The sequence below is a fragment of the Suillus subaureus genome (assembly GCF_016647635.1).
Source record: "Suillus subaureus strain MN1 chromosome Unknown BJ212scaffold_45, whole genome shotgun sequence".
In the NCBI taxonomy this organism is placed as follows: Eukaryota; Fungi; Basidiomycota; class Agaricomycetes; order Boletales; family Suillaceae; genus Suillus; species Suillus subaureus.
Window position 1 is genome coordinate 115,077 of NW_024538601.1, and position 133,992 is coordinate 249,068.

At 45.5% G+C, this 133,992-nt stretch overlaps 36 protein-coding genes across 36 annotated transcripts; 15 read left to right on the forward strand and 21 right to left on the reverse strand.

The window, feature by feature from the left end:
• Window positions 1–773: 773 nt before the first annotated feature.
• On the forward strand, window positions 774–1,082 carry BJ212DRAFT_1229600 (uncharacterized protein; the record flags this gene model as incomplete). Its single annotated transcript, XM_041329481.1, has 2 exons — window positions 774–977; window positions 1,029–1,082. Coding segments are annotated over 2 exons (258 nt in total), but the record flags the coding sequence as incomplete, so codon positions are not given.
• A 5,840-nt stretch (window positions 1,083–6,922) lies between these two features.
• BJ212DRAFT_1282423 (uncharacterized protein) lies at window positions 6,923–7,339 on the reverse strand (the record flags this gene model as incomplete). The annotated part of the gene is made up of 1 exon (XM_041331681.1): window positions 6,923–7,339. A coding segment is annotated over one exon (417 nt), but the record flags the coding sequence as incomplete, so codon positions are not given.
• Window positions 7,340–9,357: 2,018 nt separating this feature from the next.
• On the reverse strand, window positions 9,358–9,975 carry BJ212DRAFT_1282298 (uncharacterized protein; the record flags this gene model as incomplete). The annotated part of the gene is made up of 1 exon (XM_041331678.1): window positions 9,358–9,975. A coding segment is annotated over one exon (618 nt), but the record flags the coding sequence as incomplete, so codon positions are not given.
• Window positions 9,976–14,968: 4,993 nt separating this feature from the next.
• On the reverse strand, window positions 14,969–15,566 carry BJ212DRAFT_1303585 (uncharacterized protein; the record flags this gene model as incomplete). The annotated part of the gene is made up of 2 exons (XM_041333441.1): window positions 14,969–15,438; window positions 15,527–15,566. 2 exons carry the CDS (start codon window positions 15,564–15,566, stop codon window positions 14,969–14,971), a joined length of 510 nt encoding a protein of 169 aa, XP_041187861.1.
• A 3,189-nt stretch (window positions 15,567–18,755) lies between these two features.
• Window positions 18,756–19,933, forward strand: BJ212DRAFT_1303586 (uncharacterized protein; the record flags this gene model as incomplete). Its single annotated transcript, XM_041333442.1, has 4 exons — window positions 18,756–18,758; window positions 18,815–18,894; window positions 19,439–19,526; window positions 19,583–19,933. 4 exons carry the CDS (start codon window positions 18,756–18,758, stop codon window positions 19,931–19,933), a joined length of 522 nt encoding a protein of 173 aa, XP_041187862.1.
• Window positions 19,934–22,163: 2,230 nt separating this feature from the next.
• Window positions 22,164–22,637, forward strand: BJ212DRAFT_1216794 (uncharacterized protein; the record flags this gene model as incomplete). Its single annotated transcript, XM_041329314.1, has 3 exons — window positions 22,164–22,354; window positions 22,427–22,541; window positions 22,596–22,637. Coding segments are annotated over 3 exons (348 nt in total), but the record flags the coding sequence as incomplete, so codon positions are not given.
• A 156-nt stretch (window positions 22,638–22,793) lies between these two features.
• On the forward strand, window positions 22,794–22,997 carry BJ212DRAFT_1218562 (uncharacterized protein; the record flags this gene model as incomplete). The annotated part of the gene is made up of 1 exon (XM_041329338.1): window positions 22,794–22,997. A coding segment is annotated over one exon (204 nt), but the record flags the coding sequence as incomplete, so codon positions are not given.
• Window positions 22,998–30,847: 7,850 nt separating this feature from the next.
• Window positions 30,848–32,136, reverse strand: BJ212DRAFT_1213435 (uncharacterized protein; the record flags this gene model as incomplete). The annotated part of the gene is made up of 4 exons (XM_041329268.1): window positions 30,848–31,157; window positions 31,323–31,516; window positions 31,570–31,663; window positions 31,790–32,136. Coding segments are annotated over 4 exons (945 nt in total), but the record flags the coding sequence as incomplete, so codon positions are not given.
• A 1,342-nt stretch (window positions 32,137–33,478) lies between these two features.
• Window positions 33,479–34,061, forward strand: BJ212DRAFT_1303589 (uncharacterized protein; the record flags this gene model as incomplete). Its single annotated transcript, XM_041333443.1, has 3 exons — window positions 33,479–33,564; window positions 33,619–33,663; window positions 33,785–34,061. The coding sequence occupies 3 exons, from the start codon at window positions 33,479–33,481 to the stop codon at window positions 34,059–34,061; spliced, it is 408 nt and encodes a 135-aa protein (XP_041187866.1).
• Window positions 34,062–34,964: 903 nt separating this feature from the next.
• Window positions 34,965–35,202, reverse strand: BJ212DRAFT_1210449 (uncharacterized protein; the record flags this gene model as incomplete). Its single annotated transcript, XM_041329222.1, has 2 exons — window positions 34,965–35,082; window positions 35,132–35,202. Coding segments are annotated over 2 exons (189 nt in total), but the record flags the coding sequence as incomplete, so codon positions are not given.
• A 2,089-nt stretch (window positions 35,203–37,291) lies between these two features.
• On the forward strand, window positions 37,292–40,306 carry BJ212DRAFT_1449386 (uncharacterized protein; the record flags this gene model as incomplete). Its single annotated transcript, XM_041338685.1, has 9 exons — window positions 37,292–37,471; window positions 38,376–38,471; window positions 38,572–38,675; window positions 38,725–39,101; window positions 39,166–39,388; window positions 39,444–39,581; window positions 39,845–39,955; window positions 40,043–40,156; window positions 40,282–40,306. 9 exons carry the CDS (start codon window positions 37,292–37,294, stop codon window positions 40,304–40,306), a joined length of 1,368 nt encoding a protein of 455 aa, XP_041187868.1.
• Window positions 40,307–40,720: 414 nt separating this feature from the next.
• On the reverse strand, window positions 40,721–44,082 carry BJ212DRAFT_1449387 (uncharacterized protein; the record flags this gene model as incomplete). Its single annotated transcript, XM_041338686.1, has 16 exons — window positions 40,721–40,779; window positions 41,014–41,142; window positions 41,189–41,392; window positions 41,417–41,467; window positions 41,534–41,693; window positions 41,715–41,853; window positions 41,908–42,046; window positions 42,135–42,275; window positions 42,331–42,728; window positions 42,777–42,925; window positions 42,975–43,056; window positions 43,096–43,140; window positions 43,193–43,322; window positions 43,347–43,386; window positions 43,434–43,805; window positions 43,852–44,082. 16 exons carry the CDS (start codon window positions 44,080–44,082, stop codon window positions 40,721–40,723), a joined length of 2,469 nt encoding a protein of 822 aa, XP_041187869.1.
• A 2,897-nt stretch (window positions 44,083–46,979) lies between these two features.
• BJ212DRAFT_1303593 (uncharacterized protein) lies at window positions 46,980–47,814 on the reverse strand (the record flags this gene model as incomplete). The annotated part of the gene is made up of 5 exons (XM_041333444.1): window positions 46,980–47,109; window positions 47,157–47,460; window positions 47,519–47,544; window positions 47,596–47,677; window positions 47,727–47,814. 5 exons carry the CDS (start codon window positions 47,812–47,814, stop codon window positions 46,980–46,982), a joined length of 630 nt encoding a protein of 209 aa, XP_041187870.1.
• Window positions 47,815–48,086: 272 nt separating this feature from the next.
• BJ212DRAFT_1303594 (uncharacterized protein) lies at window positions 48,087–50,366 on the forward strand (the record flags this gene model as incomplete). Its single annotated transcript, XM_041333445.1, has 6 exons — window positions 48,087–48,341; window positions 48,394–48,779; window positions 48,825–48,991; window positions 49,028–49,063; window positions 49,114–50,106; window positions 50,281–50,366. 6 exons carry the CDS (start codon window positions 48,087–48,089, stop codon window positions 50,364–50,366), a joined length of 1,923 nt encoding a protein of 640 aa, XP_041187871.1.
• Window positions 50,367–54,316: 3,950 nt separating this feature from the next.
• Window positions 54,317–55,369, forward strand: BJ212DRAFT_1303595 (uncharacterized protein; the record flags this gene model as incomplete). Its single annotated transcript, XM_041333446.1, has 3 exons — window positions 54,317–54,583; window positions 54,733–55,137; window positions 55,316–55,369. 3 exons carry the CDS (start codon window positions 54,317–54,319, stop codon window positions 55,367–55,369), a joined length of 726 nt encoding a protein of 241 aa, XP_041187872.1.
• Window positions 55,370–57,076: 1,707 nt separating this feature from the next.
• Window positions 57,077–59,968, reverse strand: BJ212DRAFT_1449388 (uncharacterized protein; the record flags this gene model as incomplete). The annotated part of the gene is made up of 11 exons (XM_041338687.1): window positions 57,077–57,231; window positions 57,280–57,681; window positions 57,733–57,738; window positions 57,823–57,958; window positions 57,998–58,104; window positions 58,202–58,367; window positions 58,417–58,614; window positions 58,765–59,116; window positions 59,166–59,374; window positions 59,425–59,651; window positions 59,701–59,968. The coding sequence occupies 11 exons, from the start codon at window positions 59,966–59,968 to the stop codon at window positions 57,077–57,079; spliced, it is 2,226 nt and encodes a 741-aa protein (XP_041187873.1).
• Window positions 59,969–61,664: 1,696 nt separating this feature from the next.
• Window positions 61,665–62,641, reverse strand: BJ212DRAFT_1485796 (uncharacterized protein; the record flags this gene model as incomplete). The annotated part of the gene is made up of 2 exons (XM_041341031.1): window positions 61,665–62,086; window positions 62,161–62,641. 2 exons carry the CDS (start codon window positions 62,639–62,641, stop codon window positions 61,665–61,667), a joined length of 903 nt encoding a protein of 300 aa, XP_041187874.1.
• An 8,388-nt stretch (window positions 62,642–71,029) lies between these two features.
• Window positions 71,030–76,698, forward strand: BJ212DRAFT_1303598 (uncharacterized protein; the record flags this gene model as incomplete). Its single annotated transcript, XM_041333447.1, has 29 exons — window positions 71,030–71,177; window positions 71,251–71,320; window positions 71,361–71,372; window positions 71,495–71,499; window positions 71,558–71,621; window positions 71,678–71,798; window positions 71,838–71,934; window positions 71,984–72,030; window positions 72,119–72,201; window positions 72,374–72,428; window positions 72,619–72,679; window positions 72,961–73,049; window positions 73,198–73,287; window positions 73,333–73,429; window positions 73,655–73,771; window positions 73,824–73,886; window positions 73,935–73,997; window positions 74,050–74,595; window positions 74,647–74,765; window positions 74,786–74,811; window positions 74,908–74,927; window positions 75,067–75,104; window positions 75,155–75,336; window positions 75,384–75,460; window positions 75,580–75,780; window positions 75,831–75,985; window positions 76,311–76,402; window positions 76,473–76,512; window positions 76,603–76,698. The coding sequence occupies 29 exons, from the start codon at window positions 71,030–71,032 to the stop codon at window positions 76,696–76,698; spliced, it is 2,874 nt and encodes a 957-aa protein (XP_041187875.1).
• Window positions 76,699–82,800: 6,102 nt separating this feature from the next.
• BJ212DRAFT_1388134 (uncharacterized protein) lies at window positions 82,801–83,921 on the reverse strand. Its single transcript, XM_041336912.1, has 5 exons — window positions 83,905–83,921; window positions 83,399–83,848; window positions 83,264–83,328; window positions 83,013–83,220; window positions 82,801–82,934 (listed from the first exon to the last, which is right to left on the reverse strand). The coding sequence occupies exons 2-4, from the start codon at window positions 83,442–83,444 to the stop codon at window positions 83,095–83,097; spliced, it is 237 nt and encodes a 78-aa protein (XP_041187876.1). The 5' UTR covers window positions 83,445–83,848; window positions 83,905–83,921; the 3' UTR covers window positions 82,801–82,934; window positions 83,013–83,094.
• Window positions 83,922–83,996: 75 nt separating this feature from the next.
• On the reverse strand, window positions 83,997–84,164 carry BJ212DRAFT_1246897 (uncharacterized protein; the record flags this gene model as incomplete). The annotated part of the gene is made up of 1 exon (XM_041329668.1): window positions 83,997–84,164. A coding segment is annotated over one exon (168 nt), but the record flags the coding sequence as incomplete, so codon positions are not given.
• Window positions 84,165–91,118: 6,954 nt separating this feature from the next.
• Window positions 91,119–92,105, forward strand: BJ212DRAFT_1468349 (quinon protein alcohol dehydrogenase-like superfamily; the record flags this gene model as incomplete). Its single annotated transcript, XM_041338993.1, has 1 exon — window positions 91,119–92,105. The coding sequence occupies one exon, from the start codon at window positions 91,119–91,121 to the stop codon at window positions 92,103–92,105; it is 987 nt and encodes a 328-aa protein (XP_041187878.1).
• A 4,978-nt stretch (window positions 92,106–97,083) lies between these two features.
• Window positions 97,084–98,905, reverse strand: BJ212DRAFT_1388176 (armadillo-type protein). The gene is given in 7 exon segments (XM_041336913.1): window positions 97,084–97,564; window positions 97,634–97,635; window positions 97,650–97,981; window positions 98,042–98,219; window positions 98,379–98,512; window positions 98,569–98,596; window positions 98,648–98,905. 7 exon segments carry the CDS (start codon window positions 98,852–98,854, stop codon window positions 97,396–97,398), a joined length of 1,050 nt encoding a protein of 349 aa, XP_041187879.1. The 5' UTR covers window positions 98,855–98,905; the 3' UTR covers window positions 97,084–97,395.
• A 723-nt stretch (window positions 98,906–99,628) lies between these two features.
• On the forward strand, window positions 99,629–101,420 carry BJ212DRAFT_767631 (uncharacterized protein). Its single transcript, XM_041344025.1, has 2 exons — window positions 99,629–100,056; window positions 100,111–101,420. Exons 1-2 carry the CDS (start codon window positions 99,804–99,806, stop codon window positions 101,247–101,249), a joined length of 1,392 nt encoding a protein of 463 aa, XP_041187880.1. The 5' UTR covers window positions 99,629–99,803; the 3' UTR covers window positions 101,250–101,420.
• A 1,973-nt stretch (window positions 101,421–103,393) lies between these two features.
• Window positions 103,394–104,159, reverse strand: BJ212DRAFT_1388191 (uncharacterized protein). Its single transcript, XM_041336914.1, has 3 exons — window positions 103,951–104,159; window positions 103,746–103,913; window positions 103,394–103,694 (listed from the first exon to the last, which is right to left on the reverse strand). The coding sequence occupies exons 1-2, from the start codon at window positions 104,035–104,037 to the stop codon at window positions 103,803–103,805; spliced, it is 198 nt and encodes a 65-aa protein (XP_041187881.1). The 5' UTR covers window positions 104,038–104,159; the 3' UTR covers window positions 103,394–103,694; window positions 103,746–103,802.
• Window positions 104,160–104,429: 270 nt separating this feature from the next.
• On the forward strand, window positions 104,430–105,848 carry BJ212DRAFT_767678 (P-loop containing nucleoside triphosphate hydrolase protein). Its single transcript, XM_041344027.1, has 7 exons — window positions 104,430–104,729; window positions 104,775–104,826; window positions 104,880–104,964; window positions 105,028–105,192; window positions 105,278–105,512; window positions 105,565–105,621; window positions 105,681–105,848. Exons 1-7 carry the CDS (start codon window positions 104,689–104,691, stop codon window positions 105,697–105,699), a joined length of 654 nt encoding a protein of 217 aa, XP_041187882.1. The 5' UTR covers window positions 104,430–104,688; the 3' UTR covers window positions 105,700–105,848.
• A 1,793-nt stretch (window positions 105,849–107,641) lies between these two features.
• BJ212DRAFT_1282480 (uncharacterized protein) lies at window positions 107,642–108,166 on the reverse strand (the record flags this gene model as incomplete). Its single annotated transcript, XM_041331687.1, has 1 exon — window positions 107,642–108,166. One exon carries the CDS (start codon window positions 108,164–108,166, stop codon window positions 107,642–107,644), a length of 525 nt encoding a protein of 174 aa, XP_041187883.1.
• Window positions 108,167–110,395: 2,229 nt separating this feature from the next.
• BJ212DRAFT_1282444 (uncharacterized protein) lies at window positions 110,396–112,061 on the reverse strand (the record flags this gene model as incomplete). The annotated part of the gene is made up of 5 exons (XM_041331682.1): window positions 110,396–110,840; window positions 110,894–111,326; window positions 111,376–111,599; window positions 111,651–111,809; window positions 111,868–112,061. The coding sequence occupies 5 exons, from the start codon at window positions 112,059–112,061 to the stop codon at window positions 110,396–110,398; spliced, it is 1,455 nt and encodes a 484-aa protein (XP_041187884.1).
• A 1,741-nt stretch (window positions 112,062–113,802) lies between these two features.
• On the reverse strand, window positions 113,803–114,237 carry BJ212DRAFT_1468365 (uncharacterized protein; the record flags this gene model as incomplete). Its single annotated transcript, XM_041338994.1, has 1 exon — window positions 113,803–114,237. One exon carries the CDS (start codon window positions 114,235–114,237, stop codon window positions 113,803–113,805), a length of 435 nt encoding a protein of 144 aa, XP_041187885.1.
• Window positions 114,238–116,489: 2,252 nt separating this feature from the next.
• BJ212DRAFT_1254281 (uncharacterized protein) lies at window positions 116,490–116,684 on the reverse strand (the record flags this gene model as incomplete). Its single annotated transcript, XM_041329753.1, has 1 exon — window positions 116,490–116,684. A coding segment is annotated over one exon (195 nt), but the record flags the coding sequence as incomplete, so codon positions are not given.
• Window positions 116,685–117,267: 583 nt separating this feature from the next.
• Window positions 117,268–117,734, reverse strand: BJ212DRAFT_767959 (uncharacterized protein). Its single transcript, XM_041344028.1, has one exon. It carries the CDS (start codon window positions 117,675–117,677, stop codon window positions 117,483–117,485), a length of 195 nt encoding a protein of 64 aa, XP_041187887.1. The 5' UTR covers window positions 117,678–117,734; the 3' UTR covers window positions 117,268–117,482.
• Window positions 117,735–117,857: 123 nt separating this feature from the next.
• On the reverse strand, window positions 117,858–119,940 carry BJ212DRAFT_1388224 (Abscisic acid G-protein coupled receptor-domain-containing protein). The gene is made up of 9 exons (XM_041336915.1): window positions 119,588–119,940; window positions 119,426–119,526; window positions 119,139–119,373; window positions 118,985–119,093; window positions 118,884–118,935; window positions 118,652–118,824; window positions 118,365–118,601; window positions 118,249–118,314; window positions 117,858–118,196 (listed from the first exon to the last, which is right to left on the reverse strand). The coding sequence occupies exons 1-9, from the start codon at window positions 119,623–119,625 to the stop codon at window positions 117,951–117,953; spliced, it is 1,257 nt and encodes a 418-aa protein (XP_041187888.1). The 5' UTR covers window positions 119,626–119,940; the 3' UTR covers window positions 117,858–117,950.
• Window positions 119,941–120,436: 496 nt separating this feature from the next.
• BJ212DRAFT_768052 (DHHC palmitoyltransferase-domain-containing protein) lies at window positions 120,437–122,869 on the forward strand. Its single transcript, XM_041344029.1, has 6 exons — window positions 120,437–120,969; window positions 121,020–121,124; window positions 121,676–121,740; window positions 121,794–121,819; window positions 121,871–121,957; window positions 122,009–122,869. The coding sequence occupies exons 1-6, from the start codon at window positions 120,598–120,600 to the stop codon at window positions 122,740–122,742; spliced, it is 1,389 nt and encodes a 462-aa protein (XP_041187889.1). The 5' UTR covers window positions 120,437–120,597; the 3' UTR covers window positions 122,743–122,869.
• On the reverse strand, window positions 122,831–123,819 carry BJ212DRAFT_768085 (uncharacterized protein). Its single transcript, XM_041344030.1, has 4 exons — window positions 123,694–123,819; window positions 123,505–123,632; window positions 123,130–123,455; window positions 122,831–123,070 (listed from the first exon to the last, which is right to left on the reverse strand). The coding sequence occupies exons 1-4, from the start codon at window positions 123,706–123,708 to the stop codon at window positions 122,919–122,921; spliced, it is 621 nt and encodes a 206-aa protein (XP_041187890.1). The 5' UTR covers window positions 123,709–123,819; the 3' UTR covers window positions 122,831–122,918.
• Window positions 123,820–124,364: 545 nt separating this feature from the next.
• On the forward strand, window positions 124,365–126,332 carry BJ212DRAFT_1388238 (uncharacterized protein). The gene is made up of 11 exons (XM_041336916.1): window positions 124,365–124,612; window positions 124,662–124,733; window positions 124,797–124,892; window positions 124,943–124,980; window positions 125,032–125,242; window positions 125,297–125,349; window positions 125,398–125,493; window positions 125,546–125,696; window positions 125,743–125,775; window positions 125,830–125,913; window positions 125,968–126,332. The coding sequence occupies exons 2-11, from the start codon at window positions 124,695–124,697 to the stop codon at window positions 126,079–126,081; spliced, it is 915 nt and encodes a 304-aa protein (XP_041187891.1). The 5' UTR covers window positions 124,365–124,612; window positions 124,662–124,694; the 3' UTR covers window positions 126,082–126,332.
• A 392-nt stretch (window positions 126,333–126,724) lies between these two features.
• Window positions 126,725–128,764, reverse strand: BJ212DRAFT_1388249 (RNA polymerase I associated factor, A49-like protein). The gene is made up of 8 exons (XM_041336917.1): window positions 128,582–128,764; window positions 128,325–128,511; window positions 127,958–128,250; window positions 127,656–127,908; window positions 127,445–127,603; window positions 127,270–127,395; window positions 127,195–127,220; window positions 126,725–127,135 (listed from the first exon to the last, which is right to left on the reverse strand). Exons 1-8 carry the CDS (start codon window positions 128,688–128,690, stop codon window positions 127,002–127,004), a joined length of 1,287 nt encoding a protein of 428 aa, XP_041187892.1. The 5' UTR covers window positions 128,691–128,764; the 3' UTR covers window positions 126,725–127,001.
• A 193-nt stretch (window positions 128,765–128,957) lies between these two features.
• Window positions 128,958–132,011, forward strand: BJ212DRAFT_1485815 (uncharacterized protein; the record flags this gene model as incomplete). Its single annotated transcript, XM_041341032.1, has 14 exons — window positions 128,958–128,993; window positions 129,074–129,293; window positions 129,352–129,466; window positions 129,539–129,625; window positions 129,675–129,798; window positions 129,850–130,025; window positions 130,074–130,177; window positions 130,233–130,318; window positions 130,367–130,471; window positions 130,521–130,628; window positions 130,682–130,807; window positions 130,859–130,918; window positions 130,976–131,449; window positions 131,505–132,011. The coding sequence occupies 14 exons, from the start codon at window positions 128,958–128,960 to the stop codon at window positions 132,009–132,011; spliced, it is 2,328 nt and encodes a 775-aa protein (XP_041187893.1).
• Window positions 132,012–133,992: the final 1,981 nt, after the last annotated feature.

The following is a 133,992-nucleotide window of genomic DNA, read 5'->3' on the forward strand; positions in this document are numbered from 1 at the left end:
GTCTCAAACATCAAGACACTTTTTTGAGCCACTGTATGTCATGAGCTGCATGATGCTGCTGCTAGACTATCCTTGACTCATACCTTGTATTACATCATGATCGCTGTTGCTGTCACTAGATGTCCTATTTTTGCTATTGCTTACATGTCCTTTATCTCTGACTCATAATCAGCTCTCACATCTGCCCTAAAGCACTTGTAGTTCACTATAAATAGTCCTCTTGTATGCTTTAGTTCTGCACTTTAATCTTACTAGGTTTTACCTGGAATATCCTTTGCTTGAGACCTCCAATCTCTTGTCATCTGAATCATACTTTAAGTTAGAGGCACTCCCTCTACCTTAGCTTACACTGAATATTCAACTTATCATCTTATGTAGAATCTCGGCAGAGGTCATTGACTCTTATTGAGTCATCTGTTGTTAGAACTATCCTAGTTTATAACATGAACTGAATTAGTCTATTTGGACCCCCAGCCTGGACCTGATGCATACAGTGTCATTCTGAACTCCTCACTCATTGTTGCTTGCACAGCAACCAAATCCAATACCTCTCAGTATGCCCATCCTCCTACACTGAGGTCCAGACGCTTCTCCAGGGGTGTGAGATTGACCTCATGCACAAGTGTTTCCTTATTCTGCAGAGTGAAGTCTAGTCTATCACACTAATGAAGCCTAAAGGCACTTCTGAGCACAACAATGGACTGCTCAAGTATCTAGAAGATATTATCAGTACAGCTGTGCTCAAAGCACTAAGTGAGTCTGCTCTTGCCAAAGTGGATTGGCTGGGAGAGGAGAGAGCTGAGAAGGTAGCCAGGTTGAGGATTGTCAAGAAGAAGAAGGTGAAGTTGGATGCAGAGAGGAGGGAGGCATTGGCATGGCTGAAGCTTGCGAACAAGCATGTAAGGGCTCTCAGCTGGCTGTGGCAGTACTATCTGTGGAAGTGTTTGGAGAATGATGAGCAATTCACAGTGCAGGTTGTGAGTGCTTGATTTTTTTTCTGTTGTTTGTGGTGCTGATATGAGGGGCAGGAACATTTGGAGAAGGACCTTGAAGATGAGGGAGAATGGAATAAGGATGATATCATGCATCTAGAATGGCTCAAGGAGCACTATGAGGAGCACAAGATGGCTTATGAGGTATGTGCATGTGTTTCTATTTCCTGTTCCAATGCTGAATGCTGATGCTAACCTTTCAGGAAATGAAGGCAGCAGCCAAGGAAGCAGCAAAGGATAATGCAAGCATGTGAAAAAGCAGTCCATGAGTCTGGTTAACCTCTTTGATGCCCTGAACTTGGATCATAAATAACATGTCCCATGCCCATGGGAACACATCAATCAAAGTAAGGCAGAGTTTATATCTAAACTGCAAGACCATATTGGCAGGGAAGAAACAGGTACTGTACTGATACCTGTTGTTTTTCTTTGTGGCACAGGTGAGAGGCACCTCATAGTCTGTAGACCAATTTGTAGAAGTCTCATAATTGAGCTCTGCAATGATGGGTCATACTCTCTTCTCATAGATCCCCTTCTTCTGCTCTTGGGTAAGCTCAACATTATGCCAAGGGCCTGACAACAGTACCAGATCTGATGTCTCAGAAGTTCCTCCTCCTCAGCCAGGTGATGTGGCAGTCCCAACAACCAAATCAGGGCCACAACACTGCCATCTACCTCAACTTCCCATGTGAGGACCATGATTATGAATGGTATGTTGTTTCTCATCTATCCACTCATCACCCATGCTTATACATTATTCTAGCAACTACAACTACATATGGAGTGATGGTATACATGTACCATTACAATGAGGGATAAGTATCAGCCATACATAATGGCTCATGTCTAATCAACTATTATTATGCATAACTCTGCCACAAACAGCTGATACACACCCATTTCTGTGGATGTTGCATTAGTGTACTGACAAACAACCACCATCTTGTTTGCTGCCAGATGTGAAATATATCATGCAGAAACCAGATTCTCACTCCAGGCTGCCCTCACAAGGTGCTCTTCCTCTCAAGTGGGTGACGTAACAGAAAGTTTAACAAGTGCTCCTACAAGTGTCTCTAGAACTCTTGCACCAACAGGAGGTTTCTGTACTGTGGCTCTAAGACCAGAAATATAAGCTTGTAACCATGAAGAGCACTTGCACACCAGAATGAATGCCATCTCCAGTACACAAATCCAGAGACTTTCTTAAACTCTGGATGCTTCTAAGACATGCCGACTATATCAAAGTGTCTCATCATGAATTTCTTTATGATCTGTGGAATGTGATGTGTGAGTGCAACAGAACAACACGAAGAAAGAGAGTTGAAAAGGTGGATTTGTCTATATCACCAATTCCTTCATCCACTGCACATACTCCACCTTTGACATTGCTTACAGGTCCAAAAATGTATGTGTCTGGTGTGTTGCTGGCCCTGTCCACTGAAAGCATGGGTGCCTTGAACATAAGCTGGGTCTTTCCTGGTTCTTTCCTCATCATTTCAAATTCAGTAAATGCAGTATTGTGTCTATTACCCATATCACTTTCTCTGAATCATCTTAATGGTGGTCATTATGTGTACTGCAAGTTCTCCAATAGATTGTATGCATGTGAAAAGATACTGAGGCAGTTTTCAGGATGTGGGATCATCTAGGTGAGGTACCACAAGTAGTGGGGGTGATGGGTGTTATGTAGATTGTGGATGATGCAGTTGTGGGTAATGAAAGGGTCCCTCCGAATATCAGTATTTCTATTGTTGCAGAGCCAACTACAGATGATTATCAGTCCAGATCAAATAAAAGATTAGGGGAGTGAATGTACCAGTATCTCCCAAGGTGACATGCACACATATTTCTGTCCAGCCATCAGGGGAGAGATAGGATTTATCAGAAGACATTTTCAAAGGAGACATAGGAGAGAGTGATGGATGAATAGACATACCTGTGAGATTTGAATGGGATACCTGAAGATGTTGTGTATGGCCCATACAGTGGGCAAATGACAAAAGCAGAAGATATCATAATGAAATGGAGAATGCAGATCTGAATGCAGGAACTGGAACAACAGATGTGATAAGCATGTTATATTGGAAATGTTGATTGAGACCGCAGATGATTCTTGGGCGCTTCAGCTGCACAGCCTATGCTGTGTATAAGCTGTGGAGCAAACATGAGGGTGAAGCATGTAAAAATGCACTAGGAAACAGTGGATTCAACTCTGGCTTGACAAAAACAGGCATTATTCCATGCTGCCCCCCAACACTGCTGAGAGACCTCCTCATAAGTAATGATTTGGAAATTTGACAGATGAAAGCTGAGATGGTGCTGCATTCCATAGTAGGAATTCTGGAGCATGGCTTCATCTATCACTAAAATGAAAAAGACATCAGTGATAACCCCCTGACAGAAATTTGAAGGACACACTGGTGGTGTCTTGGGCATCATATACCTGCCAGACAAACAGTGGATCATCACTTGTTCATATGACAGCTCACTGCAGGTATGGAACTTGACAAGTGGGAAACAGATAGGAGAAGATTGGAGAGATTGAGAAAGAGACATGTACAAGATAGCATTGTCTCTGGATGGGAAGCAAGTGGTCAGTGGGAGTGGGGATGGTGCAGTGAGGTTGTGGGACATCGACACATGCAAGGTCATCATGAAATGGACAGGGCATACAAAGGAAGTGGTGTCTGTCTACTGGAGTCAGGATGGTCAGAGAGTGTTAAGCGGATCTGTCAATGGGACACAGTGGAAAGTGGAGAAACCATACTTGCATTGATCAAAACAGGACACCATCAAGTGTACACAGTTGTCTATTCACCAGACATGACCTTGGTTGCAACTGGTGGATGGGATTGGCCCTCGACTGTAGAACCCATCGAGAACTCAATTCAAATCTGGGATGCAAAGACAGGCAAGCTTGTCATAACTCTCAAAGGACACACCAATTGTGTGCATTGCCTGGCTTGGACCAAGGATGGAAAAATGCTTATCTCCAGATCATATGATCACTCCATCAGGACATGGAATACCATCAAGTGGAAGCAAACTGCGGTTCTGGTTAAGCACACATCCTATGTCATGGCCATTGCAATATCACTGAATGGCCGCATCCTCGCAAGTGCATCATTTGACAAGACAGCACAATTGTGGAACCTCAACAATGGCCAACCCATCAATTTGCCCCTCCAGCACACACAGCCAGTACAGTATGTGTTGTTTTCCGCAGATGGAAAGCAACTAGCCACTTGCTGCAATGACGAAAATGTGTACTCATGGGATGTTGCTGTGATTGTTAAAGAAGCTGGCCTCAATAACCTTTTGTCAGATCCAAAGGTGAGTTGATAGTCTCATTGTATTACATTCTCACAACTGAACTCGCTCTATCATCAGCAAACCCGTGACTCCTTGATATTCTGGCCATGATGACTACAGAAGGATCTAATTGTGCTCCCACCAAACATGACCATATATACTATGATTTTTTTTTTGCTCATATATAGCCATAGACAGCTGCTAATTTAGACAAGCAAGATGGATGTATGACAAAATTATGAGATGCCATCATTGCAGCTGGCAAGGGACAGGAGTGTGCTCATGTTGATGTTGTCAAGTGCTCTCAAGTACCACAATTTATATATCAAATTACAATATCATTTAAGATATCCTAAAGGACAATAACTTTGGCAAGTGTCAACAGATGTATATCCTCCTAGCACTTTGAGACAAAATCATGGTGCCTTGCTATTGCAGCTGACAAGGAACAGGAGTGTGCTCATGTTGGTGTTGTCAAGTGCTCTCAAATACCACAATTTATGAATCAAATTACAATATCATCTAAGACATCCCAAAGGACAGTAACTTTGGCATGGGTCAACACATATATATCCACCTGGCACTTTGAAATAAAATCATGGTGCCTTGCTATTGCAGCTGGCAAGAAACAGGAGTGCGCTCATGTTGATGTTGTTAAGTGCTTTCATGTACCATAACCTATGTTTCAAGTTACAGTATCATTTAAGACATCCTGAAGGACAGTGACTTTGGCATGGGTCAACAAATATATATTCACCTGGCATTTTGAGATAAAATCATGACACCTTGCCATTGCAGCTGGCAGGGGACTGGAGTGCATATGTATCACTCTTGTAGATCATTTTCAGCTACAACTCATATCATAAGATTATTCAATACATTCTGCAGACCCTGTTTTTGTCAAGAGTTTTTTTTCAGTTTCACACACCATTCTTTGTCTCTGAGGCCAATCTTCACCTCTCACACAAACTAATATCTCTGGGAGGTACACCTGTGCGCACACCCACAACACAGTTGAGCACCAGTGGAAAATGTGCCTGGGATGCATATATTACACATTAATATGTCAGCCATTAGGGGCATTCACAGAATAAGAGAGAGCACCAGGCTATAGAACACAGATATGGTGCATTGTAGAGAACAAGATTGCTCTAGGCTTAGGTTGCCCATATTATGACTCATGACTATTGGTACAGTGTGCAACTCACTACCTATGACTTTCCTGCAAAATGCACCAGAGGCGCGACGCTTTCCCACACTATGCGACACATTCCCGCGCATGTGCTCAGTCACCTTATGTTGCACAGTGTCCCAGAGCATCCATCCATTGTCCAACCAGTTCCCTAGTGAGTCCTTTCTCATCTATTTTCATTATCAGACTATATTTGGCATCGTACAATATCTTATTTCATCATGGACCCTTTATTTACATCATTTTACATACATAGAGTGCTCCTTATTTGCTTCCAAGCCCTGGGAGCACACCTAGGCACAGCTTACCTGTTGCCTAGGAAGTTTTCATACACCTACCACCATCATGTCAGTAGTCACCTAGAGTCAGAATCCATTATCATGAGTTAGCATCCATCAGAGTCATCGCCCTAGTCCTCAGCAACAGTCTATTGTCACCAGTCATCACTCAACAGTCCTAGTTCACATCTTCACACCATTCACTAGTTCTTTACACGTTTGTGCTCTATTCCCACACTTCACACTCCTATGTGCTCCATATTCCTGTGCACGCATGTGCTTCTAGTGCACTTCACTAGAGTTGACCTGGTATCACTTCGTGGATCCTTGCTTTCCTTGCTTCCCTTAAGGGTTGAACACATCACTCGGCACACTTCGACCAACACTTAGAGAGTCAGTAGCCTTCATCTCACCCCAGAGGTAGAGCCATCTTTCTTTCTATAGCTCTGCAAGCCTAGCAGAGTTGTTGAACCTTCAGCATAACCTATTGATGTTTGGAATGTTTTACCCACCTTTTGATATAGTTAGTGCATCTCCCTTCCAAGGCCATACATACCTTAGCTTCAATTTTGTGGTCGACAATGAGCTATCCTGGATATGAACCCGGATCTAATACATTGTGATTAAGTCAATTGGTTACTTCCTTGCCCTGTACATATGAGGGCACAGCACTTTAGTACATTGCTACTGCACAAAAATATATTATTGTAATCTGAAGTGAAATACAAGTACTACTACCTAAACAACCAGTGGGTTGTAGAATAGGACATGAGAAAATGGCAAAGAACAACAACAAAGGACAGAAACAAATACTCAAGAGGACTGGTAGCACATTTAGAAAGATAGAAATTCGTCATCATCATTGCCCTCATCCTCCATCTCCAAGCTGTCTTCATCTTCATCAATTTCACTTTCACCCTTGCTTTCTTGGATTTCATCACCCTTGCAGTTGTTATTGTCAATATTCTCAATGTCTTCTGAGTCTAAGTCTGGGCTGTCTGCCAACTCCACATTGACACAATCTCTTGTCATTTCCCGCAGGATGGTAGGATGGCTGATACCAAATGAGGTATAATGTAGAAACATGTCTCAATCAATGAATCTGAGTGATTATCAGCTGGAGTAAAAATTGAGACAGGAGATTGGACTTACATGCCAACATAATAGGCTTCCCAATCATCTAAATCATCTCCTTGATGTGCGAAGGGCTTGCCATGACAAAGGTACACTGTACCACACCCAGATACAAAAGCCGGAATTAAATGTGTGCCTTGGATGACCTGGCCAGGGTCTAGGAACCCAAACACATCATGGTCAGACTCATCAACAAAGGCAACCTTCAGAAGTTGAGTGTAGTTCATCCTAGACTGATGACCAATCAAGGGTGCCAGCCATCGAATGTAGAGAACCTTGATTTGGCACATCTTCATTGAACCTTCAGTGTTGAACCATATATCCATATGGTAGATGCCCAGAATGTGGGCATACCAGTATGGATGTTGGGGTTTTGTTTCCCTTGATAGGACCATAACATCAGGATGGGTCTGAGTGTTGATCGTATCATATTCTCATTGAAGGTTGTAAGTTGTGTAGTGTACCTGTGAGATTCAAGAATCATATCCTAGCAAAGCTGAAAATGATATACACAACATACCTGCATTGTTTGAACCAAATAGATCTTGTTGTCTGGAATGATGATTGAATTGCATTCATCATCTGTAAATGTATAGTCACAATAACTGATGTCTAACCTGCGGAGATGATATAGTATATGGTCTTTTAGTTTTGGTATGAATACCTATGAGTTATCATGAATAAGATAAACCTTGAAGAGTGAGGTACCTACCGCCACAGCTGGATCATTATTGTGTTGGCAAAGGAATCTAAAAAGGTCCAATGGATGGTTGTGGCTGAGTGTTGGTATATAGTGATGGTATTTCAAGTCAACCCCCATGGGCAGCACATTGATTGCCATATCCTTACTAGTGTAAATACTGTGTCCAGATTCTGCTATGTGCCAAAGGGCACGTTGATGGCATTCATGGGTAGCAAGTTGAGTCAGTGTGTCTAGTTTGTTGGTCAAAGGATAGAATGCCTTCAACACTCTATGCGCCAATTCTCCCTAGTACAAAATCATCAAAGAGTTGAAAATATGACAGAAATTTACATATGATTTGGGTAGTGAAGGAGTCTGTAGTCCTGAAGAGTCAGATTGATTGCACATAGTCTCCCATGGCATGAAATTTATAAGTATTCAAATTAAATTTCTTAGCCTTTTGGCTACCAGTGACCCTGGAGTCCAGATCGCTGGGACCTAGGCATTCACGTGCCCTGCACTTGTGAGCAGCTCTTTCTTTTGGTAGCTCTGTTGTGGTGAAAGCAGCACATGTGAAATCATGGAACTTGCACAACTGATGGGAGAGCCTCTTAAATGTCTCTTCCAGCACCAATAACGTGCTCTCAGTGTGCACCCTGAGTTTTGCAAGAGCATGCCACTGTGCAAACCTATATAGAAGTGACTGTATAATCACATCATGGTCTTCTGGGAAGAGTCCCTTGAAGACTGGTATAGCACACTAGGATAGATATATATATAAATATTGTAACATGCACATGAAGCAACAAGGCACACCTGCAAGATATTTTCAAAGTCTCATGCAGCAAGCTTGTTCATTTCTGATGTATTATTTGCAAATTTGTGAATGACACTGTTCCCATACAATGGAACCTGGCAAAATCTAAGTTGAATGCCATCAGTTTGATACAAGGAAGAAAACAGCATGTAATAGACCTGTTGTCGAGATGTGCAACCAGGCCATCACCCCCAGGAAGCACATATAGCAAATGGACAAGATGAGTGAATAGCACCTTCCACATGCCAAGCTTGCATTCATGCATAAAATCGACAATGAGAATTCAAAAAGAATTGAATCCTAGTGGGCCAAGCTTATCTACAAATGCATTCTCATTGAGGATTAGGTACTAGTTCATAAAATTTATTGATTCAGACTCACCATGGTTGGCACCCATGACCCTTGCCCAAGCATTGCCTGCACTTTTGAACCATTGACAGTATTTCCCTGATTATATATGAAATTGCAGGCTTTGTTCACTCTCACAAGAGAGTAAACTCTATGGCTTGCCACATGTTCCCACATATCCCTGAAGAGGCCTAAGAAACCAAATAACACTTTCAGAATGAAAAAATGCAGACAAGGTCAAGAACCCATATCTTGAATTGTTGCTATCAAAACCCTCAAACAGTTATTGAAACTTTAATGAAGATTGAAGATGAAGTAAGAAGCTCACTTTTCTGGGTAATCAGCCAAATAAGTGAATATTCATGGAAAGACCCTTCTTGATATTCCATCCAGACAATGGAGAACAATTCTGTGGTAATATGTGCAAATGAACTCATCATCCAGTAAGATGTTCCAACATCCCTGGAATAATTCACTGGCAATGCATCTGTAGGGCTGTGATACCAGATTTTGGTATGTGAGGTAGGCTGTTTAAAACATCCTTGATAGAATCCAGAAGCTGATCAAAATCAATGTCAAATGGGGTCATACAGTGCAAGAGATTATTGGCATACTGAAGGGAAAAATCCTACAAGATGGCATGCATCAGATGTGGGAGATGAACATGCATACTTGCTTAAATTTCCAAAGTACAGGTAAAGAGGCCAGGCCTTAGCTGTTCTGAAGTTTGCAAGGTGAGTCACATCTGAAAAAAACATGAGCCCCATGATAACATGTTCAAGTGAGCAACCTGGTTCTTTTGGCTGCCGCTGAAGGTCATCCTGAGCTTCTAGCCAGGAGTTAGAGGTATATAGCTCATCAAATATGCATTGTTCTTGGTTGTCAAGGGGATCTTTCCACAAGCATTTGAAAGGGAACAGGTGAAAAGTGTTGGCTTGGATGTCGGCAAATGCAGAATGGATGACTGCTATGAGTGGTTGATAATGAAATCCCAAGATGCTGAATGATTGGGACTGATTGTCCTTCAACTTTGTAGGGATGTCAATGGTGACATCTGTCCCAACCCAATCATCAGGAAAAATAGCAGATTCCTTGTTTGTAGTATGATTATCCAGTGTGTGCAGACATTTCCTGACTGAAAACACATCCAGGTCCCTCTGGTTGAAGTCCTTGGCTTGAATCACATCCTGAATGAGATGCATTACTTCCATCTGCAACTTTCAATGGCTCCCAGAGTTCAACCATGTCATAAGATGATAGATGGTCATATTTAGGAAGGGATACAGCAGTGGTTCAGGGACACCACAAGATGGATCAGGTCCTTGAGTATCATGCACTTCTGTCATATCCCACAATCCGGACCCACATTCCATCATATTCCCATGCCTTCCAAGCCTATGTCCGGACCCCACTTCATATCCAACTCATTCCCAGATCCCCTTCCGCTGTGTGCTCCACACCTCAGTAGGATCAACTATGCTCCAGATTTACCCCTGAGCTCCAGACTATCAGATCTCCACTGCTAGCCTGATCCATACCCCCCTGTCCCATCCACCCTATGCACACTCCATCCAGCAAGACATCCAGACTTCACCTCATCTCAGATTCCAGACTATATCCACCTTCTCATATCCTGGTCCTATATCCACCTTGTTGTCTGGATTCCCAGATCTCTGGACCTCCAGATATTAACTTTGGATATTAACTCCGGACCTATTCCCACCCTCTGTCCAATATCCTGCGCCTATCCCCATTTAGGCATCTCTGCCTTTCTGGCTTTCAGTTACCTCCTGTTCTGTCTTGCTTATTGTCATATCCACATATCTGGATCTCAGATCTGATCCACATCTTATCTCCCTCCAACATCTTGTCATTCAATCTGTCCACTCATCTGGTCTGGTCCACAATTCATCCAAATCCACAACCAGTGCTCATCTCCTTTTCAGTAATCCCCTAACTCTGGTATGTCAGCTATCTGTATATCCGTCCTGCTCCCTGATCCATTACCTATGCTTCATTTCCATTTCATGATTTGTGATCTGTTTCTACTTACCAATAGACTATCCTATATGCTTCAGTACATAGCCTCGGACTCTGCTGATTGATCATTCCATTAGATACCTATAGTATATAACCTCCTGTAACTCTCTGTAGCACCTCAGTTCGAATATCAACCTAGTTCTACTCATTCCTGTCCTCCAGACCTGAGTACCACTACTCTCATCACCCTCCTAAGACTTAGGATTGATTCCTATAGTCTATCCGCATCTGCCTCTGTCTACGACAGCCATTACCACTAGTTTCTAGTCTGGACTTGTCTGGATTAGTCTTACAATACTTATCCCTCATCCAGAAGTCATCCAGATCCGCTATACTACCTGTACAACCCTCTGGACACATTAGTCTTGCCTTCCTGAAATAAGGGGCAATACTTGAGTAAGGGGCACAGCGCACAAGCTGAGGCCAAAGCCCTTAGGATCTGTTAACCTTTGAGTACAACCTTAACACTTATTGATCCTTGTACAAGTCTTCATCTCCAAGTTCATTTTCTTATGTTCCATCTTACTTACTAATGTGTTTCCACATGCTCATACATAGCCTTGCTCCTTTGCTTACTGATCCCCTCAGATATTGTCCAGTATATAACCCCTGTAGATACTCCTGTAGTTTCCTTGGTTTGAATATCATCTTAGATCCTGTTCTATTTGCCCAATCTTCTTCTGGACTTCAGTCCATCTGAGTCTTGTCCTTTTCCATAAGGCCTAGGGATGGATTCCCTAGGCCAGAATTCTGGACCTTCGGATTTGTCCCCTATGTCTCTGTCCCAAGTCTAGGGATTGCTTCCCTAGGCTGGAGTCTTGCCTTTCTAGCACTTACCCTCTTTCTGGACTTTGGTCCACTTCCTGTCTCTCCAACTCTACCTAAGGGTAGTCTACCTCTGTTTGCTTCTACATTGGACTTTGTCTGATGTAGCCCCTATTCCTTCTGGACCTCCAGACATCCTGTCCTGTGCACCTCTGGGCATCCTGTCCTTCAGACATTCTGCCCTCCATACCTTCAGATGTTCCATCCTCCTAACCCTTGGACATCCTGTCCTCCTAACCCTTGGACATCCTGTCCTCCATACCTCCATGTCCTGTCCTGTGTACCTCCAGACCTTCAGTCCTCCTGTCCTCCATACTCCAGACCTCTGGACATCCGGACATCCTGCCCTCCTGTCCTCCAGACCTCCTATCCTTCCATCCTGTTTCCTGTAGAAGTATTACCTTGCAGTGGGAACTCTCCTGAGCACTTCCTGCATTCCTCCAGAACTCTCCTGCACTCCTCCAGATGTTTCCCACGCTCCTCTGGAAGTCCTCCAGACTTCATCAGACTATCATTGGACTTCTTCTGAAATGAAGGGCACATTCTTGGGTAAGGAGCACAGTGTATGAGCTGAGGCCAAGCCCCTCTGAGTCAGTCTCTCTCCCCCTTGAGCAGCATGGTTCTTAACAACTTCAATAGGTATGGGTGAGGATGTTTGTAAGAGTGAAAATGGAACAAATTTATCAGGTTCAAAAGATGGGCATTGAGGATAATATCAAGAGAGACCAAACATGTTAAATGCTGTTTGAAGCATGTCACACAATGTCAACAGCACTCTTTGGATTCTGCAATGCAGTGCAACAAAAGACAGGACAATCCCAGCAGTATCCAAAGGATTAATATCTTCATCATCAGGAAGGATATCATTGAAACTCCTTGGTATAAATGTATGTCATGATGGATGTTGACACAGGACTGCTAGTAATTCATAAGTACCAATAGTGTTTTGATGAACTATTCGCATACCTGGAATACTATGGTATCTTTCAGTAACCTCCTCCATTGAGAAATTTAAATCCTGTAGTACAGGAGCTAATGAACCAACACAAGTGTTACTCTCAACAGGATTGATCTGGCCCTCTGAGTCTGGGTCAGACTTGCCAGTGAATGCATAAGTTCTGTGACAATGCGCTACAGGCATAGAACAGTGGTCATTGGTGAACTGTATTGGTTCAAGCAGCATAGTCTGATATGTCAGTCTACATGGCTACAGTTCTTGAGTGACACGTGTAAAATACTTATAACAATGATACTGTGACTAGCCTGAGGCAGTCAGTTGTGGTGTTGCATCAATTTGCATGATGCTCTGAGTCTGATCAAATCCTGTGCCCACTCCCATCTTTTGTTGCTAGCTAATATGTTTGCCCTCTGATAGTGCTTGCAATCAGTGTGATGTCTGGAAAGTCTGCAAGAATCTGTATCTTTTGCCCATGTGCAACCTGTTGCTGTTGTATTGCTGCAGCATAAGATCATGAGGAGGATTGATACAAGACACAGACCAACCCAGGTCGATCAAGAGATATTCATTCATTCAACTAGTATATCCTGAGCAGGAACCTGTACCAGACTGCCAGTGCACTAGCAGACCTTAACTTGGAATTAACTCACAACAAATATCAATAAATGGTATTAAAATGACTGGGACAAACAATTTTTATTGGCTATTGCAATACAGGCCATACCCTAATAGGAGATTTGCTATACTGGAACATTTTGAATCCCCATAGCTCTGATTGAATGACTGGGTGAGTGTTTAACGTTATAACATTCATAGAAACTTCACCTGAAGCTTGACCTTGAACATTTGAACCACTATGTAGTACTCAAATACTCAAATTGAAAACATGTCACAGCAAAGACCCTCGTCTACAGTTTCTATCAAAGAATCTCTTGCAGACTCCTCCAATTTGACTTCTTCTCAATGCATCAGCACTGTGGATAGATGGTCCATCTTCTCAAACCCTCAAGAAATGCAGTCATGTTTGGTATGCAGTTATATCTCCTTACATAGATACCAAGCACACATACTAACTGGGATACAGATGACACTGGATGAAATTGATATCCAAGGATCTGAAGAGCAAACCCAGATATTCACTCGGCACATAATTGATGCAGTCTATGCAAGTTATGCTGCAGCACAACACCGTGTATGCCAATATACTCAACTTGCAAAAATTTATGAACAAGAGGCAGATGATTGGGCTATCAAAATTGAGAAGGCTAACCATATCATGCCTGACTACAAGCCTATATGGGGAGTATTATGTTTGAGCTAGCCATCAACATATGCTCTCGATTGCCAGTTGGAATTTCCCACTTCTTCATTTAAGGCTTGTTTGCTCAATATACTTGTACAACTAGCTGTTACTTACCTGTTACTTACCCATTTTCAATATTGTGTGCTTATTTTGGAGTGTGTGTAGTAGTTTGCTATGGTTGTTATGTTCACTGTCAGCAATAATGGAATGTTGATCACCTACTACCCCAGATAGTGTGCGGGGCAAATTGATACCTGCGAGACACCTACTGTACTAATACATGTTGTAATACTTTGAGTATGCAGAAAATAATTTGACTTCTCCTGCCAAAAGGTCAAGTCTGGAACACACTATTTGCCTGGGCTCATGCAAAAGAATGTGTGTTTTATGACCCAGAGTAAAGTCAATTGAGGATGGGGCTTTACCATTGCCATTGCAGGCACTGTGCATCAGATCGGATCATCAGTGAGAAGTGCAAAATGTTGTGATTTCATAGTTCATCAATTGTGCTGTCATTAGTACCTCTGCAACAGCTCAAAATCTCGGATTTTGCTGCCAAAAAATATCCTTTGCATGGCACAATACCACACATATTTACAAAGTATATAGAATTTTTCCACACCAAAAATGGTGCAGAAAACATGTCTCTGTGCTTGAACACACCTCCTTGCACACATCACTTCAGTTGACTTTCAGGTCTTCGATAGTCATATCATCCAGGAATTACCTTCTGCATAGAACAATCAAAGCTCACATACGCTATACTGCTGTGCTGAACATGTAGTTAGTCATATAGATCATGCACATATTGTTGTTTGCTATTACATCATGCTCTGAGATTTACTTTGCAAGGAAAATTTCCATAACAAGCCTTGTGGAAGTCAGGGAAGCATGATTTTGTGTACTACTTGTGAAGTAAAAGATGTCTGAAAGTTGAAACTGAGACTTGACCAGCCTGAGGTGGTTACTTGCCACATCAAATATTAAACTACTCCATGTCTTCTTCCAGCCAGTCTATGTAACTATCCATTGCAGTGGCCAATGCAAGTGACTGAGATTCCACTGCTGCTGCACATTCAAGTTCATGTCAGGAAGCCACACTGGCAGCTGTGACAACAGCTTGCAAGATGTGGTACCACTCATCTTCTGTACAACTACTAGCAATAGGTGTTGATTCCACCCCATTGACCATTTCATCAACCCCATCTGGGATGACCATCATGCCGTTTACCACAACAAAGAGAGTTCCCAAGCAGGAGTTAACCCACATCATAGTCACATGATTGGCATCTGACTCCAATGTGGAGAGTCCACCCACATCATACACAACTCCATTTGGTACAGTTGACTTGTTAAGTTGCTGTTGCATGGAATTATGACAAGTCTGGATTGCGTTGTTTGACAAGATAGTCACATAAGAGTGCAGGGGAAGGTTGGCCTGGGGAAATTTGGACAACTCAGTATTGTCAGTGACTGTGCCAGAAGTTTCAATGTCACGATGGCCTGAACCTCTCACAGCATTGCAGCCCATATCAAGATTGTTATCTTGGTCAAAGACTGAAAAGCAGCCGTGGTTACCCATGGTAGTAGCAGTGAATAGTAAGCTTGGCTGGCCAGAAATCAACTTAGACACCACTTCACTTACTTTCACTATCACTATGGCGGCCAGTAAATGGCTCAGACATGGCAGGCTCTGCAACTTGAAAATGATGGTGAACAAATCATCCACCAGTGGTAAGCCTGACACCTGAATGGATTTGCATGTGGATACTCTGTGGTGGGGTGTAAAACTGATATCACAACTGCATTGGTTTACTAGTATGGTCTGTGAAGTTGGAAAGTCATGGCATATATCATGGTCAGTCAATATTCTGCTTGGATGACAAAAATGCCTACCCATTGCATTTTGGCTTCAGTAACAAGTCCTGCAATGAATCAAATGAGAGGTGGCCTGACTTGAGTTGAACATGAAGCTTCATGACTAAAATTCTGCAGTAATGACTGCACTGCATGCCATGAGGATAATACAGTGATGGAGTCACAGTGGCTTACTAGTGAATACTGAGTACTACGAGTCATGTACCATCTTGTCACAGCACTTGAGTCTGGAGTCCAAGTTCAACTTTCCAGTGAAGTCTGAGTTAGCGCCTGCCCATAAGTGAGGACCTTGAATGCTTACTTGCAGCTAGTAGTAGGCACAGTCACCAATAATGATGATAGCACATCCTGACTATTGGTGGCAGCCTAGTAACTGGTACTTGAGTTACTCAGGCTAGTTCTAGTACTTGCCAGCCCACTTGCCAGTCAGTCATGATGGTGTTGGATGGTATACCAGTACTCCGAGTCAGAAATGATAGGGCCTGAGTACTTACTGGAATGGAACAATACAGGCCCAGTTGTGTTGGATCAGGTGATACTAGTAGTTGTTGGTCACAGTAGTAGACTTGTCATGATTTAGTAGACTTGAAGACACTCCAAGCTTTGAGCAAGTTGAGTCCACTGAGTCAAACTCCAAGTCCAAGAACTTCTTCTGCATGTGTGAGTTTGTGACGGACTCTGCAAATTTGAAATTAAACTTTGTGACACCTTGGAGTCACACAAAACATACTAGATCATACTACTATATACTCAGCCACCTACTGGCAGGAGCTTACAACCAATGTCGACAAAATTTCAATATTCAATAGTTGGGCCCCTTTGTTCAAGAGTTTATGTAACCACTGATCATTGCAGCAATATTTTCTTTCTAGAATCTTTCTTATCAGTCACTACTGGTACTACTAGAATAGTACCTTCCCTGACCCAAAAGCTTACACATGCACAACATTGCATATCCTTACTAAGTGTTCTGAACTAGCACCTTGAAGAACTTGTACATCATCATCTTGACTCGCCTGCTAGGCCAGCCTGAGACTTGGAGGCTTTTGCAAGTAGAACTAGGTTCGTGTTACATCTCCCACATCAACACAAACTAAATATGCAATATTGGTACAGTGAAAAACTAGTCTACTATACTAGTAGTCAACTTGAGGCCAACTCAAACTGCTCTGAGTCAACTTTCAAACTGAAGTTGTCACATATAGTATGACCACCCCTAATATCAAATAGGTAACCCTAAACCAAGTTTACTTTTGGAACCCTACCAAGTGTGGCATTTCCCAAATGACTGATCATTTCTTATCATGGAACATCTATCCTCCAACCTCTGACATGCACCAGCTCCATCGTACAGCCATGTCCACTATTACTATGGCCAGCACTGTCTCTAAGCATGAGCTCTATGAGGCTTATCATCCTAGAACCAGCTCAACTCTACATGCAACACCTTGAACACCTCCTGTGAAGCCCACTGGAAGTGTTCTGAAGTCCAATTTGACTTCAAAACCAAATACACCAGTTTTACAACTGAGTGAAACTGAATGTACAGCAGGCAGAAAAGCAACAGCTCTTCCAGAGGCTCACAAGACCTCTGTGAATGTTATCACTGCAAAACCCAGTCTAAATCCTTTGTATGATGTTTCAACTGATGGTGGTGATGATAGTCCCCAAGAGTCCCTTCATTATCATCATCTTACTTCAAGTATGTCTCTGTTAAGAACCATGCTCAAGGGGGAGAGAGACTGACTCAGAGGGGCTTGGCCTCAGCTCGTACACTATGCCCCTTACCTAAGTATGTGCCCTTCATTTCAGAGGAAGTCCAATGATGGTCCGATAAAGTCCAGAGGACTTCCAGAGGCTGGCTACTCTGCTGGAGAGTGCTAGAGGATTTCTGGAGGAGTGCAGGAAATGTCCAGAGGAGTGCAGGAGAGTTCCAGAGGAATGCAGGAAGTGCTCAGGAGAGTTCCCACTGCAAGGTAATACTTCTACAGGAAACAGGATAGAAGGATAGGAGGTATGAAGGACAGGATGTCTGGAGGTCTGGAAGGAATAGGGGCTATATCAGACTTTGTCCTGATGTAGAAGCAAACAGAGGTAGACTACCCTAAGGTAGAGTCAGAGAGAACAGGGATTAGACCTAAGTCCAGAAAGAGGGTAAGTGCTGGAAAGGCAAAGCTCCAGCCTAGGAATCAATCCCTAGGCCTGATGGGTAGGACAGACTTAGGTGGACCAAAGTCCAAGAGAGGATTGGGCAAGTCTAAGTTGATATTCAAACTGAGGAACTACAGGAGTATCTACAGGGGTTATATACTGGACAACATCTGAGGGGATCAGTAAGCAAAGGAGCAAGGCTATGTACAAGCATGTGGAAACACATTAGTAAGTAAGATGGAACATAACTAAATGAACTCGGAGATGAAGACTTGTACAAGGATCAATAAGCAAGATGAAAGAAGAGGTAACCAAAAGCCAGAAAGGCGGAGATGCCTAAATGGGGATAGGCGCAGGATATTGGACAGAGGGTGGGAATAGGTCCAGCATTAATATCCGGAGGTCTGAAGATCTGGGGATCTGGAAGACAAGGTGGATACAGGACTGGAATATGAGAAGGTGGATATAGTCCAGAATCTGAGATGAGGTGAAGTCCAGATGTCTTGCTGGATGGAGTGTGCATAGGGTGGATGGGACAGGGGGGTATGGATCAGGCTAACAGTGGAGATCCGATGGTCTGGAGCTCAGGGGTAAATCTGGAACAGAGTTGATCCTGCTGAGGTGTGGAGCACACAGCGGAAGGGGATCTTGGAATGAGTTGGATATGAAGTGGGGTCCAGATGTAGGCTCAGAATGGCGTGGGAATATGATGGAATGTGGGTCCAGATTGTGGGATATGACAGTCTCATTAGAAGCAAGGAGTTGACTTATTCTAATCAATATTTGAAGATGGGCGAAAAGTTTTGAAAGAAATAATCAAACTGCCTCCAGGGACAGGCCACACCATGGTATGTAGCCTCTGAGTCAATTGAATAGATAATTCCTATGCTTATCAAATATCCAGGAATTCCATGGTCTTGGTCTGCAGGAATATGAAGTAATTGAAGAAGTGTTAGGAGAGATGGGCCAGGTATCAAAGCCCAGGTGAGTCAAATGAATCTTCTTTCCACATTTAGTAAATAGACTTACTGGGCCAGGCTGACTTACAATTATGACAAGAACTCTCTTCTTGTCAAAATGCCAAGTGCCATTCATGAGGCACCTTTTGATTGTTTGAAGCTCTCCTTAGGACATTTGATCACAGTAATGCCCTACAACCGTGATCTTATATTTCCAATGGTCCACATGAATTCATCATTGAGCGTCAAACAGAAATCAGTCACACCAGCAGAGGGACCCACCAAGATCATACTAGTTCCATTTATTGGGGAGTGTAGCATGCTCTGAAGACAAAGCCCATGCCATCCGAAAACTCAAAGACACCATCACCACTCATCCTCACACTAAGATGGTCATCCTGTGTCTTATCTGTGAAGTGCAACCCTACTGCAGCCCCAGCAAAGGTTCTGTTGCATGGCAAACCTTGAGCAACCCTCATGAAGCACTTCCACTTGATGGTTTCATCACCAAACACTTCCCTGCCCTGCATGTCCATCATGATCACCAATCACAACTGGTGCCACATCAGTACAGTAGAGGTGTTCATTTGGGTTTGGGGAGATGATGAAACCACCATCGACCTTGATAATGAAGACACTGAGCATATGGCACATGGAGTGAGTTTTTATTGTATCAGATCAAGTATCCGACTGAATCCCTGGTTTCAATATAGACATTATTACTGGACATCAATATGGACACCATCAAATCTATGTTGAAGTGGGGGTTAGAGAAGATTAGGGATAGTCTTGTTGAATTCTCCAAAAGATTTGATCCCAACACTGATTGCACCAAACTCAAAGAAGCCATTATCATGCTTCCCATCAGGTGGAAGGATTTCGTCATAGCATTGAATAATGGTGCAGATGTGACTGCTTGGAAGAGGTACAAGGCATGGCATGAGAAGATCATCAAAGCTCGAGTGTTGAGTGGTCTGAGTAGCTCTCATGGATGCTCAAAGCATAAGTGCACAAGTGCATCTCTTCCCCCTCCTTTGAAATGTGCATTTAACTCAAACAAGTAGTAGGCTTCTGCATCAATTGTGTGTTATGTTTGATCTCTTCATGTTTCTGTAGATCACACCTTAGCATCACACTATCACACTGGACAAATATCACATCCTTTTTTTTACTGAAGTTGCCAATTCATGTTTCTTACAATGATCTTTACCCTAGTACTGCTACTGTTACTCATTCCATGTTCAGATTCAACAAATCACATAGCCATTGACATTACAATAGACAGAAAGACATGTAGTACTGAAAGGGACCTCCCAAACATGCCCCTGAATATTTAAAAGTTGATATGGGGAACAGACTTGAAGACACACTAAGATGATAAGATGAGCTTTGATAGATACTATGCTTCCAGCAGTTATGAGCAACACATGGTTGTGATCTGGGACTGCTTCAGCAATTGGTGAGCCACCATGGGTGCCAGTGAACATTTTGAGAGTGAGACTATTATTAGTACAAATGATGTTGCAAGCCCATGGGACTTGGGCTTAAGTAAGTGAAAGAACGCACAGTGCTGCCACATCTTTTGCTCACTCTGTCAAGATGTCAGCCAAACAGAATGCAGCATCTAGTATGGACTTGGGAATAATAAACAGAGGTATGTAGTATTTGCTTCTGGGCGCTCACCCCTGCATGATCACTGACATGTCCTATAGAGATGCTTATATTGATTTGTATCACAGTTCCTGTTTCATCTTCCTTCGCACCATGGACCCTTGCACTGGCTTGAGAACCCTGACACCCTTCTCTTTCTACAGATTTGGTTTGAACTCTAGTTCAGTCGTCAAATCCTTAAACAGAAGAGACCACATTCAAATTAACAGGAGACAAAACTCTATTCAACACAGGCCAAAGCAATAGGTCTCCATCCACCATTAGCATCTCATCTTGGTGAATTCTAGGAAGATGAAGGGATTGTGAGTTATATTGCTGCTGTTGGTCCATGCTACTATCACACCGACCCTGACCTCTAGCAGTGTGACTGCACAATGGAGTAAGTGCTCTCCCATTGTTCCTGTGCTCCTTGGTCTCCTGGTGTGGTATCCGCTGCACCCATCACATTTATACCTTCCATTGGATTTACATGCACTCTGAAGTCCCTGCTGTTTTATGTGGCAAGGCTCCTGACCATGCTGGAGCACATGATGTGAGCACAATCTCCCCGGATCTAAACCTCTGACTTACCACTCACAAACATTCAAGTACAATGTTAGAAGCTGCTATCTAGTCAATTCAATGGTCATCATCAAGTAAATTCAAGTCTCATTGTGATCCCCTTCAAGTTGCCTTGATAGTAGGTATCTATGTTCGTTACTTCTCAACCGTGTTTTCAAGAGCCAGCAAGTGGAAGCTTTGTATGCTCATTGAACCAAGCTGTAGTTCCCAGGCCCTTCCAAAAACTTATTGGCAGCTATTCCATGCACTGACAATTATGGTAATTATCCTTTATTGGAAGCTTGACCTCAGTACTTAAAGGCACAACATTTTGCAAGTCTCTGTCATAGCTCCCAATTCACTCTTTTTCTGTCTCACTTTGCCTCATTCTTTCACTCCACCTTTCACTTTCTTTGCCTCCCCTCTTGCTTCACCTTACCAGGTTCTTCCTTTATTGCCCCCCTTTTACTCTACCCCAGGATGACACGAGTCACCTCTATTAATCATGGTTCTTCCAAGCCCGAGTCCTCATCTGATAATGAAGTGGACTATACAGGAGTTAAAATTTTAACACACCCAGATCCATCTCAAGCCTTGCCTACCTCTTCTAAGGCCAGGGCTAAATGTTGCATTGCTGCCTTAGAAGATGAGCTCAAGACGATTAAGCAAGAGAGAGGAGGCAAGCAGAGGTAAGTATGCTATGTTGCTCATCACCTTTACACTAGTGTTGATGGTTTATTTGTTTGAAGAAAGACAACCTTCTATGTCACACAAGGTAGGGCAATTCATTGACTCATTGTTCTTTACCATAGCTTGGAAGACTTGATCACCAAGAATGATCGCAGATACAAGCTCCACTTGTCAATGGAAGCAACCACAGAGTACATTTTCGGTTTTTTTTTGATGTGATCATTCTAATTATGTGATGCAGACAAGATCACTCACAGTGTGGCTATAACTTGTATGGGTGCTGCCATGGGTGCATGGAAAGCTTGGGGAGCTTGACCATGAAGACTCAGAAGATATGTTGAAGAAGGCACATGGTTAACAAAATTTACATGCTACATACTAAATATTTTGCAGCTTAAGAAAGGAGCAGATGCAGCCCATGGTGATGATACCTCCAGTCTCAAGGAGCTTGTCGCCACCTGGGTCAACCAAGAGTTTCACCTGTCTCCTCTGATCAAGCCAAATGACAAGTATCTGCATGGTTTTATGAGTGATATATGTGGAAAGCTACTTTGCCCTGCTGAGTGGGACTGGGATAAAAGCAGGTGAGTGTCAACCCTTCTCAGCTATTGCAGATATTGATGCTGGTGCAATTTCAAAGCTGGCATTCATGACAGAACATTGGAATACATCATTTCTGAAAATTCTTGGCCATTATTTGTATATGAGAACTATCAATATAATGCAAACAATCTTGAGGAAGGTTTTCTGAAGTTGAAACTTCTAGTTCTTGTTAGTGGTTTGGTCACAGTATAGTCATCTGCATGTTTGCTCATCACATCCCAGGCTTTCAAAGCCATCTTCACATCACCTTCTTCTGCTAGGGAAGTTGATGGTGATGGTGATGGAGCCAATATCCTGGAGAATAATAGGTGTGCCCACTGGAAATCTGAACAGATGAAGGTCAAGACTTGTGTCACCTCCATCATCAATATGAAGAAAGTTATGCCCTGTGCTATTGCATATGCCATTTGTCAAGTGAGCCAATTTTGTTGTTTTCATGCACAGAATCTAACTTTTGTATGGCAGGTTCATTTCACTCTATCAAGTGTCTCATCCTGGCACACAGTGGACAGCAACTTTGACTATGAAATGTTCTGGAATAACATCATGGACTTTTTCAAAGATGCCCCTGGCCCTGTCACGAGATGCAAAGTAGATCAACTCCTCGAGTGGTGGACCAGGTAAATACTTTGTCACATCTTTAATGATAATTAGATAATTGACATTACTGTGTAGGAAGATCTTTGGAACAAGTCATCACAAGGACCTGACACCAGAAATTGTGTCCCACATGTCCATCAATGCATTGGCTGAACAAAGAAAGAAGCTGGAGGATTCCATTTTTGACTCAGACTGATGAATTGCTCATTGTCTTCCCCATCCTGCTGCTGCTCTTTGTCTGTTATTCCTCTTCCTTTGCTCATTAACTCATTGCACGTGCTAATCTAACATTGTTATATTCATGTCTATAAATATCATATAGTTGCAAGTTATTACAAATCACATATTGAATTGTTTGAGATCGCAAGTCAATTAAAGAACAATTGTCAGATGCATTTTGTGCTGTTGCACATGCTGATCACTGCTTGGTCTTTCCTAATATGCGATGATGGCAATTGACAAGGAAATTTCTCATATGTCAGACTATAATGATGACTGTGCCAAAAGAAAAATGCTATGTGGCTTCACAATTGGCCATGGAAAGATCTCTATCTATAATGACCTTTGCCAAGGAAGTTATGCACGGTCTCTAACTGGAGGCACTCAGTTGGCAATCTAGATCCTGTACTGTTCAACATACACAATACTACAAGATTAATCACAAAGCACATTGCTGCCCCAGTGACAAGGATGATCCAACCATATTGCAAACGAAAATAAATTCAGTCTCTGATTAGAGGGGGTTGATTGCAATCCCACATTTCCTACCATTTAACATACTAACTACTGTAAGATTTGTTACGATGTACAATACTGCCAAAGCGAGAAAGAAATTCTCACTTTATATCACTGTGGTATTGAGCACACCCAAAAAGATATGTTATATGCCTGTGAGGTCAAACCATGGAATGTCATCTAAGGGCAATGCCCTTAGCTGAGGAGGTCAACAGTGATGTAAAGCTGAATAAGTTTGGTTGACATAACTAAAGAAAGGAAGTACATTGGATGAGTGAGGAAACTGTAGTGATCATGGGAATATGAAAATACAGTTCAATGGATAGCACAATCAGCACAAAGGATTCTAGACTTGGTATCACATGTTCCAATGATGAAGATTGGTAATCCCTTCAAACTGTCACCTGTCCAAGCAAAAACTCAGTGGGAGTGCTGAATTCAACAATAGATGCACTTTGTGATCAGCCAAAAATTAAGCGATTCTGCTCTGTGGTGTCCACATCATGAGTCATTATGCGCCCACTAATTCATTGAATTTGTGGCATGCATTATATGTCTTTGCCAAATCTGATCAGGATGCTCCAACTTGCCCCACAAACACAACTTGTTGGTCAGGTATGATAGTGTTAATTTCTAGAAGCTTTGCTGGGAGGTGAATTTTGCCGTAGTATGTAAAGTCTGGCACTAAGTTGAAAGTCTTGTGTGTCTTAGCAATATCTCATTCAATACAGCACTTGAAACTATCAGGTTTTAAGAATCCACCTGTGAAGTAAATGGAAGACTCAGGTATCATAAGCCAAACAATTTAAAGCTTCAAGTGTCATATTAAAGCTGCACTTGTTTATGCTAGACACAACTTTACAATTTTTAGCATTGCACAAAGGCATTACACTGATGTCAAACAGGACCTTAGTGCTTTGTCTCAACAATTATGATCCAAAATTTAATTCTTTGGCTCATGTCATATGAAACTGCACTCATTCAACTAAGGTATGATTTTAAGGTTTTCAGCACTGTGTAAGTGAATCACACCCATGTCAGCAAGGTGTTAAGAACCATGCTCAAAGGAGAGAGAGACTGACTCAGAGTGGCTTGGCCTCAGCTCATATGCTGTGCCCCTTACCTGAGTATGTGCCCTTCATTTCAGAGGAAGTCTGATGATGGTCTGACAAAGTCTGGAGGAGCACAGGAAACGTTCGGAGGAGCGCAGGAGAGTTCCCACTACAAGGTAACACTTCTACAGGAAACAGGATGGAAGGGTAGGATGTCCAGAGGTTGGGAGGATGGGATGTCCAAAGGTACAGAGGGTGGAATGTCCAAAGGACAGGACACCTGGAGGTGCACAGGACAGGAGGTCCGGAGGTCCAGAAGGAATAGGGGCTACATCAGACAAAGTCCAATGCAGAAGCAAACAGAGGTAGACTACCCTAAGGTAGAGTCAGAGGGACAGAAGGTCCAGAATTCTGGCCTAGGGAATCCATCCCTAGGCCTTATGGAAAAGGACAAACTCAGATGGACTGAAGTCCGGAAGAAGATTGGGCAAGTAGAACAGGATCTAAGATGATATTCAGACTGAGGACTCTACTATAGTTGTACAGGGGTTATATACTAGAGGCTATCCAAGAGGATCAGTAAGCAAAGGAGTAAGGCTATGTACGAGCACACGGAAACACATTGGTAAGTAAGACAGAACATAATTAAATGAACTTGGAGATGAAACTAGTACAAGGATCAATTAGCAAGACGGAAACAGAGATAACCGAGAACCGGAAAGGCAGAGATGCCTAAATGGGGATAGGCCCAGGATCTCGGATGGAGGGTGGGAATAGGTCCAGAGATAGTAACAGTTAATATCCAGAGGTCCAGTGATCTGGGGATCTGGAAGGCAGGGTGGAAACAGGACTGAGATATGTGAGGTGGTGGATGTAGTCCAGAATCCAAGAGGAGGTAAAGTCTGGATGTCTTGCTGGATGGAATGTGTGTAGGGTGGACAGGATAGGGGATCCAGGAATGAGTTGGATATGGGGTCCAGAAATAGGTCCGGAAAGCGTGGGAATATGATGGGATCTATGTCTGGCATATGGGATATGACACAAGGACACTGGTGTCTGGCCTTTACTGTTATGACCCAAAATTCAATCTATTGGCTTGTATCACACCTCACCACATCCTGTCATTCTGATGTATCAACCATGACACTGTCACAAAAATACTGATACATAAGTATGAGAGTCTGTCATAGTGGTGCTACTACTGCAATGATACATCAGTCCCTGCACAAGTTGGAGGATCCTGTCAGGACAGTGCCATCATAATCTCACACCCCTAACTGTCGCATTTTTGGCCACCTACTATGGGAATTTCCCAGATTGCTCCTTCAGCATTTTTGCACCTACAACCATTATGGGAATCTCCACAATATCAATTATTCCCACACCCTCCCCACCTCACTGGAGCTTCACCACCACACCACAATAGCTCCCTCTCTATAATAAGTAGTAGGTTGGTATATATGTGCATAATATAATAGACCGCTTTTTTTGTCCATTGGTGTGCTTACTGCTCCTCCAGGGCACTTTTAACATAGAGTAGGGTACAGAACACTTTCGCATTTTTGCCCCTTTGTCAGGGAAGTATTCCAGGGTGCTCAGAACATGTTTATGAGCATATATGAACATATTCCTATTGTTATTTGACCCCCTGAAGCACCCTACATCAATAGGTACAATGTATATATGGGAAAACAAAAAATAGGTTCGCATTTTTTGGTTTCTAGCTATATGAACTTGGAAAATTGTCCCCAACATCTATTTAATAGTAGGAAGAATGTATCAGGAGCTCAGGACCATAGGGAAAGATCTTGTTGTGTAGTGCATCCCTCCTCTCCTGGTGATTTACCCCCTGTGAGAATTTTTGTTGTAGGACCGGACCTTAATTGAGGCAAGGAGCCTATTTCTATGTATATTTTGAGCAGATGTATCATATAGCTAGCCCAGGAAACACATAGGATCCTTCGACAGGAACAAAAAGATAGAAAATCGCATTTTTGACATTTTTGATGTTTTTCAGTATCTTACCCTTGCACATCCGGTCAGCAATGTTCCTATATAATCAGTAGTACATTCAAATATGTGTTTCATGTTAAGGATCAGCTAGATATAGGGCGGAAATGTGAGATATAATGTAAAGGGGTCTTTCTATTGATTAGATGCCTATATGATAGCAAAGCCTGTGATAAGTGATCAGAGACCTGGGATACCTCTCATATATGTCCCTCATGATATGATTAAAATTTTAGAAAGATCCATGAATGATTTACTGAATGATAGGCAAAAGAACATATGTGTGAAAAGTGACAATTGTCATTTTTTGACACAAAGTTACATTTATAGCTGATACAGGTCGAAGATTTCATTAAAATTATGTAGGATGGATAGTAAACTACATAAGGAACATATACTACCTATTGCCCTGAGGGTAGAGGATGGGTAGAAGGGATGTAGTGTAAATGTGTGTTGACTTAGTATTAAAGTCCTACTACTGCTCAACTGACCATTTTCGATGCTTTGGGTCTTTGAACTTTCTCACACTCAATTTCTTATCTATTTCACTTCCTCAGCACTCAATTCTTGTTGGATTGTTCTGTATATTTATACATATGATACTGAATGTATTTGGAATGTACTCCAAGTTTCTGATTATTAAATTTCGATGTTTTGAAGGTATTGGCCCTTTATCAGTAGAAATAGCAAGCATATGCAGTATCTCAAACCTACAACCTATTTTGAGCTGATCTTTGTCATAAAAGTAAGTATATATACTATTCTAATGATATCTGAACAGGTTGGATCATAGATGCAAGGGTAAGATACTGAAAAACATCAAAAATGTCAAAAATGCGATTTTCTATCTTTTTGTTCCTGTCGAAGGATCCTATGTGTTTCCTGGGCTAGCTATATGATACATCTGCTCAAAATATACATAGAAATAGGCTCCTTGCCTCAATTAAGGTCCGGTCCTACAACAAAAATTCTCACAGGGGGTAAATCACCAGGAGAGGAGGGATGCACTACACAACAAGATCTTTCCCTATGGTCCTGAGCTCCTGATACATTCTTCCTACTATTAAATAGATGTTGGGGACAATTTTCCAAGTTCATATAGCTAGAAACCAAAAAATGCGAACCTATTTTTTGTTTTCCCATATATACATTGTACCTATTGATGTAGGGTGCTTCAGGGGGTCAAATAACAATAGGAATATGTTCATATATGCTCATAAACATGTTCTGAGCACCCTGGAATACTTCCCTGACAAAGGGGCAAAAATGCGAAAGTGTTCTGTACCCTACTCTATGTTAAAAGTGCCCTGGAGGAGCAGTAAGCACACCAATGGACAAAAAAAGCGGTCTATTATATTATGCACATATATACCAACCTACTACTTATTATAGAGAGGGAGCTATTGTGGTGTGGTGGTGAAGCTCCAGTGAGGTGGGGAGGGTGTGGGAATAACTAATAATGTGAGGATTCCAAAAATGGGCGATGTTTTTGGTGTTGTGGGGTAATTCCCAGTGTGGGGATGATGGCCAGGAGCAATCTATTTTTAAGTGTTGTAGGTGGCCAAAAATGCGGACCTGTCAATGGCTGTGCTAGGGCACAAAATGAGGATTTGCACTGATGTATCAGCTGGTACTAGTATCTGCTGGGAGGATCTGTACTGATACATCACTCCTACAGCTTGGATGACTGACAGTTCCTCACATTTATGTATCACTATTTTATGACAGTTCCCATCTATTTGATGTATCATTATGACATTATGGACTGCACATCTTTCATCTACAGAACAGTGCACACAGAGACCAGTGCATCCAGGGCAAGACAACGTGACTGGTTGACTTAAAAATGCATCTTTCCTTCACAAGGTAAGGTAACCCCCCCACCAGATTTATAGAATTGTTACCTATATATAGTCAACCATGACATTATAGTCTGTTCACCAGTTCACTGATGACCAGGCCAACAAATTGGCATTCCATGTATGTAACACCTTCATTCAAAGATCTCATTGTGCTCAACATACACACTCTAGGCTAATGCAACATGACCTCCAGTCCAATGACATCCGCCTGTTTATTGTGCCAGTGTGCCCCAATCAACATCATCTCCAGCATGAAACAGCATACCTCAGACGGCAGAAATGAACTCAAGAATGCAGTACATGTTTCCTTCATCTCATCTGCAGGGTGGTAATCAGTAATCAGGTACTACCGTTACTCATACCCAATTGTTGATATGCGGAACAGAACCTGTCTGTTCAGAATCACAGTGACCAGTACCTCATCTTGATTGCCAGGCAGAATATGATGCGGCTGGGAGAGAAGAATGAAGTGCATGGGAGGGAATGTTCCTTAGCCATTTTTTTTCATAAACTGTCGCTGATCTGATGTGCGTGCTTGTTGGAGGCAGAAGATGATTCCAAGCAGTGAGCTTGAGAGAATGTTCTAGAGCCAATTGGATAACAGGTACTAGCATATAGGCAATCCAACTCACTGTGATGCCAATTCATTGTCATGTTCAATGGCAGCTGACATCAAGAGTGCTTCGCAGCGAACTGCCCCTCATCTTCCCTAGTGGTTGAGAACTAGGTAGTCGTGGATAGAGGCTGTATGTAATATGACCCTGAGATGCTCGGGCACTTCAGCTGCACAGCCTATGCTGTATAAGCTATGAAATGAACACAAGGATACAGCATGTACAATAACGCACCAGGAAGCAGTGTATTCAACTCTGATTTGTCCCAAACAACCATTATTCCCTGTTGCCTGCCCATCGCTCCTGAGAGACCTCCTTGTAAGTGATGATTTTGAAAATTGATTGATGAAAGCTGAGATGGCACTGCATCCCATGGTAGGAATTCTGGAGCATGGCTTCACCCAGCACTAAAACAAAAAAGACATCAGCAATGATGCCTCGCCAGAAATTTGAAGGACACACTGATGATGTCTGGGGTGTCATATACCTGCCAGGCGGACAGCAAATTATCACTTGTTCATTGGATGGCTTGCTGCGAGTATGGAACTTGAGGAGCAGAAAACAGATAGGAGAAGACTGGAGAGACGGAGAAAGTGAAGTGGAGAGCATAGCATTGTCTCCAGATGGGAAGACAGTGGTTAGCAGGAGTAAGGATGGTGCAGTGAGGTTGTGGGATATTGACACATGCAAGATCATTGCTAAATGGACAGGGCACACAAAGCTTGTGGTGTCTGTCTGCTGGAGTCGAGATGGTTGGAGAGTCTTGAGCGGATCTAACGATGGGACTGCAAGGCAATGGGGCATGGAAAGCGGAGAAACCATACTGGCACTGATCAAGACAGGACACAATGCTGTGTGGGCAGTCGTCTATTCACCAGACATGTCCTTGATTGCGACTGGATGGGAGGAAACCTCAGGGACTGGAAAACATGAGTGCTCAATTCAAATCTGGGACACAAAGACAGGCAGGCTTGTTGCATCTCTCAAAGGACACACAGTACAAGTGCATTGCCTGGCTTGGACCGAGGATGGGAAGACCCTTATCTCCAGGTCATTTGATTACTCCATTAGGACATGGGATACAACCAAGTGGGAGCAAACCACCTGTGACTCCCATGTATTGCGTCTAATTAGACGTGATTATAGATAGGGCTAGCACATCTAAAATGACAGACTTACAGCGCTTCCAAGCCTCCTTCAATATCTCTTGGATAAAGAGTGACTTATAATAACAGTAGCTATAGGTAAGTAAGTGTGGGATGTTGGTGCTAATGTTCCTGCTGTCCATTGCCATGCGCCTGCCATGTGAACCTTTGTGCCTGTCGTCATACATGATGAGCTCATTAAATGGGATATATTGACAGTGCGTTTTGACACTAAGCATGATAAATGAGGTACATTGCAACAGCATGATAGGTAAACTAGACTACTCCTCCACTTTCAAGAACAATACACTACTGGTCCTCAACCTCTTCCTCATCAGATGAGACAATGAACTCCGCACTTCTGAGAGCCTCACGATCCTGGGAAGGATTCTTTTTGGCCTTCTTTGATGACTGTTTGCTCTCCTTGTCTGTGTGACCCATGGTTTACGCAGTCTTGCGCTTGCGAGACTTGCCAGCGTCCAAACATTTCTTGTGTGGGTGCTGAACAGCTTCCCCTGCTGAATGGTGCGCATTGAGTTTGGCAGTGTGGGCTTTGACTTCCATGGGCATCAGAACAGTCCAGTAGCATGTCCGGCCCTTCAGTGCATCATGAAGCTTCTGGATCTCACCAACAGTCCTGATGTTTGAGGGACTGATGAAGTTGACATCTGCGGGCCATCCTACAAGCCAAACCGCATATGTTTCAACAATTGCTGTGTCGTAGTTGTTGTAATTCATTGCAATATCTTTTTCCCTGTCACTGCAACTGTCAAAGACATTAGATGAGTATCGCATGTCCAAGTTATGAAGCCTCACTGAGTCCATGGACAATGAGTTTTCGAACTTGCTTTTGCACGGCTTCCAATGAGTCGCACTCAATAAGATCTGTAGGTGTTTGATAAGGACAGTGGATGTGTGAAGATATGAGTACTTACTTTGATTTTGTGTGCAAGCCCACTGCTCATACTGTTGGAGGAAGTCAGCCATTGGAAGGTCATATACATCCTCCCAAAAGTTGTCTGAGTTATCTGTGCCATGCATTGTACTTTGGATCATGTCGTTGATGTGACTGCGAATGACAAATAAAGTTCTGTAGGTGCCTGTGTGAACACGCAACTCATCAAGCTTCAAAGTGAAAATAGGTTTAGTAGAATACATGCAACAGCTGGAGAGCTCACCTCCTTGACAATCCTTTCCGTTGTGACCAAAATGTCTCGTGCAGTGGCCATGTTATTTGCTTGCACATTACTTACCTTTTGCTCATGGTGCTCACTGAGAGCAGCCACATAAGTGGCCTTCTCATCCCTCATCAAATTTTGCATCTGGGGGTCCTCAGTGATCATTTCGCACAGCTCAGTCAATGTATACTGAGAGCCAATAGGTTGGTCTTATTGTGACAGAACATGAGTATGACTATGAGAGTAAGGAAAGGGATTTAGTGTACCACTGTTCATCTCCTTGGCTTTGGCATGAATGAGGGCATTAGTCAGGTGAATCTTGCGCATTGTGTGATACTTGGTCTGACTACTAATCATGTCATTGATATGTTTCAGAGTCACATGGTGAGTGTGCGAGAGTAACTCAACTGCATGTTTCTGTTCTTGCAGGTGTCTGACGATGGCATCATGTAAACACTTCGTGATTTCTGTCCTCTGGTCCTTCTTTATTTTCCGGGAGGCCTTCTGGGCATCTGACAGCCGAGCTGCTGTGGTCCGGCAATGAATTATGGGATGTGATGGGTTTCGTGCTGCCCAGGTGGATGAATTGGCATCATGGAGGGGCTCTGCCAGTGACTCTCCAGCGGCAGGGGATAGTGTGTGAGAGGCAGGAGTGAGTTCACATGTGTCAGGTGAAAATTCAGCAATGAAAGGAGTAGGAAGGACTGGTCCATTGTTGACAGCTGCTAACTCATCATGAGTCAGCAGCATCAGATATAATGATGGGTCCTCCATGTCAATACCATCCCAAAATTGGGGTGCATTGTTTGATCCTGTTTTTGAAGATCAATAAGAGTGGGAGACACACATACACAACATACCTTCATTTTCATTGAACATCCCCATGGAATATTCAGGTCCTCCATTGGCGATGAAATTTCCGTTGGTGTCGAAGTCATTTTCAGAGAAAATGAAGCTCATGTTCATCTGTGCAGGTAAGGAGTGTTGTTGCAGGGACACAATTAGAAGAAAAAAAGTGCTTGCCTCAGGAACCTGAGAATCACACCAACATATTAGGACGATGACATAGACAGGTCAATGAACCCTATAAAAAACGTCATTAATATCAATTGTTAGAGTCATATCAACTTACTATCATACTTTTTGGGTCACGAATTAGAGGAAGTTGATCAGGGGCGATAAGACACATCTCTGCTGGGATGACCTCAGTGTGATCCTTTAATCCAACTTGAATGCCAATGATGTTTGGATAGGTTGGTTGCTGGGGTGACCTCATCGCAGATCCAACTTGAATACTGATGGTGTTTGGATGGGTTAATTGGCGACCGAGTGTTGACAGTGACCTTCCTTTTACTAATTCACATCCTACAAAATGGATGAGGGGGAATCCCCAAGGTAAGGACACAATTGCAAGATTAACTTAACATTATAGTCAAACCTCGAAAATCTCACAACCTCTATCCAACTTGAATGCCAATGATGTTTGGAGAGGTTGGTTGCTGATGACCTCATCACAAATCCAACTTGAATGCCGATGATGTTTGGATAGGTTGGTTGCTGGGATGACCTCGTCACAAATCCAACTTGAATGCCAATGATGTTTGGATAGGTTGGTTGCTGGGATGACCTCATCACAAATCCAAAATGGTGTTCAGATAGGTTGGTTGCTGGGGTGGCCTCATCACAGATGTTCGGATGGGTTAATTGGCGATTGAGTGCCAACAGCAACTTTGTTTTACTAATTCGCATTCTATTAAAATGTAAGAGGGGGAATCCCAAGGTAAGGACACAGTCGCAAGATTAACATTAATAATATTATAAGTTTGAGTCAAGAGAAAATCTCATGACCCACCCATTTCCCCTAGTACCAAGTCTTGATTTTCAGTCTTCATACTATATGGTATCTAAAATGCATTCTAAGCCTCATCAGCAGAGTCCTCCTGTTACTCTGAACAGGCAGCGCATAGCTACTAAGCATTGGCTTGCAAAACCAGGGTAAGTTTTTTCTTTCTTTTCAATTCAAGTCGGGATGATTCCCTGCTATTTCAGAGTTCAAGACATGCAAAATGCAAAGGCACACATTCGGATGGTGAGGTCAGTCTAACGTTCACTCTCAAGTTGAAAGTTTGTACTTAAATATAATTGTAAGGAAGCGAGCCAAGTACAATTACCATTGTTTACTACCATCTGTTCCTGTTGCTGACTGCACCCATAGCAAAAAAAATGCCCCTGCAGAGGCAAATACACATGTCCCTTTGATCAGTTCACCCACACTTGATGGTCTTGATTCTCACAATATCACTCCTGAGGTTGACGATGGATCTATACTCACTATGGAGGATGACTTCTGGTGTTCCTGTGACTTGCTAACCCTGCAAAGCATTGAGAACACCACCAACTGCTGGCAAAAGGGATGGTCCCAGGAGTCTGAACATTTGTGGGATGATGCATATGAGAAACTACTTGAAGGTGCACAACAGAAGGGGGTATGAGAGACTACTATTTTTCTTGAGGAGTGTGGTGCACATGCTTTGGAGGGGAGGGAACTTCTTGAAAGTATCCAAGACATTGTGCATACCAGTTGCCCATATTGCAGGGAGCGGCTCAAGTACGATATCATTATACTACACGATTTGCTCATTTGCATTATTTCAGAGGTCAAATTCTTTGAAGTTAAAGTAGCTAACAGTAAAACTAGGTAGCTTGTAACTATGATAAGATGTTGAATAATGTCATATCGAAATGATGGCAAACAGATATCCAAACAATAGTGAACACATGTCGAATTGACGGTGAATGCATGTCAATTCAATGGGGAACATAGTGAAATGATAGGGAATGCATAGCAAACTGATGGCGCACACATGGCAAATGATGGCAAACATATAGCACACATTGTTGTATCTCCCAAAAATCGAACTTCCATAGAATTCTAAACCATACTGACCGCATTAAAGGTTAGAATCTGTTATATTCAAGCAATCAAAATGTGTAGCAGGTGCAGTGGGCCCAGATTAAGGACTATGATTGCATCTCACTGTCTAATCACCGATTACAAACATGCAGACTCTAGTTAAGGTGACCCCACATTTGTGTAGTCCAATGTCATTCAGTTATGGTTGCATATATACATCAATTTTTTAATCATGCAGAGTAGCTTGCACATTTTGTGAACTGAGCATAATAAAGATTCCATCACAAAGGTTTTACAAGTACTATGTGTATACATGGCTGAGACAGTGAACTACTACAAAGGTATCTACTATCTAGAGTTCACAGTGTGTCATCGTCTCCAACAAGTCATCAACCTGTGACCACAGTCCATCTGAGTCAGAGGATGAAGAAGGAGAAGGTGGGGATGGAGACGGCCAGAAAGTGCCACCTGGAATTGGGACTGCTCGCACTTTGCCTGCATGGTATTGGACAGTATATACTTCAAGCGCCTCCTGGAATGAAGGGTACCACTTCTGAACGTTACTGCTAACAAAGTGGGTGCATTCAGCCACATCAGCCCTGATATGAATGTCAATACTATTATAAGTGAAAGTACAACAACACTTACCAATGGTAAAATATACTGACTTCTTGACCGACCATGATCACCCAGAACCCTTCAGGCTTCAACCTGGTATGTGGTAGTGCGATCTCACTGGGCTTTGGAATCTGCATAGCTGGCAGTGGGGGAGGTGCAGCACTTGTGGAAGATTGTGTGTGTGATGATTGGCTTGAAGACAGCAGAGGGTCTTGTGGATATGAGCTAGTGGATAGATCAGGTACTAGGGTGGGTTGATTGGCATGCGATGAGTTCATATGTGATGCTTTGGAAAGGGTGATAGTCTCTTTGACAGTCTTGCACTTCCAGGTCACTGTGTCCAAAGCTGAACCTATTCAAAAATGTGAGTAAGTGACTGTTTGTTAGATCACATAGACCTGTGACCCTACCCAATATAGACATGCCTTCTGTCATATCCCATATGCCAGACATAGATCCCATCATATTCCCACGCTTTCCGGACCTATTTCCGGACCCCATATCCAACTCATTCCTGGATCCCCTATCCTGTCCACCCTATGCACATTCCATCCAGCAAGACATCTGGACTTTACCTCCTCTCAGATTCTGGACTACATCCACCACCTCACATATCTCAGTCCTGTTTCCGCCCTGCCTTCCAGATCCCCAGATCTCTGGACCTCTGGATATTAACTGTTACTATCTCTGGACCTATTCCCACCCTCCATCCGAGATCCTGGGCCTATCCCCATTTAGGCATCTCCACCTTTCCGGTTCTCGGTTATCTCTGTTTCCGTCTTGCTGATTGATCCTTGTACTAGTTTCATCTCTGAGTTCATTTACTTATGTTCTGTCTTACTTACCAATGTGTTTCCGCATGCTCGTACATAGCCTTACTCCTTTGCTTACTGATCCTCTTGGATAGCCTCTAGTATATAACCCCTGTACAACTACAGTAGAGTCCTCAGTCTGAATATCACCTTAGATCTGCCCAATCATCTTCTGGACTTCAGTCCATCTGAGTCTTGTCCTTTTCCATAAGGCCTAGGGAAGGATTCCCTAGGCCAGAATTCTGGACCTTCGGATTTGTCCCCTATGTCTCTGTCCCAAGTCTAGGGATTGCTTCCCTAGGCTAGAGTCTTGCCTTTCCAGCACTTACCCTCTTTCTGGACTTAGGTCCACTTCCTGTCCCTCTGACTCTACCTTAGGGTAGTCTACCTCCGTTTGCTTCTACATCGGACTTTGTCTGATGTAGCCCCTATTCCTTCCAGACCTCCGGACCTCCTGTCTTCTGTACCTCTGGACATCCTGTCCCTCGTACCTCCAAGCATCCTGTCCTTCGGATGTTCCGCCCTCCGTACCTTCGGACGTTCTGTCCTCCATACCTCCGGACCTCCTGTCCTCCATACTCCGGACCTCCAGACATCCTGTCCTCCAGACCTCCTATCCTTCCATCCTGTTTTCCTGTAGAAGTATTACCTTGCAGCAGGAACTCTCCTGAGCATTTCCTGCATCCCTCCGGAACTCTCCCATGCTCCTCCGGACATTTCCCACACTCCTCCGGAAGTCCTCCCACACTCTCCACCAGAGTAGCCAGCCTCCGGAAGTCCTCTGGACTTCGTCAGACCATCATCGGACTTCCTCTGAAATGAAGGGCACATACTCGGGTAAGGGGCACAGCGTACGAGCTGAGGCCAAGCCCCTCTGAGTCAGTCTCTCTTTCCTTTGAGCATGGTTCTTAACACCTTCAAGCAACTGGTGTAAGTCCCGGATGTGATCATCATGGTGGGAAACAACCGACGGTGAGGGAGTGCATGACATTGCAGATGTGAGAAACTTAGGGAAATGGTTGATCAAACACGGGGATAGATGGAAATGCATGCGAATCACAATGATGATTAGTCACAGCAAAAGTCCAGAGCATGTATGTACCATACCTGGCTTGTCTGAAAAAAAAAACTTATGCATAATCTGGGAGGATGACAAACACAGCAAGTCTGCACCAACATCTCTCTGCAGTCTATCCATCATATAGGTTCCTCACGAGATAAAAATGGGCTTCCCATCAACTGTGTGTCGAAGGTGGTCAAACACAGAGTGTTGGTTCAGCAAGCAGCCAACTATAAACAATGGCAGGAGACTTGCCTACAAGGTGAGTGTCCAGGTGCTCAAAAAGATCAGAACAAAACACTAACCTGGTTCATAGCAATGACAGCCATTGAACGCCAAGCTCTGGAAGCTCTCAGAGATCCCCCAACTTTCTCACTCAACATTGATGAGGACTTGGAAGATTTTAATTTTGGTGATGTATTGGATGGTACTGATACACTCCCCATCAGCAATGCTGGTGGGGAGTTTGGAGACCTAGCAAGAGGTGTTCTGGGCAAGGTCTGGAGATTGTGAGTGTGTGTATTAGCAGATGCTCAGCAATTGACATGCACATCAGAAAAGTCCATAATGATGGTGCTCGCAGGGTTCAACGTGTTGACAATTGCATGCACCATGATCATGTTCTGCGGAGGAATGTTGCTTTTAATGAGCAAATACAAGTGATGAGCAAAGCATACATTATATGGAGCCTTGAGAAATCACAGAAAGGCTTCAAGAATTTTTTTGATCGTCTATGCAGTGAAGAGACGGATGAGGTGATTGACTTCAACGGTGGCCAATGGCCAGTGACTGTGATAGATGCATTCTGTGAGTTACCACTTCGAAGTTTGTTTATCTTAAGATTTTGACATTATTTGTTCAACAGTTGCTGAGAAAGTCATTCTTAAAATATCATCAACAGACCATACAATTGCCTCTGCACTGGTTTGTCAAGGTGTTATGCCTTGCTCGCCAATATCACCAGCCACAGGCATAACATTAGAAGCTCTTGAATTATATCATGTGGCGCACCTGAGGAGCCCTCATTTATCGATCCAAGCATTCATTAAGACCATGTGCAATTTACATGGAGTACAACTGTCTCATCTCAAGTCCTGTGGTTCTCTATGTTAAACATATACAGGTTGAATTCCACCAGCACCTCTCACGCCAATTTTCGATTGCACTTGACTTATACCTTCAGATAAGATGGGTTGTGGCCTCACTTGTGGCAGAATTACTCCGACGCAACTCACCTGACTGGCGCCTCAAACACGCTTGTCCAGCATGCACTTACACACTAACTGGTGAACATCAGCTATGCTTCAAGATCCTATATGCCATGGATGGGAACAACTCCTTGAAATGAATTTTACGACGGTCACTTGACAATGACAATGACTCTCTTGGTGCATCGTCTGAGCTTCCCACTGGCCAACTGCTTGTTAGTGACCATTATCTATCTCATAACTTTGTCGACCAGTTTGCATGGGATAGCCTACATACTACAGGGGACAATGTGAGTGATTGATGCAGAGCTTCTATAGAAACTAACTATCAATTAGAGCCTGGCAGATAACTTGTGCGAAGGCTGGTGGAAAAATATGGACGACACAAAGACAAAAAAAGCATGGGGTATCTATGATGAAACTGGTATCTTTGTTGCTGTCTGCCGCCATGGCTTTTGTTTGCTCATCACAGACATGGTGCAGAGTGGGGAGCTGTGAGTGATATGTACTTTTGTTTGATGTTTCTGACAGGTGTTCCTACAGTGCAAAATATCCTCTAGCTATTGTTGCCAAGTTGCTAGATGCATTTGGTGGTGGTTTGGGTGGCGGTTATGACATTGGCTGTCAGTTTCGGACTACTCCGGACAATAGCTCTCTTGGACCCCTTGTGTGCTCATTATGTCATACATGCCTGGTTGGCGCATTTCATGGACATGTGCACAAGCGGTTATGTCAGCTTTTTTCACTGACAACCTATATCAAGGGTCTTGGGATAGAAGATTTGGAGACTTGCGAGCGGACGTTCTCCAAGTCAAATGCCCTTGCATCAGCTCTACAGTATACTAGTGTGTTCCATCATCAACAGGCCATCGATTCATACTTTGAGCATAACAATGAGTTTGAAGTATATGGCAATCTTTGTATGTCAGTCTCTTCAAGTGATCATACATGATGCACTCACTGACATGATTATCTGGGGGCTAGCAAATTTCTTGCATGGAAACTACAAGCAAGCTCTCAAGATCCTAGAAAACAGCAAGTTTGTCCTACCGAAGGTTATGCAAGACCTCAGAATCAAGGACGAGAGCATTTTTGAACGCTGGCTTGAAGACGAGAAAGCCTACCTTAAGGATCTAATGCAAGAGCCTGAGGAAGAGACAATTCAAATGGAATACTGGCAGAGATTAGTGAATCTCAGTGCGAGCAGGTGAGCTTAACTTTTCATGTATGTATCTCATGGCCACTGATACCCCCTCAAATAGTGTTGCTCTTGACGTGGCAATGAACTCCTTCACACCCTCTCAGCACAATACTCTACCATACAGTGCAGATCTTGCAAACACACGCAAAGCCAAGACCACACATTGTCATGCTCTTGAGGACTATGAGAGAAATTTAAGGTTGGTTCAAGCACTGGAATGCAAACTCAAGGTCATCACTCAATGGGTTTCAGAAGACAGAGAGTGGCAGAGGGTGGGGAGGCTTGTAGCTAACAGGAAGTATCAACGTGCACTAGACTGTCTAGAGGGTTTGGTTGTTGCTCGTATTTTTGAACTTGCAAAGATGAACAGGGCAGGGACAGGTGAGTTCAAGTCAAGCTTGATTTGTTTTGGTTGATTCTATCTATGGTTCAAGGTTACAAACTATGAAAACACATTGCAAGGGCTTTGCAGACACATTCTGCCACCATCAGATCCACCCTCAACACATACAATAAGCTTGCCAGTGCGGTGTACCCTCCCTGGCAGATACTCAAGTGGGAGGAGGTCGTCGAGTACGCCTTTCTTGCTGACTTTGATCTGCTATGAAACACACACTCCAATGTATCTCAATTGCCCTGGTCTTCACCAGCAGCTCGGAGTGCAATGGATCTTTATTTCAAAATGTGTCGAGCACATGAGGAGATTTGTCATCTAAATGTCAAGGTTTGCTGCCTGGTTACCTATATACATGATGAAGACAAGTATCTGCGGGTGTGTGAAGATCAGCTAATGGTTGTTAATCCTGCTCTTGCCCATCAGATTGCTATACATCAGAATGTTCATGGCTGGTTCAACTCCCACCATCTGAGGCAGCTTCATGATCACCACACCCTGGCAGGAGTATCCATACTCCTTGGCCATAGTAACAAGCTATGGATGCATACTCCACAGTAATGGCCAGTGACTTCTTTGTATCCATACTCTCCTTGTAGTACTGTCCCCTGGGCTTTTGTATCAATACTCTTCCTGTAGTACTACTGCCCCTGGCTTCTTGTATCAATACTCTGCAGGAAACACATCCACAGCTCTGCGCACTGACTAAGATGGCTGTATTCTGTGTTCTCACTTGTCCTTAATCAGATCCTATCAGATCTCTGGTAGATCTAGTAGTAGATCTTGATGTTCTATTGTCCTTCTCAATCACCTGGCTTCAGAGCCCAGTCCCTGGCTCAGTGAAGCTTCACAAACCGCCCATTTCTTTGTAGTATCCACATATGGAAATAACGGAGATTGTGAAAACATATGTTCTGTGGGCCAAAAGTGCTAATTCAGTGTAGTCACTCTGTTGTCACCAGTGGTAGTGAGGCAAGCAAGTATATTGAATGGTAATCAAGTCCTAAATACAAGTAGCCAGTGACAACGAAATGAAAATGCAAAAATAGTTGAAAATAGTGAAAAACAATCCATTACATCGTGCAGGATATTATCAATGGAGTGAGCAGGCCAGGGACCATGGACCACAAAGAGAGACAGTGATTGGACATGGAACATTGTATATTAGCTTGCCAAGAAGCATATGCAATGAGAGCTTCATTCTCTGGCATTGCAAAATTAGCTCTGGAAACTGCACGCTTATCCCACCACATTGCATGCCAATCAAAGTAGGCAACAACACGCCTCATCTCCTCCTGCAAGAGTACAACCTCTTCAGCCCATCTGTTAGCACATGCACGAGCTTTGCACCATTCGATGTGCATGACTGTTGAATCATCAGCAAGCGCCACACCAAAAAAAACCACAATTACCTTCCAAAAGCTCTTCTTCACCTGCACCATGATGTTGCTTCCAGATCCAAGAAACCAATACTAACCTTTGACCTTCCATTTCCACCTCCCCTCCTGCCTGTCCTTTTGTCATGCCCCAGATATCAGCATCATCAAGTTTCGGAAACTCAATCTGCCAGGTGAGTTTTGAAAGGTTAATGGCAAGGGACTCCAGGGCAAACCAAGCTGTCCGATACTTCATAGCAGCACTGTCTATCTTCAGTTGGACAGTATCAATAATGGCCTGTGACCTTGTATGGGCTCATTGGCCTCTAATCCAGTCCCTTTTGAAGCCGGTGAGGTGCTGTTTGAGTCGTAGGTGTTGACGAAGTTCTTGCAGACCATCATGTGCCTGGGCACAGCGCAGCTTCCACTTGATCTGACAAAGGTTGACATCACAAGCTATACCCAGATTCACCACAGCCGAAGGCAACCATAATTTAATACAGTGCACTGCCTCTTCAGGCATGTTGGGCGTGTCAGGTGACTCAGTTCACAGGTGTGCGACACATGGCATATACAATGTTTGTATCTGCACCCATTGCTCAATACAGCGGTGGAGTGCATTCATTTGTTGTTGCAGAAGAGAGAGTTGATTATCTGTGGCATGAGTGCCAATGTTTGCCATATCTATGGCTAGGCGCTGTCTAAGAGATCAAATATTAACCAAAATTTGTCATCCAGTGTGACGAAGGACTCACTGCAGGGATTCCAAATCAATACCTGCAGCTATTAGCACACTAGGGGATACCTCTGGATGCAGGGAGGAATCAACACCATCAGTGAGTTGTTGCCCTTCAAGTTGCGATAGTTCAAGCCTGACGGATGCTTGCATAGTGACTGCGACGCAAGTGTCAGGTATAAACCAACTTTGGAAACTCAGAGTACTTACCTGATGTATTTGTCTCAAAAGGGTTTGGTCAAGAACAGTCCGTCTCCCACTTGACTATCATTATCCGCCATTCACTAAGGCTTGCTGGAGGGATTGCCTCTTCAAAGTCCTGTAAGTCGAGGATATGTTGCTCGCGTTCTGGAATAGCTTCCTTAAGTTTCCATAAAAGAAATGGACCTAAAAGGTGACAAGTCAGTATGCAGAGGATATTTATGAGAGATGTAGTACATACCAAGATTGCATACTTTGCACCAGTTTAAATCCCCAAAATGATCATCGAGGATGTCTTGTCTTGACCCTGGACCCATTTCCCATGTGCTGGTAGCAATGGGGTTGATATTGGACCAGCCACATTCCACGGCTTTGCCATCTGTCCTTGCCATGCCCTTAATAAGGTTGAGGGAATACTTAGTCTGACAAGAAAGAATATGGGCAGGTAGGTGGAACTTTGGGACTACAAATGTTAAGACTTTGTCGTCAGGCTGCAAGTGCATTCTTGAAGGGTAATGTAACATTTGGGTCCAAAGGTGCTTGCTCCATTGACATGCAATGTCATAAGAGATATTGAGCACATCAACAGTGCTCGCATGCTGTAAGGTCGAAAAGAAGATGTAGTCCATGTTGACATATCTAACGACATAAGGATTCGCATTTAGATTAAAACAGAAATACACTTACTTTTCTCCTTTTTGCAGGTTGCTGACCAATGATGGATGAGTCAGATTGTGCCATGCACAGACGATAGCACCAACTCCTGTGGCTGCCATCCCACGTGCATTCTTTGTGTCAGCAAGGTTGACTGCATTGTGACTGGCACAAGAACTTTTCTAAATAACAAAGTCAGTCAGTTACACATCATCAACATCAGCTTCTCACCTCTTGTACCTGAGTGCCAGAAGCTTCAAGTACCTCCTTGAAACTAGACTGTTCCATGAAATATGCCCAGCCATTACTGAGGCTTGGATCCACTTGCTCGGAGGACTTGTTTCAGTGGCACAATCGAAAATTTGCATCAATAGCAAGAAACAATCCATAGAGCCACCTGTCCAAATGTGAGCATGTACCATAGTAAAGAAATGAGAATATAAATGTACTTCATATGTAGTGGAACATTATCCCAATCTGCAGGTAAATTCCTCCCTGGCTGAGGACAGGCCGGGCAAAGCACTGCGAGCTCTCCCTCCTTTGTTCCAAGAACCCCGTTAGGGTCATGGCCGTGGCCAGCTCATAAAAGGGAAGTGATATGACGATGTTGGCGACTCATATGCAAGAATGATTCATAGCGACCCTAAAGATCTGTTAGCAAAGAGAACAAATACCCAAAAAGTCACTTGCCTTTGGTTGACGTGTGCCAGTGTTGTCTGTCAGACGTGCGAGCAACTGATAATACTCGAATGCTGAGCCTTTCGACTCAAACGTGTACATCTGAAAATGGTCGAGCAGTTGGAACATTGCAGCTGTCCATGGGTTGGTAGTTGTAGCTGGGTACCAGCATGCATGCAACAGCTGAATGTTGTGTGTCTGTGCTGTTGCGCAGTTACAAAAATTGAGTGCGACTCTATGAATACTGTTTATCTCCAGAACGACGAAATCATCATCAAAGGCTAGGGAAGGGTTACAACACTGGAGTCCTGGAGGGTGACCAAGTTGGATACAGTGGCTGAGATCATGGAGCGAAATGCACTGGAAATACAAACCAGTCCATATCTATACATGGGTGAATAATGTATCAATGTATAGAAATCAAACATACCTCCATGTGATGCAAAGGCATCACAGTGTGCTGTATGACAATACATCCTTGACAGTACAACTGAGATCCTTCACAATCCCTACAGCGCACAACAGGTTCATTCAAGCACCCAGGCAAGCCTTGGCATGCCTGATACAATGTGGCTTCTCCACGCCCTTCAAGTCTGATGAACTCCTTGAGAAATTTATCGCGCTCGGGAATCCATAGCTTCTGGGGTTCATCCTGGAGCATAGTGAACAAGATATGTGCAAACAAGTAAGAAAGATACTTACTCCTGCTGTATGTTTCCTCTTCATTTTAATAGGCTCCGCATCAACATTTGTGTCTGCAAGGTAGTCAACATAAGCTTCATCCACGATGTTGAAATTGAAAGCCTCCAATACTCCTTCCAGTAGGGTTACAGGTAAAACAACATGCGGGTTTGGCATTGCTTGAGGCACATGAAAGTATGAGGTCTTGACTGAGTGATTATCCCTGTGTGTGACATCAATAGATGTATGCGCATGATACATGCTTCCGGATAGAGAATGGTCTTGAGTGTCATTGTTATGTTGATGCCTAGCCTCAGCAGCATATCGTGCTGTATTTTCTTCAATAAATTGACGATCATACTTAGTCAATTTTCGACATCGTCCTTTGAGAATGGGGGCCATGATGTGTAGCTAAGGTAACCTAGTCAACAATGTCCAAGGTATCACATGATATTATCAAACAGCACATATGTAATATGTATTAATAGCTAACCTGCCAAATGAGCCTGTCATTGAATAGAGCGTCATCAAGGGCTTGTGGGTCTTGATCTGCAAGACATAAGATTTCCTCCTTGGCTGCAACCCAGAGACATGATGTATGAAGAACATGCAAACATTCAGCTTTGAGATAAGTAGTGCACAGACCATGAAAATTTGCAACCAATGTCAATAGCTCCTCAGCATCCTTCAGCAAAGTGTGAGCCTGTGATAGTTGTTCCAAGAACTCAGGTCTGATTAAGTTCCACCCTCGCTCATCTATGTCCTGAAGAACAGCGCCCACACAGTCTTGACACCCATTGTGATTGCGACTGCCACCGGTGTACATCCTGCTCAATATTTTGCCAAGGGTGTCAAAGGCGTCTTGTGTGCCCTGTACAGTGGCTCAAAAAACTGTCCGCATGTTTTGACATTTTTCACTATCTATGATATTGTGTGAGAACTAACAAATGGCTCAAGGACATGGTTATACCACATTGTAGTATGGCTTCAGGGCTTTCATTTGAGCCCTACACTGTGGGAATCGGTGGAGATATGGTGGAGATACAAGGTTCACAAAATGGTGACTCATGCGGACAGTTTTTTGAGCACATATTAAAACTATATAAATCATCATTTATGACACCATAACAATCATGCCACCATTAAATAAATTATAAAGTGGTGTCATTATGTCATTTTAAAACCATATCTAACTATACAAACCAAAAATTTCCATATGTCATGGTTATATTCACCATGAAAGCCACCCCCCTGCTCAAAGGGATAATATCCTCTCTCTTTCCTATTCTGGCCTCTCTGCTTGTCAAATTTCCTCTAGAACTGGAGTATCCAAGTCCACTGTGGCCAAGTTCATCAAAGAAAGTCACACAGACAAGGAAAACTTCTGTGAAGGGCGTCCATCGAAGCTCACCTCTACTGATAGGAGGGCTATTATTCAACATATCACTACAGGAAAGGCTGATAATGCTGTCCAGGTCACCTATTACATCAATTCCACCATCACATTCCCTGTCTCTTCACACACTGTGAGAAACATTCTCAAGACAGCTCATCTCAAGTCAGTAACAAGGAAGAAAAGGCTCTCCTCTCTATCACACATATGCAGAGATGACTAACCTTTGCCTTAGCCCATCAGAATTGGATTACATGGACTGGAAGCATGTTATATGATCATATAAGACCACAATAAATAGGATTGGGTCAGATGGCAAGGTATATATGTGAAACAAGAAGGGTGCTAGTCATCTCTGCATATGTGTGATAGATGGCCACAGTGGACTTGGATACTCCAGTTCTAGAGGAAATTTGACAAGCAGAGAGGCCAGAATAGGAAAGAGAGAGGATATTATCCCTTTGAGCAGGGGGGTGGCTTTCATGGTGAATATAACCATGACATATGGAAATTTTTGGTTTGTATAGTTAGATATGGTTTTAAAATGACATAATGACACCACTTTATAATTTATTTAATGGTGGCATGATTGTTATGGTGTCATAAATGATGATTTATATAGTTTTAATATGTGCTCAAAAAACTGTCCGCATGAGTCACCATTTTGTGAACCTTGTATCTCCACCATATCTCCACCGATTCCCACAGTGTAGGGCTCAAATGAAAGCCCTGAAGCCATACTACAATGTGGTATAACCATGTCCTTGAGCCATTTGTTAGTTCTCACACAATATCATAGATAGTGAAAAATGTCAAAACATGCGGACAGTTTTTTGAGCCACTGTATATACATCAATGATATACATGATATTAATCATATATGCAGATTAACATACCTGGTCAGCTCCCTGGCCCTGCCTCCACCTATGTCGCGCCTTCATGCATTCACCACCAATGTGTCTAACGAATATGATCCCTTAGTTTTTCCTGACAGGTAATTTAATACTGGACTCACCTCAAGTAATGTGTTTGTTTGCTTTTTTGACGTCTTGCGCAACACTCTTGGGATGTTGATGTGTGATTGTGTCCCATATGTGCTGACAGAGGTGCATGATTATGTGTAAGGCCTGTAAGGAATGTATACTTGTTTAATGGTTGATTGTTGATGCTTGTACCATGGGCACAGCCACAACTTCGGGACACCTGTTTTACTCTACCTTACCATGCAAAAACACCATTATTCTACTGCATTGCTACTGTGTACAATACTGTTGAATATACTATTGAATCTGAATCACCCAAAAAACAAACTAAGGGCAAGCACTTCCTGAAAACCATGATATGAATGCTTAGCAGTCATTGATACTGATCTTTTAATCAAAATTTGCATAGCCATTCCAGCATAAAAATCAAGAAACATGATACATTCAAGCAAGAAGTACATATGCGCGGGATGACATTAGCTAGGCTACATATTCTACTAGTCAAACTGGCAACTGAGACACAGAACTGTCATTTAAGGCCTGTGCATATGCAATATCGGCGGCAGTACAAGAGGAGTAGCATCCAAAGCATGCACCTGGAATGCCAACCACATGAGCATGAACATTGTGCCTAGGAAAAATGTGAATACAATAAAAACAAAATGATGAGGTACATACCAGCCCTGAAACACTCCAGTCTCACGTCCCACAGTAATGACATACCAGCACAGGGAGGCAGACATACTCATGTGCAAGGTAGATCCAGAAGTTGCGTGGTCGATGACAGCTGAAGGAGTTGTGCATGAGGTAGGTACAACTTGAGTGGGGGTGGTGGGGGTAGCAGCAACTATAGCAGGGATGGAAGTCACAGCCGAAGGAGTTCCTGGAACTTGTGGGGTACTGGTGCTGTCAGTTGCTGAGGTTGCTGAGGACAGACTCTCAGTGTCCTCAGTCCCAGAATCAACTGCATCATTAGCCGCATCTGCAACAATCAAAATAAGTGTGTTGAGCTAAGGATGATTGCGTTTTAAAAAAATTACCTGGAGTGAAAAACGGCTGAGGGTCGCTATAGATACCACAGAGGTAACATTGGCGGGTGTGCATGTGATAAACACACACTGGGCAACCACCCGAGACAATCAGGTCCTGAAGAGTACCAGGAACTCCTTTGTCAACTAGATTGTGAGCCTGGGTAATAGCTAAAGCAAGGATTCAGCGAAGCAACAAGCACAGGCCACACAAACCTACCATGCTGGGTGCGTACAAGCTCCAAGGCACTGGCAAGTTCAGAGAAAGTGAAAGTTTCATCCGACACCAGGCTGGGAAAAACTTTCATTTTAATCAAAAGAGGCAGTGACAAGCAGTGACGCGGAGTGAAAAATGAACTTAGGTGAGTAAAAACAGCTTAGCTTTTAAGCATCTCGGCCAACTCCAGGTATTGAGGCCTTCTCATTGGTCAATTAGAAATAATTCAAATTCTGTTCTAAATGGAGTATTGATACACAGCTGGGAGGATGTGAGGACGGAGTCAGATGACCTAAAAAAACACAAGGTATGTGTCATTAAGCTGAAATTATGACATTCATTTACCTTGGCACCAGTTAACAGATGCCTGGGGCCTCATGGATTACTCATGAACAATCCAACTTCCTGAAAAGCAAGGTGGATGGCTTCTGTATGAGCCAGCTGCAAGGGGATGTAGCCGCGTACATAACTAACACCAACCGAGAATGGTTCACTAAATGGCCTGAGGTTGCAGAGCATTTCAAAGATCACACTGGTCGCACGCTTATGGAAAATGAGTTGACAAATGAGCAAATGAAGCAGTTGGGCGTTTACACTAAACAATGTCATGCTGTACATGTATCTCCTTTAAAATTTCATTTCAGTTTAACCTTACAAATATTTAAAATAGCAAATACATTCATTTTTGTACCATGTGTCCTCTGCATCAGGAAGGTCATGCATGACTCAGTTCATGAAAACAATCACCAAAATCATGAGTTCTACTACCAATCACACCCATGGTCCCTCAGCGGTAGAACACTATATTCAAACCAAGTACAAGTCAAATCCCAATGTCAAGGCCAAGATCAAAACTCAATTGAAGAACAATGACCATGATCAAAAACGCCATATCTCTGCACTTTGTTTGGAAGCAGCTAAGTCAATGGCTGCTTGTGGGGATAGTTTTGTGAGTCAGATGGAGAATGAGGCAAAAATGGAGTGCGCTCGTCATGCTGAGGAAGTGAGGATGGAACTTGAGGCTCTGTGTAATCCATCCGAGGTCATGAGACTACAGTAAGTACTCTATTGGAATCTTGAATCATGCTGAAACTCGCACAGATCTCTTGAAGGCCTCAGTGGTGTGGTCGGTCAGCTTCTGGACATTATTCATGAGACAACTGGATGGCATGGGAGCATGTACCTTGGAGGACCTGATCCTCAGGTGAATGGTGAAGTTCGTGTCTTCAGCTTTCACCACGGAAAGGGTGCTACCAGGTTCAATTTTCGTGAGACATTGACCAACCATCATGTGTGCATTGTAGAACCATTCACTGCCTTTTTGAAAGGCACATTCAGTAGTAAGTTTTTAAAGCTCTTCTCCTTGGCAAATACTAACTCATTTACATAGGCGCTACATCTACAAAGACTTCACCTCAAGATGTCATCAATATCACTGCAGTAGAGCCTGCTATCAGTATCGCCACACTGGTCCCTAATATCACTGCACCAGTCCCTAACATCGCCACACCAGTCCCTAGCTTCACCACACCTGTCCTCAGTATTGCCGCACCAGTTGCTACACAGACCTCTCCTCTGGCTGCTCTCCATGGCTTAGGTGAAAGTAGCATGCTTCAAAATGGGATCCACTATTCATTGGATGAGCTACTATCATTTGATCCAGATTCAATTGATTTTTCACAGGTGGACACAAGTTCATTCAGCCTACCAATGCTTTCAGGGCCACCTCCTTCACCCAGGTGTCCAGATTTGCCAATTCTTCCTGCACCACCTGTGGATGGTCAAGATTCCCCCATGTCATCCTATGATGGGAATGCTGCTGCCACCAATGCGCCATTCATGTCATCACCTCCACGTTTCCACAGAATTGAGTCAAATGGGGCTCTCAAGGAATCTTGCGCACCTCACCCACATCCAGTGACTAAAGGCACAAAAATCCCTTCCATATATGATCATTTTGACATTCCATCCTCAGCATCTCCAGCACCTCTGATGGCCACTGAGGTACCTAGTAAGGTACCCATGCCACTTGCATCGGAAGTGTCTTCTGACCTTCCAATTCACACACCCTCAATGTCTCTGCCCACTGCTGCTCCCTCTGCATCTGAGGAGTTGGGTGCTTTTTCAGTGTCTCTTCCAGCAGCCGCAACTCTCATCTCATCATCTCCATCAGCAACTCCTATGGAAGATTCTCAGATGGACGATCCTTCTCCAATGGGCAATTCTCCGCCAAACACAGATGTCACCATGCAGCAGCCATTTGATGATATCATCAATCAATCATGCCATTGCAGCAACTGCTCCCATGTTCCGTCGACACGCTTGGAGGAAGCTAATCACATTGGCAGTGAGAACACCATGAAGAAAGGACACAATAGGGCACGTAAGTCACTTGCCTAGTGGTTTGCAAGGCTCGTTTTTGGTGCTCTTGATTTCTGGGTGCTGTCTTGCTGATTTTTGGTGTTGTTGTGTTATTTTATTGCTACTGTCATGCTATCTTGTTGCTGTCATGTTACTGTGTTCGTCATAATACTAGAGTAATACATTGATTTTGAAGTACCCACTAAGATTGAAAATCAGACAGTCAGGGCCATGAAAATACACTGGTTGGCGCTTCAAAAATTAGTGACACACAACCAATGAGGATGTGGTGGGGACTTGTACTTAAATTTGTGGTTTCGCTTATGAGGAACCGGTGGTACTGCTTAAACAAGATATGCGGGGATGGGCCGCAGACATCAGAAATGCATATGAAAAGTGTATTAATAAAAGGAAGCCCCCAAGGAAGCCAGGAATATACCGAAATAGGTACAAATTGATGTATTGATACAAGGCAATGTCCCAGGAAGCCGAGGGAAGCCAGAACATAAGTATGAGTCCATGTTTTGATACAAAGAAGCATCACAAAGGAAGCTAGGAATATACCGAGAAGCCAGATATAGGTACATGTAGGTGTATTGATACAAGGAAGCATCCCAAGGAAGCCAAGGGAAGCAAAAAATAGGTACAATGTAGGTGTATTGATACAAGGAAGTGTCCCAAGGAAGCCAAGGGAAGCAAAAAATAGGTACAAACCCATCTACAAGTCCATGTATTGATACAAGGAAGCATGTATCAATACATTGTGGAGACTTAGGATCCTCACCAAGTATGCATCCATCGTTTGTTACAATACCAGGTCTTTTATTAATACATATGACAGTATAGCCTCTCATGATATATCAAAGCTCCCTGGTTTCACTGGGACACTAGTCCCTGGTCTAAGTGCTTGCACGGGTCTTGGAGAGAGTGCCAGCATGCCAGATCCCTGGATTCCCAATAACATGCTTGCTACTCATATCCCTGCACATAACCTATCATCTACTGTAGGCGCAGATACTCAAGAGGATCTAGATGAAGAGGAGGTGGCAGAGGAGGTGGCAGAGGAAGCCTCAAGGAATTTGCAGGACATTCTCCTCATCACTGATGACTTCTTGCAGCTCCAGATTCATGACAATGGTGAAGTGGAGGAGTAGTCTAGTTTACCTATCATGCTGTCACAATGTACTTTGTTTATCGTGCTTAGTGTCAAAACATGCTGTCAATATATCCCATTTAACAAGCTCATTGTGTATGACAACAGGCACAAAGGTTCACACGGCAGGCGCATGGCAACAGACAGCAGGAACGTTAGCACCAACATCCCACACTTACTTACCTATAGCTACTGTTATTATGAGTTGCTCTTTATCCAAGAGATATTGAAGGAGGCTTGGAAGCACTGTAAGTCTGTCATTTTAGACGTGCTAGCCCTATCTATAATCATGTCTAATTAGACGCAATACGTGGGAGTCACAGGTGGAGCAAACCATGGTTCTGGATGAGCACACTGACTTTGTCTTTGCCCTTGCAATATCACCGAATGACCACATCCTTGCAAGCATTTCAGGCAACAAGACAGCACGATTGTGGAACCTGGACAATGGACAACCTATCAGTTCACCTCTCCGACATGCAGAGCAAGTGAACTGCATGTCGTTTTCCGCGGGTGGAAAGCTACTAGCAACTGGCTGCAATGACAAAAATGCGTACTCATGGGATGTTGTTGCGATTGTTAGAGAAGCCGGCCTCAATGAACTTCTATCAGATTCAAAGGTGAGTTGATAATCTCATTGTATTACATTCTCACAACTGAACTTGCTCTACCAGGCCAACAAGTTGGCACTCCATGTACGTAACCTATTCATTCAAAAATATCATTTTATTCAATATATACATTCTAGGCTAGTGCTACACAACATCCGGTCCAGCAACATCCGCCTGTTCATTGCGTACCCCATGGTTTCTTCGATGGTATCCCACCAGCTCATGTACGTCATTGCTATCACTTTGAGTACCATCCTGACCCCCGCAATTTCAGACCTCAGTGCCACAAGAAACCACACTTTTTGGCCGCTTATTCCATCGCAGCCCCTCCAGTACCCAGGATACATCATCATCCTCCGCCCTTGGCTGGGCTCGAAAGCTTTTCAAACGGCGCAGACAAAGTGGTGGAGAAATTGGGTTGCAAGGGTGCAGCTCCACAGTTACTGAGGTCCCATATGCAAAGGGCAAACGTGTATGTTATTTCTGTTTCTCAGACGTTCAATTCAACCTGATATCATGTAGAGAAATGCTTCAAAGAGGGAGGTTGCATTAGCGAAACAGAAACAGAAACAGAAAACGAAAGCATTGCACTGGAAGAATTCTACTGTGGGCAGCTCACAGCCTACCAAGCTCAATGTCGCCCAGTCATCTTCGCAACCACAGGCACCTGACTCCTCATCGTCCACTACACCTGCTGCCGGTGATGCCACAGCTACAACTTCAACATTGCCATCACGCCGTCATGCAACGATAAAAGATGTTGGACTCCAGACTCACTTCTGGCTCTTTCTCGGTTGTCTCTCTCCTGAATATACAGACGATCATCATTAGATCTTGACATCCTTCACAACTCGCATGTCTTTACATCTCAACGGACTCTCATTGATATGCTCTATCACTCCCTCTGATGTATTTCGAACTGTTCATTATGTACGATACAGATACCAGAACGAATATACATGTTTGATCTCGTAGGATCAGCTTTCTATACCATCAAGTTCGACATGTCATGGCCATTGTTTTCCTCATTGGAACAGGACTAAAATGACTGTCCATTATATCAGCTCTCGTGGATGTCTTTCCTGCAGAATCAAATTCATTACCTGAGACTCGGTTGCCACTGGTGGATTGCAAACCCAAGTATCAGATGGCAGATGCCTTTCTCTCTCTTGCTCTGGGACTGTGCACACAGACTTGGATGTCATAGGTGATGATGGTACAGGGAGCGGCACCGGCTCAGACCTCTATTATCAACTCCATTTCATCCATCAACACTCCCTCATCAAACTTGGTCCAAGAACCTGTCCTTGGTGTTCCATTCGGTGCAGGGATGTACAAGCATGGTGCAAAGTATGTGCCTTTGTTGAAGAGGAAGAGACTTGATCATGTCAATGTGGCCAACAAATGTTGGTGAATAGGCAGGGGGAGCAAGTATAGCAGGATGATGGAATTGAATGATCAGGCACTTGTGCATGCTGTTGTAGATGCCATCGCCTTTGGGTATGCAGAGCGATTACAAACGTGAATCTGATCGCTTTATTGCTCACATAACTAACCCAGGCAAAAGCATGAATCAGTCAAGTTCATTCATGCAATATCTACTACAACGGAGAAGTAGGAGGACATATCAATACTCATGTGGATATTCATCACAGATGTCCAATCAATTTCATCACCCAGTCACTCACACAATACTGACAGATTGCTCATAAAGCCTATTGCAGCATAAGGAGCGTTGCATTGATAATCAAGACTTGAAGGACGAGACAAGGATGATGGTCACTCCCAATTTCAAAAGAGGAGGTCCAGCTGCTGACCTGAGCTGCAGGTACAGCCTGGGTAGATCACAGGGCACAATAAATGACATATACCATGTGACATTTGAAACGTTTCAGGTCAGATGTATGGCAACTCTTTGATGGACTTGCTATGCCAGCTTGCTCTCGGACATGTTTGATTTACTTTTCACTATTGCCATTTAGTGATTAGTCTCGCAGCTGGGTCATGGTACCCTCATTTACCATGCAATGTCGCAGAAACAGCGTCTCTTGTGTCCTCAGTGAACTCGCATATGCAGCTGTAGATCATATCCCTCCCCTTTTCGATCAACTATAAATATGTCAAAATGGAGGAAGCTTTCCTGGACATGATCCTGTTACAAGAAGAGTTGCATCGAAGATCTGCGAGTGTGTAGATCTCTATGGGTGCAATACAGCATCATCAAAAGCACACTGAAAAGGAAAACCCCATGCCACATTCTACTGAACAACAAATATGGACACTGAGAATGGTCATTTCTGGAACTAATTCATCCATTGCATCCCGGAGGGAGATAACATATACACTGCCATTCTATGTTAGCAGAGAAGCGAACACTTAAATGTGTGTTTCATGTCTCGGTGTACCCTTCTTCTCCATCAATCCGAATTGTTCACCTACCAGACTCTGCGCATATCTCACTCTCCATCATGCCTGAAAATAGTGCCGATAGTGCTACTCCTTCAGCAGCTGAAATCGATCTACAAGGACTTGAACTGGCAGAACATCACTTTGGTCCCTTACTTCGTCCAACTCGCACTACACAGAGCATGTGGACCAATTATTCCATCAATCGCCCTCAAACTAATGACAAGTACCACACAGCATCACACAAGGGCTCTGAGGAAGACCCTGGGGAGTATGACTACAACAAGCACTCCAATGATGCCTGGCTTTTTGACCACATCAAAGCCTGTGTTTCTTGAATTGAGAAGGAAATGGACTTGGAGGATGGCATCCTCCAGAAATGCATCACCATTTTAAGCCACAAAATGGTACTCAACGAGGAAGTGCATGCAGCTTGTTAACACCATATTCCATTGCTGACATCCATGGTGATTGACAGCCATGCTACATAATCAGGATCTACTCACCCACTGCACCAATGTACATTGATGTGAATTTTCAATACTACTGCTGTTCACGTTGGTCGGAGATCGAGTGGTTCTGCTCTCTCGGGCACAAGATCCAACACCGTCCATCTGCGACGGCAGGCAATGCACTTGCTATCAAAAAAGGGCTCAGCAAGGGCAGTCCTCCAAATGTGCACACACGCAATGGGTGGCAGACCTTGTGCTGGGGTCACTATGAAGGCTCCAATGAGAACTATGCCGAAGATTGGCCCCGCATCGAGTGTGGAAAAGTAGAGTTGGACGAAGATGGGGTTATGGACATTTATGGGGTGTTGTTCGGAGAATTGGAAAAACCTGCTGAAACAGACTCGGAGGCCACTTTGGTCACCCCATTTCAGGTACCTCTTAGGTTGTATTATACCTATAGAGGTTTTCACCTAGGGGGTACTTTTCAGGTGGTCTGGCCATGTTTGTATGGTCTTTCCCCAAGTATATAGGGTCCAAAATGAAATGTATTGAGCATGGTCCAGGGGTCAAAATAATTTTTGCATGGGAAAGACCGCCAGCCAACTTTAGACCACACATACATTGGGAATTTCCCATGGTGCAGGGGTGTCAGGGGTCCTATGATGACCAAAAGTTTTGGGCAAAATTTTTTGAAAATTGTGGTTTTTTTTTGGTCCTCTCACCCACCTCAGGCAGCACCTCTTGGTGGAAATAAAGGGTCCTGCAGACCTGGTTTCTATATTATGGCAACAGGACCTGACCTCTCTGTGGCCTATCAATATATTTCATCTTTAATGATCCCCAGTGATGTGAAAAGGAGGATGAGTGTGCAGGGTTTCTGAGCAGATCTGATAGGCAAATCATCAGGGAAGACTAGGGGTGAGCAAGATAATATGGGATATGAATATGTATCACCAAGTGATTTGTATGAGGTAGGAACAATAGAACCATCTTAAGGCATCTGGCATGACAGTTGAACTTTGAAATGAGACTTATATTTGGGGAAGGGAAAGAGGCAAAATAATGAGCAGATCTGAGGTAGCAGAAAATAAAGCTACATAAAGTGTCTTCCATACCTCACATCCAACTCCAAGAAAGAAAAATGTAGAGCTGTGGGAGTGAGATAGTGAGATCAAGCCAATATGCTTGTGAGGTATTAAACATGAAGACATAGAATATACATTGAAACCATTTAGAGAGTCGCTGGGGAAAGCCAACATGCTTGTGAGGTATTGAGCGTCAAACACAAGGACATAGAATATACATTGAAACCATTTAGAGAGTCACTGGGGAGAGCCAACATGCTTGTGAGGTATTGAGCATCAAACACAAGGACATAGACTATAAGTTGAAACCATTAAAAAGTGACTGGAGGAAGGACCACAGAGGATGGGAAAGACCACGTAGAGATATGGGAAGACCCAAGGTAAATAAGAAAGGATTGTAGGGAAGGACCATAGTGAGTGGGAAAGGACCATATAGACATATGGGAAGGACCACATTGAATACAAAAGGACCATATAAACATGTGGGACAGACCACAGTGGATGGGAAATGGCCATAGTGACATATGGGAAGGACTGTGGTGAATAAAAAAGGACTGTAGACATATGTGGGAAGGACCATGGGGGATGGGAAATGGCCATAGGGACATATGAGAAGGACCATGGTGAATAAAAAAGGACTGTAGACACATGTGGGAAGGACCATGGGAGATGGGAAATGGCCAAAGAGACATATGGGAAGGACCACGGGGATGGGAAATGGCCAAAGAGACATATGGGAAGGACCATGGTGAATACAAAAGCACTGTAGACACATGTGGGAAGGACCACAGTAAATAAGAAAGGATTGTAGGGAAGACTACACACATATGTGGGAATGACTGTGGCAAATAAGCCATGTTCATAGAAGTAGACTCACTACAACATATACATTCACACAATCATCATCCATTTGAAGTCATCATTACTTGTCAAGAAAGCATTTATAAATTTTCAAACAAAATTGGGAACATACAATACAATTATGTGTGACATACATGTTAAATAATAATACTATGTAAGAGTGTCAGGGTTACATGCAGTGCCTTTTTTTAAGTGAAGATTTTGTAGGTGATGAAGGCATAAAAGTATCCTCAATGTCATCAACAAAGTCCTCATCCTGGTACCTGTACTCATCAGCTAATGCAACCTCTTCAATTGCATCCATTAGTTCATCATCTCCAACCTCATAATAAGCCAGATCGCCATCCTTGTCACTCTCTTCCTGCTCTCCAAAACTCTCATTGTCATCATCCTCACACTGGAAAAAAGACAGCTGCACCTGGTCTCAAGCAGCTCGAAGTAAATCTTCATTTTGAGGACCCCAACTCTCAACTGGCCATGTGCAAGGGATCTCTTGAACTTTCTTCTTCCAGATGACGCAAATGTGAAGAAGTTTGTCTGTGCGGGCCCACATGTGGAATGACACTACAAGATCATCAACTGCCAACAAATTAAGTGTGATTCACTGTATACTGAGACTATACTCACCCGCAGCCCTCAACACAGTTTGTATGGCCTCCCACTCTGCAAACATCCACTCCTGCATGATGGTCCGCTCTCGCATCAAACGAGTTTCTTCTTCGATGCACTGATCCACTTCAAGCTGTAAATGAATACCAGACCTGGTGGCCTCATCCGATAACCATGCCAGTGGGTTTATACTGTCTTCGTCCAGGCCAATATCTTGCCAGATCTCATCATTGATGTCAAGTAGAAAGATGCCCTTGTGTATAATAGGGCGAGGTGGAACAGCAGAAGGGGGAGCTCTCTGCTGGCATATCAGAGACCACAACTGAGCACATAGGCCGTTGTAAGTGGAGACCAATTTGAGAACCCTGGGTTCTTGGTGTTTGATAGAGTACTGGGTGCTTGCGCGAATCTTGTGTTCCACTGAAAATACATGAGATGTGCTGAAAGTGAAGTCAAGTAGCATTAACATACAATTAACTGTAGCTCAATATGATCTCTCCAGCCTCTCTAATTCAAACTTGCATTGATGGAGATGGTCCTGAATATGAATTTTCACTGCACGAGCATTCAAGCAGACTGTCAGATAAGTATTGTTCTTCATCTTCTTAAGATTGGCCTTTGCTTGCATTTCAAGAGCAGCTTTATGACATTGAAGGGTATCAGTGGTTTTGGCACATTGTGACCGAGTGTTGGAGAGCTGCAAATTAAGCTCTGCAATATTAGAAACGCTGCCTACATAAAGCTGCATTTCTAGCTCATGGACAGAAGTCTCATAAGCATCCAGGGTCTTCTCCAGTGCAAGGATAGTTATAATGACCTCCACCACTTTGTTTTTGGATTGCCCTACACAATATAATTAGTAAGGCAGTGAGAGCACTACTTAAAATCTTATGTGGGGTGGGTCATGTCTGGTGAGCAATTTGCACCTTCCACTCAGCACGAAGCATATCTTTGTTGATGTCTAAGTCGAGTAAACTGTCCAGAGCCATGTTCTTCTTCATCTGGCAATGGATCCATTGCCAGTGAAGCCAATGCCCATAGCCTTGGATGGATTTTGTGTCCAGGTGGCGAACCTGAACATCGAGGACGAAAAGATGTTGATAGAACTACAGTAGAGTTAGAAATGTGATATATATTATGTGAATGTAAACTTACTCCAGAAACCTGTAACAATGGGATGAGTTGCTTAAGTGAACTCCACAGTTGTTCACAACCCTCACCATCAGACAGCCCAAAACCCTCGCACTTCCTTGGGTGATAGACAATTTGACAGGGCCATTGGTGGCCATATGCATGGAATACCACAATGGCAAAGGATATGCATGATAGAGTGTTGTTGTCCAGGAATTTCCACTTTCAGCAACTTTGTTCAAGTTGACATGCGATGTCATAGAGAAGTCCTATAGTCATTTGAGGGGGCAAATGCTTGAACAAGCAGTCCAAGAGAGCGAGCGCATAGTGTTGCTTTTCTCCCGCTGATGTGAGGTTGGCAAGCCAGAGGACATGGTCATGTCTACATAGCAGGGCCATCAGGCCTGTGTCAGTAAAAAAACAAGTGCTTGCCTTTTCACGCTTTTCATCTGCAGCTACAAAGGATTCTCTGCATCTGTTCAACACAGACACTGGCACATGCATCCCTTCTTCATAGTGATCCTTGTTACCTTCCGCTCTAGAGACCCGTACTCGACATCTCTCTCCACGACAACTCTGTATGAAATCCTCCATCGCTTTGACATTGTCGCCCGATAGAAAGAATGTTGGAGTTGGATTAGGAGGGTCAATAGTGTCAGCACTGCAAGGATTAGTTGAATGTTTTTGGGTAAAACAAGCATCTATGCAAACAATAATGTCTGGGCTGGTGTCACCAATTAATCACAGTACAGTATGAGCTGAGACAGACTTACATAGAATGAGAATCTGATCCATGGTAAGTATTTCCTCCAAAACAAAGCAGACAATGAGAATGAAGGTATTCACTGGGTTTATCGATTGGTGGGAGATGTGCCTGGCCCTTTTGAATGTCGGTGATGAGAGTGGAAATGTGATTGTGAGCCATGATGGTCAGTACTCGGTACCAGTGAAAAGCATTGCCAAAACAATGACACAAGTTATTCTGATCCAAGACTAAGCATTACTGCATGCATGAGAATTTGAAAAGCTAACCTCGCACAACAGCTTGTATCCCATTCCATCTAGAAAAGTTTCCACCGCATTGCACCATGCAGTTTGGTTGGGAGACTGGCATACAAAGAGCAGACGGATGAACTCTAAAATGTGCAAGTCCACTGCGAGTGAGGGAGCAACAGGAGCACATGGAAACAGACCACAACAGAGGAGCTGGAGGGGGGCAGGGAAACAAGGGCATGCAATGATGTCGATTTCTTTCAATACTGGAGTGTACATGAGATAGATTTGGTAGAAGAGTGACAAATAACATACAGTTGAAGTGCACGCATGCAACTGTAATGCTCCAAGTCTTACATCCAGCTCTGCAAACTCCAAGATCTTGCTGAGGTTGTCCTGGCATGTTGGTATAACATAGTGCTGAAGTTAGCTGAATGTAGGATAGGTATGGTATAAGACAGGAAGGAATGACATCTTGCGACCATCTGCACCACTGGTTGGCCCTTTTTTGTGAGCTGGTGAGATGATGAGTGATAGGACCGTTGGAGAAATGTAGGGAGTCACTGAAGAGACCTTTGTCCATGGTATTTTCTTGCAGTGCTGATGTTCTGGACACAGATGGTGGACAGCGAAAATTTTGCTGCGTGAGGCGTTGGTGTCCAGGCAGCACCAACACAGGAGGCAGGGCAGGAAGATATAGGTTGAGCTGTCTAGTTTGACAAGGACATCACCATGCCATGTTCATCCAAGGCTCACAGATGATTGTGACCAGCTGTGGAATTGAAAGGGATTTTTCTTGTGTGAGGGAGGTTGATGCCTCACAGTGGCGAGGTTTTGGACGACAAACAGCCATAATGAATGCTGTGGACTTGAAGTCACATGGAGGGCCACCAATGATGCAGAGTCAGTTGGAGGAGCTGTCCACAGGTGCGCGGTCTGGGAGAGTACAAAGGGGAATCAATCTGAGGGGAATTAGTACGGAGGATTTGAGTGATGGGCAGACTGTAGGACTTAATCAGGGATAATGTGACATTAAAGAAAAAACTTACTAAATAGATAAAGTTTTTGAAGGAACTTGACATCTGATCAGCGGACACTTTCTAGCATTCTGCCATAAGTATTGTAAGGTAGGTATCAGTATAAATGTGAGCAAAGAAACATACACAGATTCACATACAGTGAATGCGATGGTTGGGATGATGTTTGTATTAGTACAAGAATTAGTACAAGAATAGTATAGCCTGCCATGATGTTCAGAGACGGCATTGACACAATAGGAAGATAGGATGATGTTCGTACCAGTACAAGGATAGTATAGCCTGCCACGATGTTCAGAGACAGCATTGACACAATTTTCTGAAAATACAAACCTGATTCGCATAAATGATAGATGGATAGATGGCTGTGGGGATAAGGAAGATAGGATGATGTAAGTATCTAGTACAAGAAAAAATGGATATCAAAAATACAATAGCAGAATGACATCAGTCGCTGGCTATGACTTGGGAATAATGTGCCTATAAAAATATATCAGATCTGATGTAGCTGAAGGATCACTCACCGTGCCACTAAATTGGGACTAGCAAACATTGCAAGGTATGCTGCTTATGAACACAAAATATAACCTTATTTGATGTGTAGTAAGTAATGGAAAGTAGTACAATTGTCATTTATAGAAGAAACGTAAAATGCAAAGGAATAAGTGTGTAGTACAAATATGATATCGATTATGAAGGGAGGGAATGAGGAATGATGGGGGGCCTGCCAAAATGACAAAAGAATGTCTGCACATAAAAGGCAGTCGCAGCATGCATGACTTCCCAACACTTGGTATCAGTGAAGTTTTCTGGGGTCAGAGGCACAACCAGAAGTGGTGGGACGTTGTTCCAAGCACAGAGGAGTTCCTGGAATTTTTCCAGGTAAGGCAGAACACCAATTAAGGTGTTATTCCACATGCCATAGTTATCCCCCAGAAATGGCTCTGACCACATGACCAAACCAGCCTCACCTGGAAATATGGAATGAAGGAGTTGCTTGCGACTGGTCAGATCATCTGCCCAGCATTTATGGACTAAGTGGCGATCAAGATCCCTCAGTTTGTAATGGAAACTGAGCTCATATAATTCCCATGTAATCCTTTGGGTGAGACGGTGTGGAGGGTTAGCAAGACTGGCAACTGACACTTGTTTGCCACAAAACTCCACCGATCCTTCTGGTGCAAACAAATCTCCATGAGTCTCCAACACATCATCACCAAACAAGTCCCTCATCACCGCCTTTCACTTCTCCACTGCCATAAGACCCTTCTTTTCGGGATCTTTGCCTTTGGGCGCAGCACCTTGTGATTGGGTTGTCAATCCACTGCCAAGGAAGTCATGCCAGAGCTGTGGCAAAGGGTAATTGCGTGGTGGGTCATGATTGACTCGGCCAATCCATAACAGACGACAAGCAAGCCAGGTGGCAATATAACCTTGCAGGTGCTCCAGTAGCTTTGGACCGAGGAGAAGAGCAGGTTCAGGGAATCTGTATCCCTGATCAATCACATAGGGCATATACACACAAGATGGATCCTTTGTGCAAGTTTTGAGGGCATCATCCCAATATAAGATAGACAGTGGAAGATATGGGCTTTCAGGGTCTTTCCACTTGTCCCTGGATTCGCCTGACTGGGATGGTTGGGTGGGCTGAGCCTCTCTCACATCTGATACAGTAGTAAGTAACATAACCAATTAGAATAGGTTCACCTACAAGGTTGTCACCTATGCTTTTTCTGACTTTTTTGAGGGGCCTTTCCAGCAGCGGATGGCTTAGAGCATGACACAGGTGTAGAAGAACTGGGCATAGAGAAACTGCTTGCTGAAGCAACCGGCCCATCGGGATTTTTGAAAGTTGTGCCACCATATAGGTGGTGAACATGAAGCTGACGCTGGTGGCCACCTTGACCATGATAGATGATGTTGTAGGGGCAGATTTTATTGCCCTCTGCGTACATCGAGATGACAATGTCATCTGGATGCATGATTAATACGGGTTTCATCACCTTCATATTAGCAGGTATGTATGCCATTGTATGGACATACCAGATGGGGACACCAGCCATGTGGAGCTTGTTGCACATGTCACTGTCGTGTGTGAAAGCGCCCATCCAGGCTGAATTAACAGTGTTGGCTCCCATGCTGGAGGAGATGCAAGGTTGGGTGATGAGAACCCAATCCATGAAGGAGTAAATTTCAAGGAATAGGTGTTGGGCATCCATGACGAAGATGAGGAGATCACAAAAGGTTAAGGGATGTTTCTTGAGCTGTGAGATACCATGTCGAAGAGATGCAATGCGATTGATGATGATGTCATTCTTGCCTTGTCAATTGGCCCTCCAGTCCTGGACACGCTTGTCTGCCATTTTCAGGAGTGACTCCAATCCTTCAACCTTGTCAGAAGCTAATGTGCCTACAGGAAATGAGTTGCCTGGAATGGCCTTGAAGTCCTTTTGGTCAGGGGTGAACCATGCCCAGTGAAGTGGGTGTGGGAATGGGTAGAGCTCCTTACAGGGAATGCAGACAGAATTGCAAAAGATGTTGTCATAGGCTTGAGGCCATTGAAAGCAGTCAACAACACCGAAATGCCCATTGGCACGTGTGTTACAGTAACGGTTGCCCCCTATCATTTTCTCTTCTATCTTTCATTGTATTACGTCATGACCGCACTCGGACCGTGCCATCATTAGACTATTCCCTTTTTCACTTACACATGTATCACAGCGCGACCGCCTCGTGCCATCGTTAGCTGACGTCATTCCCTTATCTCTGACTCGTCTCGATGACGTCATTCTCTTATCTCTGACTCGTCTCGATGACGTGTACGTACCGGCCCTAAAGTGGTCTTACCTATATAAACCGGGTCTTGTACTTAGTTAAACTTTACTTTAATCTACTAGGTTTTACCCAGAACATCTTTCGCTTAAGACCCCCAATCTTAAGTGTCTGATATCGATATTCAAGTCGGAGACACTCTCTCTAACTTGTCTTAAGGCGCCTTACATTTGTGAGGTTACGATCCGGCTTTAGACGTCACTCTTATCGAGTGTCTACTGTCGCGCCCATCCTAGTCGACCTACGGTCTACCGTAACAAAAGATTAAAGTCCACCACCGACCCTCTCATCAAAGAGGTTACCAGACCCTCTCATCAGAGAGGTTACGAAAGAACCCAGAACTCAGCGAGAGAACGAATAACGTTCCCCTGAACAGAAGACATTACTCGACCAGACGCTCAGAATGTCCACCGTTGCCAACACCCCAGAATTGAAAGCCGGAGCCCCGTCTACTTATGATGGGAGCCCTCAGCAGGCACTACGATGGTTGTATGCAGTAAAAGCGTACTTTGCGCTTAATGCTACAATCTACAATACCGATGAAAAGAAGGTCATCACCGCCCTCGCGTATATGACAGAAGAAAGTGCTATGGGTTGGGCACTCACTTTCTACACCGAAGTCGACAACTCCGCCGCCAAGTCCTACGGGACTTTCGCGAACTTTGAAACTAAATTCAAAGAAGCATTCGTACCCGCCGATGCCGTCGGTACCGCCATGAACAAACTTAGAACGTTGAAGCAGACGGGCGACATCACATCCTACATCGCCAGCTTCAAGACACTCGCTGCACAAGCCGGTGTCAAGCAAGACGCCGTCCTCATCACGTTCCTCAATGACGGATTGAAAAAAGGGATCGTTAACTCCGTCTATCAGATGGAAACTATCCCGACGGACTTCGACAAATATATCGCTGCAGTCGTGAGACTAGATAGCAACTACCAGAGGGGTGTCGCGTTCAGATCCAACCATCGAATCACCACCAAACCCTCTGGGCAACGCTATGTGCCTAGACCCTCCATTGACCGACACGACCCAAATGCTATGGAGGTAGACCGTCTTACCGAAGCCGAAAGAAGCGACCATATGAAGAAAGGACTATGCTTCACGTGCCACCAGAAGGGGCACATGACTAAAGCATGCCCGAAGAAGAAGATTCCTGTTCGCAGAGAAGAGATGAGCGACAGTGAAGAAGAAGATACAATGATCCGTCGCCTCGCCGAGGATTTTTGATGTGGAAGACGGGATCGACGTCCGTATCTTCCGATGTACCCATTAGACTTGTACAGAGTATAGGAATAAGAAAGGAACTTCGCGTTCCCATTTCCCTCATCTCCAAAACCCGTCTAAAAACCGTCGAAACAACAGCCGTTGTGGACTCCGGCGCCGCCGGAACCTTTATTTCTGAAGAGTTCGTCAAAACCCATGGGATTCGAACCCATAAACTCTCGAAGCCATTCCGAGTCACTACTGCGGATGGAAGTTATGCGAAGGGGGGCGCCATCACCAGATATTGTGTCCTCATTGTCAAAATAGACAACCGATCCATGATCGGGAAGTTTAATATCACGCGGCTTAGCCGACGTGATCAGATCCTATTGGGAATCCCCTGGTTACGCGCCATGGACCCAGTAATCCGATGGAAGGCGGAAACGTTGGAGCTTTCTAGAACTGAGAAAAGCGACCAAATCGAAGAGGAAGTCGACAAAGAGCGACAAAGGAATAGGTTGCCTCCCCTCTTCAGTAAAAAAGTAAAAGAAGAGGAACCAATCCCAGTTGTAGTGCTGCCTAAAGCGTCAACCAGGAAGACAGCTGAAGAAATACCACGCGCCACAATTGAAGAAATAGTTGATGAAGACGCAACCCCGTCGGCGTTGCCCGATCTGGATCCCATACCTGATGACGAAGACGACTCCTTTGACACCAAGGACGACGTATGGACGACTAGCTACGCACCACCAGTGCGAGAAGTCTCCACCTACCATCTAGAAGATGATGAGTTCTTAGTCGAGTACCCCGCTGACGCCTCCGAGCTCCGGGTAATCACCAACGTCTCACTAGATACCCCGTTGACAAAAGACGGGACTAGTATTGCGGAACAACAGCAACCCAAGACGCCACCTCTACCCCGACCCACCGAATACGTCAAGACCAGCAACAAAGCCCAGCAATTTGCGTTAGCTGCCGGACTCGAGCAGAAAAAGAAGTCATTCAAAGAACTTGTCCCCTCTTACCTTCATGACTTTGCCGACATCTTCGCAAAAGACGGTTTGAACCAACTACCACCAGAACGACCTGGTATAGACCACCAAATAGAAACGAAGCCAGGTTTCATTCCTAAAACGTCTAAGGTGTACCCACTATCTGAAAAGGAACGAGTGGCGGTTAAGGCTTTCATTGATGAAAACGTCCAGAAAGGGTTTATCTCCGAATCGAAATCACCACAAGCCAGCGGTTTCTTTTTCGTAGGAAAGAAGAGTGGAGACCTCCGTCCTTGTCAAGACTATCGGTATATCAACGAATGGACCGTTAAGAACGCCTACCCACTCCCACTGCCACTCTCCCTGGTCGCTCGGTTACACGGTGCCAAATACTTTACGAAGATGGACGTCCGGTCCGGATACAACAACATCCGCATCCACCCGGAAGACCGATGGAAGGCTGCCTTCACCACGGAATACGGGCTTTTTGAGCCCAACGTTATGTTCTTCGGTCTTTGCAATTCCCCGGCCACCTTCCAGGCGTATATGAATAGAACGTTCCAGCAGGAAATCAATGAAGGATGGCTTGTTATATACATGGACGACATCCTCATATTCTCCAACGACCTCCCCTCCCATCATGAACGTACTCGGCATATCCTTGAACGAATCCGACAAGAGAAACTTTTCCTCAAACCGGAAAAATGCACGTTCGATGCAGAAGAAGTGGAGTACCTCGGAATGATCATTCGCCCTGGATGCGTAGCAATGGATGATGCTAAAACGAACGGTATTCGGGACTGGCCTGCCCCTACTTCGGTCAAAGAAGTTCGGTCGTTCCTAGGATTCTGCAACTTCTACCGGAACTTCATTTCCCACTACTCCGACATCGCCAGACCGTTAATTGATCTTACCAAAAAGGACGTTAAATTCCTTTGGACCGAACGATGCACATCCGCGTTCTCTGAGCTGAAAGAATGCTTTTTGAAGCAACCAGTCCTCCGCAACCCTGATCCCGCCAGACAGTTCGCAGTTGCCACCGATGCATCCCTAGTTGCCACTGGTGCGGTATTACTCCAAACGGACGATAACGGTGTCTATCACCCTTGTGGATATTTGTCCCAGACATTGAACCCCGCAGAACGAAATTACCAGATCTTTGACCGCGAACTCCTCGCGGTTATTCGCGCGCTGACCGAATGGCGTCATTATTTGGAAGGAAATCCCCATCCCGTCATCGTATTCACCGACCATAAGAATCTCCTGTACTTCAGGACAGCCCAGAAATTAACCCGTCGCCAGGCACGATGGCAGCTAATTCTGTCATGTTATGACATTGAGCTGCACCATGTTGCAGGAACTAAACTCGTCGCTCCTGATGCCCTTTCCCGTCGCCCCGACCACGGGTCAGACTCCGCCGACGATAATACCAACGAAACCCTTCTCCCTGATTCTATGTTCGTCCGACTCCTTGACGTTGAACTCATGACCACTTTGGTGAACCCCGACCCCTCCGACCCCGACCCTATCTTTACCGCAGCCTCTGATGCCCTGGATGGACTGTCCCTTCCCCCTATGAAATCCGCCCTCTCCGATTGGAAAATCACCGACGATATCCTTTATTATAAGGACCGTGCCTACGTTCGCCCCGCCGGGCGTCGCCTCATTTTAGAACGATGTCATGATCACCCCACCGCCGGCCATCCTGGCCGTTTCAAGACTGAAGAACTGGTTAAACGTGATTTTTGGTGGCCCGCTATGGGCACCTATATTCGTAAATACGTTGAGGGTTGCGCCCTTTGTCAGCAGATGAAATCCGATACTCATCCGACGACTCCCCCCCTTGTTCCTATTCCCTCCGTCGCCGCGGCGCCTTTCACTCAGGTCTCGGTCGATCTTATCACCGACCTTCCCCCCTGTGCAGGTTTTGATTCAGTCATGGTCGTGGTCGACCATGGGCTTACGAAGGGGGTAATTCTCATCCCATGTACTAAAACCATCACTTCTGAAGGGGTCGCCAGCAAATTTTTCAAATATGTCTACCGACGATTCGGCCTACATGAAAAAGTCATCTCTGATCGAGGTCCACAATTCATATCCAAGTTCTCCAAAGCCCTTGCCAAACTGCTGAAGTACGACATAGCGGCATCGACCGCCTACCACCCCCAGACCGATGGACAGACAGAACGGCTCAATCAAGAGCTAGAAACGTATCTCAGAATCTATTGTCGAAGCAACCCCGAAAACTGGGTAGAACAACTCCCTATGGCGGAATTCGTCCATAACCATCGCAAACACGACTCCCGTAATGCATCGCCATTCTTCCTTATGATGGGATACGAACCACGAGCCCTTCCGCATGTTCTCCCCAACTCCACAGTTCCAGCTGCAGAAGACAGGCTCCGTGCGCTCCAGAAGTCTAGGGAAGAAGCACTCTCTTGCCATAACCTTGCAATGCAGCGCGTGGCAGAAAGGACTCACGGACAGAAGTATCATCCGTGGAAAGTTGGAGATAAGGTTTGGTTATCCGGGAAGAATCTAATCACACAATTACCATCACGAAAACTCGCCCCAAAACGATATGGCCCATTCCCAATCACCGCTGTCCTATCCCCCATCACGTTCACACTCAGATTACCACCTCAGTGGAAAGTTCACCCCACGTTCCACGCTTCTGAACTATCAACCTATCATGAAACTGGGGTTCACGGACCGAACTTCCACGACCCACCCCCTGACGTCATTGATAACGAAGAAGAATACGAAATCGATGCGATCTTATCGCACAGGGGGACGGGTAAACGAAGACGCTATCTCTTATCGTGGAAAGGATATTCTTCAGCCAGCAATGAGTGGGTTCCAGAAGAAAATCTCACTAATGCCCCCGATATCCTTGACGCCTATAAAAAGGCCCATGGATTATAGATTCTCTTCATGTCCTCCATCGAACGCCTACGTCTTTGTATCCTCCACATCCAAGAAATCACCGCTGCCATGAACGCCACTGCCGAAAGAGAAGCACACCCCGTAACACTTCAAGAATATCAGAACGCCACCGCCGCCGACTTCGCACGGCACGCATTTTCCCCCGCACCTTCACCGCCAACCTCCGACTCCACTCTAACCCTCACCGACGACTCAACCCTCACCGACTATTTTTCAGTCATTGACCAAGTCGAGACCAGTGCCTTGTTCGAATCAGCCATCACTTCCCAGCAGTACGCTATTGAGATTGATCGTCTCCTCGGAGAAAGAGGAGCAATCTCTAGCGGTCTCATAATTAGAATCATTAGAGACGCTAGCCTTATCGAACGCACCGCCGCCCTTCTTGATGATGAGCGACACCAAACTATCTTTCGTCATTTGCATATTCGTATTCGCAACACTGCCATCCGCCTCCTTCCTGAAGATACCAGGGACGCTATCAGGGAAGCCATCCATATCGTCACCGAGCGAATCGCTCTCAACCCCATCGCACGACCACCTTCCCCCCATATCGCTATCCCCGTACCTCCGCCAACTCACGATGCAGTTGCCGTGGAGCATCAGGATGATCTCATCCCTCCTATTGCCATACTTGACGTACCGACTTCTCCTTCTCCTAACCCAGTCGAACGCACCAAGAAACGATTCCCACTTAAGCGTAGATCCTCCCGCCTCGCCGCCAAACGAGCCGCATCCGTCTCTCCCACTAAAGCCCCGCTCAAAAGATCGCGATCACCATCGCCGCCCCTGACCCAATCCTCATCAGTCACTATCGTGAAAACGTCGCCGGCCGACAATGTCGTATGCCGGAACTGCCGCATCGCTGGCCATCGCCACAAGAACTGCCCCGCGTACTATTGCAGAGTTTGCCGAGAATACGCACCCGGTCACCTATCTGTCTTTTGCAAAGACTTGAAAGGGGAAGCCGTCATTCCATTAGTATGGACTGACGTTGGCTTTTATGACGCACTTGCCCGATGGGAGATTGAGCAGGATGCCATCGCTCACGCTGAGCAGTTGGCTCAACCGCTTACTATCACGGAGGAACAAGATGATCTCCTCCATTCCAACTACGACGCGGACCCTATCTACTGGGCCAATCAAGATATGTGAAGCCGGTGACTTCATCGCTAAATAAGGGGTAATGTTACAGTAACGGTTGCCCCCTATCATTTTCTCTTCTATCTTTCATTGTATTACGTCATGACCGCACTCGGACCGTGCCATCATTAGACTATTCCCTTTTTCACTTACACATGTATCACAGCGCGACCGCCTCGTGCCATCGTTAGCTGACGTCATTCCCTTATCTCTGACTCGTCTCGATGACGTCATTCTCTTATCTCTGACTCGTCTCGATGACGTGTACGTACCGGCCCTAAAGTGGTCTTACCTATATAAACCGGGTCTTGTACTTAGTTAAACTTTACTTTAATCTACTAGGTTTTACCCAGAACATCTTTCGCTTAAGACCCCCAATCTTAAGTGTCTGATATCGATATTCAAGTCGGAGACACTCTCTCTAACTTGTCTTAAGGCGCCTTACATTTGTGAGGTTACGATCCGGCTTTAGACGTCACTCTTATCGAGTGTCTACTGTCGCGCCCATCCTAGTCGACCTACGGTCTACCGTAACAACGTGCTTGTACGTTTTCTTCCTTGAAATGGTGGAACTGAGGGACAAAGTCCATGTTGGGTGTGGTGATGACCAAATTGCCCTGGATGGTGACTGTGTAGGCATCAAAAGATTGCAACCATGCTGTGGTATGCATGTGCATAAGTAAGTTGAAACATTAAGTGAGGAGCATCACATACATGCACAAAGGTTCAGATCAGCCTTGAACATTGTCAAAGCGTTGGGTATGATGAAAAACTGCAAAGTTTAGGAGGTGTGATAACAGGCACAAGAAAAACACACCTCAAGAGTTTGATTTTGTATTATGAGAGTCTAAGCACTGTTCAATGTATGGTTAGTGAGGTAAAGGAAAGGGCACTTACCAAAAAAAAGATGTATCTAAAGTAACAAGTACTATAGTGCGTGAAGTACAATGAGTATCATGAGACATTATGATAGATGAAATGTATCAGAAACTCACCGATTAGACTGATGAGTGAAATGTGAAACAATTGGCATACCTGACAAATCAGAGAAGGTCTGCAGGAGTGTGTGGCACACCAGAAATAACGAGATACAAGACTAAGCACACCCAAGAGGGTCTTCAACCCCACTGGCGCAGCAACATGTGAGCGACTGGGGCAACCCTCTAGATGCGAAGTCTATGAGTGGAAGATCAGTGACACGAAGTCAACTAATCAATGAGCGAACAGCATGAAGCCAGTTCAAAAGCACCGGGGACCTTTGAGTGACCAATTGCGGTGATGAGGTTGACAAGTTCAATGAGCTTGATGAGTTTGATGTGCTGAGTGACAAAGGATTGCTCAAAGTTGGGAACTGATGGTAAGGAAAGAACTTGAAAGGAACTAGGGGAAGGGAATATAGAGAAGGAAATAGACAAGAAATAAAGCTGTGGGAATTTCCCAAATCGCAGTTTCATTTGTTGAAGTTTGTGAACCTGTGGGAAAGTCCCACAATGCAACATGTCACAATTTCATACTGGACACAGACCAGCATCAATAACATTGTCACTCCATCCTCTATACTATTCCCGCCCTTGATTATGCTTTCCCTGTCCTCAATTATGCTTTTCCCATCCTCGATTGATCTTCCAATGGCTCCTGGTGCTTTTGAACTGGCTTTGTGCCGTTCGCTCATTGATTAGTTGACTTTGCGTTGCTGATCTTCCACTCCTAGACTTTGTGTCTGGAGGGTCGCCTCAGTCGCTCACATGTTGCTGCACCAGTGGGGTTGAAGACCCTCTTGGGTGTGCTATTTCACTTGTCTGTCGATTCACATTTCACTAGTTGGTGTAATCTGTGAGTTTTCAATATATTTCCATCATAACATCTCCTGATGCCCATCACACTTGACTCTGGCACTCATCACTTCATGTCAACACTTTCCAATCTCACATTGAATCATATATGTTTATCTACAGCATTGGTGAGCTGTGTCTACACTTCATTCACTTAGCAACATGCTCATTCACACTTCAACACAGGATATGACTTCTATCAAAATTACCCAGTGGCTATTTGGCAATTCGTTGAAGACTTCAGTCATTGGTGAGTGCATTTACTTTATTTATTCACTTGCAATAAATGCATAGATAACAACATAGGATACCTCTGTTTTCGACCTCATCCAATCAGTATTCTGAGTACCTGCATCACAGTAGGCTGGTCTTCAAATCATCTCAGACAAACACTCTCTGTGCAACCCAACCCTGTGAGCTGGATTATGTATTTCTGAACATGTCAGGGCTAACTGGTACTCATTAGCTCAAATTTGATCTCATAGAATATGTCGCTCAACTACGGGAAAGAATTCTAGAGACATACACTGTAGTCATCACTGTGTTCAAGAATACTGAGAAAGGTTTGCATTTTTCTTGTAGATTCATCTCACCACTCACAATCATCCCTAGCACCTGCACTACTCCCTTATGTGCCATCCTCAAGCTTGTCCATCAATGTCTAGCAGACGAGGGAGATCCAACTCTATTGCGAAACTCTCCTTTGGCCTTATTGGTGACCTCACAGACTGATTCCCCGATGACCAGATCAAAGAACACCTGCTAGAGGAATGGATTGCACATGAATTCCATAGTAAGCACGGTATGCAACAAGAGATGAAAGCACTGCGGTGGGCCTGTGAAGTGAGTATTCTCACCTTATCTTTTCACCTCCATGAACACTAACCTTCCACCCAGATGGTCAAACACATACCTCACACTTAATCCCTCATCTACTGGCTGAAATCTACATGTACCTTACGCTCTTGATGATATACTGTAACGTCCTGACTTCTTTTTTAGGAAACAAGCAGCCTTCTCATCTCTCAACATTCATTTGCTAATGCCTGGTGCTCAGGTACATATACTTTTAGGTGTCTGACTTGTTCTTAAGCAATCAGCAGGCCTGGATGTTTCTCTAACTATATGATATGGTGACCTACTGGCCGAGATTCTTATCATTTCTCAAAAACATAAGTTCTCAAAACAGTTAGATTTCCTAGCTAGGTCTCTGACTTAATTGATTGATCATAATTTTCTTCTTTTAGTCACTTGTAAGGGATCTGGCATTGTACATAGCCACTACCCCCGACCTACAGTATGGCCAAGGTCACTATTGCAATCATGGTTTCATTCTTTACCGCTAACCATGTTTAGCTTCATGGCTGTGCCCCACTACTAGTAGCAATAATTGCAACAATGCCCATCATTTTCAAATATAAAGGTAATGAGTCTCAATTTGAGCACATCAAATTCTACCTTCTCAAGCCAATATTGTTTTCAGTTTGCTCTCCTACTTATTCTTACATTGTCTGACTTCGTGTCAGTCAAACATTGTTGAGAAAACTTCAAGTTCTCAACTTGTGTTCCATGTATCTCCATGATCATAGGAACACTATCATTTCTCTTGAAAATGCCTGCCATTACTACCTGCTCAGGCTGTCACATCAGGTGCCCACCTCTGCCTGATCAACCCAAGGTATTTTTTCTTTCCTTCCTTGATGTCTTCAGCAGCTGACTCCTCTATCATGTCAAGACTCGCAGGAAGGCATCCAATGTGGATAACATCAAGGCAAGTCTTCTTGATTCAAGCCTTGTCCATCATGATTGATTTCCCATTATTTTAGGCCCTTGAACCTCCAAAACAATCTTGCCCCTGCCCCTGCTGTCACACTGGCCCCAAGAGTGTTATTGACCATGGCAATGACCATCTAGAGGTAAGTTGTGATTGCCATGTGTTGATATCCACACTGACCTCTTAGCTGTCTATTTGTCCTCCACCCAAGCCTCATCCGCTTGCACGGTCCAAGTGTTCAGGCCCCATGACTTCATCTGCTGAAGAGGAGATTTTTGAGGCTAGTTTCTCAAGGCACTCATCAATGATTCCAGCAACTTCCGACATCGCTATTGATCAGCAATCCTGCCTGTCTCATGTTCAACTTGCTGATGGCACTTTGTTAACACATGCTGAATTTGCCTCCTTGTAGATGAAGAAGTATCTGCTGACATCCAAGAAGGCAATGTAGAATCAGGCAAGCATTTTATTATGGTATGAACATCCTGTCTTAACTTGTCATTTGCCAGCTCCTACATCCATTACTGGAGAACACGCCACTACTGCGAGCAAGAATCCAAATGCTATCTCTCAAAGTCAGACAAATGATCTCAATGGTAGGAATGTCAATGACCAGGGGACTTCAGGTGAAACATATTCACTCTTTCATATTTCATAACTCAACCAATAGTAATGTAGCTACTTGTACTGAGTCCCACGATGCAGGGTATAGCAACAAGGATCATGGCAAGGATACTTCAGGTCAGTCAATTCTTTCATATTTAATAGCTTAACTAATAGTAAATACAGGTACCTCTACCAAGTCACGCTACCCAGAAGAAGGCAGGAATGATGATGGCCACAAAACTTCAGGTAAGTCTTGAACAATTTTCGTATTTCATAACTCAATTAATACTGAATACAGCTACTTCTACTAACGGCCGCCCGCGTATGTCAGGTGGTGTCAAGTCATATGCACCTGATCGCAGTGCTGGTGAAGAGAGCTCTCCATCCGACAGTGACTGGGCTGTTGATGAAGCACAGTGGAAGAAAGCGCAACAGACTGCTGATCATAATATTGCTGTGAATCATGGTGAAGATGATGAGGCTTCCTCTGAAGCTGATCCCCCATCTCCACCACGATTGACAGCCAAGCAAAAGCAAAAGCTCAAGGTAATGGTCGAGGTCGATGAACATCACAGAAGTGAAGATGAGGATGATGAAGACTTTGTGAAGACCAAAGGAAGAATGCCCCAAGTAGGCATCTTAAAGGCACAAGAGCTTGGGAAGAAGACATTGGAAGCTGCTAGAACACTGGGTCAAGAATATGGGAAGAGTGCACGGACAATCCTCATTGAGGCTGGGTTGACTATGAAGGCTACCTGCAAGGAGTCTCTGTGGAACCAACACCAGATGTGGTTTGCAGCTACCCATCCCCTGCCTAAAGGAGTATCGGGAGTTGTCTTGCCAGGTGTGTTGCCATCCTCACAATTATTCTACTTAGTCCTAATCACTTTTGCAGAGGACATCAAGGCTTGGAAGGTGAAGCAGCAAGCTCATTACAAAGCCCACCCACAGGATGACCCTCAGCATGCATTGTTGTGGAAGGAGATACAGGAAAACTGGGATCATGCTGTCATGGTGTGGGAATCATATTTCAGCTGGCCAAGCTGCTGAGTGGAGAGCAGTATGTTCAGCCCATGGGATTCTGACTTGGCTCAGTGCTCAGAGAGTAGAAATTATCATCAAAAGGGACTGTCATTCAGGCTGGTACTGACACTAGTGAAAGAGATACATGCTTAAGTAAGCAGCAAAAATGCAAACATAAGCTAAAGAAAGTGAGGGTAGGTAAAGGTAAGTAAAGTAAGTAAATCTAAGCCCAAGGAAAACTTGACTGTCACAGCAGGTACAACTGAGGACCTAACATCACATTCTGCTGCAGGTCTTATGATGGGTGTTCGTGATGCTTTCACAAAATCAGTAAGTGTGGCATTCATCCAACCTCAATCCAAAGACTAACTACTATCAAGGCTGCATACTGGCATCGCACCCATGGCATTCACATTGCTGGTGTTTCAATATTTCCTGGTGATGAAGAGGCAGGCCATCAGGCATCAGGGCTGTTTGCCAGCTCTGACATGGTCAAAGCCCTTATCAATTCACACCAACTTAATATTAAGCATTGGTTAGATGAGCTCACCACAATCCTTAAGTATGTCTTCTGTTGATTATAGGGGTCAGTGCTAAATTTACTTTCAGGTACAAAGACTTGGAAGCTGCGCATGCTGAAGGCAAGACTTTCAGCTTACTCCCTGCCTCTTCCACTGCTCCAAATGGTAGCCTTTTGTGCATACCGAGAAGCTTTGCATTCATGACTGGCCCGCTGGTGTTCCCCCACCTGGCCCAGATTTTGATCTAAAGGCTCTATCTGCAAGTCAACTATGTGCTTTGGTAGCTCTGTATCTCAGGCTCCATCTTGGAGCAATGTATGAGGCTGAGTTAGGTCTTGACGACAATGACAACGATAGCAAGGCAGAGGCAGCAAAGGCAAAGAAACGCAAAGGCAAGTCCAAGAAGTCAGGTGACAAAGGAAGGAAGAAGGGGGCGGTGGTGGAGGAGCCAAGTGTCATCTTGCATATCAGCAGATGGCCTGAAAGTACGTTTTTGGCTGCTTTAAATATACATGAGCTGATATAATGACTACAGGTGATATCCTTACTGTTGAGACACAGGCCACAAGCATGTGCCTCATCCCACTTGTCATCAACACTAACAGCAAGGTTGTTCACTCCCTCCAAGACTCAGAGAAGTCCATCAAGGATCTTCCACAAGACAACACTCCTAGATGCTGCACCAAACAGGTAATCAAAAAACCTGCAGTGTCTAATCTAACAGCTTCATGCTCAACTATGAGAGCTTTGTGCTCCAATCAGGAAGCTTCATGCTCTCATCGCCATACTAACCAAGCCATCTATGATAATTTCCTGCCTTCGTCGCCACCAACACCATCTTCCCAGTTTTCATCTCCCCCTCCTATTTCATGTGCATCAACTCCTATGTCAACCCCGGGTTATCCACATGTCGGGGACACGACATATCCCTCTCACTCTCAATATGAGCATTCACATGATGGACCACGTCAATATCAACATGCATTTGACAATTCTATGCCGACATATAACCCAGACACTCGCAAATGGATGCGGCCCCATTATGAATCTGCTCAGGAGACCGAAGACCTGGAGTGTGAAACAGTGGAGGAGAGGCACTGTGTCAGGGTCCATGAGAAGTGCATTGCTATACCCTGACTTTTAAATGTTTTTGCTAATTGTCACCCTATTGTATTAGTTCTCATATACCTTTAGGCCACGCCCAATCACAGGCACATGTAAGTTCTGCACCAATTGCCAGCACCCCCCATTCTCAGCTACTGTCACATTCCTCCCTTGTGCCAACTTCTCACACTGGTTCCTCACAGCACCACAATCATTCAACTGTCAGACCTTCACATATTCACCCTGCATCTCCTGATCGCCATGCAATCATCGAAGAAGATGAAGATGAGTATTACTAACTGCACAGCCCTTGCTCACACCCACTTTCGGTAATATCTACTAATTGTGTTATATCATGCTGTCCTTTTCTTATGTTTTTCACATGTTTCTTATATGCTTTTCATATGCTTTTCGTATGCTTTTCTTGTCGCTCATGATTCAGAGTTACTCATGATACATGCCTACACTTATGCTCTATCCATTTCATTTGCTTGGAACCTGAAGTGAGAATTTTGTGTTTGCTCAACTCAAATTGGTGTTCGAGGATTTTAATAGATTTAATTATTCAATCTATTATGATGGTTTTCAAGCATCAGACTCCAAAATTCAGTGTGAGTTTAGCTGCTAAATTTTACCTGAACTGTGTCACATAATCTCCTGAATCTCTTCCAACTTTTCTGACATTACTAGTTGTCTAATCCCTGCCATACAGCTTGCCTGATCTTTTGATAGACAATTAAATACATAAGCCTAGTTGCACACAGAAGTTGGATTTTAGTTGAGGGGCTGTAACAAGCATAAATTCTGAGGGATAGAAAGTAGACACATTCCTAGGAATTTCAACCAAAGGTTTCAAAGTTTTGTCTTGCTTGAGTGCTACTGTAGGCTATGCTGTTTCAGCAATGATGAACTTGATGATAATGATTATGTGAATTTATTGAAATGTGGTATTGTCCTTTCCCATTCACTGTGGTCCTTTCCCACTCATGTTGGTCCTTCCCATATGTCCCTATAGCCATTTCCCATCCCCCATGATCCTTCCCACATATGTCTATAGTCCTTTTTTATTCACCATGGTCCATCCCATATGTCTCTATGGCTATGTCCCATCCCTCATGGTCCTTCCCATATGTCTCTATGGTCATTTCCCATCCCCCATGGTCCTTCCCACATGTGTTTACAGTCCTTTTTTATTCACCATGGTCCTTCCCATATGTCTCTTTGGCCATTTCCCATCCCCTGTGGTCCTTCCCACATGTGTCTATAGTCCTTTTTTATTCACTGCAGTCCTTCCCACATGTGTCTACAGTGCTTTTGTATTCACCATGGTCCTTCCCATATGTCTCTTTGGCCATTTCCCATCCCCGTGGTCCTTCCCATATGTCTCTTTGGCCATTTCCCATCTCCCATGGTCCTTCCCACATGTGTCTACAGTCCTTTTTTATTCACCATGGTCCTTCTCATATGTCCCTATGGCCATTTCCCATCCCCCATGGTCCTTCCCACATATGTCTACAGTCCTTTTTTATTCACCACAGTCCTTCCCATATGTCACTATGGCCATTTCCCATCCACTGTGGTCTGTCCCACATGTTTATATGGTCCTTTTGTATTCAATGTGGTCCTTCCCATATGTCTATATGGTCCTTTCCCACTCACTATGGTCCTTCCCTACAATCCTTTCTTATTTACCTTGGGTCTTCCCATATCTCTACGTGGTCTTTCCCATCCTCTGTGGTCCTTCCTCCAGTCACTTTTTAATGGTTTCAACTTATAGTCTATGTCCTTGTGTTTGATGCTCAATACCTCACAAGCATGTTGGCTCTCCCCAGTGACTCTCTAAATGGTTTCAATGTATATTCTATGTCCTTGTGTTTGACGCTCAATACCTCACAAGCATGTTGGCTTTCCCCAGCGACTCTCTAAATGGTTTCAATGTATATTCTATGTCTTCATGTTTAATACCTCACAAGCATATTGGCTTGATCTCACTATCTCACTCCCACAGCTCTACATTTTTCTTTCTTGGAGTTGGATGTGAGGTATGGAAGACACTTTATGTAGCTTTATTTTCTGCTACCTCAGATCTGCTCATTATTTTGCCTCTTTCCCTTCCCCAAATATAAGTCTCATTTCAAAGTTCAACTGTCATGCCAGATGCCTTAAGATGGTTCTATTGTTCCTACCTCATACAAATCACTTGGTGATACATATTCATATCCCATATTATCTTGCTCACCCCTAGTCTTCCCTGATGATTTGCCTATCAGATCTGCTCAGAAACCCTGCACACTCATCCTCCTTTTCACATCACTGGGGATCATTAAAGATGAAATATATTGATAGGCCACAGAGAGGTCAGGTCCTGTTGCCATAATATAGAAACCAGGTCTGCAGGACCCTTTATTTCCACCAAGAGGTGCTGCCTGAGGTGGGTGAGAGGACCAAAAAAAAACCACAATTTTCAAAAAATTTTGCCCAAAACTTTTGGTCATCATAGGACCCCTGACACCCCTGCACCATGGGAAATTCCCAATGTATGTGTGGTCTAAAGTTGGCTGGCGGTCTTTCCCATGCAAAAATTATTTTGACCCCTGGACCATGCTCAATACATTTCATTTTGGACCCTATATACTTGGGGAAAGACCATACAAACATGGCCAGACCACCTGAAAAGTACCCCCTAGGTGAAAACCTCTATAGGTATAATACAACCTAAGAGGTATCTGAAATGGGGTGACCAAAGTGCAGAGGCCATGCTTTCATATCAACAATCACTTGTAAGGGCCATGTGATTGCTCCTCACGGCTGTCGGTATTTCATATAACATTGTGTGTACTGATGATGAAAGTGACAGAGGGCCACATGAGTTGATGATTGAGGGGCCAGGCAATAAGTGGGTTGGGTGGGGGATACAGAACGCATGTGGTCTCTGACTCACCAGAGATACAGAAGATGAGTGGGAAGGTGCCCAGGAACAACAGGAAGAGGCAGGAGATTACGAAGATGACAATGAGGATGGTGAGGATGATGACAAGGATGACAGCAATGATGATGAAGGGGATTATGACTCTGACTATGGCTTCTGAGGATTGTGGACAGGTAGGAGGTGAGGGTGAGGAGATTGAGGATGATAATTTTTGAAGCATACTGACCTAGTGCCGGAAAGCAGTTGTGTTCCAATGAATAACGAGCATGCTAATAATGAATACTTATGATATTGATACGTTTGCAGCTAGCACCTGTCATAATTCTTGAAGTATTTTTTGTTGTTCATGTCAAGTTCGTTTGTGCGATACAAGTTGCAACAGAGAAGTAGGAGAATATATCAGGTTGTGCGGACATTGCTGTGATAAGAAGAGCGGGAGGGACGAGGAGTCTATTGAACAAGTACAATCTCAGTATCTTGGAAAAGAACTCTTGTTAAGGGTTCGTCTACCTATTGAACAAGTACACTACATCGCGTTAGACTTTGTATTGTATAGGTGACGAATTCCTACTCACATCTCAGTGTCTTGGAAAAGAACTGAGATGCCAGGACGCTGCTACTGGCGTTTTTAAGGTAAGTACGTTGACGACCATAATGTATTAAAACGAAACAGAAAAATAAAGTAGGACGCGAGCCGACGTCACTGCGTCGCTCGCCCTTTGTCCCTTTTCGGCTTGTGCTCGTACCTCTACCTCTCATTACTCACTGTGCGTGCCTTGCTCGGATCCATCGGTCTTCCTTGTCTCGGAACTCTCGGATTCCAACAGACATATCCATAGGATTATCACAGACGTCTAAGTGAAGTATGAATCAATAAAGTCCATATCTGTGATAACTACACCGAGAAATAGGCGATTAACAGATCATACGAACGTCCATCACAGACGTCCAGTTCGAAACATAGCAGAGAGGCAGACACCATCGATTGGGCGGTCTTCGGGGTATGGGATGGTCTAGGCGGGGTGCATGAGCAGCGGGGATGATGCGTGCTACGTGGATTGTTAGGGGTAGAGTGGTGGGCGACGAATGTGACCTTCTGAATATCAGTGGTTGCGGAACCATCTACAAGTCTATATCAAATGAAATATTAAAGTAGATGCACCTTTATCTCCCGAGGCGTCACGCACACCTATTTCTGTCAAGTCATCAGGGGAGAGCGATAGGCATTATCAGAGGATGTTTTCAAAGTAGTCACGGGATGAATGGATGTACCTGTGAGGTTTGAATGGGTTAACTGAAAATGCTGCGCACGGCCCGTAATTACAACGAAATGGAGAATGCAGAGTCGAATGCAGGAACTGGAGCAACTGATGAACATATCGTATATTGGAAATGTCGATTGAGAGTCACGGGATGTGACCCGAAGTAGATGATGTTTGGGCGCTTCAGATGGACAGCCTATGCTGTGTATAAGCTGTGAAGCGTACACGAGGAATCCAGGATAAAGCATGTAAAAATGTACCAGAAAGCAGTGTATTCAACTTTGACTTGACCAAAACAACCATTATTCCCTACTGCCCGCCCATCACTTCTGAGAGACCTCCTCGTGAGTCATGATTTTGAAATTCGACGGAGGAAAGCTGAGATGGTGCTGCACTCAGTAGTTGGAAAATTTTGGGCATGGCTTCATCAACCGCTAAAACGAAAGAAACATCAGCGATAACACCTCGCCAGAAGTTTGAAGGACACACTGATTATGTCTGGGGGGACGCGGGACGTAGAAAGCGGAGAAACCGTACTTGCATCGATCAAGACAAGACACGAATTCGTGTGGGCAGTCGTCTATTCACCAGACATGTCCTTGATTGCGACTGGTGGACAAGATGGACTACCCGAGTCCTCAATTCGAATCTGGGATGCAAAGACAGGCGAGCTTGTTGCAACTCTCAAAGGACACACGGCGGAAGTGCGTTGCCTGGCTTGGACCAAGGACGGAAAAACGCTCGTCTCCGGGTCATTCGATTACTCCATTAGGACATGGAATACAACCAAGTGGGAGCAAACCGCGGTTCTGGATGAGCACACCAGCTGTGTCATGGCCATTGCAATATCACCGAATGACCGCATCCTCGCAAGCACATCGTCCGACAACACAGCGCGATTGTGGAACCTTGACAATGGACAACCCATCAGTTCGCCCCTCCAGCACGCACGGCAAGTGAACTGCGTGTCGTTTTCCACGGATGGACAGCTACTAGCGACTGGCTGTGATGACAAAAACGCGTACTCATGGGATGTTGTTGCGATTATTAGAGAAGCTGGCCTCGATGAATTGCTATCAGATTCAAAGGTGAGCTGACAGGCATGTCTCATTCATTTCATTCTCAAACTGAACACACTCTGCTAGCCCAACAAGTCGGCACTCCGTGTATGTAACACATTCATTCAAAGACCTCGTTGTGCTCAACATATACATTCTAGGCTAGTGCTACACGACCTCCGGTCCAACAACGTCTGCCTGCTGATCGTGTACCCCATGGTTTTTTCGGTGGAGTGCCACCAGATCGTTCTCACGTATGTCATCACCATCAATTTGAGTATTTTTCTGACCTCCACGATCTCAGTCCTCAGCACCACGAGAAACCACATTTCTCCGGCGTTTATTCCACCACAGCCCCTCCAGCGCCCAGGATACACCACCGTCCTCTCCTCTCGGCTGGGCTCGAAACCTTTTCAAATGGCGCGGAAAAAGTGGTGAAGAAACTGAGTTGCAGGGGCGCAGCTCCACAGCCATCGAGGTCCCGTATACTCAGGGCAAATGTGTATGTTATTTCTGCTTCTCGAACATTCAACTTGACCTGATGTAACGTAGAGAAACGCTTCAGCGAGGGATGCTGCGTTAACAAAACAGCGACAACAGAAAATGAAACCATTGCCCTCGAAGAACTCTACTGCAGGCAGCTCACAGCCTCCCAAGCCCAATAGCGTTAATCCATCTTCGCAATCAGAATCTTCGTCATCCACCACACCTGCTGCCAGTGATCCTATTACAGTTACAAATTCAACACCACCGTCACGCCGTTATGCAACAATCAAAGATGCTGGACTCTGGACTCACTTCTGGCTCTTTCTCGGTTGTCTCTCTCCTGAATATACGGATGATTATCATTAGATCTTATCATCTTTCACGAGTCACATGGCTTTACACCTCTCGACGGACTCTCATTGATGTGCTTTACCCACTCCCTCTGATGTATTTCGAACGTACGATACAGATACCAAACGCCTCACGATCTCCGTCTGCAATGTATACTACCCATGCAACATCCAGTCACAGTTACGCACATTCTGACAAACGAATGATATCAGAATTCATTAACATTAGTGGTGTGTTGTGGTATTAAAATCAAAAACCCAAATCATTCCCTGCCGCATCGCACTACAACCTCACAGCCCCACCCAACTCCTCCCACTCCCACTCGTCAATCTAAAATTCACGTTTTCTTCCCCTTGCATCACTCCAATCCCTCCCAAGAATTCCCAAAGACTGCGTTTCTGTACATATGAAAAGCTCTGTTGCAGTTCGTTGTGAACGTATATAAAATCCCAAGTAGTTCCGTCGTCAACGTTAATTCAATCTCATACGGGAGTGGAAGGAAGAAGAAAAGGTGGGATCGTACTCACCTAACAACATTCTCTTGAAATTCTTCATCCTTTTCCACCTCCCTGTCAACACCAAATGGGACAGGTTCGATCAAGGCTGATATCAACGCATCAAGTAAAAACAGGGGCCCTCCTCCTGAATTGCAGCGAGCATGAGAGCAGATGTAGAGACAAGCGACAGATCAGAGAACATCGAAGCATAGGAATTTGTGTGGATTTCAAGGTGGTGCTGTTTCTGAAGCTGGGAGGCTTATGTTTGGTTGGAGGTTAACTTGAGAGGAGGAGGTTGGGAGGAGTATATTGAGCAGGAACATTGTTTTTCTGTGGACGCGGATTTCTGAGACGCGTGTGAGTGTGATTGTGTTGTCACCATGAAAAGAGGATAGGGATTGTAGGTGGATATGCACCTTCCAAACACATCTTCAACACGCTCCGTCCACCCACCACACCCATCTGTTTCATAGCAGTAGCGTTTGGTTTCGGGAGCACAGAAAGCGCATATAGGGCTTATGAGCAGGTTTCGGTGGAGTTTGATGAGCAGGAGAGGTACTTGAGGAGTGTGGGAAGGGGATCGAGGTCGAGGTACTGTTAGTTAGGACGAACTGAATTGGCATTGAATTTAGATTATAGGCCAGGTGGTGCTCTAGGTTTTTTTATGTTAAACCAAGATCGCCATCCGGCCAATAACCCACATCCAAATTCAGAGGAGGACTTACGGGGAGTTGAGCGCTGAATAGCTGGGTTGTTTTGTAGCGCGGTTCCGATTATCCACAGGGTTTGTATTTTGAGTGTGTCGCTTGTATTGGATGGATGTTAGGGGGAGGATGTGTACTATAGGGACTGCCATGACCCCAGGTCTGTATCACGTCGCTTGTTAGATGGCACATCAATCAATCCACTGGAGTATAATCACCATTTGCATTATCGATATTCTGAACTAGCTATATTCCATCGTAAGCAGCCGCATACAACATTCGACCATGGGACGCACCATCCCGAGATCATCAAGGCCTTTAGTCTATCATCTTCAGTCTGCCTTTCATCGAGGCCAATTGTAAGAGCTTCTTTCATGAGTTGGGCATCTGGTTTAATCACCAAGGACGTGATCATTCCGGGATCAAGTGTATTGATGGTGGTGCCTGGGGTGGAGTTTTCTATATTCCATCGGAGGAGACGTTTTTGTCCTGGTTTACCCAAAAGAGTTCTTGAACATGTTTTAAGTATTCGATCAGAGATCCGGTGGTTGGGCGATTTGGAGTCTTGGACATAATCTAGTTGAAGTTCTCGCGGAGTTCAAGCTGAAATAGCGGCTTGCTCGGTCCGGCTGTGTGTTCTCGCGACCTGCTGGACGTCACACTCAACCAGTTCATACGGACGACGACGTGCCGTGTGAGTTCTACCAAAGGCTGGATGTCGGTGCAATTGGCTCAATGTTTTGACTCATATGTCTTTCCCCGATGTCACCTAAGCTAAGCTTCTCCTTTCACCTCAACTCCATTCCCACTCCCGTCTTTTCCTACCACTCATTCCGCGCCACCCAGCCCATACCTAACTCTCCTTGTCACTGTAGCCAATATACCAGGCTTCAATGTGAGCAAATCTATACGATCTTGGTATTCATCATGATCTTCTAGCTCTATCCACAGTCATGAGCGGAAGGTATCTCAAACTTCCTTCCTTCTGCATACACGCATGTATTTACATGTAAGTCAGTGGCGACCCGAAGATACGCTGGAAGTGAACTGTCCAAATCCTATCATTTGATAGTTGACAATACCAAAACCTTGTAAAAATTTCCAGAGACTTTTGGATGTGTTTCTCGTACTCATCGTTCGGTTTCAGGCCACCAGATGACTTACCTAGATTACCATCCGAGATGATAACACCCTTAAAACACCGAATGCTGGGGCATTAAGAGGTGATGAGCAAATGTTGTAGCACGAACTACTCGATTACGGAGACAAACTTTCCGGTGAGCAGTCCGCTTCACATTTTGTATATCTATTGACTTATCGTAGATCTGACCTTCTCACTCATTCGTGATGTCCGCCCTTCTTTCACACTGAAGGTCGCTGTTGTGCAGAGTCGCGAAAATCAGATAGTGAACTGCTTGATGTAAGCGACACCAGCCTCTGGGCCTCTGATTTCTACTAACAAAATGCAATAGGCAGTCCATTTTTTCCATGCAACATGTCTTGATGTACACGTGCATGTGCATACTCCTCCTGGATGTTTGGTGTTCGATCTTTTGTAGAGCCTCTGTTGATCTCGAGGCTGACAGAAAATCCATCACACCATCCAGACGAGATTCAAGGGCCGTACGCTAATTTATATTATCCGTGTGTTTTGTCCTGTCTGCTCTTGGTGAAAGACCGTAATGTGATCATACCTCGGACGTGCCTCTTCATACCATCGTATTTCGGTGCTCAACGGTGGCCTTGTTACAGTAGTAGGTTGCTATGAGCGTCTTCAGGAATTCAGCACTCCATCTGCTCTTTTCAATGTGGACAGATGTGCGAGAGGATTATCTTGAAACGAGTAGGCAGGTTTACACGTTGGATGCTGTGATTGATCTTTTGATGTCGTTCGAAGACTCGCACATATGGGAGACTGCAATTGATTGGAAAATACCCAACAGTGTGTACACCAGTTGTCGACTTACTGGCTGACCTCATGCTGGTGCCCCATTCTCCACTCCCCCTCACCTGGACTTCAGACACTCCCCATATCCTTACTTCCCGTCTTCTACTACTAATTCCACTCACAGCTTAGCCCGTCCTCAGCTTTTCTTGCCATGCCTCATTACACAATCACATCTGGTAGCTGGGAAGGCCGATGTATTAGACTCTAAAACAGGTCACTCTACATCATCTTTGTATTCGTTCTGTGACTGATCCTCATCATCGTACCGCATCTACAGTCATCGACTTCAAGTCTCTTCCAAGCGCATACTCGCATACATTTACACGTCCATCAATGTCGACTCGGCTCAGCTTTGGAGATCAGCCTTCCGAGTGCCATCATCTGACAAAGTTGAAGTGTTGAGTGATATTAAGCTTTGTCAAGTGCATAAAGACTTTCAGATGTGATCCAAGAACTGATCATCGCACGAGGCGCTTGAATTGTTGGTAGAGATCAAGCTGTTCTATATTCAAGCTTACAGCAAGAATACAAATTCGTGTCGTAAGTACTTCAGCCATATGTATTCAACTATTTTGAGATGTTCCTCTATTTCAAGATCTCCATTACGCGGCGGTGAAATTTGTTCAGAAGCAAGTACATCGATCAACTCTGCAACGAACTACGCAATGCGTCATGCCTTCAGCCATACGAAAGCAGAAACACGACTTACTGTGGTTCACTGTTGCAACATGTTACTTACTCACAATAATCGACGACTGTATTCTACCGCACGGGTGAGTCATGTGAACAAATCCAGGGCGCAAATTGCCGATACTCACAAGCTCTTGGACCCATGTCGGCACACACTTCTGACCAGCGCAACACTGGACTTCATTGCAAAGGCTGGGACAATTTTCACCGGCAGCGTCACTGGTAGATGCTGACGCCGGTAGAGCAGTAACAGCGAAGACGAAGGAGAAACGCATTGTGTGTGAGGGTGTGATATGGGATCAAATAAATCTGAAGGGAACGGTAGAAAAATGGCTTGCTTTTATGTGCTAAATTTTGTGCTAGCAGAACTTCGTGGCAATGTAGGAAAAACCCATCCACCTGAAATCCCCTTTCAAACAGGTGATATCAGCTTGCCAACAGATTGCCAGCAGACCTCAACATTGGCCTGCTCTCGGGCTGTCGCCGATATTATATTAGCAGAAGAGCTCGGTAAAATTTGTATCCTCACCAAGCACAATGCCACTGTTGATGTGTCACCTCCTCGCACGTTCCATCGATGATGCCATTGGCGAATGAACATATTTGTTTTTGATACCTGGATAGATCCTCCTTTGCCAGTCTACGGTGTTCGCATGTCTCGTCAGCGGACTATCTCGCCTGCCCGTGTCTCTTCACACTAGCACCAGACAGGGTTGGAGCACAACAGGGCCAGCACACATTGTGTGACCTACTTAGAAGGAACAGCGTTCCTTGGGAAATAAAGCCGCTTCCCGAGACTGGTCCGGGAGAGAAGAGTGTATTCGGTTGAAGGATATTCATGTCAAGGTGCTCCATTCTCACGTACACTGCTGGCATACTCGTGAATATTAGGAGAGGGCTTTGGCGTACGGGCTGTGCGAATGACAAGGGGCTATGATTGTACTCACAATTGACAGCAGCTGACATTGAAAACGCATCAGATAGGTTGGTATGGAACGGCCTCTCGTCTTCCCTGGTGTCGAGAACTAGTCAATCATGGACTGAAGCTGAACAAAACGTGACCCTGTTATGCTTGGGCGCTCCGGTTGCACAGCATAAGCTGTGAAGCGAACACGAGGATGAAGCATGTGCAACGTACAAGGAGCCTCGGAGGCAGTAAATCTAACTCTGACTTAACCAAATCGTCCATTGTGTCCTTCTCTCCACCTGTCGTTGTTGTCTTCGTAAGTGATGATTTTGAAATTTAACAGATGAAAGCTAAGATGGCGCTCACTCTGTAGTAGGAATTCTAAAGCATGGCTTCATCCAGCACGAAAACGAAAGGGACATCAGCGATAACGCCTCGCCAAAAATTTGAAGGACACACCGATAGTGTCTGGGGCATCATACACCTGCCAGGCGGACAGCGGGTCATCACTTGCTCGTTGGATGACTCGCTGCGGGTATGGAACTTGAAGAGCGGGAAACAGATAGGAGAAGACTGGCGGGATGGAGAAAGTGCAGTAAACAGAATAGCATTGTCTCCGGACGGGAAGAAAGTGGTTAGCGGGAGTAAGGATGGTGCAGTGAGGTTGTGGGACATCGACACATGCAAGATCATTACTAAATGGAGGGAGCACACAGGGGCAGTGGTGTCTGTCTGCTGGAGTCGAGATGGTCGGAGAGTGTTAAGCGGATCCGAGGATGGAACCGCAAGACAATGGAACGTGGAAAGTGGGGAGATAGTACGGGACGAGGAAAGCGGAGAAACCATACTTGCATCGATCAAGACAGGACACAACCAAGTGTGGGCAGTTGTCTATTCACCAGACATGTCCTTGATTGCAACTGGTGGACGTGATGGGCTCCATACTGGAAAACCCGAGTCCTCAATTCAAATCTGGGACACAAAGACAGGCAAGCTTGTCGCAACTCTCAAGGGACATACAAACTCTGTGCATTGCCTGGCTTGGACCAAGGACGGAAAGACACTTATCTCCGGGTCATACGATAACACTATTAGGACATGGAATACAACCAAGTGGGAGCAATCCGCGGTTCTGGCTGAGCACACCAACTATGTCTTTGCCCTTGCAATATCACCAAATGGCTGCATCCTCGCAAGTGCATCAATGGACAATACAGCGCGATTGTGGAACCTCGATAATGGACAACCCATCAGTTCGCCACTCCAGCACGCACAGCCAGTGCAGTGCGTATCCTTTTCCGCGGGTGGAAAGCTACTAGCAACCGGTTCCAATGACAAAAATGCGTACTCATGGGACGTTGCTGTGATTGTTAGAGAAGCTGGACTTGACGAACTTTTGTCAAATTCAAAGGTGAGCTGACAGGCATGTCTCATCCATCTCATTCTCACAACCGATTCGCTCTACCAGGCCAACAAATCGGTACTCAGTGTGCGTAACACCTCCATTCAAAGATTTCGTCATGCTCAACATACGTACTCTAGGCTTATGCCACACGACGTCCGATCCAGCAACATCCACCTGTTTATCGTGCACCCCATGCTTTTTTCGATGGATACCTACCAGCCCATGTATGTCATCACCGTGATTTTGAGTATTATCCTGACCTCCGCGGTTGCAGTCCTCAGCACCACAAGAAACCGCACTTCTCAGACGTTTATTCCACCGCAACCGCAGCCCATCCAGTACCCATGATGCATCACTGTCCTCTCCTCCCGATTGGGTTCCAAACCTTTTCAAACGGCGCGGACAAAGTGATGAAGGTATCGAATTGCACACGCACAGCCCAGCAGCTGTTGAGGTTCCATATGCGAAGGGGAAACGTGTATGTTCTTTCTGCCTCTCGGATGTTTGACTCGATCTGATGTTATGTAGAGAAACGCTTCAGCGAGGGAGGTTGCGTTAGCGAAACAGAAACAGAAACAGAAACAGAAACAGAAACAGAAACAGAAACAGAAATTGAAACCACTGCCCTTGAAGAACTCTACTGCAGGCAGCTCGCGCCCTCAAAAGCCCAATGTCACCCAGCCATCTTCGCAACCACAGGCTGCTGTCCCCAGTTCATCCACCACACCTGACGTCGGCAATGCTACTGACATAGCCACGACTTCAACACCCTCACACCCAGATGCAACGATAAGACAGGCTGGACTCTGGACTCGTTTCCGGCTCTTTATTGTTTGTCTCTCCCCTGAATATACGGACGGCCATCATTAGATCTTCGTCCATGAGTCGCATGCCTTTACATCGACGGACTCTTGTTGATATGCTCTACCGACTCACCCACTCCCTCTGATGTACCTCGAACCATCCTTGTACGATACAGATCCCACACGCCTTGTCGTCTCCTTCTGCATCATTAATGTATACTACCCACACGTCATGCAAATCACGGCTACGCACATTTTGACCAACGAACGATCGTCCGATATCAGCATCCATTAACATTAGTAGTGTGATGTAGTGCTAGAACAAATCAAATCAAATGCCATTTCACCCCAAGTACGATTTCCCATCGCACACATCGAACTACGACCTTACAGCCTCACTCAGCTTCTCCTATTCCCCACTCATCAATCCAAAATTCACATTCACCTCTCCTTGCGTCACTCAAATCCCTCCCAAGAACACCCAAAGACTTGGTTTCTGCACAGTTAAAAAAGCGCCATTGAAGCTTGTTGTGAACGTATACAAAGTCCTGGGTCCATCCCGACATCAACAATCCGATACGGGAGCGAAAGGAAGGAAGAAGGGAAGGGAAAGTGGGATAGGGATCGGACTCACCTAAGTGACCTAACAGCATTCATTCTCCTGTTTCACCTCCGATCAAGGCTGATATCAACGCATCGCGCAAGGACAAAGACCCCTCCTCTTCCACTTCCTGAATCGCTGAGAGCGTGAGAGCAGATGTAGAGATGGACGACGGATCGGGGAGCATCGAAGCACGAGAATTTGCGTGGATTTGGGTCTCGGAAATTTCACGAAATCAGGCAAGATGAGTGCGACCCACCTGGAGTAGGAAACATGATCCAAGATTTGGAGCGGTCGCCGCGGTGCAGATTCTGAAGTCGGGAGGCTTATGTTTGGATAGAGGTTAACTGGGAGGAATGTGGGAGGAGTATGTTGAGTAGGAACGTTGTTTTCTGCAGACGCAGATTTCTGAATCTGTAGTGTTCGTCGCGTGTGAGAGTGTGTCGCGATCATCAAAAAAGGGTAGGGGTTGTGGGAGGATACGTACCCTCCAAACACGCACTCCATCCACCTACCACACCCATCTGTTGCCCAGTAGCAGTTTTCAGTTTCATTAGGGCAGAAAGCGCGTATAGGACTCGTGAGCGGGTTTCGGCAAACTTGAGTGTGGGAGAGAGGAATTTGAGGAGTGTGAGGAAGGGGAGAGGTCGAGGCACTGTTATTAAATAACACACAAACACAAAGTACGGTTAGTTAGTGTAAGTTGAGTCGGGGGTCATGGGAGATTGATTCGATTGCGGATTCAAGGACTTGAACAACTCCGATAGTCAAGTCGACTTTCAATGGCGCTTCTTTGGCGCTTTTGCGGGCATAAGATCACGTGTTCTGACTCTTTCACTGCCAGCAATCACCAAGATGCTCGTCAACAACGCTTTCCAGCGAACAGTCTCTCGTCTTCCCTAGTTGTTGATAGCTAGCGAAGTCAATATTGACAGGACCGAAACGTCCATTGTGCTCTTCTGTCCACCTGTCGTTGTTGTCTTCGTAAGTGATAATTTTGGAATCTGATCAATCAAAGCTGAGACGACGCTGCACTTGGTGGTAGGAATTCTAGAGCATGGCTTCACCCACCACTAAAATGAAAGAAACATCAGCAAAAATTCCTCAACAGAAATTTAAAGGACACACTGATCCTGTCTGGGGCATCCTACACCTGCCAGGCGGACAGCGGATCATCACTTGTTCATCGGATGGCTCGCTGCGGGTATGGAATTTGAAGAGCGGGAAGCAGATAGGAGAAGACTGGAGAGACGAAGTAAGCCGAGTATGGTCTATCGCGTTGTCTCCGGACAGGAAGACAGTGGTTAGTGGGAGCGATGATGGCGCAATGAGGTTGTGGGACATCGACACATGCAAGGTCACCGCTAAATGGACGGGGCACACAACAGAAGTGGGGTCTGTCTGTTGGAGTCGAGATGGTCAGAGAATGTTGAGTGGATCTATTGATGGGACGGTAAGGCAATGGGACGTGGAAAGCAGAGAGACCATCCTTGAGCTGATGGAGACTGGGCACAATCAAGTGTGGGCAGTCGTCTATTCACCAGACATGACCTTGATTGCGACCGGTGGATGGGATGGACCCCAGGCTGGAAAATACAAGTCCTCAGTTCAAATCTGGGATGCAGATACAGGCAAGCTTGTCGCAACTCTCAAAGGACACACAAACGCTGTGCGCTGCCTGGCTTGGACCCAGGACGGAAAAATACTTATCTCTGGGTCTGCCGATCGCTCCATTAGGACATGGGATACAACGAAGTGGGAGCAAACCGCAGTTCTGGATGAGCACACTTCTGCTGTCTTTGCCATTGCAATATCTCCAAATGGCCGCATCCTTGCAAGCGCATTACAGGACAAGACAGCGCAATTATGGAACCTCGATAACGGACAGCCCATAAATTCACCACTCCAGCACGCAGAGCCAGTGAACTGTGTGTCGTTTTCCACGGATGGAAAGCTACTTGCAACTGGCTGCGATGACGGAGACGCATACACATGGGATGTTGCTGCGATTGTTAAAGAAGCCGGCCTCGACGACCTCCTTTTGGACTTAAAGGTGAGTCGATAGTCTCATTCTATTACATTCACAACTGAATGCGCTTTACCAGGCCAACAAATCGGCACTCCATGTACGTGACGCATTCATAAGAAGACGTCATTTTGTTCACAATATATACTTTAGGCTAATGCTACACGACTTCCGGTCCAGCGGCGTCCGCCTGCTTATCGAGTACCCCATGGTTTCTTCGATGGAGTCCCACCAGCTCATGTACGTTATCACCACCACTTTGCGTATTATCCTGACCTCCACGGTTTCAGTCCTCGGCACCACAAGAAACCACACTTCTTGACCGCTTATTCCACCGCAATCCCTCCAGTGCCCAGGACACATTACCGTCCTCCCCTCTCAACTGGGTTCAAAACCTTTTCAGACCGCGCAGACAAAGTGGTGAAGAAGTCGAGTTGCAAGGGCGCAGCCATGCCGCTGTCGAGGTCCCATACACTCAGGGCAAACGTGTATGTTATTTCTGCTTCTCAGACGTTCAACTTGACCTGATGTAATGTAGAGAAATGCTTCAGCGAGGGAAGTTGCGTTAGCGAAACAGCGACAGCAAAAAATGAAACCATTACCCTCGAAGAACTCTACTGCAGGCAGCTCACAGCTTCCCAAGCCCAATAGCGTTAAACCATCTTCGCAACCACAGTCTTCGTCATCCACCATACCTGCTGCCGGTGATGCTACCGCCGCTACAACTTCAACACCAACGTCAGGCCGCCATGCAACTATAAAAGATGCTGGACTCTGGACGCGCTTCTGGCTCTTTCTCGGTTGTCTCTCTCCTGAATATACGGACGATCATCATTAGATCTTCTCATCCTTTACGACTCGTATGTCTTTAGATCTCTCGATGAACTCTCGTTAATGTGCTCTACCTACTCGTCCCGCTCCCTCTGATGTATTTCGAACCGTCATTTATGCATGATGCGGATATCAGACGTGCGCTCATCTCCGTCTACACTGTATACTACTCACACTTTTTTTTGGAACTGAAAACCTGCCGTCGGACGAACGTGTGTTGAAAGTAGCGTGATGCCAGTCGTCGAAACCGGTTCCCGAAGGATTCGAGGGTGCCGATGCACACAGCATTAGTTTCTCTCGCCCATATCAAGATGTCCTCGTCATCGTTGACTAGCACCCCACTCCAAACTCGTTCTCTGCCACTCTCCTAAAATCCAGCGCGCTCTGCTTTGCCTCCTCGTCTGTATGTACGCACCCAAGTGCCTTCTCCGCACACACACTGGAGTTGTTCAATCGAGCACCTTCTGGAAACGAATTCAGTGGTCGTGCTTTGCGTAGACTAAATCCTCTTCTCCCACATTAGAAGCAGAGGAACTCTGTTGCAAAGCTCACGTCAGACTTCAGAGACCCCTGGTGAGGTCGTACGGACAACATAGTTCAAATCATCGTTCATGGAGGGGAAATTATTTGTCCTCCATGAGACATGTGAAATGCGTGGGTCGCGGTTATTAAGATACGATATGCGGCCATTATATGCATGTGCTGACCTGCTTGATAAAACAATCATTGGTGTACCTTCCCCTGCATAACGGATCTGACGGATCTGGGATTCACAAATTATTCCGTCACACGTGAGTGTTTTTGCACTACAAAATATCAGTAAAATTCGTCGTGAGGAACTACAAACTGTAAGGTGCGATGATGGCATTGTGAGAACGAACCAAGGATCTCTATATGTTGTGGTACTCGAAGGCTGAGCTTCCAGGCTCCAAGGACTCAACAACAGTGCGCATGACACCAGGGCCCTCTACTTGAATACTTCCACATCGTCCAAGCTCCAGGAATTTGACACATACCTATAGCATCGATTGCAGCAGAACCTGAGACTCGGAGAATAACAGGGTTTTGTGGGACGCAGTATTGGCACCGATCTAGATGCTCATACCTCACATCCCGTAAGTCAATCCAACCCCATTGCCAAAGCTCGATTGTCATGATTGCTATCCAGGGCGGATGGACACCCAGCATCATCTCCAGCGTGAAACAGAAGACCTGAAATGACGAAAACGAACTCAAGGACGCGGTAAGTGTTTACTTCATCTCATCTGCAGGGTGGCGATTAGCGATCAGGTATTACCGTTACTCGTGCCCAGTTCTCGATGTGCGATACATAACCTGTCTGTTCGGAATCGCGGTTTCCAGTGCCTCATCTCGATCGCCGGGCGGAGTATGATGTAGCTGGAAGACAAGAATGAAGTGTGCGGTAGGGAATGTTCCTTGGCCGTTTGTTCATAAAATGTCGTTGATCTGATGTATGTGCTTGTTGGAGGCAGAAGATGCCTCTAAGCGGTGAGCTTGAGAGAATGTTCTAGAGCTGATTAGATACCAGGAGCTACTAGCATATAGGCAAAGCAACTCACTGCAATGATATTTCATTGTTACATGGCTGGCAGTTGACATTGAGAATGCATGAGAGCGCTTCGCAGCGAACTACCTCTCATCCTCCCTAGTGATTGAGAACTAGGTAATGGAAGCCGCATGGAATGTGACGTTGTGACGCTCGGGCGCTTCAGCTGCACAGCCTATGCTGTATAAGCTATGAAATGAACACGAGGATACAGCATTACAATCACGTACTAGGAAGCAGTGTATTCAACTGACTTGACCCAAACAACCATCATTCCCTGTTGCCCGCCTATCGCTTCTGAGAGACCTCCTTGTAAGTGATAATTTTGAAATTTGACAGATGCAAAGCTGAGATGGCGTTGTACTGCGTAGTCAGAATCCTGAGGCATGGCTTCACCAACCGCTAAAACGAAAGAAACACCAGCAATAACCCCTCGTCAGAAATTTGAAGGACACACTGATAACGTCTGGGGTGTCATACACCTACCAGGTGGACAGCGGATCATTACTTGTTCACACGACGGCTCGCTGCGGGTATGGAACTTGAAGAGCGGGAAACAGATAGGAAAAGACTGGAGAGACGGAGAAAGTAAAGTAGACAGCACAACGTTATCTTCAGGCGGGAAGAAAGTGGTTGACGGGAGAGAGATAATAGATGACCGAAGTGTCGACCACGATGGGGTATGGACTATAACGTTGTCTCCGGATGGGAAGAAAGTGGTTAGCGGGAGTTGGGACGCTGCAGTGAGGCTGTGGGACATCAACACATGCAAGGTCGTCGCGAAATGGACCGGGCACACAATGCTTGTGGGGTCTGCCTGCTGGAGTCGAGATGGTCGGAGAGTGTTAAGCGGATCTAATGATGGAACTGCAAGGCAATGGGGCGTGGAAAGTGGAGAGATGCGGGACGTGGAAAGCGGAGAAACCACACTTGCATCGATCAAGACAGGACACGAATTCGTGTGGGCAGTTGTCTATTCACCAGACATGTCCTTGATTGCGACTGGTGGACAAGGCGGACTACCTGAACACTCAATTCAAATCTGGGACACAAAGACAGGCAAGGTTGTTGCAACTCTCAAAGGACACACAAAGGAAGTGCGTTGCCTGGCTTGGACCGATGACGGAAAAACGCTCGTCTCCGGGTCATACGATTTCTCTATTAGGACATGGAATACAACCAAGTGGGAGCAAACCGCGGTTCTGGATGAGCACACTGATAGTGTCATGGCCATCGCAATATCTCCGAATGACCGCATCCTCGCAAGCGCATCGTACGACAAAACAGCCCGATTGTGGAACCTCGACAATGGGCAACTCATTAATGGTTCATCCCTCCAGCATGCAGGGCCAGTGAACTGCGTGTCGTTTTCCGCGGGTGGAAGGCTACTAGCAACTGGCTGCAATGACAAAAACGCGTACTCATGGAATGTTGTTGCGATTGTTAGAGAGGCCGGCCTCGACGAACTTCTATCAGATTCAAAGGTGAGTTGATAGTCTCATTGTATTACATTCTCACAACTGAGCTCGCTCTACCAGGTCAACAAGTCGGCACTCCACGTACGTGCGCACCTCTTATTCAAAAATATCATTTTATTTAACATATACACTCCAGGCTAGTGCTGCACGACGTCCGATCCAACAACGTCCACCTGCTGGTCGTGTACCCCATGGTTTCTTCGATGGAGTTCCACCAGCTCATGTACGTCATCACTATCACTTTGAGTATCATCCTGACCTTCGCGGTTCCAGACCTCGGCACCACAAGAAACCACACTTCTTGGACGCTTATTCCATCGCAGCCCCTCCAGTGCCCAGGATACGTCACCATCCTCCCCTCTTGACTGGGCTCGACACCTTTTCAAACAGCGCGGACAAAGTGGTGAAGAAATTGAGTTGCAAGGGCGCAGCTCCGCAGTTTTCGAAGTCCCATATGCAAAGGGAAAACGTGTATGTTATTTCTGTTTCTCGGACATTCAACTCGACCTGATATCACGTAGAGAAACGCTTCAAAGAGGGAGGTTGCGTTAGCGAAACAAAAACAGAAACAGAAAACAAAAGCATTGCACTCGAATAACTCTACTGCAGGCAGCTCACAGCCTCCCAAGCTCAATGTCACCAAGCCACCTTTGCAACCACAGGCAGCTGCCTCTTCGTTGTTCACCTCACCTGCTACTGGTGATGCCACCGAAGCCACAACTTCAACACTACCGTCACGCCGTCATGCAATGATAAAAGATGCTGGACTCTGGACTCGCTTCTGGCTCTTTCTTGGCTGTCTCTCTCCTGAATATACGGACGATCATCATTAGATCTTATCATCCTTCACGAGTCACATGGCTTTACATCCCTCAACGGACTCTCGTTGATGGCTCATCCACTCCCTCTGATGTACTTCGAACCGTTCTTTGTGTATGATACGGATACCAGACGCCTCGCCACCTCCGTCTGCAACGTATACTACTCATATATATTTCTGTAGCTGAAAACCTGCCGTTGTAGCCTGTGACGAACGTGTATAAAATTCCAACTCCAACATAGCATTAACGTTTCAACTATTGCATGAAAACCGAATACAGAGAGCAGAACAAGGGACTCGCATGTAATGATCAAGTCATGTTCCACCAACGTCGACACCAAAAGCATCAAATGACAAAAGTCGACGGTGCCATCCCACGTAGCGTGATGTCAACCGTCGAAATTGGATACTGAAGATGAAGATGGATTCGAGAATCAAGAATGCTAGATGTCGATACAAAAATCGGAGCACTTACTTCGACGATAACCTGTCCGACTGGATAAAAACGAAGATAGTGTTATCACAAGCGAACGAACATCTGATATCAGAATTCGTTGGCATTAGTGTGTGGTGTGGTGTTAAAACAAAAATCAAATTAAATGCCATTTCATCCCAGGTATTGCACGCATCACACTACGACCTCACAGCCCCAGTCAACTCCTCCCACTCCCCACTCGTCAATCCAAAATTCGACTCCTCTCCTTGCGTCGTAGTGACCCCTCCTAAGAAACCCCAAAGACTACGTTTCTGCACAACCGAAAAAGCGCCGTTGCAGCTCGTTGCGAACGTATACAAAATCCTAGTTTCATCCCAACATCAACAACCAAATTCAATCTCATATGGGAGTGAAAGGAAGGGAATGTAGGAAAGGATCGTACTCACCTAACAACGTTCTCTTGAAATTCTTCATCCTTTTCCATCTCGCCATCAACACCGAACGGGACAGGTTCGACCAAGGCTGATATCAACGCATCGAGCAAAAACCCCTCCTGTCCCTCCTCTGTGCAGTTCTGAAGTGCAGAGAGCGTGAGAGCGGACGTAGAGACGGATGACGGATCAGAGAGCATCGAAGCATGGGAATTTGCATGGATCTGGGGTGGTGCGGTTTCTGAGGTTGGGAGGCTCATGTTTGGTTGGAGGTTAACCTGTGAGGGGGAGGTTGGGAGGAGGAGTGTGTTAAGCAGGAATGTCGTTTTTCTGCGGACACGGATTTCTGAGTCTATTCATGCGTGAGTGTCGTGATCATAAAAAGGGGTAGGGGTTGTGGGAGGATACGCACCTTCCAAACATATCTTCAACGCGTTCCATCCACCCGCCACATCCATCTGTTGCACAGCAGCAGCGTTCAGTTTCAGGAGCCCAGAAAGCGCATATAGTGCTCGTGAGCGGGTCTCAGCGGAGTTGGATGTGGGGGAGAGGGATTTGAGGAGTGTAGAGAGGGGATCAAGGTCGAGGTACTGTTATCAGATAAAACAGAAACGCAAAGCACTGTTAGTGAGGGTGAATGGGGGCGGATTTGGATCATGGACTGGATTGCATGTTAGACTATTGCACACTTAACCAAGCGCACAATCCGGCCCATAACCCACATCCAAATTGAGAGAAGGAGGACTTACGGCGAGTTGAGCAGCTGGATTGTTTTGTAGTGCGGTTCCGATTATCCACAAAGTTTGCATTTTGAGGTTGTCGGTTGTGTTTGGTGATTGGAGGAGGTTGTGTAGGGGTTGCCATAGCCCTAGTTTCTCCAGGTCTGTTTTATACCATTTGTTAGATAGCACATCGATCAATCTACGGGTGTATGATCACCATTTGCATTATCGATATTCTGAACTAGCTATATCTCCACCGTAAGCCACTGCATACAAGTCTAGATCATGGGACGCACCATCTCGAGATCATCAAACGCCTGTAATCTATCATCTTCAGTCTGCCGTTCATCGATGCCTACTATGAGAGCTTCTCTCATAAGTTGGGCATCTGGTTTACCGAGGATGTGATCGATGATTCCTGGATCGAGTTTATTGGTGGTGGTGGGTGTGGGACCTGTGCTTGGGGTGGAGTTTTCTACGCTCCATCGGAGGAGGGATTGCATGGTGGAGAAGATCTCGAGGAGACTTGGCTGATTCAAGATGTGATCGGAATTAGGCGGCATGATTTGGATTTGTGGCTCCGCGAGGGTTTGGGACTGTCGGCGTTTAAATTTCTTTCTTAAAGTTTTTTGGATGCACTGAGCGCTAGCTAGGCAGCGTTCGATGGTGATGGTCATTGGTGTAGACGGTGAGTGCTCCTTCCTTTCGTTGTCTGTGATGACTATCAGTACTTTACCACATTCCGAATATACATGTGGACGATATCATTGATTTCAGCCTTGTCTGACATTTACTTTTCTCTTTATGTTTTCGACCATTAGCTGATCTCTTGCATTTCAGGTCTGCGTTGACGTTGTGTGTGGTGGATTACCTACTGTACGTCTACTGTCCACTTCAATCCTTTTTTCCGTTGTCGTCGTCGCACATGTGGATGAAATCTATTCGATGGGCGGACCGAACGTGGTGCTCCCGTTAAGTCTCCCGGTGTACAATGTGGAGATGGGAGCATTCTCTTGTTGAAATGCATCGAAAGCTGATCTTTTTCATTTTTTTTCTTCTCTTCCGCCTTGTAGAGATTGTGATGCTGATACAATTTTATCATAGGGCAGCGTGACTATCGCGTTGCATATGGTGTTGGTCGGTGGGAAGTGTCGATGAGGGGCGTATTTCGGATGCCATGCCAGGATGGGCAGGCGCAGGTGACCAGTGGTCACTACCAATAAAGTGTCTGCTGCGACTAGTGGTTCCAGTAGAGTGTTGCAAGTTTTGTTGCCACTCTGGTGGTACCAGTGGAATATGGTGATATCTGCCAATGGCTGAATTGCCGTTGATGGGACACGTAATTACGCGGGAGGTTCTGACTGTGCAGGCCCTCGCTTCTTGTCACAGAACTGGGCGTACAAAACATGAAGTAGACATGAAGTAGTAGGCTAGTCATTGACCACCAACTCGATGCATAGAAGGGTTGCCCAAACAGCCGCTGCAGTATTGCCTCACAGTGCAAGTCTTGAATATCCATGGGATCCAGACTGGGCCCAGCCGGTTGTTGAAGGGCCTGCGACCAACGCTTATGCCGACATTGGCTTTGCACCCATGAACTCACCAGCTGAAAGTATCATTGCCAGTCCTAATCCACAGGAGGAGAACGTTAACGATGAAGACGACGATGTTGAGTGGGAGCTTCAAAATAATGGATTGTATATTGGTTAGCTTCCCCTTTAAACATTCTTTAGCTGCTTCTACTTACAACGTTTTCTAGGTTCATACTCTCGACTTCTCTTGTTGAATGCATTCGTTCCAATTTTCGCAATAGTGATATTCTCTGTCCTAGCACTCCTACCAGACTTGGCTTGGCCCATAGCAGATTTTCCTTCTCCATACCCATCATCTTTCCCCTTCCCATTACCTGAAATACTCATCTCTAGTGCATTCTTCAGTCTCGCCCATCTCCTCCGCGTCCCCCTCTTTTCACTCGCTTCCCTCCTACTCCCTTCAGAATCCGCTTGTCTCGCAAGCACATTCATCCATGTCCTCATCACAAATGGCCTTCGTCTCGCAGCCCTTGTGGTTCTCCAAGTCAGGCACACAATGGATTATCCCGCCCCTACTTGCCAGGACCCTGCTTTCCGCACTGTATGGTGGCTTTCCCTCAACTTTGCAGAGGTGCTCGCTGCTATTGTACAGGGGTATGAACAGCTTGCTCTTTACCGCGATGTCATGGTCCCAGAAGGAAGAGAAACCGAATTCCTCGAACGTCTAAAATCAGGGTCTCTCGACGAACCCGAACCAACACTCGAAAACCCTCATTCCCCACAACAGCAACACGAGGCTTTTGAAAACGGACTAGAAGACGGAGAAGCTCGAAGCGTCGAATCGCGTATAGATCGTGGGTTAGAGAAGTTACTTGTAATAAAGATGAGAGATGAGCTGGAGGAGGTTTATGGAGTTCCTGTCATCGTGCGTACCCTCAGCGTCTCTAATCGACTCTCTAATCACGTCACACAGAAAATCCCAGTCTTCATATCCTGTCTCCAACGCTTCAACTCCATCTTTCTCTCCACAGGCCTCACCCTCCTCCTCAGCGCAGCATACCTCCGCTCCCCCCTCTCCCTCCCCCTCTCAGACGTATCCGACCGACTGTCATCCCTCCCTGTAACAGTCCAACTCAAAGGTTTCCTTTACTCCTATGCGGGTTCACACGTGCAGTCCTACGACAGCTCATACATCCCATTCATCATAACCACCCCCCTCGTCCTCCTCCTCCACGCAAGCCTTGCAGCGCTGCACACACCAACCCTCCTACCACGCGTAGGCGTGCATACCGCTGCCTATGCCGGCGTGTTGGTCGGTATCATGACCTTTTTCGCGGGGTTGGCTGTTTGGGGAGCGTTGTCATAGGGCCGAGCGACCTAGTATCCACGTTTCCTTTGATTGATACGTACTGTTTCAGGGTTAGGCATATATATATATGAGCACGGATATCCTTGTTGTCGTTGCTGTGTTGCATGCTGTCCTATGCTATCTACTGGAATGTAGTATGGTATTTATTGACACGTTCCGAGCCTTTTGCCTCCGTGCCATCACACCCATCCACTACGTCCATGTGCTTGACCCATACTTAGCCGGGAAGAAATGACTAGTGCTTACGGGCATACTGTCTCATTGCCTTTCATTTGAGTTTGAGTTCGGCGTTCAACTTCGCTAAACCTGTTGCCTGGCAGTGGCATACTTCGGATAAGATGAGGACCCAGGTAAGACATCCCTCCCATCAAGCATCCTAAACTTCTTCGATTTCAGGCGGTGACTTGGAATCTGGTCTATCATCTGGCTTGTATATGTTTTGACGTGCAAGACTGGGAGAGGGAAGGTTGGGAAGTCTTTGATATGTGCGCTCTCGTCGAGTTTACCACATGCACGCCCCCGGGCCACTCATTCCTCACTCACTCAGTGCTCACAGACACAACTTCTCCCTAACCACAACCCCAACTCCCATTTCGAGACTCGAGTTCGGGTTCTTCAAATCGCTTCTTCCCTGCAACTTCCACTTTCCGCGAGAAAAGACCGATTGTGAGAATAAACCCAGGCCATGGTCAACGAGAAAGATGAACATTGAACACAAAGACATTGTTCCGAGTAAAGAACTTGAAGGACGACTGTCGACTCTGGGGCCATGTGATTCGGACCCGGAAGACACGGTGTCTTTTAGATCTGAATGCCATTGCCCCAGTTTCGATGTTGGGGTGTTTCTTTTCGACGCTCTTTCAAGTTATTAATTGACTTCCATAGCATGAATCTTTATTAGACTTGAATTCAACACGGCGGGCAGTCCCCAAGCATCCGGATTCTTACACTTCTTTTTGGAGGGAAACGCGAAATCTGAATTTTCAATCTGCCATTCATTTGGTATGGATTGTACGACTCGGCCGTAGCGATGCGAGATAGGGAAGGGGGCAGACTTTGGTATGTGGGCTCTTGGTTCTTTCAATGTGTAGCACGCCCTCATCATTCTCCACTCTCCACAGATACACTCCCTACTTCCCCAAACACTCAAGATACCCGCCTCTTTCCCCCGTCAATAAACTAGTTTCTCCTCCTCGAGGTTGACTAGGACTTACCCCATTAGATTTCCGAACTGGCATCCGCGACGTTGTTGATCCTTCATTCTTGCGCGTGCAGAATGGTAGATGGGTGAATTGGATGGGATGTTGATTGTTTCGTTTGAAGTTCGAAGTTTGAGATTGGTGTTCTGAGCAAGCAGAAGTACACCATTCCCAATCATCACACGACTCATTCCTCACGATAAATGAAATAATACGCTTCCTACAGACACACCTCTCTTCTAAACGCTCGATATTATGCATTGTGCCCAGTGTTGATTCTATTCACAGGTACGTTCTGCCCCATGTCACGGCGCAGAATAGAGGGGATTTTGTGCTCACGGGCGCAGCTTGATTGCTACGAGGAGTCACAGCAGTATAATATCGTGATCCAATACTTGGTGCTGGTACTCTGCAGACTCCAGCTCTCATATTTCTCCCACCACTCGGTCTTTGCCTCACTCCCTGACTTGATTAGGCGAGTGCTGACCGTCTACAGCCGCAGCGTGGTAGTCCTCGCGTGTGCCATCCTCAGCGCACCATTTTTGGAGCTGGTTGGTGAGACGAACTGCAGCTGGTTACTGGTCATCGTCCAAGGAATTATGATTAGCCTTCTGCTCTCGTGTCATCGTCGATCTCTGCTTCAGCTGCGCATCTCCCAGTTCTCGGAGTCGGGGCTCTGTACCCTCCTAGTGTGCAGTTGCGATTCTGGAGTCTGGCAGCGAGCCAATGGCATTATATATTTGTTTTATTCATGTAATCGATAATTTTTTAAAGGCGAGACATCTTCGAAACTGTGCAATTTGGCTATATACCTCATATGCATCGCGAGGTCAAAAACGGCGACAAAGCCAGTGTCTCTGTGGTAAGATCCTTATCCTACATCGTGGGCGATGATCGCCCAAGAGAAGGCCATAAGACTAATCTCGAGTAGGGCGAACTTTGGGCAAAACAAAACACGTAATATAATATTTGACAGGTCATCGATCCCCAGATTGATCATCCAGAGACAGTCGTGTCAATCCAGGGATAGCCCAATATCATACAAGCCTAAACTTTCCCCCCTCTGCAGTATACCCCCGCTCCCATTAGCAATCATCCCTGAACGTAGGCCGCGTAATATGTATATACTAAAAGAAGATAGGTCAATTGGTGTGGTCAGCGACGAATTTGAACATGAAGATATAGTCCCGCTACACCCCGACGTTGTTGCGCGGAACTATCGGCGTTAGTTGCATAGCTGCGGCTGCTTCTACATCAGTCTCATAAAAAGCCACAGTGCAGAAATGCTACTTACGGTCGTTGAAAACTTGAACTTTCCCCCACGCGCTGAGGGTTCGTAAACCGGCTTTGGTTACATATCAGTATGACTTACAAGCACTTGATAGCCCACCATTCCCGAAGCCTTTTGTTCAGGGGCATCTGAGTGACTCGTACGGCCTGGATACAGCCGCCAGCGGAAGAACTACTGTGTGATGCGTTATTCTATGCGAGCAGATTACGCTGTTGTAATGTTCTATCAGGTCAAGAAGAACACCAGGGAAGAAGTCATACCTAAGGCCTCCTTCAGCGTGCACGGCATTGGTCATCCTTTCCCAAGTAGCAGTTGAATCTGGCCCTCATTCCATATTCCAGGACCCAGGCGTGTTCTGGCATTCAGCTCCGAAGAATTGGAACATCATCATAACCTGTCCTTGTTGATAGATCGATGTTGCCTCGGTGATAATTTATCACCGAGGCAACATCGATCTATCATCAGTCCGACATCCCCATGTGCAAGTTCAATGGATGTAGTGTATTGCCACTTGAAACTCTGGTAGGTAGTAACAGTGTCACCGGCGACCGCTGACATTATGATACTATTGCGCAATGTGAGGGGTCATATCGTGAGTGGTCGCTTGTAGAGGTCAGTAGATTTGGAAGCCATCAGGGGATATCTATCGATGGTTGGGAGCGCCGAGTATATTTTCGGAAGAGTTAAGCAGAACCAGTTGCTAAGTCACGGTAGTCTCCCGTATTAGTAGCCAACCAAATAGAAGGAAGACAGTCGTTCCTTCTAAATATCGACGATGATTGAAAGTGAGCCTGGCACCCGGCAATCAGTATAGACTTTGCAGCTGCAGCTGGGTGCATATAGCTACTACTACATGATGGCATAGTAGCAACTTGTGTTTTGTGCCAGTAGTGCTGAGTCAACATGTGCCGCTTCGCGTTCCAATTTCCTCTCACCATCACCCGTCATGTATCACCTCTTAAAAGGCTTACACGAGTACTTGACGAGGTAAGGCTTCACATTGGCCCCTTCACCTGCATCTGAAGATGATAGGAAAGAGGAGTTTTCAGTTATCATCATCGGCCTTGATGGTGCTGGCAAAACCGTGCGTCTCGCTCCTCACCGCGAGTCCGCGCTGAGAACAGACTCTGAGACTAGACATTTTTGGAGAAAATAAAGACTATATATAACGAGACTCCTGGGCTTGACCCGTCCAAGATTGGCCCGACTGTGGGGCAAAATAGTACTCATTTCTCAGAACTCCAGTTTCGATTTCGGTGCTCATCAATGTGAATTTGACACGCAGCGGGCAAAATATCTCTCCCATCCAGCATCATAAACTTCTTTGACCTCGGAGGACAACGCGGCATCCGGTCCATCTGGCACAGATACTACGACGACTGTCACGCCGTAGCGTACGTTGTCGACGCGCAAGACCGAGAGAGGCTCAGTGAGGGCTGGGAAGTCTTTGGTACGTAGTACGCACCCTTAATCACTCCCTCAACCATCATAAAACGACGAACCCAAAACAAATCGCTCACTCTCGATTCCCACAGACACAGTCCTCTCCTCCCCCCAAACGCTCAACATCCCTCTCCTACTCCTTGCAAACAAACAAGATTCCCCTTCAAGCCTCAGCGTTTCAGAGATAAGGCAGGATTATGAAGATTGGGATCAGAGAAGGAGGGAGAGCGCGAGAAGGAGGTTTGGCGAGGATGAGGATGCAGAGATGGAGAGGAAACGGGAGAGGATTGCTAGTTTAGATGTTTTGGGCGTTTCAGCGCTTGATGGGTGAGCGCGCTTCACGTGTGTGTGGGGTTGGCTGACGGGATTGACCTTTTAGAGCTGGCGTTCGCGAGGCTGTGGATTGGTTGTTTTTGCGGGTACAGAATAGTAGGCGGTATGTGACATAGATTGAGTGGTTTAGGGTTGCATTCCTGATTTAGTGTTTTTGTGCAGTGACTTGGCGGATCGGTAGCGAGGCTTTGGGGGTCGATTTGTGTCGGCGGTGTAATTTGCCTGTGTACTTGTATGTACGGGGCTACGTGTCAAAAGTCTTATTTGAGTGCGAGATTTTTTTATGATGATTGATGTGGTAGCACTGGCAGGTCGTTGGTTGTTGATTTGATTCACAGGTGCGTCCTCCCCTTATAGTACCCCAACTGTGACGCAGAATGATTGGGGATATCCAGTGCTTGTGTGTGCGCCCCATTTCTTACTTTTACTTCCTCCACGGTCACTGTAGTAAAGCATTCTGATCCGTCACTAAGGTCCTGGTGTGCGCACCTACTCGGCCCTCTCTGAACTCTAGCCTTCAAGGATCATGTTTCACCTTTCTACTCTACGACCTTTCCAAAGTTCCTCCCATTTCCGAGCTGCCGCATCCTCGTTATGAGCTTGCTAAATAACCATGCGTTGTTCACCGATCTTTGGGCTCTACGCTTTTTTGTTTGAATCACTGTTCATGATCTTTGGGGCTTGGCCTCGTGTTAGACAAACCTATGGTCTCTATCACCCGGTGTACCAGCGCCACGTCCGCAGGCATTTTCCCGCCATTCCGCTGTGTGGCGATCGCTCTTCCAGTGCTATCTCATCCTTCTCACAAGTCCTCTATGTAGGTCGGAATTTGCGTACGCCAATTGAAAGAGACTTGTATGTGGAATGTTTCAATCGCAAGTTCTGAGAAGCCATGATTATCATTCTTGGTGAAGTGCAATTATGGCTATGTACCTCATGGCGAGATGTTCATAAGGCAACACCAGTGTTTCGATGGCAAGTACATCTATATCTTTATATTTGCTACACCACGGGCGCTGACGCTCGCAGAGGGCACGTCCCTAGGATAATATCCTGAAGTAACCCAAACAGGCAACATGCATTCTTTGTTCCTTCCGGGTTGACTGAGTGTACTTCGCATCTGATGCTGAAAGCATAGGAATGCACCTGGTAGGAATTGATCATTGTACTCCATAAACTCGTTCTGGGGGAGCTTGACGATTCAAAATAATCACATGCGAGTTCTGTGGCGTGTAGTACGCCTAGAGGTGTTGATGTTCAGGTATTTAAGGCGCCTCATTGCAGGCCCCATAGACAGTCCAGTGGTGCGCCACGAGTCTATTGAAGATTCCCTTTATCGTAGCTTCGTCCTTTGGCGTCCATGTTTCACTCAATTCTTCTGCTTCGCCCCCGTCAGCTAAAAACAAGATGGATGTGTTGTTGGTCGTTGCCTGACCTGACAATATAATTATAATAGATCTGTACATGGGCAGTATCGTCTGCTGAAGTAGCCAATATCCTTACCATGTATGCGGATACTTTCTATGGTTTATGTTACATGTGTACAACAATCATGCATTCTGCTTTAAAGCAGAATGCATGTGATCAATAAATCCCAGGGAGCAATCACCCAATTTTCCCAATCTTTTCCCAGTGCACGCTGGAGCATCTTGTCCTCCACTGGAGGTCGGCTGACAGCCATCCAAGCACATACTGTAAACCCGAAGATGCCTAATGCTACTAGCACGTTTACTAGAGGTACTTGTAGAATCCCGGACTGTCTCAACCACGATCCTTGCTCTCCATACATGGCAATGAGCCCAATATATTGGAGAAGAGAACCGGTATAGCTTGGGTGCCGAACAAGAGAGTATGGCCCACTCGTCACAAGCTCTCGTCTGATGCTGAGCGGCCAGCTCCAACATTTCCCTAACGCCGACACACAATAGAGCCTGAACATGCTGCCAATCGTGATAGCAAGAACTACCGGCAAGGAAAGCGGGGGTGATTGGCATCGAGTGAAGAGCGCGCAAAAGCTGCGGAGCTCTGGCGCCGTAGATGCCCTCTTGGATCTGCGAGGGATCTATATGCATGTCAAGAATATTGGCCACTTCAACAGACAATGCTGCCCATGTGCAGATCTGTTATGTTGTCCACCGACAGATATAAACAACGACAGATACATCGAAGCCACACACCTTCTTTATATCATTATCCCAAAGACTCTGAAACTGCAGGATGATGATTTCGAGCAGGGGGGGGTTTCCACCTTCTCTTCGGGTGATGGCGGCGGAGAAGAACTGAGGTCGGCTGATGGAAATCCAAGCGAAGAATGTGGTAAATACGAAAAAGCTAGTCATTGCTAATACTATAATGAAAGGCACTTGTAAGATCCCAGATTGCCTCATCCATGATCCTTGACTTCCGTGCATGATGGCGAACCCCGCACTTTGGAGAAGAAGACCAGTGTAGCTTGGGTGGCGAACCACCGAGTACGGCCCGCTTGTCACAAGTCTGTGCTCTTTTCTGACGCTGAGCTGGAAGCTCCAGAGCTTTCCTAGCGTCGAGATACAATAAAGCCTCGATGCGCCGCCGATCGCGATGGCAATACTGCCGACAAAGAAAGCGGGAGTGAGTGATGTAGGGTAAAGAACACGCAAAAGCACCATAACTCTAGCGCCATAGATTCCTTATGGAATGTGTGAGGGATCTATATGTATGACCAGGATGTTAGCCACTTCAGCAGACGATGCTACCCATACGCTAATCTGTTGTATCGCACACATATTAATAAAGATAACGACCCGTGTTTAGGAGCACCACCTTCATTAATTCTATACAACGAAGTTTCAAAAACCATCCAACAAAGGATTCGAACGACGAGGGCACCACCTTCTCTTTAGATGACGGTGACGGAGAAGCGGAAGTCAACGAAATATGGGTGCCAATGGCCGAAACTAGAATGAAGGGGATCTTCAAAAGACTCATGGTGTGCCGCTGTACTTGACCTGGAGGTGTTGAGAGGGGGTTGATAAGGTCGAAGAAGGAGGCTGGCATGATTTTATATGATAGTGTCTGTTCTCAGTTACTTACACATGACACTTGCTCTTACCTGATGAACTAAAACCTATTAGACCAAAATGACTTCAGGTCTTGCTGCTCACGATACCCGGTTTCGAATGAAACAGGTAAGTAGTTAAATATCTTAACCAAAACTAGACGAAATATCATGGTTAACATTTCCTTGCTGGTTTGACTATATCACGGTGAGGTGCTTACTCGGCAAAGTCAAGATATTCCGAGGGTAACCTTTTTTGAGCTACACGGCAGGCGAGCCACTCACGAGAATCATGGGACATGGATCTAGTAGACCCAGAGGAGATGTCAGTATATACATCCTGAAGCAACTCCATCAGCATTACACTTTTCTTTTTGTTTCGGAGCGCACTCCGTATGATAATGCTGAACGCACTCGATGATCGAGTTTTAAGCACTAGGAACGTGCTAATTTCTAAAGAAAAGTTTGGAAGACTCATCGTTACGCAAGTGGAACAGAAGTACTTCCATCACCGGATTGATGCGACTAATGTATCCCAAGTGAGACTCCTGGAGCGGATGAATCAATGAGTCAAAGAGGGTTTAGCACATCACAGGTAATCTTGTGGTGAGCGAACCGGAAGTTCTTCATCTCCTTTGAATCCTGTCAGTACGTCATGCGTCACGGTCAATAAATGTGTTGCTGGAGGATTCGAAAAATACATGTAACTCCGATTGCACAGTTGAAAAGCCCCTGGGTTCGAGTGAGTGAAACTTGGCCCATCTCCAACGAAGGATAGTGTCAGTGAGATCATATTCCAGGACCCGAAAAGGGTACAGCTGGTCTTATCTTCCTGGTCCGAAAGTCTAGTGTTGTGGGCAGAGTTCTGCCAACCGGTTTGGCAGATGGCAGAACCCGGGGTTGGTAGAGAACTAGTCCATAATATGTACACTGTGTATAACTTTAAAAATGTGAAAATAGGCTCTCGGCTGATCCTTTGTCCTGTGGTTGGAGGGGACGAGGCGTCGTTGATGTCTTTAGTAGGACTAGGTCATTGATGTTGTAGATAGGAATTTTTCACCGCTAGAGTTATACCAATCGGCAGGACGGTTATTCTGTTGGTTGTGGCGGTAAAACTAACCTCAAGTAGTTCTTCCTAGTTCGAGCTCACTTCAAGCAGAAACAAGCTTGTAGACCTGGTATTTAAGTTTTTTAAGTGTATTTAATGCATATTTAATACAACCCCATACACCCACACGATTTTCAGTTATCCACGTTATCCACCTATGAATTTTGGCTTTGGGTTATCCACCGAGTTATCTACGTGGATAACTGGGTGGATATCTACATCAGTGGATAACCAGGTGGATTTCCACGGAACACTAGTTCTGCCCACAACACCCAGGGCCGTTATTTGTACTTCTTTGTGCAGTGATTCTGTGGCCACAATACGAGCACCTCCTCTCTTGTTCAAGCTTGCCGATACTTCGAAGTTAGAGTTGTATCATCCTGCATTTTACAGTGGTTTGCAAAAAAGGTTTAATCCTTGATTTGGTCTTTTATATAGCACACTGTCACTCAAGTGCTCATTCTGCACGTTGTCTTTTCGTTTTCTGTCTCAACAATACCTTTTATTCTCCTTCCTTCGGAATCATCTCCCCTCACCCCTTCAATCGAAGACTGATTTTCTCTCTCGTTTCCAGTCTCCCCGCTTCATTTGAGAGTTACCCCCCTTTAGATCCATATGCTGGATGCCTTGAGCGATGTCGGACGATCAACACACTTAGCTCTGAAAGCAAAATCGAACTGCATTGACTAAGTGGTGCTCGTAATAGATACATCTCAAATTCCTCGCTCACTCCTAATCCATTGTGAGAAATCCTTCTTGGCTCCAGCTCCTCGTACCCTCGTTCATATACTCCTCGGTCAATTTCGCGGCCCTAAGGAAGAGCGATCCATCCAGCGCTTCTGCGCCCTCCAGTTCCGTACCTCCGAAGGAGCCCTTGGGCCGCGCCCCATAAAGTGAAGAGAAATACGCAAACGCGCGCTGAATCTTCAACAGATGATTATTTGGGTGCGTTATCGCAGACTGAACGATGTCGAGGAATGGGTTAGCGACCTTGATCTCTGACGAAATATGCGAGGTTGCGCTGAGGAAGCCTTGAATGTCCAGTCTAGGGAAGCCGCGCGTGATCCACCATCCAAGAGTCGATGCAAAGTATCCGCGAAGCAAAAGAACTTGCGAGTCTTGCGGCAGGTAAGGCAACAGGGATGGAAGGAAGAGACTTGAAGTGACAAGATGCATACTGGAGCGCCCCAAAAATCAGTATATTTTTGTGGATGATTGGATTGACACCACTTACAAGAAAAGTCTGGTGTTAAGCCTCTGTCTTTGCTCCATCCGCCAATAGTGTAGAGAATAGTGCTCGTCCAAATACATTCTTCCATCTTGCGTTGGATTTCGCCTGGCTGTGACGGGTCGATCGTCCATTGTTCAGCATAGCGCCATATAGTATCACCGTGCTCGGACATCAGGCCGTCAAAATCAAAATCTTTAAAGTGCTTCTTGATTTCCTTCGGTGCGAATTTCGAATCTTGCATGATCTTGGCAAGAATGGAGAATGCATGATTTTTGGGGGGCTGTTCGAGCTGAAAGGGCGCAACAGATATCTTTCTGTCAAGGACGAGCGAGGCAAGCCGAGTTGTTGCCTCCTCCACTGCAGTCGTGCCGCTACGCTCAAAAAGATATGACGGTAAGAACCCATGCTCATGCACGCTGGTCAATGCAAGACCTTGAGATGTCGGTCAGGGACCTGATTACAATGATGTCACGTTGCTCACCTTCAACAACCATGCCTGGGATGCCAAATTCTGCGCCGTATCCTACATGAATGAAGGCGTGGAACAAACCTCTAAGGAAGCGGGCCAACATCACTGACTGGGCAGATGCATCTCGTCCCTCAACAAAGTTGTACTTCTTAGAGAAGATGTATTCCTCTAACGTGGCGCTGACGCCCCTTTCCCCGATAACCTCGCTGAAGAAAGTTTTGTACGCGGCGTAAAAGCTGAAAAGAATTGTTTGAGCGGGGTTTTGTTGGCGTCAACTCTAAACTCACTTGTCGTCACCCAGATGTTCGGTGAAGTTATCTTCGGTGATAGCCGCGGGAGGCTCGATGGCTGGGCGCTGGTGGGCGCTGTCCTCTTTGTAGAACTGTTCGATCAGAGATCCATTCGCGCCCGTGACATAAAGTGCCAGTGCGCGATGAGTGATGTGGCTTCAACGACACTCGAATCAACAACATAAAACACGGATTGGTTAAGATGCATGCGCACTTATGGAACTGCCGGTAGTTGGAGAAAATATGGTGCTTCGTATAGTTATCCTTCAAAACATATGTCAAAGCTGCAACTGCTTCTGGGGAAGCACCAGGATACCGCGCAGGAGAAAGTACGTCCGGCGGGAACGATGGGGAGGGGAACAGGGCATCGAGTTCGCTGCCGGGATAAGTCTGTTGAACTACAGCCATCTTTGAGTGGGATGCAGAAGGGGCGTTATATATGCTGGGTACATCCTCGCGAACATGCATTATATCCTCGTCCTATAGTTACAGGGCGCTGAGCTGTGACGCTCGCTTCCAAATGCATGCGATGGCCTAATGTACACGTCTACCAAAGTGCTCGGCACTAGTACTGTGTCTGACAAACATCCATGACGTCGACGCACTTCGCGCAGTCTAGATCTTGGCGTGCGACCCGATCGTATCGGAAAGTGACAAAACTGCAGCGCTCCTCGGAACTGAAGCCGAGCGGACGCGTCTCTTCAAAAGTTAGTAGCCTGCCGAAGGCTATCGATCACGAGTATGGAGCGCACACTAGTGTTGTGCTTGACGTCCTAGACCATGCTTTCAACTTCCAAGTTCACTATCAGTATAGCGCAGCACTTCTCCTTCCTTTGCATGCGACGCTGGGCATGAGCAAGTTTAGATCTCTGCTGAAGAAAGGAAATGTATGGCCCGAACCAAGTGAAGATTGCAGATGAGGAAATAGGTAGGTAGGAACTAGCGCCTGAGGCAGCGTTGATATGGAGAGGCAAAGTATTGCGTGTACAGCCCTTAGAGCACCCATGACCTTTGTAGACCACCCGGCCAACACCAAAATACGCCCCCAGAGTGCTCTAACCAAACCAAGTCCTGCAATTTCAATTTCAACTACGATGTATCAATGATTACGAGAGGCTCGGAAGAACGCATACCTGAAGTCAATGTTACGCTTCCGTCCAATCTCATCAGCAGAGCGCAAGAAGCAAGGCTATGAGATCCTTAAGAAATCGTCAAAATGGCTGCATACAACGTGCGTTAGAAGGGTGGAAACCTCTTAGTGAACTACTCGCAGTTTGAGATGCGAGATATTTTGGCTGCACCCAATGCGCATGCAGACCTTTGGTTGGGAGTTGGCGGAATAACTGGAGTGATATTACAGCGAGGGAAATACATTTCAGTTTGGTGAGAGGTTGACATGACGTACGCTAGATTCGACCGTTCAAACTTGTGAGTAGCAGCTCGACAAGAGAAAATACGTGCGGCCACGACACAAGTCTACTTCAAGTCTTCAACTGGCGTGCTCAACAGCCAAAATCGACCAGAATGTTAAAAGCCATGGAGCCCGTTAATGTTCCGGTCGCGATACCTCGGCACTCGCGTGTTTAAAGTTGATGAGACATCTATAGTTTGATTTTGTCCTTCAGGATAAACGACATATAATAGTAATGGTGGAACTTATAGAATGGAACTGTGTCGAAGAAAATGGAGGGGTAATCCTATCGAATTTGCTCGCAGTGAGCTCAATTTGGTTAGAAGGTGACCATGACGTACATAATGACTGCCTAACTGTTCACTTACATAACTGTTGGAGAATAGAATGGACATCTAGTTCAATCCTCGGTGGTTCGTAGTACCAGATCAATCTTAAAAGCTTAACGTTTAACACCCCGGGCTCGCTCTTAGTCGTTGTAAGGTGTTATACGTATGCAAGTTCACTTTTAATTGTACTGGGTATTTACCCCGACTGAGTGGCGTGTTTGCGGAGTGCTTTCTCATCCAGTGGCGTTATCATATTATTCGATGTAGGAAATGACATGGACAAGGGTGACGATGTACATACATCATACAATCAGCTTTATAAAACAACGATCTCCGCAGGCTCGCAGCATGGTACCAGTACGGGAAGTAAACAGATACACACAGAGCATTTAGTATTGTACGTGTGTAATCAATAAACTCCAGGAATAAGCCGGTATCTCACTTCCTTTGCCCAGTTCTCCCATTCTTCTCCAAGAGCACGTCGCAACATCTCGTCCTCCACCGCAGGTCGGCTGATGGAACCCCAAGTGGCTAATGTGATAAACACGAAAAAGCTAGTCACTGTTAATACTTTAATGAAAGGCACTTGTAAGATTCCAGATTGCCTCATCCACGATCCTTGACTTCCGTGCATGACGGCGAACCCCGCACTTTGGAGAAGAAGACCAGTGTAACTTGGGTGGCGCACCACCGAGTACGGCCCGCTTGTCACAAGTCTATGCTCTTTTCTGACGCTGAGCTGGAAGCTCCAAAACTTTCCTAACGTCGAGATACAATAAAGCCTCAACACGCCGCCAATCGCGACAGCAATACTGCCGACAAGGAAAGCGGGGGTGATTGGCATGGGATGAAGAGCGCGCAAAAAATGCACAGCCCTAGCGCCATAGATGCCTTCTGGAATATGCGAGGGACCCATATGCAAGGCTAGGATGTTAGCCACTTCAGCAGACGATGCTGCCCATACGCCAATCTGTTGTATTGTCCACAGATTAATAAGGACAACGACCGGTGTTTAGGAGCAACCCACCTTCATCAACTCCCCATAGCGAAGTTCCGAAAACCATTCAATGAAGGATTCGAACGCCGAGGGCACCACCTTCTCTTTAGACGACGGTGGCGGAGAAGGAGAAGTCAACGAAATATGGATGCCGATGGCCGAAACTAGGATGAAGGGGATCTTCAATAGACTCATGGTGTGCCGCTCGTTGTACTCGACCTGGAGGTGTTGAGAAGGTCGAAGGAAGGGGCTGGTATGATTTTATACGATGTTGTCTGTTCTCAGTTGCCTGCACATACTTACTCTAGATGAGCCTGGTGAGTGGCAAGTTGAACTTATTAGGCCGAATTACCTTCGGGTATGGCTGCTCACGGCACCCGGCTCCGAATGAAACAGATGAGTGGCTGCATATCTTAACCTAACTTAACTGTCATGGTTAATGATCATTTCCGAACCTTCAAGTTGCTGTTTTGGCTATGTCACGGTGAGGTGCTCACCAGGCGAAATCACCGAGGATAACATTCAGGATCTGAAATTCCAAAATCCAGAAACGAGCGTTTGAGGCGCTTTCTGGGAGCCATATACAGCTAGAGTCGGTTCGCGCACCTTTTTAGTCGTTATTGCACCTAAGTTGACTCGGCTCCTTACAATCACAGTTTGTGACCAGGTGTATCGTGCATTGTGCTCAGACTTGCACTAATTATATTTTTGTTTCGTTGCGGCTCAACTGCATCATGTTGTCTGTTTTATTTATATTATTTCAGAGATCAAATCAAGCCCATATTATCTTCAGAGTGCGCTACTGAAGTCGTAAGCGTTCGTAAGCATCCGTAACGCGCGTAAGTTAAGCGTTCATTTCACTAGTGGTTTTGGCGAGTTCAGTCTCATGTTCAACTCAGTCACCAAGTCCGTTCGTTTTTGTTGTCCGCAATTGACACCAAAGCTCACAGCCTTCTTACCCTGCAACTTGCCCTGCTCCATTCCTAACTTTAATAATGCAATTCTTTCTCTTCTGAAACAGTCCGGATCTCAAAGTAAATGAGGTACGTGTCGGCAGAGTGAGTCAAGATCTCAATCACCACTCACCAAGTATATTTTCTAGCCATTTATGAGAAATAGCTTGTGATTTGTTATCTGACTCTATCGGACCTTCTTTGCGCCCCGGTGATGCTCTGCACCTGGTACACAATCGCCTGCTCTACTCACTGAGTCATTAACACTACTTCCTTTCTCGACAAGTCCTGGTGCAGAAAGTCCCCTCCAGGTTCATGTTTCCCTTGGATTTCGAAGTTCGTCTGTCTAGGGAATTTGGTTTTGACAGCATGGCTAGGAGCGATCCCATAGGAAACTCGACTTGATGGCCGAAATTCAATTGGACAGCTAGCCCTTGATCCCGTGGCTAACTGTATCCTATGACCGAACTGTATCCTATTGTCGAACTCGGTCCTCTGCTGCCGCACTAGATCTTCTACCGCCGTGCTCCATGTCCTGCAAATCCTGCATACGAAATCAGTAGTACGAAATCACATCTACACCTTGCTCTCGTTGGTCTTCAAGACGCTCGCAGTACTCGTCATGGCCACCTGTCTGTTACCGTTGCGTTGCAAATGAGCTACTGGGATAGAGAGTGGGTGCCAGTATATCATTGAGCTATGAAATGCATGTGTAGAGTACCTCGTGATTCATGTGCTTGCACACCGTACTTGGAGTTCCGGTATACACGTGTAATCATTATGTAGATCGGCCACAAATGCTACGTGTTTAAAGCCATACATAATGTCCAATACTAGCTAGCTGATCACCTTCTGCATATTTCAGTTGCTGTTGCTTAACGTCTGACTCCGTTGTGTAGTTCCAAGGTAGTGTATTGCGCGAAAAGGATTATAATTTCTTTACTTACATGCCATACTTGGTAGTCCGACAGATATGAATGATCGTCATTAAAATTAGCCAAGGAGGCTACTCAGTTGCTCGCAATCAAGCATACATTTTTTTTCTCGTACTCACTATCCACACAACTGCATAAGAGCACCCACAAATTCCTCAGGTCCCTCGCTCACAGGAGACCCCTCTTGACTTCAGGTCCTCGTGTCCCTGCTAGTCAATCTTGAAGTCCTAAGGAAGAGCGATCCATCCAGCGCTTCTGCGACATCTAGCTCCATACCTCCGAAGGAGCCCTTTGGCTGTGCACTATAAAATGAAGAGAAATACGCAAAAGCGCGCTGAATCTTCAACAGATGAGAGTCTGGGTGCATTATTGCAGACTGAACGATATCGAGGAATGGGTTCGCGACCTTGAAATATGCGAGGTTGTACTGAGGAAGCATTGAAATGTCCGGTCCAGGGACTCAAGCCGCGTGTGGTCTGCCAACCAAGAGTGGACACAAAGTATCCGCGAACCAAAAGAACCTGCGAGTCTTGCGGTAGGTAAGGCAACAGGGATGGAAGGAAGAGACTTGAAGTGACGAGATGCATGCTGGAGCGTCCCAAAATCAGTATATTTTTCGCGGATGATCAGATCGACACTACTTGCAAGAAAAAATCTGCTGTTAAGCTTCTGTCTTTGCTCCATCCGCCAATAATGTAGAGAATAGTGCTCGTCCAAATACATTCTTCTATCTTGCGTTGGATTTCGCCTGGCTGTGACGTGTCGATCGTCCATTGTTCAGCGTAGCGCCATATAGTATCACTGTGCTTGGAATTAGGCGTTCAAAATCTTTAAAGTGCTTCTTGATTTCCTTCGGTGCGAATTTCGAATCTTGCATGATTTTCGGGGGGTTGTTCGAGCTGAAAAGGTCACCATAGATGTTTGTGTGTGCAAGCGAGGCAAGTCGAGTTGCGTTGGAGACCAAAGGACACCGGGAGGTGTTCTTTGAGATGTGGGGGTCGAACAAATGATGGTCTAATACATAGAGATAAACACAAAGTGTGGTACCGGTGGTAATTTGTATTGCAGTTGAATATAAATGGGCAACTCCGCTACCGACTTCCGAAGTCCATTTATTTATTTATGAGTTCTAGGATGCGGTCCCTGCAGTGTCCAATGCATATTCCATAAACCAAAGAAATCGTCGGAATCTGTTTGCTATGGATCAGACATGGCCAAGGGGACCATAGATAGACTCAATAGCAAAGAGAAGACGAGATCGCAAAAGCAAAGAATCCCCCGACAACACAAGCCGATACTGCAGTGGCAAGGTCATCATATCCTCCAAGTTGCAAGCAGAGCTCGGAAGAACAAGGGCGGCAAAAATTTGATAACCAAAGAATGAGGGCGGTGCCCTCATAATAGTGGTTAAACTATTAAGAACAGATACTACACTTGATCTAAGCCAAAAGGCCAGAGTGGTAAGGATTCGAGTGGTTCAGACAGCCCTTTTATATGTAAAAATTCTACGCGTGCACGGGCCTTCTGTGCTTTCAGACTGGATTAGGCAGGTACCGTTGTAAGAATGGGCACCGGCTTGGGAATTCAACAAGACCAAATAATGGTCGTGTTTCAATTGCAAGAGTACTAGTGAGAGTATTTACCAAGTACATGTACAGCGAACGTTCGAGGACTACACGTCCAAGTCGTCTCCTTCAAATGAACTTCTCGCCCAGCGACCGAATGCGCACCCCGCCGCACCGATCAGGAATGACCAATCAAACAAGCCACCGAATAACGAGTACTCTGGCAGCGTCGCAAACAAGTTCATGCTATCATCAGACGATCCCTGAGGCTCTTGGGAGTCGCCTATAACAGGGGGTACTGCCGGCGGAAAGGTTGTACGAAGCTGGACAAGAGTCGACAGGAGATATATGCCCTAAGTGCCCGTTTGGTCACACGAGAAACGTCAAAGAATAATTCACCAATACCATGAGTTGCGCGAGGGTCAATATCATCAGCGACGCTGATGTTTTACGTGATGTGACATGAAATGCCTGTGTGCCATCAGTACATAGCTGAAATGAAAGTTCAACAGACAACTCACTCTCGTGACACCACGTAGTACCAAGCGGAGGGAACATAAAATGATGACGCCCACAAGGGAAAGACTAATTTGTTTTGATAGAGATGGAGTATCGAATTGTAGTTTTCCTTCATCTCCTGTCGCAGACAAGGGAAGCAAAGAGAACAGCCATGCAAGTATGTGCGCAACTATATCCCCATATGATGCGGAAGAGGAACCCGAGTTCGACACGGTCGGGGAGAGAATATTGAAGGCTGACTGGGATAGACATGTCTGAGAGTTTTACAGACGAGGGGAAGACCGCTTACACTACATACTCGGCAGACGCAATAAACTGCCCATGACCACGTGATAGTCTTGCCCGTGAACGAGTCTGCATACTCTGCCGCAATTCGGTTGCGTTTGAGAGCAACAACGCGAATGCTCATCTGCTCTTCAAGAGCTTGGAGACCAATAACTTCCTGCTGTACTGAGCTTTGTTCTTACAAGGAATTGACAATGTGAATACAGGTCCAGAAGAAACAGACAGACCATACGTACGTCCATTTCGCTTGAACGACATCCGTGACAACCATGATCCATCTGGTTGCGGCTAAAGTATTTGAGACGAAAGTGCGACGACTTATGCTGGCCCACAGTACCTTTGAGCTCACATAGTCATCCAAGTCACGAGAACGATCTCGCAGATCGCTCTTGACTCTTTCAAGCGCGTTTTCAGCAGACGCAATCGATGATGCCGATGGTATTGATCTTTGCAAGTTGAATAGTAGTGTAACTGGTCGAGTGTTCACTCACCGAGACCAGCTGATGATGCCCCATGCACCACTAACTGCACCGAACCCGGAAAGTAGTCCGAGGACCGTGGTTCCCAACGTGACCAGCCGTACAGTGACTGCTGTTAGCGGGTTGTACAAGAGTAGCTCGGCGGGGAGTGGAATATATGAAAGGGCAAATATGAAAAGTGCCACAGGTGCTAATGCAAAAGCAACACGGATTGGCAATGCACGAGATTGCACAAAACCTGGATTATCTGAGATTGTTAGAAGACGTTTGGGGAGACAGGAGGAATTATGGCATCTTACCAGGACGGTAGGTTAGGATGAGGCTGAAAGATATGGGAACTAGTAAAAGGATCGTGAATAGTAGAAGGAATAGTGCTATTCGCCAGCTCAGAAGGCGAATTCTGTCATGGCCATGCAGACTAAGTTATTGAAGAGAGCTTGCACAATCGAGCTATGACGCACCTCGGTTCCAACCAATCCAAACCCTGGCACATGAGCATGCAGAATAAGATACTGCACTCAGAAAAGCAAAGTGAGAAACACGTCTGCGCGAGTGTCGAATGCCATGGTTGTGTGCTACTTGACTGCGGAGTCACTGCGGACCCTGGCAACGTGTCTTGCGGGGCGAGTTGTTGAAGGTCCTTGTACAACTTCTTTTGCAAGAAGATGCGGCAGCTAATGAACAGAAGTCCTCTTCAAAAATGTAAGTGAGAAATTTGCCCAGAACCATTTAGACAGGGGATGTACCCTGATGCAACTACCAGGAATACTTCTGTTGCGGTGGCCATGGAAGAGGAGTGAGAAGTAGTAGAACCCTAACCCGAGCCTAGGGTTTATTGATGGTAGTCACGTCACGTCGTCACGTCATAAACTCACGTGGATGACATTCAGCTCGTGAACTTGCGAACGCCCACGACAGCCAACGACCGCACGAACGACATGAATGAACCGAAAAAATCCGACCCTACAACTCAAGTAGTCCATGAGCAAGCTACCGCGACTAATATATCTTACTCTCAACCGTCAGTAGAACCTGTGGTAATTAATATTAGTTCATTCTTACAGGCTCTAACTAACGGTCACACAGGCAGAAATAATCTCAGCAGCACAGCGCGGGGATCTCAGTGCCATTCATGAGCTCGTCGAGTCAGGAAAATGCAAGGTCACAGACAGAGATGACCAGAATGTGTAAGCCTAACCCAAATGCTTTTGCCACACTCATGAATATCCGCAGCACTCCTCTTCACTGGGCAGCAATAAACGCCCAGATTGCAACCTGCCGTTATCTCATAGAACAGGGCGCGGAAATAGACGCAATAGGGGGTGATCTACAGGCTACCCCTCTGCAATGGGCCGCACGCAATGGATACCTCTACATCGTGCAACTGCTCATATCCCACAATGCTGATCCAACCATCGCTGACACCCAAGGCTACAACTCCCTCCACCTCGTGACACACTCATCATCAGTAATGCCACTCCTTTACTTACTGCATCAACCTGTGAACGTCGATTCTCGTGACTTACAAGGTCATACGTCATTGATGTGGGCTGCGTATCAAGGCGATGCACTGTCCGTGGATCTTCTGCTTAAGCACGGCGCGAATCCCAACTTGAAAGATGATGTTGGACTTACCCCCTTACACTGGGCTGTGGTCCGAGGCAATCGAGTTATTCTCCGGCGCCTCATCGAAATGGGCGCAGACATGCACGCAAAAGATGTTGAGGGCCGTACACCAAGAGACATGGCTGTTGAATTAAAGAGCCTAGGCGCGTGGAAGAGAGCCATGGAAGAGGGTGGCATGACGGAACATGGTGTGGTCAAAGCGAAACCATTGAACGAGGTCCGTTCACTCCCTTTGATCTCGCCCCGCAAACTCTGATCCGGCTCTAGCGCAATAGCAAATTTGCCACCTTCATCTTACCTTCCTTGTTTCTATATTTCATTTTCACAACGCTTGCCATTCTGCCGTGGTATACCGGCATTATACTCGCCATGGCTGAGTTTTTTGCCATGCATCATGTAAGTGGCGACAAACTTGCCATAACCATACGATAACTCATGACAAGCAGATCGTAACCCGGGTACTGTTGAATAAGAACACCTACGTTGGAACAGTAAACCAAAGTCCATATTTCGCAGGCATCATCGCAGGGTCGATGCTATGGGTTGGTTATTGCTGGATAACACGACTTGTGCAGCGTATGTCATATGCTATACTTTTGCAGCCGCAGGCTGACATCACTCCAGAGACAGAATCTCATCCCTTTGTTCACCTGGCTTTCGCAATCATATTTGGTCTATGCTTGTATAACTTCTTCCGGTCCGTTACTTTGGACCCAGGTCTTTGCCCCCGACCAGCACATGACGGAGAATTGAAGGCAGTGAGTGTATAAGCGTTCTACTATGAATATGCACATAGTAACGGAGATTGCAGATAATCGAAGACCTTGCTTCAGAGGGCAGACTCAATGGGCAGACATTCTGCATACAATGCATGGTGCGTGTCAATCTTGTAAGGTGCAAACTTATGTCAACATTTTACACAGGCAAAGAAACCCCTACGGTCAAAACATTGTCGGATTTGTGATCGATGTGTAGCGCGAAGTGACCAGTATGTCCTGTCCTTTCATAGAGAGCTACAAAAGTGAACTTCGTGTGTCATAGCCATTGTCCATGGGTCTGGAACTGTGGTAAGCTAAGTTCTTTGAATACTGGCACTCCAACTCTGATGCAGTTTGTAGTCGGAGCAAATAACCACAGGCAGTTTTTACTATTTGTCTCGACACTAGTCATCGACATCGTGTTGTTTGATTACCTTGTTTATGAATGTATGTTCTCGATCATCATCTTTCTGAAGAGTCTCAACTGAGTAATGCCAGATTTCTCGTCGGTATCATTACCAGAATCCGTTGACTGCTCCATAATCCTCTGCGAGCCAGCATTGAAGGATGCATTCCTTCTTTGTGTCTCACTATGGTCAGCACTGCAACTGACGTGGACTTCCGTACTTCTCGTGACACAGTACTGGCAAGTGACTAGACAGCTAACAACGTTCGAGGTCTCCAATCTCGGGCGTTTCGGCTTCATGGGCGGTCGCGGCACCCTTGCTGCTGGCAGTGGAGGCGCCGGTATTCAGATGGGACATCGGCACCATCATGGCGCTCACCAGCAGAATGCCGACACCGACAGCGAAGCAGAGGGTGGTGCTCACAAACAGGCACATAACCATACTTTTTGCGGGACCCTCACTGCGCCCGGTACATGTACCGCCTTCCTACTCAACCTCCTCGGCCTCGACCGGTTCACCCGTGGACGTGCCGCACGCGGACTCACCTCGCATGCACGCAATCCATTTGACTTCGGAGCTGTACGGAACTGCAGGGACTTCTGGAGTATGGGCAAGGAACTTGGCGTGGAGTATGGCCAGGTGTATGATGTGCCCTTGGAAGGTTTCGACGAGGCCAAGAAACGGAAGGAAGCGGAACGGGGCGACCTTGAGCACGATCACGAAGGCCCCAGCAGCAGCAGGAGTAAAAGTCTACTTGGCAAGCTCAGTATGCGGATGGGTATGGGCTCCAGTCGGAGAGGCTATGAACCCCTGAATCAGGTCTAGCGTATGTGATTCTCTTGGGACGATGAACTATTTATTCTGTTTAATGTACATGTGGATATTGCACTGTTACAGGTACGTACAGTGTCCAGAATATAAGCATTAGTATCCTCAGTTATTGCCATTCGACTGACGAAACCACGTGCAGTTTGCACTAAGCATCCGTCACAACATCGTAGCTACTGCGAGCCACCAACCCCCGACTCCAATGGGGCCGTAGTCAACATTCGCAGACTGTCCAGACAGGTGACATATATTTGAAGTTTTGTTACCTTCAACTCTCCGATTCCAAACGGGAAAGGGGTGGGGTATGTGCCTGGAATGAGGCCATCTAATGTTGTCGCACTCTAGATCGGAGACATCCACCTTCAAAGCATCGTTACAACGGACCTGGAGTCATCGATTGTTCCGTCCACCACAAGCTCTGCAAGATGCTCTTGCAGTACAGCTGACTCCCCTTCAAACACCCTTTTGACACCAAGCTTGTGGTTCTCGAGTACGCGTTCTGGCAAGCCAGGCATTGCATCGTCGGGACTTGGCAGGATAACTTGAGCTCAATATTCAAGTTTTCTCGTTCGATGTGTATGTTAAAATACAACCGATGGTGATACTTCGACCATACGAGTAACCCCAACTGATCAGGTTTGAATTTTCCAAGATCAACAAACACAATGCTCAGCCCGTTGATACTGGCAGGAGTTCGAGGCAGCACGATGCTGTAGACACAGCATTCATTTTATGCGCGCATATATTGTTATGAAAGACCTGTCGTGATGGTTGCACTGGATCTGAGGAGTGCTCCAAGGCAAATCGAAGGATCTTTTTCTTTGGTAATATCGCAAAGCGCACACGTTCATTGCAGTGGACTTGGGAGAATCGTCGATGATGCCTGCCTTTTCGAGCATCAGACCATTAAGAGTATCATTTTTGAAGATAAATGACATGGATACACACTGTGGCAGGGTGCATCGTCTGACGCTGAAGGGGTCAACCGCTTGTTGGATGACTACAAATATTGGCAAACTCAAAGGCACGCCAGTATAAGCTGAAATGACGACTACTTTTGAATCATGTAAGCTTTGAAAGAAAACTGCGCGAACAGGCAGTTCAATTCACTATGAGGCGTCATAATAGGGATGTAAGCACTCCAACAGAACACTGTGACTGGCCACTCACTTCGACGGACAGCATGAAGGCTCCCGGGCCGTACCGTCTGTATTTTCTATTCCTGTCTGTCCATTTTTCATAGATTTTCATGCGCTCGTGCAAGCGAGGCGCTCCGTCACGACGGCTCCGCACTCTATAGATAGTATCTGTGCAATGTAACGTTTGTCAGGGCTCTTTAAAGGCAGAGTGCAAAGGAAGTGACAAAGCAGGATATCACACTGTACATTGCAAAAATATGGCACAGATTCAGATATGACAGGAAAGACCATTAGAATGCGAGCACTGATATATGCATAGGCAGACCACGGAGTACATTCACAAAGCACATCAATATTAAATTATTAATAGTCAGTTTACCGAGCTTGTACAGTCATCAACTTATCAAATTCCCACGAACGCACATGTGCCTGTGTCCAAAGTTCCCCGCTTATATTACGTAAGGTCCAAGTAACGTTACCGGTCTTATTAAGCTGAATCATACGAAAGCGGTTTAGCTTGCAGACGGTTTGGAGAAGAATACGTTACCGTTAGTTCCAAGTGTACAAAACTTTGAGCTTCTTGAGCTGCAATCATCGGTCGTAGTGACCTTCAAGTAAACACACTAACTATATATACTACTCCGAATCGCAGGTATCACCGTGGGGCACTATGTAGGACGCACTCGCACGCACTTGGCTCCATCATTAACCTTATTCCTACACTATAAGTAAGTGGTAGTCTCAGGCAGCAGGAACTGATATCCTATCTTCCACCAGATTATCCTACCGTGACGCACAGCTGAAGCAGTGATGTCTGTTCCAACTAGTTTTCGTGAATATCGCACCCAGGTACGCGTGATTTGTATACTTACCGACAGAGGTCGACATTAACTCACAAACACGGCGAGGTAGGGTGATGGCCACCAAAACTTGAAGCTTCAATCAGTGACTCTCTCTAAGCCGAAGGCTACCGAGGTTACCATCAAAATACATGCCGTCTCCCTGCAGGTCTGTCCTCATTTAAGTATTCAACTGTCAGAGATTCAACGTACTTTCAGTTTCGTGACCTGATGGTCTCCAAAGGAATTTACCCGCAGTTAGTATTGTTTTTTTAAGTTTGAATTGGCGCTCAACACGTATCTCACAGGCAAAAGCGAGACATCGTTCCTTGCTCTGATGGCGCAGGCGAGATTGTTGCACTTGGGCAAGAGGTCAAGGGGTGGAAAGTTGGAGATCGTGTCTGCCCAAACTTTGCACTGGACCATATCCATGGCGATGTCACTGAAGATATTAAATTTACTGGACTTGGTGGCCACATCGATGGCGTGCTCCAGGAGTACATCAACGTCCCCGTTCACGTATGTGTTCTTTTGATTTTAGTGTCGTATTGGTTGCGAATATGTCTATTTAAGTCGTTGGTCCGCATCCCAGAACATCTTTCATACGAGGAAGGGTCGACTCTTCCGTAAGTTTACTATCTGTTCTTATCTTAACATGCTTAAACTTTCGCTAGATGCGCAGCGTTAACAGCTTACAACGCTTGTCTTGGACCCGTCCCTGTCAAAGGGGGAGACTACGTTCTCGTTCTCGGTACCGGTGGCGTTTCAATGTACGTGACAGTTCACTGACGATATTGACTTGTGTAAAAGTGGATCTGTTAGCTTCGGCGCCCAATTAGCCCTTGCTTCTGGTGCGACCGTCATCGTCACATCATCTTCTGATGAAAAACTACAAGTCGCAAAGAAATTGGGTGTGCAGCACATCATCAACTACAAGAAGAACGTTAAGTGGGACGAAGAAGTTTTGAATATTGTATGTGTAATTTTGCGGCCTTCACTAGCGCGCCTAATATATTTAGACCGGCGGCCGTGGCGTTGACCACATCATCGAAGTTAGTCTGCCTAGAAATGCACAATTGTGGCGAACTCAATCAAGTGTGATACAGGTCGGAGGGCCCAATACTATACTGAAATGTATCAATGCCGTACGTTATGCTGGATGGGTTCACATCATCGGCTTCGTGTCTGGGGTAAGCTTCAATCTGGATCTTTATCGATACCATTAACGCTACTTATTTATGCAGGGCGATAACGGTATTCCCGTAGGCCTTGCGATCACGAAAGCGATCAACTTCCGCGGAATTTTGATTGGCTCTGTCAAACAGTATGGTTTGATTTTCATATCTCTATTGTACTGATGCCCAACTTATAGGTTTGAGGACATGAATCGACTCCTTACAGCGGGCAAAATCCATCCAGTGATAGACAAAGTCTTTCCCTTCGAGGAAGCCACCAAGGCTTATGCGTACCTCGAGAGCCAGAAGCATGTCGGAAAGGTAGTAATCAAATTGGCGTGAGGTGCAACTATACAAGGGTCAAGTGTGGGTATCGAGCAGTCCCGTGTTGTACCATATAAGTATGTGTAGGATATGCAACAGCTAAATATCCAGTACGTAACTGTCTCCAGACTCATCTACGTGAGGAATGACAAAGATTCCGGGGCTGAAGCGCTGAATGCTCCCGAACCTTCTTCACGGCCACATAACTTCCAAGACAAAATCATATCCTGATACCTTGCTGGAGTTCAATATCCACTACAGAGAGCAAGTGATGGATGTCATTCAGTGGTATGTATAATATTCCTCCCGAGAGTCACTCGGATGTTACAAATAAACGAGGTCGGACCTCTACTAGTTTCTAACGCTGCGGTGGTACTACTTGACTGGTCTGACATAATATAACTACCACTTTCAAAGGGTGTGCATGCGATTGTTGGATCGAAGGTACTGATGCTCACTCTTAGCTTCGAAATAATGAGCTGCCCCCAACAGTTATAATTCCTCTATTAGCTTTCAAGAGTCACTAGACTTAAATCCACTCTCGCTCACTTAGCAGATACGACGCGTTGTCTTTCTCTGCAAGTTGCTGATGCTTCACTGATGCACAGAACGAGGAACAGGAGCAAACAATGAAACATGCTAAATGACTGGACGACGTGAGATAGACTTAACTAGGCACTAGTCTTCGTTACTCAGACACTATTGCTCCAACACCTCCCAGGACCTAGTAATTTTTTCCTTGATTCCGTGGAAGAAAGTAAAGATCAGCCACTCCAATCTTACGTCCGCCGTCTCATCCGGGGTTTCGGGAACTCTAGAGGTGTCTTTAGAATAGCCCTTTTGACCTCTCCCGCAGAATCGGGCAGACCCAGACGCCTCAAGTCGGACGGTGTTAGCTTGTTGATTTTGCAACCTGATAAGACGAACACAATCAGTGAGGGATAAGGACGACTGAAATCAGGCTGCACGTACCCAGGGACCTGAACAACATATTGACTCTGCCAAGGCATGAACTTAGTGCATGATTCTTGCTACTGGAAAACTTACTTCGCCGGTTCCATGCTCAAATCAGCGGCGAGAACGCTTGTGTCGGTTGCAAAATCGTCGACGTGAAGGCATAATGCAAACATGTGTGTCAGAAGCATAGTCCCTTTTTCAGATGTCTTTCTTGCCCTGGGAAATTTTGAGGGCCACTACCCAGAGGAAGGTATAAAAGACGTACTCTACGGACCCGCGTGCAGTCTCTGTAAACCGTGATAGAAGTCCATCAATGACAACGATAGGAACCATCGGCAGTTTCTGTTGAATGACGTCCTTGTTGACATTTTTAAAGGTGGCCTTGTGGAAGGCAATCATTGTCGAGATGTATATGAGCATTTTTCTGGAAATATCATTGTCAGTGAGTTCTAGGTATGAACAACACCACTACATACATAGTGGTCTTGTTTGGTGAGGGAGAGGCAAATGCAAGCGTCAAGTGATCATTGATCCAGTTGGAACGCTTGAAGGGGAGAAGAGCGACCCGCTCGGCACTACCGCCTGCACTCATGTAAGTAGAAATGGACAGTGCCTTCCATTCAGGCTTAGGAACCATATTGTGCAAGGGATATATGTCGTTTGGATTGAGAGCATCAATGTCGTACTGAGGAACTAAACGAGTACTGTCCGCATTCGCTTTTGCTTCCTCTAGAGACACCATTAAGTATGAAAACGGAAGGGACGAAAACAAGCAAACCTTTCGATGGTAGTGTAGATGTGTTCTTTAGAATACTCTCTTGGAGGTGATCTGCAACACCTTCCATGGCAGAAACGTCGACTTTGTTGCGCTCTTGTGCGCGGATGGCTAGTTTCGCCTTTTTGGTTCCGAACGTTTCGCCAAGTGCCGCGCGGGCCTCAAGCCGCTGAAGAGTAGAGACAGCAGCAGGTTGGAGACCCTTAAGGGCTTTAACTTCGTGTGTGAGGATATGCAACGGAGCGGCTCGAAGGGTTGTGACGCCGGTGCGTTTATTATGCACTCCGACAAGGTATCTACGAAATAAATGATGAAAAGATAGATATGAGGATTCAATATTCAGCAATGAACGCAGAGTGTATGCACGCACCTGCTTCCCAGTGAACCCCGTTGTGTTTCCTCAGAGGAGTAAAAATCCACGGCTTCCGTCTCGCCCGCAATTAGCATCGGGATCTCAACGAACGGCATTTCCTCATTGTCCGTCGTCGGCTTTTGTGTTTGTGTCTTGTAACATTTGAAAGAGGTGGATTTTATGGGCTTGACGGAGGGGAAATTAGCTAGGGGACGTGGCACCACCGGTTTTGCTTGAATTGAAAAGCTTCAACTGTGACGACCATCTGCACTCACCAAGAACGGGGCCCAGCTGCGTTGCAGGCTGGTCTGAGAGCGCAAAGGACACCCTTTGAGTGTCATCTAACTCGCGCTTGCGCTTCTTGGAAGTTGCCATTGCAGCCATTAGTGACCGCTGGCTGGAAGATCGGGCTCACTGCCGCAGCTCGTGACTTTTTACAACACAACACAAGTTGTCAGGTCAGTTTCACAAACTTATGTGAACTCATTTATATTTTATTTTACAGCATTTCATACTGGTAGTTTCTATACGCCTGTATAGGATCTGGAGTTGAAGTTGTTATTGTTAACGTTGGCCTCTCCTTGACTCAGAGGTCTTGTTCCCATTTCTAACCGCGAACTCACGCTTTCGAGCACTTACACCCCTACCACAATGTCTAAATCTCGCTCTAAGAGCAAGAGCCCCCATGTGGACATTAAACCAAAGCTAGAGGAGGATATCAAGCTAGAAGAATCCCTTTTCCTCCAGTAGACACTAAGCCCTCCAAGTCGGAGCCATCACCGCCCCTCAAGCGAGAATCTTCTGAATCCGCAGCCAATGTCAAACCCAAACCAACAGGCCCACAGCTCATTGGCGACCTTCCGCGCGCGGAAGCCGCCGCTCACGCAACATTTGTGCAGATACCCGACAACCACTATCAGTATGGGACGCTTGGGCGCTCAAGAGAGGAGGGAGAGAGTATGACTTGTGACTGTCAATATGAGCATGGTTGGTCTGATACCCTCTTGAGTAGAGTAGTTGTAGACTCTAAGGTCTTGCTGCGCAGGTGTCGACGACCCATCGGATGCCTGTGGGCATGAGTCAGATTGTATCAATCGGCTCACACAGGTGGAGTGCCTCCCAGATGACTGTCGGTGTCGGGTCTACTGCCAGAACCAACGGTAAGACTATCGTCCCCTCACTCTTTTACTACCATTGCTTAACCTGCCGCATCCTCAATTGCACGTATTCAGGTTTCAGCGCAAGGAGTACGCCGATATTGAGATAGTACAGACGGAAAAGAAGGGTTTTGGTCTTCGAACTGGCACGGATCTTTCAAAGTGAGATATCTCGTTCTTTCTGAGGCATATAAGCCCTCACATCAGCTAGGGATACATTCATCTATGAGTATGTCGGCGATGTCGTCAGCCACCCTTCCTTCATGAAGCGTATGCGTCAATATGCGGAGGAAGGAGTCAAGCACTTCTACTTCATGATGTTGCAGAAAGATGAAGTATGTTGCCTCACCCTTTCGTGTCTCCACAGACCACTGATGGTTTTCCAGTACATCGATGCTACAAAGCGAGGTGGCATCGGCAGATTCGCAAATCATAGTTGCAACCCAAACTGCTACGTCGCGAAATGGACAGTGGGAAAGCACGTCCGCATGGGCATCTTTGCAAACAGGTACATACGCAAAGATGAGGAACTCACCTTCAATTACAATGTGGACCGTTACGGGTAAGCTCGGTTCTTTATTGTTTTTTCAGGTGAGCTCATACGTTCAAGGCATGAAGCACAACCGTGTTACTGCGGAGAAGCCAACTGTGTTGGCTTCCTGGGTGGCAAGACCCAGACTGATATCGCTGGGATGGATGACCTTTATCTCGACGGTGCGCCTGCCAGCGAATACCTTGTTTTTGATTGCCAATGCTTCTGCTCTCTTAGCATTGGGTATTACCGATGAAGTGGAGAAACTGGGCCTCAAGGGTAATAAGAGAAAGAAAGGCAGAAAGCTTGACGAGGACTACATGGTATGCCTTGCGAATGATCCCTCTCTTCTGTTACTCACCGTTTTTCAGCCAGAGCTCAAACCTCTCCTTGAGAAGGACATCCCAAAATTGGTTCAAGCGATCCGGCAAACGCAGAGTAAGAAAGTCCTCTTCAAACTTCTTACTCGAATCAAAGTATGCCTTCACGTCGATCTTGTTGGGAAGTCTAATGTATTGTCCTAAGATCACCGAGGACCAAGCGGCACTACGCCAGGTTATGCGGTTGCGAGGCTTCAGTTTAATGCACAATATTCTCGAAGATCACGCCAAAGACATCGATATTACAATTGCCGTGAGTCATTACTCTCAAGTAGGGGTGGTCACATAATAACGTAACCGTGACAGGCCTTGGAGGCCATGAGCCGTTGGCCGCTTATCCAGAGGAATAAGGTTGACGATTCGAAGATTACCATACCTGTTCAAATGTGTCTCGAGTCGGAAAACGAAACCATGAGATGCCTTGCCCAAAAGGTCGTTGATATCATTCATAAGCTCATCATAATTTTAACGCGATATTTACAGCTCTTGGACCACTGGGACACCCTCGAAATTGCATATCGCATTCCCAAGCGAGTTAAAGCTGTAAGTGATAATTCCGTTTCCAGCCAGTAAGAACACGGTATCATTAAAAGTATGCAGGATGGTGAGGAAGAGCAGCCTCCGCACCACATTGCCATGATCGAGTCACTAGAAGGGGAACTCCGCCCACTCAAGAAGCCGAAATGGGAAGATCAGTACGAACAGCACCATTTCCGCCCCGCCCCTAAACGCCCGCCCTCTACCTCTACCTCTACCATTATTGTTCAGCATCAGTGGCCATCCGTTTACCTTCCGCCAGTGGTTCATAGGCGATCGAAAGACGAAATTGCTGCTGTGATCGCTGCTGCAAAAGCAGCTGCTGAGGCGGAAGCCGCCAAGGCCCCCCCTCCGCCACCTCCAGAAGAGAAAAAGGTGAAGAAAGAAAGATCTCCGAAGAAGACTCAGACAGCAGAGGAAAAGGAGGCAAATAAGGAGAAGAGGCTATTGAAGCTCGTGGGCGCCGTCGTCGTCAAATGCATGTCCAAATATTCAAAACAGCTTGACCACGACCAGTTCAAGAAATATGCTAAGGAGGTGGGTGTCATCTCACTGCTCTACAAGGGGATCGTCCACTGATTTTATTCCCCAGCTTACGCACGTCATTGCCGAGAAGGAGAAAAAATCTTCCAGCTATAAAGATGGAAAACTGGACGCGCTATCTGACGAGAAGACAGCAAAAATCAAGAAGTTTGCGAAGGAATATATCACCAAGGTGCTCCGGAGGCACGATAAATCTAAGCGAAAAGCCTCATCGTCTACTGCACAAGCGGCCTCACTCACGATCGAGGAAAATGATCACGAAGAAGGAGGCGATGTACCTATGGTGATGTCCGTCGATGAAGCAATGGATCTCGGCAATGGGTCAGAAAGTGAAGCGGATGATGCGGACAGAGGCGATGTGGAGATGCAGGATTTGGAAGATACTCAACATTCTTCGGACGATTTCGATCCATCTCCGAAGGAAGGAGTCGCCGAACACCCTCCATATTCCCTCACCCCAATAACACCGCCGGACGCTACTATTGATCCTAGACTGCGGCATCGGCTTGAAGAGCCAGGAAGCCCTCCAAAATATTGTTGGGACCCAAGTACATAGCACTTACTCAATCGTTGTGTCCTATCTATCACGCTAAGTATTCGCCTCCTCACTCGCCTAGTTATTAGATTGCACCCAGTTTTTCATCGCTGGACAAATTGAACGCATATTCTACCGATCGTGCTTACCTTTGCACTCAGGCTTTAATAATCACTGCAATGCGCTACAATATACGTCAGTTGAGTACCACCCACACTATGCTAGCACAGGAGGACGATGATCAAGAATTAGTCCATATATACAAGCTGTTCACCGGTTCTGGTGGAAAATTTACAATTAAAGATATCATGCCTGCCATATGCAAGTTACTACTGGAATACAAGTTTCGAATCATCCCCTCAACCTTTGCTTGACCTCTACCACAGACAAGCGAGTTTCTGGTTTTATATTCATATGAAACAACGCTCTGTACGAACGCGCTCTTAGCCATAGCTCGTCTCCGCTCACAAACCTCACCATAGCAGTGCTAAACACTAGCATTTCCGGTTAATCGAGCACCGTCACTGTGCTCACAGCAAGAAGATCAGGCAAGCCAGTTAGAGATGAAGGAACAGTAAGGGGGACGAAGTTGACAGGCGAACCTCGAGGGATCTTATTTGGTGAGTCGAAAGGGACATGAGAGGATTTCTAGGAACAGTTATTTGTCGGACAGAGTGAACAGCCCTTCGACAGTGCCAAATGCAAGCAGGAAATTTGCGGAGGGCGCAAGGAAGGCTTGGATGAAAACCTGTGGGGAAATGTAGGATATAATCCGACTCAGGGTCCGGGGGCTGGAACCATCTGGACCAGACGAGAAAACGATAGGCTGAACGAAAGGATTTCCCGAGAGGAGGTTGACAACAAGGTTGACTTCCTGGCATCGCCACTGCAGAAATAGAAAAATTTCTGAAAGTGGTTCTCAATAAAGCCTTTCTTTTGTCATGTAATCTCCTCCGACTGCATGTTCTTGCTTGATTGCCGAATGGACGGATACGGATCTGGTTTTGCAAAAACGTTGAGCCTTTTCCTGTGATGCAGGATGAGTGCCTAATAGAGCATCCGAGAAAGCGTGCTGAAGAGACCCAGGAAGTTTGCCATGAGGAACAAGATTAGGTTGTACGTTGTCAGTGGCGAGGAGGTGACAGTACGAAGGGGAGCAGTCCAACTCCGTGAGTCTTCTACTTGTGCGTGACGATTGAGTCAGTGTTGTCGGGGTCTGGAATATATATAACTTGAAGTAGATCGGAACATCCGGACGTGGGGTGTCAGATAAAGGTGATGAAGGTGCTTTGACAGCAACTGTGTAAAATCCGGTACGGTCGTTGAAATGATGAAATTTCGGGGAGAAGTTCATTAATGATCGTAGCCGAATTGAAGCGGGTGAGAGAAAGAAGGGCTATTGAAATAAGACCTTGCCCTCATGTTCGATTGTTGTCCTCGCAATTACCCACCTCCAGCACGTATAAGTAGCCCTCGCCAAACCTGTTATGAGCCTAAAATAAGCTAGTATATACTTTTAGTTTAATCACATACTTCTAGAACAACGAACTTCGGAACACTGGAGGTGTTATAGCTGTAGTAAACGGTCGAAGGGTTCAAGCCTTCAAAGCCAAAGATGTTGGGCATTGTCATTATCCAGACGTGAGTCACGGAGCACACTGGCATCGAACCTGCGTTCCGAAAGAGCATATTCTAGTTTCGCTCTTATCGAAATAGCCTTATATTTGTCGCCAAGATACTGTTTGGCATAGAGGCCGACAACATCATCGCGCTAGACATTTCCATATCGAAATAGCCATCCACCGAGTAAATCGAGGCCATTAGACCCGAGGTCGGTGAGTGAGACGAAGATGAATATGTAAACGAGTGGGCAGATGGAGCTGGGAGGAAACGAGTATGCGTGACCTAATTTCGAAGAATGTGTCCTTTGGAGATTCTGATTCCTCACGGAGAGTCATTCTGACATAAAATGCGATAAATAAAGCATAACCATAAGAATAGA

Bases quoted from the DNA above. Each gene is read 5' to 3' on its own strand.
- BJ212DRAFT_767959 (XM_041344028.1), bottom strand. From the start codon at position 117,677: ATGAGGGCACCGCCCTCATTCTTTGGTTATCAAATTTTTGCCGCCCTT.
- BJ212DRAFT_1388238 (XM_041336916.1), top strand. From the start codon at position 124,695: ATGTCTGTTCCAACTAGTTTTCGTGAATATCGCACCCAG. The intron at 124,734-124,796 runs GTACGCGTGATT...ACGGCGAGGTAG, and splicing joins TTCGTGAATATCGCACCCAG to GGTGATGGCCACCAAAACTT. The intron at 124,981-125,031 runs GTTAGTATTGTT...CGTATCTCACAG, and splicing joins TCCAAAGGAATTTACCCGCA to GCAAAAGCGAGACATCGTTC.
- BJ212DRAFT_1388224 (XM_041336915.1), bottom strand. From the start codon at position 119,625: ATGCTCATGTGCCAGGGTTTGGATTGGTTGGAACCGAG. The intron at 118,602-118,651 runs GTAAGCGGTCTT...TGTCTATCCCAG, and splicing joins GCGTCTGCCGAGTATGTAGT to TCAGCCTTCAATATTCTCTC. The intron at 118,315-118,364 runs GTGAGTTGTCTG...GATGGCACACAG, and splicing joins TACTACGTGGTGTCACGAGA to GCATTTCATGTCACATCACG.
- BJ212DRAFT_768052 (XM_041344029.1), top strand. From the start codon at position 120,598: ATGCCACTCCTTTACTTACTGCATCAACCTGTGAACGTCGATTCTCGT. The intron at 120,970-121,019 runs GTCCGTTCACTC...ATCCGGCTCTAG, and splicing joins AAGCGAAACCATTGAACGAG to CGCAATAGCAAATTTGCCAC. The intron at 121,958-122,008 runs GTATGTTCTCGA...GAGTAATGCCAG, and splicing joins TGATTACCTTGTTTATGAAT to ATTTCTCGTCGGTATCATTA.
- BJ212DRAFT_1388134 (XM_041336912.1), bottom strand. From the start codon at position 83,444: ATGGGTGTGGTGGGTGGACGGAGCGTGTTGAAGATGTGTTTGGAAG. The intron at 83,329-83,398 runs GTGCATATCCAC...CACGCGTCTCAG, and splicing joins GTTGAAGATGTGTTTGGAAG to AAATCCGCGTCCACAGAAAA. The intron at 83,221-83,263 runs GTTAACCTCCAA...CTTCAGAAACAG, and splicing joins TCCCAACCTCCTCCTCTCAA to CACCACCTTGAAATCCACAC.
- BJ212DRAFT_768085 (XM_041344030.1), bottom strand. The intron at 123,456-123,504 runs GTCTTTCATAAC...CTGTGTCTACAG, and splicing joins CAGTGCAACCATCACGACAG to CATCGTGCTGCCTCGAACTC. The intron at 123,071-123,129 runs GTCCGTTGTAAC...CGACAACATTAG, and splicing joins GGAACAATCGATGACTCCAG to ATGGCCTCATTCCAGGCACA.
- BJ212DRAFT_767631 (XM_041344025.1), top strand. From the start codon at position 99,804: ATGCATAGAAGGGTTGCCCAAACAGCCGCTGCAGTATTGCCTCACAGT. The intron at 100,057-100,110 runs GTTAGCTTCCCC...AACGTTTTCTAG, and splicing joins AAATAATGGATTGTATATTG to GTTCATACTCTCGACTTCTC.
- BJ212DRAFT_1388176 (XM_041336913.1), bottom strand. From the start codon at position 98,854: ATGCAATCCCTCCTCCGATGGAGCGTAGAAAACTCCACCCCAAGCACA. The intron at 98,597-98,647 runs GTGCGTCCCATG...GTGGAGATATAG, and splicing joins CGTTTGATGATCTCGAGATG to CTAGTTCAGAATATCGATAA. The intron at 97,982-98,041 runs GTGCGTATCCTC...ACGCATGAATAG, and splicing joins GTTGAAGATATGTTTGGAAG to ACTCAGAAATCCGTGTCCGC.
- BJ212DRAFT_767678 (XM_041344027.1), top strand. From the start codon at position 104,689: ATGTATCACCTCTTAAAAGGCTTACACGAGTACTTGACGAG. The intron at 104,827-104,879 runs GTGCGTCTCGCT...CTCTGAGACTAG, and splicing joins TTGATGGTGCTGGCAAAACC to ACATTTTTGGAGAAAATAAA. The intron at 105,193-105,277 runs GTACGTAGTACG...CGATTCCCACAG, and splicing joins TGAGGGCTGGGAAGTCTTTG to ACACAGTCCTCTCCTCCCCC.
- BJ212DRAFT_1388191 (XM_041336914.1), bottom strand. From the start codon at position 104,037: ATGACCAATGCCGTGCACGCTGAAGGAGGCCTTAGGTATGACTTCTTC. The intron at 103,914-103,950 runs GTAATCTGCTCG...ATCACACAGTAG, and splicing joins TGATAGAACATTACAACAGC to TTCTTCCGCTGGCGGCTGTA.
- BJ212DRAFT_1388249 (XM_041336917.1), bottom strand. From the start codon at position 128,690: ATGGCTGCAATGGCAACTTCCAAGAAGCGCAAGCGCGAGTTAGATGAC. The intron at 128,251-128,324 runs GTGCGTGCATAC...TTTATTTCGTAG, and splicing joins CGGGGTTCACTGGGAAGCAG to ATACCTTGTCGGAGTGCATA. The intron at 127,396-127,444 runs GTACGTCTTTTA...AAAATTTCCCAG, and splicing joins ACTGCACGCGGGTCCGTAGA to GGCAAGAAAGACATCTGAAA.